Genomic DNA, 144,179 nt, shown 5'->3' with positions numbered 1-144,179 from the left:
CCATTCAAAAGCGAATAGCATTTGACTTTGAGGGTGCAGTCTCAAACAAAAGAAGGCATCCTTCAGGTCTAGCACAGTGTACCAGACGTGGGTCGGTGGGAGGGTGCTCAGAAGGTTATAGGGGTTGGGCACCGTGGGGTGTATGTCCTCCACCCGCTTATTGACCTCTCTCAAGTCCTGGACCGGCCTGTAGTCCCCTGTCCCCGGTTTCTTAACAGGCAAGAGAGGGGTGTTCCAAGGGGACTGGCAGGGCTTTAGCACCCCTTGGTCTAGGAGCCTTCGAATATGGGGCTTGATCCCCTCATGAGCTTCCCGTGACATTGGGTATTGTCTAATTGAAACGGGAGTCGCGGAGGCCTTTAGTGAGATCACCAGCAGTGGCTGATCGTGTGACAGCCCCAAGCCTCCAGTCTCTGCCCAGGCCTGAGGAAACTCTCTCAGCCAGTTCTGTAGTTCCTCAGGTGATTTCTCCGGGGGTTCTGGTTCAAACAAACGGTATTCTTCTTCTAAACTGAGGGCAAGGATTTGTAGAGGGTCTCCTTTAGGACCCGTGACCCTCGGTCCCTTCTCATCAAAATAGATTTGTGCCTTCAATTTGGTCAATAGGTCCCGTCCTAACAGCGGATGGGGGCATTCAGGTATGTGCAGAAAGGAGTGAGTTACTTGCCCTGATGCCAGTTGGACTTTTCTCTCGGCAGTCCAATAATACCTCTTGTTTCCAGTTGCCCCCTGCACCAGTGCAGAATGCCGGCTAAGAGGTACTCCGGCATGGGTTAGGACTGAATGTTCGGCACCAGTATCAACCAGGAAGGTCACGGGCTGCCCCCCGATCTTGAGGGTTATCCTAGGCTCAGGGGGGGCTCCTGGCCTCGACTCCCCTAGTCTTCCAGACTAAGGAGGTCTACAGTCTTGGGCCTGGGCCGGCGGGGTCCTTGTGGCTTCTTGGGGCACTCTCGGGCCCAGTGTCCCTTCTCCTTGCAGTAAGCACATTGGTCTTTATAGCTCTCCCGACCTATCTCCCTCTCTCCGCTGTCCCTGAGACACAACGGCGGCCAAAACCTTTTTCATCTCCCTATGCTGTTTCTTGTCCCTTTCCTCTTGTTTCTGCCATCTCCTTTCCTCACGCTCCTCAGGAGTTTCTCTCTTATTGAACACTTTCTCTGCTTCCTTCAATAAGTCTGGCAAACCTAGCGCCTGTAAACCTTCCAGCCGCTGCAATTTGGTTCTGATATCTGAGCTAGACTGATAGATAAATGATAGGATGACACCTGGTGCTTGCCCTGGGTCTTCTGGATCATACGGAGTGTACATCCTATAAGCCTCCTTCAGCCTCTCTAAAAATGCAGCGGGTGTTTCTTCCTTTCCCTGTATCACATTCCTTACCTTAGCCAAATTGGTAGGCCTTCTGGCGGCCGCTCAGAGACCCGCTAAGAGCAACTGGCGATAGAGACGTAGATGCTCCCTACCTTCAGGTGTATTGAAGTCCCAGTCTGGGCGGGTCAAGGGAAAAACTGCATCGATGATATTTGGGAGTTGGGTTGGCCTCCCATCATCGCCCAGAACCTGCTTCCGGGCCTCCAGGAAAACTCTCTGCTTCTCCTCTACTGTTAAGAGGGTCTGCAGGAGCTGCTGACAGTCGTCCCAAGTCGGCCTGTGAGTCACTAGGATGGACTCAATTAGGCCGGTTAAGGCAACAGGATCCCTGGAGAAAGGGGGATTATGTTGTTTCCAATTATAGAGGTCTGAGGTTGAAAAGGGCCAGTACTGCAACTGGCGATTCGGCCCCTCTCTGAGCGGGAAGGCCCTGGACTCAATAGGGGGGCCATCCCGGCGGCCGCGGAGGCGGCCGGCAATGGGGGACGGGGCTGCGTCCTCTTCTTCAGCCCCGTGGGTCCTGCGAGTCGAGGTGACTTCCGGATCTGCCACGGGCACGGCCGGGGACGCCGCCACCGGGGCGGTGGCTGGGGCCGCTTCGGCCGGCTCTCCAGGTGGTCCGGCTCGATATGGTGGTGGGTCCTCCGTCAGGAGATCTATAAGGGGGTATGGGGGTCTGGGGGGAGGACTGGAGGCTTAGGAGTCTCCTTGTGAGGGAGCACGGGGTAAAGGGAGGAGTCCGGGTTGGGGGGCGCAGAAGGCCCAGAGACTGGAGGGGGCTGCGGAAGGAAAGGCTTAACCCATGGAAATGGGTTCTCGACCAGTGATCTCCAGATGGCGATATATGGGACCTGGTCAGGATGCCCATAAGGGCTAGGGGCGAAAACCTTACCCTCCACCTGCGAAATAAGAGAGAGGTTAAAAGATCCCTCTCGCGGCCAGCCGACATTCATCATGACCCATTCGGCCTCGCAGAAGGTGATCCATTTCTTCTTCCTGACAATGACACCTTCATTGTTTCCTCGGGCCTTAACATCGGACCAGTGGTCCTTGGTTAGGCTCAATGGGGTGGCGACAGCCTGTCCCATGGTGGTCTCCAAATAAAGAAGGGTTAAACACACAACGAGAAACAAACAGACAAGACAGACCACAGAATTTTTCGCTGCGCGGCTCTGGCGTAAAACCGAAAGCAAAAACTCAGATGGGGACGCGGAGTGTTTGAATTCTCCGTCCCCTGCCAGTACCACGTATCCTTCTGATGCGTGGGTGGCCCCGAAAAACTGTGCCCCAGAGGGGACTTTCCGTGTCCCAGAGGGGACTTCCCGTGCCCCAGAGGGGACTTTCCGTGCCCCAGAGGGGACTTTCCGTGCCCCAGAGGGGACTTCAGATACCCGTGGAACGTCTTCCAGGGTTTCGGTGGGCGAAGTCCGAGCTCGTCAGCTCCTTCAGCCCCCACCGACTCAGACCTGACTTTGGGCGCCCGACGAACACGAAAGACGAGCAAACAGACTGAGACAATACAGACAGACAATGGCCGGCCAACTTACCTCCTGACAGTGGGTCGGTGGTCCCGAGACGAGGGTCTCCGATCCCGGACGAGCCCCCAAATGAAAGACCCCCGACTGGAGTCTTCCCTCTGGAGAGACCCTTGCCCAGAGATCACACCGAGACCACAAGTCAGATGCAAACAGCAAGAGGCTTTATTCAGGAACACGGGTACCCGGGGCGATACAGTCCCTCCAGAGGCTGAAGAGACTGGCGCGCCGACGGGCTGGGGTGGAGGGTTTTTATAGGGTTGGGCAGCGGAAGGGCGGGTACAGAAGCAGGAAGCATAGTTTACAGGGTTCTGATTGGACGATTCGTATGAGGCCAGGTTCAAACTCAGGACAGCTCGTGGTTTTTCCCCGAGCTCGACACGCCTGCTGACTTGGCTCTTATCCAGGGTACAAGTTGTTTTTCTGACCTTTAGTTACTTTTCAGGCCTTGCTCAAAAATGGCGTTAGGCTAAGCAAGTATGCTGGGGTCCTTCAGTTTGAATACAAAGAGTTTGGATTTGTAGACTACATTATACACAGTTGATTATGAATGGGGCAGATCAGAACTTAGCCCTGTAGCCACTATGGACACAACTATAACAGGATTCCAGGTGGGAATGGAAGGCCAGAGGCATCATCTCTGAAATGCAGAGAAGGGGCGAGAGTGATTTATGATCCCCGAATCCTTGCATTTTAGGAAGCAGATGGTCAGTTTGCAGTCAGTGGAAAATGCTCCGGCCTAGCTTAGCCCCCCTACCTGTACTGGTGATGAGCATCCCCGTGCATGTTCCTTAGGAACCTCTACTCCCTTCCTTTTTCCTGAACACAGGAAGTAAACAACTCACAAGTCTCAGGAAGTCCTTGAAACTCACAAGATTCACAAAGCCCCTCCCTGCCCGAGGTTTTGTAAGTGGTAAGGACTGCTAAGGAGCGAGACTCTCCAACCTGTGGAGCTTCCTGCAAGGTGTGCAGAGAATGCAGGGTTCCAGCTTTCATGAGTTCTCACCTACACTGTAGTGACGTCACTGCTTTTGAGTTCCCGTGCTCCTCTAAGGAACCCCAGTAAATTCATTGTCTCACCAAGTTGGATTTTGATGGTCTGTTCACACCTACCCAGGAACAGTAATCACACAAGGTTATTTAAAGAACACAGACCATCCAGGCCGAGTCAAGTGGCTTTGCTCACAGGAACAAGGGGGCTGTCTCCCCTCTTGACTCAGCGCCACACGGAGCCCCTGTCTTGCTGAGTCTCAGCTGCAGCAGTACAGTCACCTCTGGTGTCCTGTTCTAAGGGACTCTCCCTCCCTCTCCATGGGCCCCGGAGTCTTCCCCAGCCCTTGGCTTCCACTGCTGCCCTGACCTTGCTCCTCTTGGCACCTTCCTCTCTACCCTCCCTCTGTGTCCTGTCACAACCCCTACGTGGGGCCTCCTGCCTGCTGCGGGTCCCTGCTAGTTCTGCCTTTGGCTAACTCCTGTCCACCTTCCCCTTGCCCTCAGTCTCACTGGGTGGATCACGAACCATCATGGGAATGCTCCATGCACCAGAAGAAGCGTTTCCCAAGCTACTACTTCGAGAGGCTTCTGTCTTCCCTGAAGCCCATTTACAAAAGCCCCCTGGATTTTAGATCCAACTCTTGCCCCCCCACTTAGCTCACTTCCTCCTCTGTCACACCTGGGTTGGAAGGCACCCGGGATGGTAACTGGCCAAGGTGAGCCTTCCCCCACTTCCTGAGCTCTTGACTTATGGTTTCATTGTGGTGTCTATCATGTATATGACCACACCCCAAACATGATGCAAAGCCTTCTGGGATGCACCATGCATAGTGTTTAATGCTTTAATACCCAGCAGAGCCAGCATCCAATGTTTGTTGAAGAATGAATGAATGAGTGAATGAATGAGCCCACAGTCAGACAGAATATTCCTCAGGATGCTCATGGGAAGGACATAATCATACATGCACTGGACCCGACCCTAGGAGGGACAATCATTTCATATTTATCATCATGTGATTTTGGCTTTTTAAAAAAGATTTATTTTACTTTTATTAAAGATTTATTTGTTTTTATTTTATGAGTGTTTACCTGCATGTATGTATGTATACCACATGTGCACAGTGCCCACAGATGTTGGTATTAATGGATTTTTCAGAACTTATTTAATAAGACGGTTACATCTACACACAGAGGCCGCAATAAGGACTAGATCCCCTGGAACCGGAGTTACAGAGGCCTGAGAGCCACCATGTGGGGCCAGGAATAGAACCCGGGTCCACTAGATGAGCTTCAGATGCTTTTAACCACTGAGCCATCAGTCTTGCATCTGGCTTTGACATCTTCACTCTTCACCTGTGTGCTCCATGCAGCGAGGTTCTTTCCAGGGTTGGAAGGGCGGCTCACAAGTTAAGAGCGCTGGCCGCACAGTCATGAGGATGGGAGTCTGGAACCAGCGCTCAGATAACAAGCAGGGCCTCCCACACAGGCCTGGAACCCCAGCTCCTAGGAACCCTACACCCTCTTCTGGTCACTTTGCTCTCACAGGCATGCACACTCAACCACCCATACACACATGTGCATACACTCATACACACAGTAATGTATAAATGGTAATTTTATTAAATGTTCTCTATTCCTTTTGCTCCCATCATGATTTTGTTCTGTTTCACAGGGTGTATATGGATCGTTTTCTCACGGCATCCATTAGTTCCTTTGCCCATCACTGACAAAATGCTTGATTGATGGCTCTTATCTGCAAATGGAGAGGGAAAATGAGGGGCCCTCAGAGCTCAGATGACCTGCCCAAGGCCACCAAAGCTGCACAGTGACTGCCCAGCCATCCTGTGCCCAGCCCTGCCCCAGAAGACACTGTGCCCTACTCAGCTCCCCCAGTAGCCCTCTGTGGGTCCACAAAGCGCTGGTCCCCTTCTCAGCCCGTTCTCCCACCCTGGAGACTTTCTGACCATTAGCCTCCCTCCCCCAGAGAGAGCCACGTCTGCACATCTCTCCCGAGCGGTGTCGCCTGGAGTCTGAGGTTGGCATTGTTGGGAACATCCACCAGGTCATGACAGAGTGCAAGGACAGGAGTGGGTGCATTGTAGGGGCAAGGGCAGGGACAGAGGCAGGGACATGGGTGGGGTGGGGGCAGGGTGGTGCAGGAGGCTGTGGATGGGCATGGGTCGGGTGGAGGCAGGGTGGTGCAGGAGGCTGTGGATGGACATGGGTGGGGTGGGGGCAGGGTGGTGCAGGAGGCTGTGGATGGGCATGGGTGGGGTGGGGGCAGGGTGGTGCAGGAGGCTGTGGATGGGCATGGGTGGGGTGGAGGCAGGGTGGTGCAGGAGGCTGTGGATGGGCATGGATAGGAATGAGGGCAGGGGCAGATACATGAGGAGGGACAAGGACAGGGGCTGGTACATGAGTGGTGTAGGGTCAGGGACAGGGATGGGTGCATGCCTAGGGGCAGGAGCCTGGGTAGGAGCAGGGGCAGAGTTAGGGACAGGTGCAGGGGCATGGGTGGTTCAGAGGCAGGGTCAGGGTCATGGATGGTGCAGAGGCAGGGTCAGGGGCATGGGTGGGGCAGAGGTAGGGTCAGGGGCATGGGTGGGGCGGGGGCAGGGGCAGGGGCATGGGTGGGGCAGGGGCATGGGTGGGGCAGGGGCATGGGTGGGGCGGGGGCAGGGGCATGGGTAGGGCAGAGGCAGGGGCAGGGGCATGGGTGAGGCAGAGGCAGGGGCAGGGGCATGGGTAGGGCAGGGGCCACCCCTGCCTTTTACCCTGTTTCTTCTATGCCCTTTCTCCTCATCCCAGATGGTTCTGACCCGAACTCTTTTACACTTCTGCATTTTCTTAGAGAGACAGCTCTTTCAAGAAGTCCCACGGGGAGGGGTCCTGCCATCTGAGACTGGAGAGGAGGGACGGAGTCAGGTCAGGAGTTATTGTGGAGACCTGGAGCTCATTTCTTCCAAACGCAGCCTCCTTCCATGTCCCTCAGGAATGCCAGTCAAACCTTGCCATCCTGCTTTCCACTATTCAGAGAGGAGAATGCAGATTAAAAATACATGACTGGCATTTTCCAAGTTGCCCTGCTGAGCACCACAGGGGTGTTTATCAAGGGTCCTCCTTCCCTCCCTCCACCTTCCCAGACCCACTCTGTGACATTCAAGGCGTCTCCCAGAGCAAGAATGGTGATGGTGATGCTTTGTGCTTCCTTGAAAGAAGGTTTCCTTTCATTCCAGTCTGCCTCCTATGCTGAGGTCCCCCAAAGCCAGGGGATTTGAGAGTGAGCAGAGAAATCCAATCCCCCGGAAGAGTGGCTTTCCAGCAAGTGGGCTCAGCAGAGGATTAGCTCAGAACCTGGTCCGCTCTGAACTCTGCTTTCTAATTGGCCCTTCCTGGCCCTTGGAGAGACTTCTAAGAATCTGGTTCAGTGTCTGTGCAGGGGGAGGGTGGTATGGTCTCACCTGTGTCCCCAGCCCTGCTCAGGCCTCCCTTCGCTGACTGACAGGTCACTCCTTTCCCCCAAAGGCTCCCGGGCATCAGGCAGGGGTGTATGGGGGAAGGGTGCACTGACTTGCTGGGCTGTAGCCCAGGGACAGAGTCCTTAGGGAGTAGGTCCAGTCTGCAGTCCTGCAGTACCCCACACACGGGAGTGGGGGAGACCCAGAAGGTACATGTTCTTGTGTGACAATGGCCTCAAGACTACATGCCCCCTCCACCCGGCAGTGTACAGAAATTTCGAGGGTCACTTCTACACATGGCTCCAACCCTGAGTAGTGATGTCACACAGGCAGCTCTGGGGACTCTGAGCCAGTGGTTCAGCATTTGCTAACACTTCAGGGGTCATTTTGTCACCTTCAAGATAGCCCAGGTGCCAGGGAGTTTCCTATGGAAGCAACCAAAGGGGAGGCCCAGAGGGTTGGGAGTGGGGAACCAGGTAAGCATCTGGTTCTGTAGGAAAGCTGGGGCTCCATGTTCCTGTATTTACCCCAGTCGGAGACCGAAGAGGAGGGCTAAGACCGAGCCTCCTCCCTGCAGAAGCCTTTGTGTGTGGGGAGAGAGATGAGGCCACAGAGGCTTGCAGCCCCCTCCTCTGGCCACATGCTTTCGTCCAGTCTCTCTTCCCCACATAGGTGAGAGGTGCCCCTGGGCACAGGATTGCTGCAGAGGAAGTAGTGTGTGCTGGACAGTTTTGTGTCAACTGGACACAAGCTACAGTCATTTCAAAGGCAGAAACCTCAAATAAAAAAAAGGGCCTCCATAAGATCCAGCTGTAGGGCATGTTCTTAATTGGTGATTGATTGATGGGGAGGGCCCAGCCCATTGTGGGTGGAACCATCCCTGGGCGGGTGGTCCTGGGTTGGATAAGAAAGCAGGCTGAGCCAGCTATGTGGAGCAAGCAGCACTCCTCCATGGCCTCTCCATCAGGTTCCTGCCCTGTTTGAGTTCCTGTCCTGACTTCCTCCCGTGATGAACAGTGACATGGAAGTGTAGGGTAAATAAACCCTTTCCTCCCCAACTTGCTTTTTGGTGATGGGGTTTCATCGCAGCAACAGAACCCCTAACAGAGCCAGAGCTAATGTCTCTACGCCTTGTGCTTCCAGCCTCAACCCTCTCAGGCTCTGTAAACCTGTCTCGGCTGGGGCTATCCTCCAACTGCCCTGGGCCTCTTTCTGCTGTCAAAGGTGGTTCCACGAAGATGTGAGCGTAGATCTGCAGGACCAGCTGCAGTCCATACGTGTCTCTTCCTCAAGGGTCAGCGGGGTAAGAACAGACAGACCAGCCTGGCCTGGCACTGACCCACCCGCCATGGAAGGACTCCCAGCCTCACCTGCCCTTCCTGCCGGGACATCAAGCCCTAACTGGCCCGCTACAGATGGGCCCCTCTGTCAGCCACTGTGTGGAAGGATTGGTGAGTTTATTTGTTCTTCCCTGCAGGAGCCTGCAGAAGGCAGGATGCTCCTGAAAGCTGGACCAGAGTAGACAGACAGCTGGAGAGCCACACATTCACACATACATTTGCTGTTCTTCATTCATCCATTCTTACATTCTTACATTCTTTCATTCACAAGCTCATTCTTGTATGGATGGATGCATTCACACTTCCATTCTTCTTCCATCATCCCCCACATTCATTCATTCATTCACTCTTGCATTCATTCATACCTCAGCTGTAGTTCTGTAAGCAGCTGCCTCTTAGTTTAACACTAAGTGGCTTGATCAAGACACCCTTGCTTCCAAGAAGGAGCAGGAATCACCCAGCTTTTCACCTGCTCTGCCCATGCTGACCAGCCAGCGTCCCAGCGTCGTGTGAATTATCAGTTTCCTGAATGCTGCCTGCTACTGTCCTGGCTTGTGCCAGTTCAATGGAGCTCCCAGAAGGGAACAGACACAAAGTAACAGAGTCAACAGCCACCCCACCTGTCCCCCTTTCACATTAAAGGGGCTCTAAAGTCCAATTACAGCAGGGACCACGTGGCCGCTTTAAACCAGAGGCTCTCCGTCCGCTCAAGGGTATTTGTGATTGCCTGCAGCCTCCCCCGAGCTAAAAATTATCTGCTTTTCTCTCTTTGCTAGATTACAACCCCCTCAGACTGGTGCTGGGACTGGAGGGAGTCCCCGGTGGAAAACCCAAGTGTCAGCTCTTTTCACAAACTCGGGGCTATTAATTGGTTTGGAAATACTGAGCCGATAGCTAAAAAGGCTGCCGGCGGATTAATGTCAAGTGACGCGCCCCCTTGATGGTGCAAGGAGCATGGTGTGGGCCAGGGTAGCCACAGACACCATTGTGTTTCAGTCTGTGACACAGAAGCGGGACCCTGACTGCTTCCTGGGCTGCAGGTGGCTTAGGGACTTACAACATGGAAGGACTCTGTCTGCTAGGCTGTCTTCCCTCTGCAGAGGGGCTGACGCTGCCTGGGCCAAGACCCAGACACCTGTCGCAAGAACTTTACCTTGGTTGGGGGGACTAGGCAACATCTACCTCTCTCCTTCTAGGGTTCCAGTGACAAACCACAGTTCACTTCCACCGACTTTTCTCCAAGGAAGCAGCAAGTTTATCATGCTTACTTATAGAGCGATGACTGAAGGGCCATGGGTGCGAGCATGGGTGACCCGAAAGCAGCCACACTGAAAGGTTTGCACCCACAGAGGTGACTTCCTCATGACCACAGATGGAGCCCCTCCCCCAGTCTGTGTACTCAAACCCTTTCTTGAGACTCCAAGGTCACAAGCAGTTAAGGCAGAATTACTTACAAGTGCCCAAGAGAACTGGCTGGATACTCAGGCGAGTGAATTCACTTTGTAAGGTGCAAAGCTGAGAGGTGACATGGGAGAGGGAATCCGCTGTCCCCAGCACCGACACCAGCCCTTCCAGAACGCTCACCCCAAACCTGGGCTTCCAGAATCACCACCTGAGTGGCTCCTCCTGTTTCCGGGCACACCTTAAAGTCTTGGGAGGAAGGGAAATTCAGAGATGGCATATCACTCACCCACCTCAGCCTTCTAGGAATGGAGTAGTCCCCAGGGGTTCCGGGCTTCGGATGGAAGAAGGTGTTACTCAAAACAAGCATGCTGCATAGGCTGACATGCCTCTCTGCCCTGCATTCACAGGGTACCCATTTCCAGAACTGAACCGCACATCTCTGGCCCTCTCTCCACGTCCCACACCAGGAAGCAGGGAAGGTAATCCTGCCGGAAACCACGCTATCTGGATTTATTGGTGTACCTGTAATCCCAGTACTGGGGAAGCAGAGACTGGAGGATCCCTGAGGCTCCCTGACCAGCCAGCCTAGCCCATCAGCCAGGGAGGTGCCAGTGAGAGACCCTGCTTCATAAAGTAAGGTGGATAGCACTTAAGGAATGAGACCCAAGGTATACACACACACACACACACACACACACACACACACACACACACACACACACACACACGGCAGGAAGGAAGGAAGGTAGGAGGAAGGAAGGAAGGAAGGAAGGAAGGAAGGAAGGAAGGAAGGAAGGAAGGAAAGGAAGGAAGGGGAAATTGCTCTGAGCTGTCCCATCACTAACTTCTGGAACCTAAACCAGGAAGTCATCTGAAGGATGAACTGAGACCTCAGATCAAGAGGCATTGCCTGGGGACTGCAGTCCAGGCTCTCCTGAACCCCTTGACCTCTTCTCCTCTGAGCAAGTGAAAGTCAGCTGTCTATACCAGGTTAACAATATATATTTATGAGATGCAGCCAGCCGCTTGTGTTTCGCACATGTTTGTTAATGAAGGGTAACCTGAGGGGCAGGCTATTATGTAAATAACCTGATGTGGGTGGAGGTGAAGCCCCACATAATGACTGGTCTTGACTGGTCTCAGCAGCTTTGGGGAGGCGCTAATTGATATTGGATCTCGTCATTTGCCAGGCCTTGCTCAGCTTTGCCAAATGAGGGACCCGGAGGATGTGGCCCACCTCCATTTGAACTCAAATGGCCCTTTCTCCTCTTCATTTCTGCATGGCCAGACATCCTGTTCCACCATGCCTAGGCATCCTCGGAGACCAGCCTAGTCAGAGCTTGCAGCGGGGATGCAGGATGCTGGCAGCCTGCAACGTGCAGAGGGAATCTTCTCCTGCAGTGTGCCGAGGGAATCTCCTGGCTGCTTCAGCTTGGAAAGCATCATCCTGTGTCTGCCCAGAAGACAAGAAATGTGACAGCCAGCTGAGGAGCAATGACCTCCCTGAGTCTCACGACGGAGACGGAGGTGTCACCACACACAGAGGTGGGTGGGGACAGCTGACAACGCCTCCAGCCTTGACCAGAAGCTGGTCTAGGGGGTGTTGGGTCACTGAAGGCTCTAGATACTTGCAACCTCTCTCAAGAAGGGTCAGCCAGCTCCTCTTGCTGGTGCCCCTAAAATCAGAGTAGGGCCTGAGGGCAGGTTCGAGCCGCCTGTTCATGCTCAGTTAGCCTGTTGCTTGGATGCCCAGCCCTTCCCTGCAGACTGGAGGGACAAAGAGTCTGGCTTTTGTCTTCCAGTGTCCAGGTTGACGTGTTAGCCGGGGCCTGGCCCAGAAGACTGACTCCAGGCTGTGTTGTCCACTGTTTCTTGCTCAGGTGGGACCCTCCCTCCCCCCCTCACCTCTTCCATCCCTCCCTCTATTCTCCACTTTCTCCCTTCCTCTCCTTTTCCTCAGCTCCCCTTCCTTCCCTCCAACCCCTCCCATTCCTCCCATTCTCTCCCCACCTTTCCCCTCCCCTCCTCCCTCCCCTCCTCCCTCTCCTCCTCCCTCCCCTCCTCCCTCCCCTCCTCTCTTCCCCTCTCTTCCCACTTTTTCCTCTGCTTCCCTTCCTCCCCTCCCATTTCCCCTCCTCCTTCCTCTCTCTTCCCACCCTCCCCTCCCTCCCTCCCTCCCTCCCTCCCCTCCCCTCCCCTCTCATTGCCTGCACAGAGCTCATTTAGGCTCTGAGTAATGGAGTGTTGCCACTGGGGTCTCTACAAATGAGATCCTACCTCCCTCAAGACTTCCCTGGGTAAATAAAAGCTAAATACAACTACGGCACCTGCACAGAGCTCGGGCTCTGCCTTTGACTAGAGGGAATGCGCTGAAATGGCTGATTAAAAATAAATAAAACCAGGCTCTTGTAGGTTCTTCAAACACAAAGGCCCGGCTCCTCTATGTGCCAGCTGAGATCCAGCCGCCCAGGCCAGTGCCCGTGAGCTGGGGTTGCTGCTGAGGTCACGTGCTCCAGCTGGCTGTCTAGAGGCTGTGATCTGACACCCATGTGCAGGCTGTCAGCTGGCAGATGCGCTTCAACCAGGAACGGTCTGTGTACCCGGGGAGGAAGAGCCCTGCAAGGACAAAGCTGATGTTCCAGCTCAGGGACAGGAGTCTGGGACACATGAGCCCAGCTGGACCTTCTTCTGCCCTATCTTGGGAAGGGAGACAAAAACCCCAAGGTAGAATCGACTGTTCTAATCCACATCTGCCCACCACATCCACACCCGTCTCTTCACAGTGGACTCTCTCCCAGGCTCTATGCAGGCCAGAGCTGTGTGCGTGTCGGGAGTGTAGAGGCTTGGGGGTTGTAGTGAGAGTCTCATCTCTGGGGAGAGAGAGACAGTGACTACCCCCTCATTGTGAGACCCTAGTGACGATGCCTTTCCAATGCCACCGTTGAGTTTATTGCGCTTACTTGCTGAGCATGGATAAGGGTTGCCGGGCGCCTAAGGGAGCAGGGGGACTCCAAAGCTGCCGCACTGGGAAGTCCTCACCCAGCATGGATGGGATTGTTCTGTTAACAGAGATAGGAGGGCCCACCCTGAAAGTTGGCGGCACCATTTCACCTGCCGGGCCCCGAACTGTATCAGAATAAGAAAGCTGGCTGTCTTAATTACTTTTCTGTTGCTGTGATAAAAACATGACCGAGGAGGAGGCATCTTAGAGAAGGAAGGGTTTATTTGGGGCTTATGGTTCCAGAGGGATAAGATGCCATCACCGTCATGGCAGGGAAGCATAGCAGCAGGCAGGCAAGGCAGCCAGAACCGCGGAGAGCTCCCATCTCCACCGGCAAACAGGAAGCAGGGAGAGCAAACTCGGAAATGCCCGGGAATATGGGGACCAGGGGTGGAACAGGGTTTGAATGAGATGCCCCCATGATCTCAGGCATTTGAGTGCTTGGTCCCCAGTAGATGGTTCTACTTGGGGAGGCTTAGGAGGTATGGCCTTGCTAGAGAAGGTGTGTCACTGGAGGCGGGCCTGTGAGTGTAAAGAAAGTGTGTCACTGGAGGTGGGCCTGTGAGTGTAAAGAAAGTGTGTCACTGGAGGCGGGCCTGTGAGTGTAAAGAAAGTGTGTCACTGGAGGTGGGCCTGTGAGTGTAAAGTCTTTCTGCCATTTCCAGGTCACTCTCTGCTGGGGGTTCTTACAGGTGGGTGACCCACACGTGTGGCTTCACTCAACAATAAACAGAGACACCCAAAGGGAGCGGCTCAGTCCCCACACAGTGTGAAGACCACACACAACACAGGACACCGAGTCCCCTCACTCCGGCACAGATCACACTTGTACCCAGCACTCGCCGTTGGTCAGTTCACAGCATCCTTCCGTGAACACCTGAGCAGGTTCTGTTGACACCAGCTCCCCGGCAATAGGCGCCTGGCAAGGTGGTGGAAGTGCCACCAAAGAAGATCTGAGTTTGCTCTCCAGGATGCTCATGGTGGAATCCCCAGGGCCCATGTGGTAGAAGAAGAGAAGTAACTCCTGCAGATTGTCTTCTGGTCTCTACACAGACAGACAGACACACACACACAGAGTATAACATGTTCAAGGACAGTAGGCATTGGAAAGGCAAATGACTTGCTCATGATCCCACTGCCAACAAGTGGGACAGTCTCGGTGATGTCTGTGTTACGGTCGTGCCTATGTGGGGAGCAGACAAGGAGTTCAGAGAGCGACAGAGATGGCTTAGGTGGCTCTGGCTATGCGGATGACACCTCCTTGGACAGATCCTGCAACTCCAATGACAGTCCCCCCAGAGTAGCTGTGGCCAATCTTGTCCCAGGTGTGACTGTCCCTGGGTCTCGCTGTTCCCATCATGCCCCTCACACTGAAACAGGCGCACTCAGTCCACTTTGAGTTATCGCCCATGGTCTTCTCCTGGTGCCAGCCTGGCTTCTGCTCTCCCCAGAGGAATGAGGGGAAAGAATGTCTCACTTGTACAGGAATCTGCAGTTGAGTCTCGTGAACAAATCCCGAGGTAGGTAGCCCTCTTCCACACCCAGCACCACCCCACAGCAGAGGGGCCAGGCCAGGAGCTCTGCTGTCAGATTGCCTTGTTCATCTATGATGGCAGCAACAGGAAGGAAGGCAGGGGATTTAGAACTTATTGGAAATCACAAGACAGAAAACTGAATCTTCCACTTGCCCCCAAGGTGTCCCCCTGAGCATTCTGGGAAACATCTGTGTGCTAGAATGCAGCCACATTCTGGCAGGCAGTGGCTCAGGACTGACCTCACAGGGGCTGCAATGGTTCTGTCCCAGAGTTCTCAGTCCTGTTTGAACAAAGGACCCCGTTTTCATTTTGTGTACTTTGTGACCATTCTGGACAGAAGTTGCTTATAGCAAAATTAAGACTATGTGACACTTAGGTAAGTTAATGATCTGTCTGTAGATAATCACAGTCACGCAGAACAAACTTCTTAGACTAATAAAGATCAAAAGAAATAAAACTTTTTCTTAACATTTTTAAAAATCCAGAGGGATGGAGAGATGGCTCAGTGGTTAAGAGCACTTGCTGCTCTTCCAGGGGACCTAGGTTCAATTCCCAGCATCCACATGGCAGCTCACAACTGTCTGTAACTCCAGTTCCAGGGGATCTGATGCTCTCATCTGAACTCAGCCGGCCCTGCACACACATGGTGCACATACATACATGCAGGCAAGACACTTATACATATAAATAAAATCTTTCGTGAAGTTTGTAAAAAATCAAATCATCACATGTGTGTGCATATATACAGAAATAAAATAAAGTAATCTTTAAAAGAATCAAAGCCACTTATGGCACATGAATTTAATACTAGCATTTAGGAGGCAGGTCTCCATGAGTTCCAGACTAACCAGGTCTATGAAGTGAAACCCTGTCCAAAAAAGAAAATCAAATTATATATTAAAAGTATTTTTTAAAGGCTGTTAGGTTGTTATCCCCTCATGGCTCCTAGTTGGGCATCAAATACAAGGCAGGTGAATGAATGAATGGATGGATGACTTGACTCAGGCAGTGGAAATATCTTGGGAAGTTGCTAAGTCTCCTGTGGTGGTTGGAATAGGTATGGCCCCACAGACTAGTGTGTTTGAATGCTTGGCCCAGGGGGTGGCCTTATTAGGAGGTGTGGCCTTGTTGAAGGAAGTGTGTCACTGTGGAGGCAGGCTTTGAGGTCTCATATATGCTCAAGCCATGCCCAGTGTGACACACAGTTCGCTTCCTGTTGACTACAGATCAAGATGTAGAACTCTCAGTTCCTTCTCCAGCACCATGTCTTCCTGCATGCTGCCATGCTTCTCGCCATGACAATAATGGACTGGACCTCTGAAACTATAAGCCAGCCCCAATTAAATGTTTTCCCTTTATAATAGTTGCCATGGTCATGGTGTCTCTTCACAGCAATAGCAACCTAACTAAGACATCCTGTAATTCTCAAGCTGCTCCAGAAACCCATGTGTTTCAAGCAAGATTCCATTGAATAAAAAGTTTTCACTGCAAGTAAACAACCAGGGCAATCTGGTCCTCCATCTGTCTCTGTAAATAAAGATTTATTGGAACAGGGCCACAAACACTCATGGGCAGATTGTCTCTCACTGCTCTTCCTGTGCGATGACAGAGGTGAGAAGCTGTCACAGTGATGTCCTGGCTGGCAAAGTGTGGGTAGAAAATCATCTGACTCTTGACAGGAAAAAGTTTACTATTTGAATCCTCCCACTTTTCAGATGAACAAACTGAGGCCCTGAGACTGGTGGCAGGAAGCAAACTAATACACCCCTTCCTCCTCCTCTCCCCTCCTCCTTCTCTTTCCTCTTCCTTCCGTCCCCATTCCATATCCTCTTCCTCTCTCTCCCCCCTTCTCTTCCTCCCCCCCCCCCAGCCATCTTGTTGTTTACCTGGTGACAACTGGAGCCTCCCTAGCTTAGAACTTGATGTGGGGAGGGGCTGCACAAGGGAAGCCAGGAACTGATGGTTCTACCCAGCTCGAGGCAGGTTCCCGTTCTGGAGACAAAAGGGATTTGCTATCCAACCAAAGAGCCCTTTGAAGTCTAAGCCAGGCACCTTCCCTGAACTCTTCCTAGACACTGAGGTCCCCATGGGGCACAACAGCATCAGAGAGACTGTGGACTTGAGGGGACACAGACCCGTGTGGCTTGGGACTAGTTCCTTCCTAAGCCTGTCAGAGCATCAGCTGACTCCCCTGAGGTTTGTGCTTAGAGAGCATCCTAAGGACTGGAAGCTGCCCTGGGCACTTGACTGGAAGGTACCTCTACTCAGCAAAACCATGATTAAAAACTGTTAGAATTCAGACACGGTGGCGCACGCCTTTAATCCCAGCATTCAGAAGGCAGAGGTAAGTGGATGTCTGTGGATGGAGGCCAGTACCTCGTGTACATAGTGAATGAGTTCCAAGCAAGCCAGGACTTCACAGTGAGATCCTGTCCAGAAAGAAAAAAAGAAAAGAAAAGAAAGTGTGGGCAGGGGTGGGTGGGGTGGGGGTGGGGCCCTGAGAGACGGCCCAGCAATAAAGAGCATGTGTTGCTCTTGCAGGGGACCTGGGTGGTTTCTGTAGATGGTTACTCAACAACCATCAGTAACTCCAGTTCCAGGGGATCTGACGCCCTCTTCTGACCTCCGAAGGCATCAGGCACACACATGGTGCACATATAAGCATGCAGGCAAAACATTCATACACATAAAATAAAATAAATAATCCTAAAGCAGTTTTGTTTTGTTTTTAAATAAAGAACTGTCAAAGCCCACTCAAGGAACTCAACCACCCATGTGACATGTGGATCCTCCTGCTGCCAGCGGACACCAGCAAGGACATTTTCTGTGCCAAAGACAAAACATGCTCAGCCATGTCTGTGTTGGGTTCAGAAGGGCATAAAGGGAGTCCTCTAAGTGGCCACTTATTTTGTTGCCCAGAGCTGGCAGGGTCTTCCCTCCTCCTCCTCTCTCCCCCTCCTCTTCCTCTTCCCCCTCTTCCTCCTCCCCTCCTCTCTCCCCTCCTCTCCCTCCTCCCCTCCCCTCCTCTCTCCCCTCCCTTCCTCCTCCCCCCTCCTCCTTTTCTTCCCCTCTCCCTCCAGCAGAACCTTCCTTCCCTCTCTGTTCTCAGGCGGCATAGACCTCAGTGCTCCGCATGTGTTGCGTGCTCTGTGGGGTCTTCTTCACCACCGCTATCCCCAAAGGTAGATTAGACTCTTAGCCTCTACATCCCCCCACCCGCTACAGACCAGCTGGGGCATCAAAATGCTGGGGCAAGAATGCAGCTTCCGTGAGGAGAGAACACTGTCCAGTCAGCATTATCACCTCAGCACCCAGCACAACCCTGACACGTGTAAATGTTTATGGCGTGCATAGATACATGGATTGGGTGGTAGATGGGTGGATGAATGGATGGGTAGGTAGATGAATGGGGGAATGAATGTGTGGGTGGCCAGTGAGTGGGCTGATGAATGGATGATTAATAGATGAGCAGATGGATGAACAGGTGGGTGGATGGATGGATGGATGGATGGATGGAAGGATGGATGGAAGGATGGACGGACAGATGGATGGGCTGGTGGGTAGGTAGATGAATGGATCTGTGAGCAGGTGGGTGGAGGGATGGATGGATATATTTGATATAGGTGAATGAACGGATGTGCAGATGGGAGAATAGATAGGTATTAAGTAGGTGAGTGGATGAATGAATGAATGTTGGGTAAATGGATGGATGGATGGAAGGGTAGATGATAGATAGGTGAGTGGATGGAGGAATGAGGAGATGAATGGGTGGATGGATGGATGGGTGGATGGGAAGGTCGGTATATGGGGGAAATGGTTGGTGGATGGATGGATGATTGATAGGTGAATGGATGGGTGAATGAACAGATGAGTGGATGGATAGATGGATGAACAGGTGGGTGAGTGGCAATACCCACTCAAGATAGCTAGTTAGTTCCTGGCTGCAGCATGTGGTGTCAACAATGGGAGATCCTTCCAGTCCAAGGAGGCCCTGGAAACACTTGGAGACCTCTTCCTCCACAACATCTGTCCTTGTTCAGGGTTTTCCACTCCAGCCCTGGAGACCATGGAAACTGATTTGACAACAGCCCAGAGGGAGCAGCATCTCTCTTCAGGCTGCAGCTTTCAAAATTGCTCTCCCGTCATCAGAGCCTGCAAATAAAAGGAACAGTGCCCAGCAAGCTCAAAGGATCAAAGGCAGCCCAAGAAAAAGCAGAATCAAATTACCCCATGGCAGTAGTCCCTCAGAAGCAGCATGGCTTAGGAGACAGAGAGAGCAGAGAACCCAGAGCCCAGCCCTCCTTGCCCCAGATCCCAAAGGTTAGAGCCAACTATCTGCTGGCTACAGAAGTCAGCTCACAGACACCTTAGCCGCCCTCTCCTGTGCTGTTTAATTCTAGAACTTGGATGCTAACCTTCCAGTGTCGTAAGCTCTTGTATGAAATCTGTCTCGTTACTCTGGAGAAACCAGTTGCTATGTGGGCTCCCGAGTCCATGTGAGCTGTGCAGCCTCCGGCTCTCGGGACTGACGCAATGTGGCTTTTGTTTTTGTTTTTGTTTTCTCTCTCTCTGCAGCCCAGGCCAGCCTAGAGTGCACAGTCTGCCTGCTTCTGCCTCCTGAGTGCTAGAATTGTGCTAGAATTGCAGGTTTTCTCCAGCTCTAGGCTGAAGCATTTTCCTGGTGACCATCAGGCCCCTGGAACTGGGAGGACACGCTGCATTTCTGGTCACAGAGGATGTGCTGCCCAGATGTCCCACATGCCATGAATTGGGAGGACTTCCATGGCCTCCATGGAAAGGAGCCGGCATCACTGTCCTCTTCCTTTGCCTCCCTCGCACATCTGAGTCTTACAGCAGACCCAGCCCAGGACCACACTGAGGTCAGAATCCCCAGACATGTCTGTCTTAAAAGAGGAGTGGGGGACTGTCGGAGGGAGATGTCAGTTTTCAGAGCCCTGATGTGAGTCAAGGGGTGTATGGGGCCAAACTGTGTCACCCTCCAACTTAAAGGATGGAGGAAAACCTGGCTGGGACCTTGTCTAACCACCAACGCCCCTGAGAAACCTCCTTCGCAGGCTCATGGCTGTGACCCCAACCCTTGGAAGGTTTAGGCAAGTTGATCAGAAATTCAAGATCAGGTTATGGAGACGGCTTGGTGGGTAAGAGCGCTCGCTGTCCAAGCATGGGGACCTGAGTTTGAACCCCCAACACCCAGGGAAACCCCAGGCACGGCTGTAACTCTAGCCCTGTGAGGGGCGGAGACCGGAGGATCAACCGCTGGGGCTCACGGGCCACCAGCCTAGCTCCGGATTCAGTGAAAAACCTTGTCTCAAGGGATGAGGCAGGGCTGGAGAGCTGGCCTGGCAGTTCGGAGAGCACCGGCTGCTCGTCCAGAGGACCCGAGTTTGGTTCCCAGCAGCCACACCAGGTGGCTCACAACTGCCTGTAATTCCACTCCAGGGGACATCTACACCATATAATTACAAATAAAATCAATCATTTAAAACGAGAATAAGCTGTGAGTGACAGAGCAGGACACCCAACATCCTCCTCTGGTCTCTGCACATTCAAAGGCCCCACACTTACACACACATGTGTGGATACATATCACACAACACACATGCACACACATACACACACATGCGCACACATACACGGGACTTAGAATGGCTTTGTCTTAGTTTGGATTTTTATTGGTGTGAAGGAACGCAATGACCATGGCAACTCTTATAAGGAAAACATTTAATTGGGGTGGCTTGCTTACAGTTTCAGAGGTTCAGTCCATTATCACCATGATGGGAGCATGGCGGTGTACAGGAAAATGTGGTTCTGGAGCTGAGAGTGCTACATCTTGCAGGCAACAGGAAGTCAACTGACTGTCACACTGAGGGAAACTTGAGCAAAAGAGACCTCAAAGCCCGCCCCCACAGTGACACACTTCCTCCAGCAAGGCCACAACTCCTACAGTGCCACTCCCTTGGGAACCATTTTCTTTCAAACCACCACAGGCTTCCAGGTTGTGGTCCAGCTAGTCCATGGCCGTCAACCAACAGAAAGTCCAATAATCCAGGTGTTGTTGGCTGCGCAAGGCTGGACGGCTCAGCTGGCTCCGCTATCCACTAGAATCCTGAAGAAGGAGGCTCTGTTGCCAGTGAGGGAATGAAGTTGCCAGCAAGAGTGCGGGCAAGCAGGCAAAGGGCAGGAGTTTCCATCCTCCACACCCTTTGTATAGGCCTCCGGCAGAAGGTGCGGCCCAGATTAAAGGGGGATCTTCCCACCTCAAAAGATTTGGGTTTAGGTCTTTTCACTTCAAATGCACCCAGCCTCTTGGGTTTTAGTTAATTCTAGATGTGGTCAAGTTGGCAACCGAGAATTGTCATCACAGTTAGTTAATTGGTTAGTTAGTGACAGGGTTTCCTGTAACTCACGCTGGCCTGGGGCTCACTATGTAGCTAAGGATGGCCTTGAATGTGTGTGTGTTTTATGTATGTGTGTGTGTGTATGCATATGTGTATGTGTGTATATTTATATAAATATATACACATATATACATACATATAATACATACATACATACATACATACATACATACAATCAGTTCTGTTCCTCTAGAGAACCCAGACTAATACACTAAATACATCCCCAGCTGTATATACATATAATACATACATAATACATTCTATCACTTCTGTTCCTCTAGAGAACCCAGACTAATACACCAAATACATCCCCAGCTGGTAGAGTTGTAGGGAAAGGAGCTTGGAGAACTTTAGGATATTGTGGGACCTGTCTGGAGAAAGTAAGTCACTGGGGGTGGGCAGGGGTGGCTAGGAGTGGCTGGGGGTAGCTGGCTCCTTCCTGTCTCTGGCTCTCTGTTTCCTGTCGGCCATGATATCTCCTCCTCCATAGGCTCTTACTACCATGGTGTTCAGTGCCAATGTATGAACCAGACAACCAAGCCCTCTACTGCCATGAGCAAAACAAGTTCCTGTAGCAAAGCCTCTAACATGTGGCTCATGGAATTATGGCAGCCATGTTCTGCCACCAGCTGAGAGCCCAGAGAGACTAAACTAGCTACATAGTTTAGTCAGAGCCCAAAGGCCTGACAACTAGTAGCCCACACACCCCTGCCCAGTATGCCGGTTAGTGTTTGTCAACCCAACACAAACTAGAGTTACCTGGGAAGAGGGGGGACTTCAACTGAAGAATTTTGCTCATGTCTATGGGCATTGATTAATGTGTGATGTGGGAAGACCCAGCCCACTGTGGGTGGTGCCACCCTGGGCAGGTGGTCCTGGGTTGTACAAGAAAGCAGGCTGAGCGGGTCACAGGGAGCAGGCCAGTAAGCAGCGTCCCCCATGACCTCCGCTCTGTTCCTGCCTCCAGGTTCCTGCCCTGGCTTCCCTTGATGATGGACTGTCACTCGCAAGTGTAAGAATAAAAACACTCTCCTCCCCAAGCTGCCTCTGGTCGGTGTTTGATTGCAACAGAAATCAGACTGGAAAACCCGCCCCATCCCCCGCTGTGATGGCCTGGTATCTTTATTCCGCTTCCTCTTCCAGTTTCCCTGGGCCTTGGTCAAACTGACACCTCGAATAAATTCCAGCCAGTTGCCTTGCCCGAGACCAAGAGCCGCCAGCTCTGGACTCCACTCTCCCGATGGTTGCGGAGGTGATGGGTGAGAGAGGGGCCCTGTGGGCAGAGGCCAGGATCCGCACCTGTTTGCCCTTGGACATGACAGGGGGCCGTGTGGGCAGAGAAGAACCAGTGAGGGCTGTTCGCTCTGGGAATGGTTGATCCTTGTTCAAATTTATATCCTGAATCTTTTATGCAACTGTGTCAATGAAGGGTCAACTCGTTGTGTGCCGCTGGGATGGAGGCATGCGGTGTCTCTCTTTGGCTGCAGGAGTCCTGAGGGTGCTGGAGCATACCAAACCCACTCCCCAGCCAACATGCCCTTGTTACCAACTACCCCAGCCGGTCACATTACCAGTTCTTATGTAACCAGATCAGCTTTGGGATCTTTGGCGTGATTCAGGATGGAAGGGACAGAGGCAACTGATTACATCCATACGGGGCTATATTAGGGCGTTAGGGATACAACACATGAGATCAGGCCCCCAGACATCTCTGCAAGCATCAAAGAGGAAAGCATATTTAGTGTGAGGTGCGCACTCTCACCACCCTGGGACATCAGAGTGGGGCCTTTGATTCTTGAGGAGGTTCTGGGTTTTGAAGGGAGCATCTGCTCCCTTCAAAGGCCCACCCCAGGATGCAAAAACCTCTTTCTCACTAAAAATGGAAAACCAGGCTGGGAACACTAGCCTCTCTCATCTGTCTCAGGCTCACACTACCAGGAACCCTGGGAGTCCCCAGCTTCCAGGAAGGGTGGTCCAGGGAGCCAGTCTGGAGAAAGCTGAACAGCATCAAATTCCAATCCTGACTGTGCTGCCTAGGGCTGCTGCTCGTCCACTACACAGGGCACCCAGGCTCTGTGTGGGACCCTTGTTCTCTTTGGTTTATGAGTATTTATTTTTAAAGGGAGTTCTTGGGTTAGCCAAGACTTGAGTCATCTCAAGTCAATATAAAGATACCCACTGTGCTGACAGCCAGGTATGGCAGAGCAGGCTGCCCTGGGCACCCTCGGGGCAACTACACTCATCTCTTGCTACAAAGGGAGCCACCATAGGACCTCACAATGTGACTAGTTGAACAAACATCTCTCTGATGGAAGGAAATCCCTGCTTTGTAGTGTTGGCCCAGCCCGATGACATAAATATTTCCGCTGTGGCTGGTTTCGAGCTGGTGATGCGACGAGGTCTCAAATCTGTGCAGGATGGCTTGTGGCCGCCCTGCAACTCTTCAGTGTCTCTTCTGCTGAGTTGTATACTGAAGAAGCAGACAACCTGGGTGGAAATGCAGGGTCTTACACACACACATACACACACACACACACACACACACACACACACACACACACACACACACAAAATAAGCAGCAGCAGAAACCATTGTCCATTGTTCCTGTATGGGAGACAGACTGACCAGAGGCCATCTGCTAAGACAAGACTGTCTGGGAGTGCCAATGTCATACCACAGATGACAGGGCTGAGGGTTCTGGGCTTGCAGGGGGTGGGCCCTAAGTTGGTATATATATATATATATATATATATATATATATATATATATATATATATATATATATATATATATATATATATATATATGCATTCCTGTGTGGATTCTGGCACAAGTGTGTTCCATGAGTGTGTTATGGTCCAGTGAAAACCTCAACTGTTATCCCTCTGGTATCTCCCACTTTTGGTTTGATACAGAGTCTCTCTTTGGCCTGGAACTTCAACAAATAGGCCAGCCAGCCAGCAAGTGAGCACCTGGGATCTGTCTTTCTCCATCTCCCATCTTGCTAAAGATGAGATTGCCCATCCATACCACAGCACCTCGCTTTTATGTGAGTTCTAAAGATCTAACTCAGGTCCTCAAACTTGCAAGGCAGGCACTTTACCAGCTGCGGCATCTCTTAGGCCTTGAAGCTACTGGTTCAACAGACGGAAGAAGTGGCTTCCGTTGAGAACTGTGCTTTATCCAGAGGCACCAATGCTGTGGAGTGTGCAGCATATCCTCCAGCACACAGCAGGACCCCCTAGAGACTGCTGGGGAATATTATTTTAAGGTGTGTTACTTTTGTTTATGTTGCATTTGTTTAACTCTATGAAGCTGTGTTACTGTGCCTGTGTAAAACATCTGATGGTCTAATAAAGAACTGGCCAATAGCAAGGCAGGAGAAAGGATAGGCGGGGCTGGCAGGCAGAGAGAATAGAGGGAGAGAGAAATAAGGGAGGAAAAAAAAAATCTAGGAGCCAGAGAAGGAGAAAGACAGCAGGGGCCAGCCACCCAGCTACACAGCAAGCCACAGAGTAAGAGTAAGATTTACAGAAGTAAGAGAATGGGAAAAGCCCAGAGGCAAAAGGTAGATGGGATAATTTAAGATAAGGAAAGCTGGTTAGAAAATAAGCCAAGCTAAGGCTGGGCATTCATAAGTAAAAATAAGCCTCCGTGTGTGAATTTATTTGGGAGCTGGGTGGCGGACCCCCCACAAAAGAGTAAAATACCAATAACAACAGAGAACCCAGTGCAGGAGGTACCACCCACAGGAGCAGTCTAGTGCCTAGACAGCCGTCAGCTAAAACTTCATCCACCAGCCAGGCTATGGGGAAGTAGAGACAAATTTTTCTTTGGGCTGCCAGGTTCCAAAAAACGACATAGAGACTTCTTATTAACTATGAAAGCTCAGCCTTAACTTAGGCTTGTTTCTGACCAGCCTTTATAACTTAACCCATTTCTATTCATCTGTGTGCTGCCACATGGCTCATGACTTTTACCTCTCCTCCTACATGTCCTGTTTCCTCTCCATCTCCTCTCATGTCTCTCCCTCACCTAGATTTATCTCCTCTCCTTCTGCCCAGAAGTCCCACCTAACCTCTTCCTGCCTAGCTATTGGCCATTCAGCTCTTTATTAGACCAATCAGAAGACTCCTTAGCAAAGACACATCTTCACAGTGTACGAAAAGATTATCCCACAACAGGGAAGCGACCATAGCCCTGGGCTGTATTGGTGGCTGGAGACAAGTCTCCAGCAAGAAAAGCCAGGAGGGAAGTAGAGGGTCTTTGCCCAGGTAGAACTGGGCTGTGAGGACAGGACCCACAGGGATGGAAAGCATTTAGACCCAAATTTCAGGTCAAAGCAGCCGGGGGGAGGGATAGCAGTGCTAGACCCCTGTGGAGCTTATCTTAGTCAGGGTTTCTTGCTGTGAAGAGACACCATGACCACAGCAACTCTTAAAAAGGAAAGCATTCAACTGGGGCTCACTTACAGTTCAGAGTTCAGTCCATTATCATCATGGTGGGAAGCAAGGCAGCATGCAGGCAGACATGGTGCTGGAGAAGGAGCTGAGAGCTCTAACATCTTGACTCACAGGCAACAGGAAGTAGTCTGAGACACTGGGTGTGGCTTGAGCATATATGAGACCTCAAAGCCTGCCTTCACAGTGACACACTTCCTCCAACAAGCTCATACTTCCTAATAATGCCACTCCCTTTGGGTTAATTTTCTTTCAAACCACCACATTCCACTCCCTGGCCCCCAAAGGTTTGTAGCCATATCATAATGCAAAAAAAGCATTTAATCCAACTTCAAAAGTTCCATAGTCTATCACAGTCTCAACAATGTTTATAAGTCCAAAGTTCAAAGACTCTTCTAAGATTCATACTGTCTCTTAATTGTAATCCCCTACAAAGTAAAAATTAAAAAAAAAACATACTTACAGCATATAATGGCACAGGATATACATTACTGTTCCAAAACGTAGGGAAGGGAGCATAGTGAGGAAATACTGGACCAAAGCAAGACCAAAAACCAGCTGGGCAAACTCCAAACTCTACATGTCCATGTCTGATGCCAAAATGCTCTTCAGATCTCTTAACTCCTTTTAGCTTTGTTGAAAGCAATACACTTCTTTCTCTTGGGCTGGTTCCACTCTCTGTTAGCAGCTCTCCTCAGCAGGTGTCCTATGGCTCTGGCATCTCCAACATCTTGGGGTCTCCAAGGCAATCCAGGCTTCAACTTCACAGCTTCATGCAATGGCCTCTCTAGGCCTCCATTCAGGGACACCCCGACACCTGCCTGGCCTCAGCAGCTTTCCTTAGTTGCAGAGGCAAATTCCACAGCCCCTTTCTTCTGTCCTTGACTCCAGAATCACATGGCCAAAGAGGCCAAGTTCTGCTGCTTGCTGGGGCTGGAACATGGCCCCCTCATTCAATTACATCTTCACAAACTTTATGCTTTCAACAGTTTGCTTCACAGCCTAAGCTTGGTTGTCCTGAAACTGGATCTGTAGACCAGGCTGGCCTTAAACTTAGAGATCCTCCTGCCTCTGCCTTCCCAGTGCTGGGATTAAAGGCATACACCACCACACCTGGCTCCATGCTTTTCTTAGTTCCTTTTCACAAGTTGGAAACTTAGCTGAGTAGGATCTTGCCCTGAGGTCACCACTCCCTTTATTCCATTACTTAATCTATTTCCTTGAATATAGGACTTAGCTCCATTCCACTTCCTGGTGCTCCTTTTTTCCACAAATTGTACATTTTGCATTTGCCCGTGTTCAGCTTACTCCTTTTCATTATAAATCATCATTAGAGTTTAGAGTTCCCACTAATAATCACATGACAGAGTCTGTACTAGGCTGTTTTGAGATTTCCCATCAACGGACTTAATTCAAAACTCTTCACTTTAGCCTCAGGCAGACTTTTCAAACAAGGGCAAGATGCAGCCACTTCCTTCACCAAAATATCACAAGAATGATCTCTAGGTGACATACTAAAATTCTTCTCCTCTGAAACCTCTTGAGCCAGCCCCACAGTTCATCAGATCACATTTAGCACCACTGTCTTCCATGCTCCTGCTACTATGGCCCATTAAGCAGCACTTAAAGCATTCAACTGCTTTTCTAATCCACAGTCCTAAGGTCCATATTCTGTTAAAGAAAAACATGATCAGGCCTGTCACAGCAATATCCCAGTCCCTGGTACCAACTTCTGCCTTAGTTGGGGTTTCTATTGTTGTGAAGAGACACCATGACCATGGCAACTCTTATAAAGGAAAGCATTTAATTGTGGTGGCTCACATGTAGTTCAGAGGTTTAGTCCATTATCGTCATGGTGGGAAGCAAGGCAGCATGCAGGCAGACATGATGCTAGAGAAGGAGCTGAGAGTTTTTACATCTTGACTCATAGGCAACAGGAAGTGGTCTAAGACACTGGGTGTGGCTTGAGCACATATGAGACCTCAAAGACCACCTCCACAGTGACATACTTCCTTCAACAAGGCCACTCACTCCAACAAAGCCATACCTCCTAATAATGCCACTCCCTTTGGGGGCCATTTTTTTTTCAAACCACTACATAGCATGAGCAACAGTGACTGGTCCATAGTCTTGAAACTTACCGGCCTTGTTTCCCAGCCAGTGTTCCCTGGAAGGCAACAGCTTGCAGGTTCTTGGATATCCATTAGAAAAGAGTTCTACAACCAGGCCCAGCTTGTCCCTTGGCCTGGTGCCACCTCCAGTCAGCACCTGACTCTCCCAAGTCTCGGGGGAGTGGCAGGGCTGCCTCATCCTCCTGTTCCTGATAAGGACCTGATGAGTGTGAGTGGGCCATGCATGTCCTGCTCAGCTACCTCTCCCGTGTTCTAAGCTGGGTCTCTCAGAGGTCTTGCCCAGAACAGTGGAGACTTCAGGGAGGGTGGCGCTCGGTGTACAGAGCTACTTGTGAGCAGCGCCTTTCCAATCTCTCCAAATGATGACAAGAATTGTCACAGTACCACATGGAAAATCTCTTGCTTGCTCTCCCTCTGGACCTGAGGAAGCTTAAAGATCAGATTCCACCCAAAGGGCTGTATTCACAGTATGGCTGCATCTGAAGGGCTGCATTCACAGTATGGCAGCATCTGAAGGGCTGCACCTAAAGGGCTGCATCTGAAGGGCTGCACCTGAAGGGCTGCATTCACAGTATGGCTGCACCTGAGGGGCTGCACCTGAGGGGCTGCATTCACAGTATGGCGGCATCTGGAGCGAGAGGGACTGCAGCTGGTCCTAGGGGATGCATGGGGAACTTGCAGGTTTTTCAGCTGGGCAAGGACTGGGCTGGCTAGATTCACCCCAGATGCTGGCATGGGGGTGTCTACTTCTCTGTAAGAGGTAGGGTATCCCACAGTCTGGGGGTGGGGCTTTGGTTCTTCATACCCAGGGTTTCTCAGGTCACAGTGGCTTCTCTAGATTGCTTCTGGTCTCACAGCGAGCTCACTATAGGACCCATGTAGTGGTCCAGAGTGCACATCTTCTTGCCTCTGATGCAGGGAGAAAGAAAAAACACACTGCTTTCCGTTGACCCAATGACTCCTTCCAGCCCTCTTGCAGAATATTTGTTTAACTATGCAAAGATGTGTTGTATTTGTTTAACTATGTAAACATGTGCTGCTGTGTTACCTTGCCTGCCTAAGGCACCTGATTGGTTAATAAAAAGCTGAATGGTCAATAGCAAGGGAGGAGGTATAGGTGGGACTTCTGGGCAGGGAGAGTAAATACGAGGAGAAATTTAGGCTGGGGGAAGAAAAGAAAGAGATGCCAGGGGCCAGACAGACAGACTGACTCAGAGGAAGCAGGAAAGTAGGACATAAAGGATGACAGAAAGGCAGAAAGTCCCGAGGCAAAGTGTAGATGAAGAGAAACAGGTTAAATTAAGGTAAAGGAGCTAGTGGGACAAGCCTAAGCTAAGGCCGAGCATTCATAACTAATAATAAGTCTCTATGTCTTTATTTGGGAGCTGGTTGGCAGCCCAAAGAAAATTCTCACTACACAGCCCTCCCGTCCTTACAGACATGGCCTCCAGAGTTACTATTAGATAGCTCAATACTGTTTGGAGACTGGCCTGCAGCAGAATCAGATCTTCCTGGCCCTCCGTTGTCTTACTAACAGGTCCACCTCTAAAACAGTGTGATGAAATGGGCCTCTCTTCCACTCAGTTTGGAAGGGAGATGTTCCACAAGAAATTAATTTTGCCTCAAACTGGGCTGTTTAATCCCGGGGAAGAAGTGGGGTGGTCCCTTTACTCATAATATCCCTCTGATCCATTTGCTCAGTGCCTATGGACAGCTAAGCTGGCAGCGTTGCAGGGGTAGCTGGGTAGAGCTAGACTCTAGAGCAGAACAGGGCGTCATCACTTCCGGCCACTGAAGAGAAAGCAAACTGCAGTAGACGCGGGTGAGGTCCTCCTCTGTGTGGAAGAGACGTCAGCTCACGCTGAAAGAACAGCCCGGCCTAGCCAAGGGCGAATATCAGCCGGGCTCACTACCAAGCTACAGATTGAGAGCTCACTGTGGCCAGGGCTGACCCCCACCCCACGGACGTGCCCACAACGCCAGGTGTTCAGTGGGTGCCACTCCTTGAGCTACGTAAAAAGGAGAAAGCAAACTGAGTTGCTTGTGTTTCCCTCCCTGTCCCCTGACGGCAGACATGGTGGCCAGCCACCTCGTGCTGGTGGCTGCCATGCCTCCCCCAACACAGTGAACGGTGTCCCCTAAAATCATGAGCCAAAAGAAACTCTTCCGTCCTTGAATTACTTTTGTCAGGTATCGGTCACGGCGACGAAAAAAGTGACGAACACACAGTGTGACTGCGAGGACGCTGTGATAGACAAGCGAGTCGCCCAGCACAGGACTTAGCACACGGCAAGGACTTGGGATGAGAGGCACTGGGGACGCGTTGAAGAGGATTCATTCTAGGTGTCCTCCGGGCCTATGATTACCATCTCCATCTGCTGTTCACACCAAGGGAGCAACTTTCACCTGTCCATAGAGATGTGGTCCTAGCGCTTGGGAGGCTGAGGCTGGGACGCTGCTGTGAGTTCCAGGCTAGCCTGAGAGCATGTGGGTGTGTATATGTGTGGTGTATGTGAACACGTGTGTGAGGATGGGGGTGCAATTTCACACTGCTGAGAAGGACAATCAGGTTCCTGTTCCGTCATTCACCACCTGATTCCCTTGAGACAGGGTCTCCCACTGAAACTGGAGCTTTGCCGGTGGCTTCTTGTCTCTGCCCTCCAATGCTGGGATCACAGGTACACACAGCAATGCCAAGCTTCTCCTAGGGATGCTAGGATCTGAACTGGAGTCCTCATGTGTATAGTGAGTGCTCTTACCCACCGAACCATCCCCCCACCCCCACCCCAGCCCAGTAACAGTTCTTTTCAAGCATTTGTTCTGGCTCAGGAGTAGCTTCCTTCGTGGAGACTTAGGGACCAGTGGCACTCACCTGCTGCTTGGGTGGGATGTGTGGGAAAGCTCAGCCACTTTGGAAACCCATTTAATCGTTGCTATGAGGTCTCTCCTGCATTTCGTGTGTGACCAAGCCAGCCTACTCCTCACTCTTCACTCAAGAGAAAAGAAAATGTATTCACACAGACTCTTGGGGCAGTGTTCTTTGCAGCTTACATCATAGCAGCCAGAATTGGGAACGGACCCGACCCCGAGAGGAGACGGGACAGACAAACTGAGCTCATCCACACAACAGGATGATATTTAGCAATGGAAAAGACTCAAACTTCTGAGTGGCAGAAGCCAGACTCAAAGGCTGCCCTCAGTGTGCCCACATTTAAGACTATAGCAAAGCTGTCCAGTGATTAAAACTGCTGTGTCTGGGGTTGGAGGGGGGGGGAGACTCCCCCAGGATGGGAAAGGGTGGGCCATCCATTTCATCTAAGTGCCGAGGCTGTGGGGGTGTCAGCCGGCATCCACGTCCCTCCCTCAGCCCCAGGTCCTTGGGATTCATTCCACCTGGAGACCCCAGCAGCCTAGATGGAGGGTTCCGCTCACATGTGCCTTTCTCCTATTCCCAGACTGTCCAGTAGAAGGCGCTGTCCATGCCTGCTAGTCTCTGAAGCTGAGTGCTTGCCTCCACATTTGAGCCTACTGGGATATCCAAACTTCGATCCAGGTCACTTCCTGGCCAGTGATGCTTATCCTTGGAGATGGTCATTCCCCCAGCCTCATTTCCCAGGGTGTCCTGGAGTCCCCTCCATAGTGACTTCCAGGCACTTTCAGGCACAATAGACAGGTATTAGAGTCCTCTGAGTCCTCAGGGGCCACACCTGACTCTACCTCCTCTCCAGAGAGAAGAGGAGATCTTACCATCCATTCCCTTTCCACCTCTTGCCAGGACCTCCTGGTCCCCCCCTCACAGCCTGGCATCTGGTTGTCCCCAAGGTGCCCTGGCTTCCATCTCTCACACCAGCCAACCCTCCCCAACAAGCCCAACCCATGTCTCCCATCTGCTCCCTGGCCATGTCCTGAAGGCCCTCCTGCGGCTGAGCTCACCCAGCCCTCCTGTGGTCAAGCTCCCCCAGCCCTTCACCCAGCCCCACTCTCACCTTTGTCCAGTGGTACCTCTTGCATTAGAACCTGGGTAGAAGATTCTGGAATCAGATAGATGCACAGATCTCAAAATCTTCTTGTGCCACCTGGGGCACGCGTGTTCTCCCTCTCAGGGTCTCATGTCTGGTGCCATGAAACACAGCCATTATAGTCCTCGTGGGCTGTTGGAAACCTAACATGTTGAGTGGCTGGGGTGGGCTGACCTTTAGCCAAGGCTCTGATGTCAGTGGCTTCAGTTACTCGAGGTCAACAAGAAGATCGACCACAGCTCCATCTTAGTTATTTTCAATTGTTGTGACAAGACGCCTTGATCAAGGCAACTTATACAAGAAAACATTTAATTTGGGAGCTTGCGGTTCCAGAGGGTTGGAGTCTGTGGCCACGACAGCAGGCCAACAGCCATGGTGCTGGAGCAGTAGCTGAGAGCTAACATCTTGATCCACAAACATGAGGCAGAGAAAGCTAACTAGGAATGTCTTGGGCTTTTGAAACCACAGCCTCGCCAACCTTCGCATCCGCCTCTCCCACCCCCACTGCCCTGTCCTGCCTCTGCCACCCCCCACTGCCCTGTCCCGCCTCTGCCACCCCCACTGCCTTGTCCCGCCTCTCCCACCCCCACTGCTCTGTCCCGCCTCTCCCACCCCCACTGCCCTGTCCCGCCTCTCCCACCCCCCACTGCCCTATCCCGCCTCTCCCACCCCCACTGCTCTGTCCCGCCTCTCCCACCCCCCACTGCCCATGACACACTTCCCCCAAACAATTGCATCAACTAGGGGCCAATTATTTAAATATACGAGCCTATGGGGGTCATTCTCCTTCACACCACCACACAACTATTTCCTGGGCTCAGTGTTTGCTGACATTCATGAGGCCCTGTGTTGACAGCTATACTCGTCAATATTTGGTAAATTTGACACAGCTAGGGTCATCTGGGAAGAGGGAACCTCAGTGCCTCTGTGGTGACTTGAATGAAAATGGCCCCATAGACTCGAATAGCACTGTTAAGAGGTGTGGCCTTGTTGGAGGAAGTGTTTCTCTGGAGGCGGGCTTTGAGGAGGTGCCGCTCCTGGGCAGGCAGGCGGTCCTGGGTTTAAGAAAGCCAACTGAGTGAGACAGGATTCTGCTTGATGGCCTCTGCTTCAGTTCCTGCCTTGAGCTTCTGCTCAGACTTCCCTCAGTTGTTATACAACTGTTTCATATTTTGAGTTGCTGTTAATCTTTTATTGTGCCTAACTGATAAACTCTAACCTGGGTGGGACTGGGTGAGCAGCCTGTGTAGGTAGGGCCTCATGCTCAAGCTACCTCAACCCTGACTCCCACTGCTCAGATGCAACCCAATATCCCAACACACAAAGGCAGATTTGGTCTGGACCAGTCCCCGCCCCACAGGCACACAGCCAGCTGTCCATCATCACCTGCTTCCTGCATGCACTGGTGCTCCGTTCAGGAGCCATTTCAGCTTCTGCCATTTTTTCTTTCTCACCAGCGATCTCAACAGCATATTTAGGCAACAAGGGTAGAGAAGGGGTGCAGAAGAGCGCAGGTATGGGGGCGGCACAGGAGGGTGAGGGCGTTGGCGGGTGGCTGGACCATCCACCCTTCGGCTAAGAGCCCTTGGGGGTAGGAGCACATGAGTCTGGCTGTCCCTGGTGCTGCCGGCTGCCTAGTCAGCCCCCTCACTTCCAAGAACTACATGCCAGTGATGGATGAGACTTTAATTAAAGTAATGAGACGTTAACAATGGTGGTTATCTCCAAAATTAGGCCCTTTAGCGATTTATTCCTGGGGAGTGTTCCTGGGATAGATGGTACTCCTCTTAGAACAATTGTGGGGAGGGGACTGGCTTCTCAGGGATTTTCCCAGCATTCCTTAGGCACTGAAGCATCTATGATGAGACAGTTTCCCTGGCTTCTGCTCAAGGTTTTTCCCCAGGGAGTAAAATTGTAATGAACTTTGGGGACTTGGTGAGAGAGAGAGAGAGAGAGAGAGAGAGAGAGAGAGAGAGAGAGAGAGGCTGTGGGCTCTGGGTTCGGGTCCTGCCTTGACAACACTGGGTGGTGCTGGGACTTCAGACAAAGCCCTGCCTTTCTGAGCCTCAGCCACACCTGTGAGCAGGATGAAGTGCTCATAGGCTGTGGGGACAAGGGACGGAGGGTTTGTAAAAGTACTTTGTAAGTGCTCAGGCACCAGACCCAGACTTTGCTGGACACTAGGTGTGCAGGTGCTGTGCTGAGTTTTGGGCATGCCAGGTGCTATGCTGGGTACTGAGTCTCGGCGGGTGCAGTGCTGGATGCTGCATATAGCAGGTGCTGTACTGTGTGTGCCAAGCTCTGCCACACGAGCGTGAAACTGTGAACACAGTAGGCGGGCCTGTCCTTGGGGAGCCGACACTTCTGAAGGTCGCCAGCCCCACCATAGTCTGAGACAAATGCTGGAGCGGCAGCCATTGTACCTTGTTACCTGGAAAACAGGCCAGAGGGCCCACTCTGGTTCAGTGAGATGGGCACTGGGGAATGGTGAGGCCTGGGCAGAGGCGGCGAGGGAGCCAGGACAACAGGCAGAAGCAGTGAGCCGCAGATGGCACAGGAACTGCTGTTGCAGCTCTTCTCTCTGCCCTGACCTGTGCGGGGCCGGTCAGGGTAGCACTCGGCCTCAGGGGCTGCCTCCACTGGGCAGCCTGGGTAACGGTTTCTGAGGGGCTGGCATCACTCCCACTCTGCCAGGCAGAGGAAGGAGGACCAATGGCAGAGGTGGGAGCGGATTTTTGCCCAGCAACAGCTGCGGAGAGACCGGAAGCTGCCCCTCCTCTACCCTCCCAAGGCCCTGGCTGAGCAAACTCAGGGATTTGCCAGTTTGGTACTGGCAGATCCTGAGGAAAGAGTCACTGCTCCCTGTCCTGGGTTGCCATCCTTGGAGGCAAGGCTGTCCCACTGAGAAGCGGTCCTAAATCAGGCTGGAAGATGTCCCTTAGCAGGGCCCACAGGGGACGAAATCAAGGAAGGCTGCTGGAGAGTCTGACCTCTGGGTGGAGAGGGACAATGACTGGACTGAACGAAGAGGATGGTGGCCTCGTTCCTCTACAGCTACCAGCTCCACAGGACAGGGGCCACTGCAGGCCTCTAGCCCAACCCTGCCCATCAGAGTCCCCTCCTCTGTAGACAGGGTGCTGGACTGAGAACCCCAGGAGGGGGCTGTCCTCTGGAAACCCCAGCTCCCGAGCAGAAGCAGGTGTCTCCCTTAAAGGCCTGAGATGCATCTCACTTCTTGACCATCTTCTCCCAGGACAGAGTCGCCCAGATGTGCATCGCAGCCAGAAACCCCAGAGCAGTCAAACAGAGAACAAAGGAAGGCACACAGCACCCCAGATCCGGGTACACTTGGGGTCTTTGTTTCAGCCACAGGTACACTGAGACATTGAGCTTGGTCTGTGGGTTGGAGGAGGTCCAGGGCTCTCAGCCTCTCACATGGATCCCTACAGGGATTCATATCACCATGGACCTGGGAGGCTTGGCTGGTTCCAGTGAGAGGTTTGAAAGCCCATGAGAAAGCCAAAAGGTTGGAGTATGGCTCAGCGGGAGAGCACTTGCCCAGCATGGAAGAGGCCCTGGGTTCCAGCCCCACACTGCAAAGAGAAACGGAAGAATGGAGGAAGGTGGGGAGGGAGGGAGAAGGACATCCATTCTTCTGGCCTGCAGAATAACCTCAGAGATGCTTCATGGTCACTCAGAAACATCTCAGGAGCTGGGTACACAGCTCAGTTGGCAGAGTTCTTGCTTAGCATGAGTGAACGGCTGGGGCTGGTCCCCAGCACTGCATAAACTGTGTGGTGGTGCATACCTGTATTCCACAGAAGGATCAGAATTCAAGGTCATTTTCAACTATGCAGTAAGTTAGAGCTAACCTGGGCTACGTGAGACCCTGTCTCAGAGAAGAGGAGGAGAGAAGAGGCACCCAGGCCACAGGACCACCTGGGAGCCCAGGCTGAAACTGGGAGTTCAGGAGGCTGGTACAGCTGCAGGGTCCTGGGGCCCCTGCTAATGAGCTTTTGTAGCTAGAGTTTTCCTACCTGGCCCACAGTCAGGGCAAATCTCTCTCACCTGCCAGTCCCACAGCCGCTCAGACCCGACCAAGTAAACACAGAGATTTATATTGCTTACAAACTGTATGGCCATGGCAGGCTTCTTGCTAACTGTTCTTACAGCTTAAATTAATCCATTTCTATAAATCTATACCTTGCCACGTGGCTTGTGGCTTACCGGCATCTTCACATGCTGTTTCCCATCGTGGCAGCTGGCAGTGTCTCTCTGACTCAGCCTTCCACTTCCCAGTTTTATTCTCCTCCTTGTCCCGCCTATACTTCCTGCCTAGCCAATGGCTAATCAGTGTTTTATTTATTGACCAATCAGAGCAACACATTTGCCATACAGAGCATCCCACAGCAAGCTTTCTAACCCCTCAGGTGGGATGTGCTCGTTGTGGGTCTAATGGTTTGACTTGACTTGGCAAGCACGTGGAGGCATTCTAGTTGGTGGCCTCCAGTCATCTATTTAGTGAAAACTGCCAATGCCACGGGAACCACAGCTTTGGTACTGTAGCTTCTTGTGGTCCAAGATGCCCAGAGAAAGGACCTTCCACACCACTTGGATGGGCCAACTAGGAACAGTGGTCCAGAACCCCTGAGCCGCACCTGCCAAGGTTTCTCTTCTATGTAGCCCTTTCCTCGCACTGTCCCCAGCATCCCCTGGCTGTGTATCAGTATGTATGGGGGTCCCTCCCCGAAGCAGCAAGATGACTCTCATGCTGGGCAAGGGCCTCGATTTCATGCAGGGTTGAAGGCCTACCTTTCAAGTCTTTGGGATCTTCACCTGTGAGTCTGGGGTTCCCTGGGCGGTAACCTTGGGGATAACTTTCCCCTTCTAGATTTGGATAGTGCTGGGACAATGAGCGGCCTTCAGACAGTCCAGTCTGGCAAGGACTTGGAAGTAGAAAGGGGTTCACTGTTCCCCGAGTTCTAATCTGCAGAGGGTGTGTTCCCAGCCTGATGACGGAAATACCATTGAAGAAAAAGCGAGGGAAGGCTTTGTCCAAGCAGACCTGACCCCTCCTTTCACGTCTCTCCTCCCCTCCCCTCTATCATTCCCTCCTCTTGGAGAAGGGAAACCACAAGGCAGGGACTCCAGAGAACCCAGCCCCTTGCTCATGGCGACTCCACTGTGTGAGGGTTCTTGTAAACCCCTAGCCAGTCATGTGGATGTGTTCCATGCTCCAGGCCAGATGGCAGGGGTAGGCCCTCTTTATGATTAAGTCTGTTCTGGCCCTAACCTGGATCCCTGGGGTCACACCGGGCATCAGCATCGTGGGCATCAGCATCCTCAGCATCAGCATCTCAGGTCCTTTCACTGCTCCCCCAGTGGTCCCCGAGGCATGACTTCCCCACCGACCACCATCGCCCACCACAGCTCCTGATGCTCCAACCCTGCTCTCTGCCTCCTTCCCTCATGGTGGTACCCACACAAGAGCAAGAGCAAGAGCAAGCCTATCATTTTCCCTTTAGTCAGAATCAGTGCAGAGACAGAGATGAAAGGCGAGCCCTAGCCGCGGAGAAGAAACAGAAAGCTTCACGTGTCAGAACTGACGCGGGAGGCAGATCGAGGAACCTATTAGGATTTCAGCCGCCTTAGAGTGTGCTGCTCACAGGTGGGAGTGGGTGTGATGTCAGTGGAGCCCACTGGCAGGCAGGCAGCCTTCACACACCTGTCATTAATGTAGGAGGCCCGACATTGCAGCTGTTAGTCTTCAGTAGGGCAGAGCAGGCTGTGCGTGGCGGGGACGTCTCAGTCACACAAGACAGAGCTCTGTGGGGAGCTTGGTGGGGTTTCTGCTGAGACTCCGGGAGCCCCAAGTTGGTGGCTGGGAAGTGTTTGGGGAGATAGGACTGTGCACCTTGAGGTGCAGAGGAGCCCAGGCTCTGCTAAGCAGGGCCCTGAGTGAGGGCGGGGGCGGGGGAGTTGGTTTGTCTCCCCCCACTGTGCAGTCATCTGTTTATTCTCTGAGCTTCACCCACTTCAAAGACAGAAATCAAGCAGAGCTGGGAAGTGCTTGAGCCCCACCGCGCATGCTAATGGTTGGTGTCATTCACTGTTTCTAAGGGGTTCCTTTGGATAGCCACTCCTAAGAACAGCCAGTAAACAACGGCGTGTACATACCCCCTCCTGTCTTCGTTGGGTTTCTTTTGCTGTGGTTAACACCATGACCAAAAGCAACTTGCAGGGGGAGGGGAGAAGGGTTTATTTCACTTACACTTCTCAATCATGGTCCATTACTCAGGGGTATCAGGGTGTGAGCGCGGCGGCAGGAACTACAGCACAGACCACGGAGGAATGCTGCTTACTGTCTCGCTCCTCATAGCTTCCTTGGCCTGCTTTCCTTTTTTAAAAAAAAATTATTTATTTAATATGCATTGGTGTTTTGCCTGCGTGCATGCCTATGTGAGGGTGTCAGATCCCCTGGAACTGGAGTTACAGACAGTTGTGAGCTGCCATGTGGGTGCTGCTGGGAATTGAACCTGGGTCCTGTGGAAGAGCAGCCGGTGCTCTTAACCTCTGAGCCATCTCTCCAGCCCTCAACCTGCTTTCTTATAGCACCCAGGACCACCAGTCCAAGGGTGACGCAGTCAACAGTGGCTGGGCCCTCCTGCATTAATCACCAATCAAGAAAATATGCCACAGGCCAGGCTAGTGGGGACATTTTTCTCAACTGAGTTTCCCTCTCTTCTACAAATGACTCTACCGTGTATTAGGTGGACAATAAACTAGCCAGCACACTTCCCTAGAGAGAGGAACAATGGAGTTGGGGCTCTCATCAGTAAGGCAGCCCGTTACAGAGAACCCCAGGGTCTTGGGCCTCCTGGTAATCTCCAGGGGTGACTGCGCCCCTCTTGGCTCATCTGTAAAAACCTTTGCTGACATTGGCTTCCCAGGGCTGCTGGAGGCTGAAGGCCCCTAATCTGCAGACACAGAGCAAAGACTGGGCTGCTTGTCAACAGGGTCCTGAGAACATCACCAGCCAATTAGAATCATTTATCAAAAGTCTCCGAGCCCACAGTAGGGCCCATCATGGTCAGCACTGCCTTGTTACCACACACACCTTCAGGCTTCTTGAGGGCACCAGGACAGAGGTCCCATGGCAGGACCACCACAGGTGTCAACGGGGCAGCCAGTTTAGAGGTAAGTTATATTTTGAGAAGTAGCCCTGTCTGTCTGTCTGTCTGTCTGTGTACATGCTCATGTGTGAGCAGGTGCATGTGTGCAGGTGTACACACAGAACGAAGGGTGGTCTCCACCGTCAGTCCTCAGGTGTTGTCCACTTGGGAATTTTGAGGCAGGGTCTCTCATTGGCTTGGAGCTTGACAGGTAGATCAGGCCAGCTGGCCAGTGACCCACCTGTCCCCACATCCCCGGCACAGGGATTGTGGTTGCTCGTCTCCATGTTCAGCTTTTTTTTTTTAAAAAATGTGAATTCTGGGGCTTGAACTCAGATCTTCAAGCTTGCAAAGCAAACACTTTACCGAATGAGCTATCATACACCTGCTCCAGGAAGGGGTTACTGTCTTCATCTCACAGATAATCTAGAAACTGATTTTGCCTTTTCCCACCAGACTGCCTCAGGCTGTGGTCTGACTTCAGAGTCTGAACCGGACACTCCTGTCCACCCTTCCCCTCCCCACCCTTCCCCTGCCTCTGTGTCTCCTGGTAGGGTGGGCTACCTCCTGTCCCTCATAGCTTCCAGGGTTTGTGAAATCTCTTCCCACAGGAGAGGCTCTTTGTGAGCAGAGGCAGCTGGAACAGGGCTTGGTGTGGGATGGCACATGGCTAATATTTCCATTAAATAAACACATTTTGCTAATTGGATTACTAAGACAGTGTGATACGCGACTGGACCTCCAACACACTGCTAATAAATCGTGTGAAGAACTTAATCATGTTGGCATCCCCAAAGCCTGTAGGAGAGGAGAGGAGAAAATCAGCCAGAGTTGACAGCCGGAGCTTCTAGAAGGTTCTCAGACTCTGGGAGCTTCCTTGTACTTCCTTCCACCTAGGCCTTTGTGCTGAGGAGGGATGGGGAAGAAGGAGGGTACCCAGCCTGGACAGGACTGAAACCTCTCCAGCCCTTGCTCCAGTCCTCACATTCATCTTCATCAGCCAAAGGTGACCCAGTGTGAGCATCCCAGGCAGGGACCGGGGCCTGTGGTTCCTTAAAGATCCACAAAAGTGGCCCCTGGTCCCACCTCCTCCCTTCTGCCCTGCGCCTCTTCCCAGCAGGGCCCTTCCCTCCTGCTGCCAGCCGCCACAATACACCCTTCCATCACACACCCTTCATACAAGGGGCCCCATGGGCTCAGGGAAGCTGAGGCTTTTGTTTTCTTATTGCTCATTTTGCTGTGTTTTGTTTGTTTGTTTGGTTTTTGGTGGGCGGACAAAATCATGTGCCCTGGCTGGCCTGGAACTCGAGCAATCCTTTTTGTCTCTGCCCTCCTGAGTGCTGGGATTTCTTTTTTTTTTTTTTTGGTTTTTTTTTCTTTGGTTTTTCGAGACAGGGTTTCTCTGTGTAGCTTTGCGCCTTTCCTGGATCTCGCTCTGTAGACCAGGCTGGCCTCGAACTCACAGAGATCCGCCTGGCTCTGCCTCCCGAGTGCTGGGATTAAAGGCGTGCGCCACCACCGCCCGGCCTGAGTGCTGGGATTTCAGCTCAGCACTACCACACCACACAAGGCTGAAGCTGTGGTTTGGTGGAGGAAGGAGAGAGACTGAGAGACAAGTCTCTTCTGGCCATCAGTGCCCTTCTGGGGATTCCAGAGAGAAAAGGCTTTTCTTCACCTTCTAATGTGGAAATTGGGTGACAAGTGCTTAATGAACATTGAGGTACAGTTTTGAGACTTGAGGGACAAAATTTATGGCCCATTTCCCCCCTGTATGTTCATCCTCGGCTACCTGGAAATGGAAGAGACCACCAATGATTCACGTTGGTGTGGTCTTGAAGCGTTAGTGTCACCACTGATGGCTCAGGGCAGCCACACGCAAACACACATACACCAGCTTCAAGTGGGCCCCAAACACTGGCAGCTTTCAGGGGGCAGAACCTTGTTAAAATAATGGCCAGCTTCTGGGACAGTTTCCCAGATTACCACAGCCAGGTGTTTCTCTAACTTTCCAGGTTCAAAAGCAATAGCTTAGAAAGTCTAATTACCATACCAAGTCCAGTGAGGAGCAGGAGAAAGTGCCTCTCGTTTGTGCCTCCCAGTAATCAGCAAGAGCCATTACCACAGCATCCAAATGTGCCCACCCCCGACACACCTGGGCCACGCTCCAGCACCTGGGCAGTCATATTTAGAGAAGCCAAAATTGGGTCATTAGGAGAGAGGCTCAAGCCAGCACAAGCTGCCTATGTATACGAAGAGGCCGGCCGGCTCCTGGCAACTCTTGTGCCCACCTGGGTAATCCCAACACTCGGAGGTATAGGCACAGGGTCAAGAGTCCAGGGTCCAGGCCAGAGAGACGGCTCAGCAGTTAGAGCATTTGTGGCTCATGCAGAGGACCCAGGTTTGGTTCCCAGCACCCACATGCTGGCTCACAACTGTTCGTAATTCTAGTTCTACAGAATCTGGTGTCTTCTTCTGACTCCAAGCACACACGTAGTCCACATACCTACATGCAGGCAAACACTCATGAACATAAATAAATCTAAAAGAATAATAAGTAAATAAACACATTTTGAAAGCACCTATCTTGGACTACATTGAGTTTGAGTCAACCTGGACTACATGAGACCCTGTTTCAAAACACCAAAAAGGGAAACACACTCCTACCCTCCCATCTTCTCACGCTGCCCTTCACAGAGCAGCCCGCTCCTCACTCAGACACAGGCCAATACAGTGCCTGCCTGCAGATGCCACACCCAGGCTTCACCCATGAGCAGAGGGGGCAGCACTGAGGTCAGGAGGAGCCTTGTGGACCAGGTCCAGGCTTGGAACAGAATTGAGGCTGCTCTCCAAAGGGCTTCTGTATGTTGAACGTCCGTTTAGTGTTGGCCCATGTCAAGAGAAGACACAAAAGGAGAAAACATCCCCTCTTTAAGAACACTGTTGGCTATGACACTGGACATATGACACAGATGTCGAAACCTGTTCACTCCATGTGCACACACATGGACTCCTCTCCTTCTGGGGTGGGCTTTGTGAACCAGGTAAGGACAGAGCTGGGCTTATGCATGACAAGGACTTAGGCACAGCAGGTGGATGTGGGACAAGGACAGTGTGCTGTCACCCCAGCACCTGGAGGCAGGGACAAGAAGACTGATTTGAGTTTGATGCCAGTCTGGGCTGCATAGTGTCTTCTAGGTCAGTCTGAAATCAAGAAGAAAGGGGGTAGGAGGGGAGGCAGAATGTGGAGACAGGAGGGAGGAACCTTCGTGGTGAAGTGCAGGTGACTGGGCCTGCTCCTACCTACTTTCAAAATCTGATTATAAAATGTTCAGAAATTTTGTGAGCTGCTGTTTAACCCAGCTACATAAAAAATTAATTTATATCGAATTAAAATTCAGTTACTTTTATTTGAGACTGGTAATAAAACCTCAAAACCCTTCCTAATTATTTTACTTCATTTCGTGACTGTGTTCCTGGGGTCATTTACATTCCTTGCACCAAAGTGGTGAAAATATTATTTTAGATGGAATATTATTTATAGTAATAGTAGCTACTATGGATCTCTTTCAGACTTTGGCAGAACCATGTTGCAAATTTGGAATGAAAGCAAACAGCCAGTCTTAGCCTTATTCACCTAGTTCTGTTGATTATCTAGACTTGAGACAACTTAGCAGAGCTGAGTGACATTAAAAGTGGGCTGGCTGGGCCGGGCGTTGGTGGCGCACGCCTTTAATCCCAGCACTCGGGAGGCAGAGCCAGGCGGATCTCTGTGAGTTCGAGGCCAGCCTGGGCTACCAAGTGAGTTCCAGGAAAGGCGCAAAGCTACACAGAGAAACCCTGTCTCGAAAAACCAAAAAAAAAAAAAAAAAAAAAAAAAAAAGTGGGCTGGCTGGCGTTAGCCGGGGACTGTCACAAAATAGTTACATTAAGGTTGAATTCTAACCACAGCCACAGACCTAAGAGTTCAGCAACAATCATGCAGTCTTCTGCGTCAATTAGTTATTATATGTGTTACATATACACACACATATATGTTATATTCGTTATGTTGCAAAAAGGGAAATTTTGTATTTTATAATTATTTGTAAATTTGTGGCCCCTATTTATGTCTGTCTGTCTGAGTCTCCCCATGTAGCTGAGGCTGGCCTCCTATTCTCAGTCCTGTTGCTGAATGCTGGATTGCAGATATGAACCGCCACATCTGGCCTGCTATGATTCCTTTCTGCCGTTGACATTCAGAGTAACAAGCAGGCTTTCTCCCTTTGGGCCTTTTGTTGGGACTAAAAGCATGAATCCGTCATCTGATGGGGCTTTGGGAAATGGTCACGGGGTGAAGAGCCAGCGAACCATACCCTGGGAGGCAGGGTAAGGAGGCCTGGCCCTGACGGTGGTGTGAGTGTGTGTGTGAGTGTGTGTGTGTGTGTGTGTGTGTGTGTGTGTGTGTGTGTGTGTGTGTGTGATGGTGGACAAGAGGAGCAGAAGAGGAGTGGGCAGGACATTACTCTGTCCACTCCCACAGCCCAGGGACATGGCCTGCAGGGGAAGGTCCACGCACCTGCACCCAGGTGTTTTTGAGCACACATTCTCCAGTGAACCCAGGGGCAATAGACCATACAGTGAACTGCCCAGGCCAAAGCTGACCTTTTCTACAGACATCTCCTGCAGACCCCAAAGCATTCTATAGCCTGCTTTAACCATGGGCAGGCACAGCTACCCAGCCACAGGCCCTGGGGATTCCCAAGGTCACACACAGCACCGTCCTCACCAGGCAAGCAGATGTCACTTCTGAGTTCCCTTGAAGGCCACGTGTGTCCACAGGCCTAGTTCTAGCCTAGGCAGCCACAGCTTGAGATGGCCCTCTCCTTCCCTCTGACCCAACCTGATGGGGGAGGCCCCTCTGCAGCCTTGTGAAGGGAATCAAAGTTGGCCAGTCCCTACCAACATTCACAGAAGTCTCCTTCCCGCAGCTCTGTGCAGGCTGTGGAGCCTCATGCCCTCTGCCCCTGGCATGGCACGAGGCGAGCAGCTGATTCAGCGCATTGTCTAGAGCTCAGCATGGTGCCATCACCGTAGCCTTTCATCTCTATTGGCAGAGAATCCTTGCCACTGGGGCCTCTGAAACGAGGGAGATGCATGCTGATCTGCCCGGGAGTGTGCGCTACAAGGTTAAGCGTGTTTGCCCGGGAAATGTGGGTAATGCTCTTATCATGTATGACCTTTACGATATGTGGAACACTGTCCGTGACAAAATCACCACTATTAGAGTGGTTTTCACACCAGGGTACCAGCCATTAATCACCATGCACATGAGTGACTGTGGGCACTGCCTGGGAAGTCTTGGGTCCCACAGTATATTCCAGCCTGCTGCTGGCTCTGCAAGTCTTACCCCATTACAATCTGCAGGCCCTGTGGTCTCCCAGCATCCCCAGCATCCCTAGCATTCTAGCATACCAGCACCCACATAGCCTGATACCCTGGCAGCCCTGAATCCAGCATCTCCATATCTCTCTATCCCAGCACCCCTGCATCTAAGCACTCCTATATCCCCAGCACCCCTGTATCCTGGTACCCCAGAATCTCAGTATCCCTGCATCCAGGCATTCCTATATGCCCACATCCCTGAATCCTGGTATCCTAGCATCCTAGAATCCCAGCCTTTCTCTACAGGAGATGAGGGAAGGAGCTGCCTTCTCAGCCAGGGGCTCCTTATCCTAAGGTTTCTCTGTGTCTCCAGTACTAACAATATGTCCCTGATGCCTCTGCTGAGCCTGCATAATTTAGCACTGACAAACCACATCTGTGACAGGCCAGCCAGCCCCTCTCCTCCACTGATCACCTGGAGTTGTTTTTCAGGGACGTAGGCTGACCCTGGGATAACCTGCTCCTGCCTCACACTTTACCTCCACCTTTGCTGCTCCAAGTCTGATTGAAAGGATGTCACGCTATTGAGCTCAGGATATGAGAACCCTCCAGGGCACTTCCCGGTGTCACCCAGCCTCCAGCTGCCCCACCCTAGTGAAGTATCAACACACCAGGCAGGACTCCTGAGGCCTGGAAATAAGGTCTTGTCTCCCTGAACACACTGATTTCAAAGGCTGGACACACATCCAAACCAGAAAATCATCTGACTGGCAACTCTCATACTAGCTACGTGACAAAATAATGATGGGGGGTGGAGCTGGAGAGATGGCTCAGCAGTTAAGGACACTTGCTACTCCTCCAGAGGACCCAGATCGGTTCCCAGCACCCATAGGGCAGCTCACAACCACCTGTAACTCCAGTTCCAAGATCTCTGATGCCCTCTTGTGGCACTCTGCAGCCACTGCATACAAGTGGTGTACAGATACACATGCAGACAAACCACGCACAGGCACAAATGAAGTAACACAAAACAATGATGCTTCAGATATGTTGAGTCAAATTTAAAGTAGGATTAAACTTAACCTCGTCTGTTTCTCTTCTTTTGTTTGGTGGCTAGGAGATGGGCAGCTGCCTATGTGCTTCCTGTTCTGTAGACCAGACTGCATCTCATGCAGAGATCTACCCTGTGTGGCAGGAGCTGGATGGGAGCACAGAAGAAACCCACTTGTGCCCTAGGAGACAGAGTGCTCCACCTCATGCGGATGGGGACAGGGCTTACTCAAGTTCTCATATGCCAGCAACCTTTGGTGACCGTTGATGTTTCCCCAGCCTGACACTCCCCTCCATTTTATTTCTAGACACTTAGTCATGTTCTTGGAGACAGACAGACAAACAGAGGCAGAAAGGGTACCTCCATATCACCCTTTTCAAGAGTATTGGTGACCTCAGCAGGGAGTAGACCGTGGGCATTCCCCTGCAACTAGCCAGCAGTGCCCACCTGAGCCTGGTGGCTGAGCCTGGGAGTGGGGCCCTCCCCTCTCCTGCACCTGGATGCTCAAATTTATTTTAGGCCACATCTTAAAATTGCCACCAAGATGAGGTTACCTGTAGCTAGAGTTTTTCTGGTCCTGCCTGGCCCACAGTCAGGACAAATCTCTCTAACCCACCAGTCCCGCAGCAGCTCAGACCCAACTGAGTAAACACACAGAGACTTATATTGCTCACAAACTGTATGGCTGTGGCAGGTTTCTTGTTAACTGTTCTTATATCTTAAATTAATCCATTTCTATAAATCTATACCTTGCCATGTGGCTCGTGGCTTACCGGCATCTTCACATGCTGCTTGTCATGGCGGCGGCTGGCAGTGTCTCCTTCTGCCTTCCTGTTCTCTCAATTCTCCTCTCTGTTAGTCCCGTCTATACTTCTTGCCTGGCCACTGGCCAATCAGTGTTTTATTTATTGACCAATCAGAGCAACAGATTTGACATACAGACCATCCCACAGCAGTTACCATAGAACCCAGAAGTTTCTCGGTACTTAGTGGGTGACATCTGGGCCACGTGTAACAATAACCAGGTGTCCACTGCTGTCCACAAACACATGTGGGAGCACTGGTCCCACTCTGGGCCACTGAATGGATTTCTCCAACACAGCCAGGCCGGGTCTACCTCGCAAACACTTGGAGAGTGAGAGGTACACCACAGTGAGGGCAGACGTTTGCGGACCAGTGCTTCTGGTTACTGACACTCCCAGGTACTGAACGTCTCTGACTTTTCCTGCTCAGCAGACTCTGTGCTAGGTGCTGGACACATGGACACACTGCCCACTGCAGATACCTCAGCGAGGGAGAAGAGGCAGCCTGGGATGTCTTCAGGCATTTAACCCAGTGTGGAGACTTGGAAAGGCATTTTTAGATGGAGGAACTGGGCTGCCACTGTGTGCTTGGAACAGGTGGTAAGGGTCTACCACTGTGCTAAAGGACAAAAGCTGTGTGCACAGAACAGAGGTGGGATAGTATTCTAGACCTGCATGGCTCCAAGAAGTGTGGAGGGTTGGAGGTCTCACTGTGGATGGTGCTTGGCAAAGGTCTAGACTGGCTGGAGAGATGGGGGAAGGGAAGACAGGAGGCACCTTGACCACCATACCCAGCTGTGACCATTCTCCAGTAAACAATGGAAGTTACAGAAGCGTTCTGGACAGAGAACAGGCCAGGATTAGCTTCTCTACAAATTGTTCTGGCAGACGGGGTATAAAAGGGTTAATACCAAAGGAACCTGAACTAGGTGGGACCCTGAGGAGCAGAAAAGACCCAAGCACTATGTCAGATGTAATTGGCTCATTTGCTGTCGTGTCAGACATGGGGGCAGAGAAGAACCGGCATTGTGTCTGCCGAGTGGTAGCTCCGATAGCCACGACTGGGCCTGTGTGGATCCCAGAGATGGGCATCTGACAGTGAGACCCACTCATCTCTGGCCAGAGCAGCGCCTCAGCATCCAACTTCCTGCTGACCTCGAGCTGGCTATCAGGACAGCCCAGGGCAGCAAAAGGAGGCCACTGCTGACTGAGACGGCAGGGTCAACCCCAGCCAACTGGCCAAAGCAAGCCAGAGTGGTAATCATGGTGAAATTGAAGCACCTCATTAATTTCATGGGAGAGGTGGGGCAACACAAGACGGCACCTCCCCCAAGACTCGTTTGCTTGGCCCCGAGACATCCCCACACGATGTCTCGTTGGGTCTAATTTAAGTATGTACATTTAATGGTTCAGTAAGTAAAATTGTCGGGATTGTTTGGAGTGGTTTGTGCAATAATTTATGGGCTTTGCTGGCTCGTTGATGGGCCCCTGTTGGTGGAGTGGGTGGTGGCTGTGAGGAGCAGGGTTGTGAGAAGCTTGGGGAAAGAGTGAAGGCAAATCAACCCCAGCGTGCAGACCAGCAAGAGAAGACTGCCTCTCAACACGGAGACACCAGGACCTCATGTGGCCTTGGACACCCCAGAAGACGCAGAGGTAGCCAGGAGAGCCTGCATCCTTCATTCCTTGGGTCTTAAGCTCATGATAACACAACCTGTCCTAGGGAAGCTGGGGGTGTGGCTAAGTTAGCAGAGTGCTTGCCTGCTATGTATGAGGCCCTGGGCTCAATCCCCAGCATCATGTAAAACATGGTCTCACCCCTGCAATCCCAGAACCCAGGAGGTGGAAGCAGAGGATCAAAAGTTCAAAGTCATCTTCAGCTACATAGTGAATTCTAGGTTAGAGACCCTGCCTCATAAAGAAGGAAGTAGGGGAGAAGAGGAGGGAGGGGGAGAGGGAGGAGGGAGAAGGGGAAAGGGGAGGGGGGAGGAGGAACAGGGAGGAGGAGGAGGAGAAGGAGGAGGAAGAGGAGCAGGGAGGAGGAACAGGGAGGAGGAGGAGCAGGGAGGAGGAGCAGGCCTCTGGGAAGGAGTGTCATACCCAGGCACAATTCCAGGTACTTTCCATTCACTTGTGCCTGCTGCCAGCATGATTCATCCGCACCACCTCTGACCAGCTCTGCACCCTGCCCTTCTCTCCCGGCACTTTCCCAGTCCCCAGCACGATACCCGCTGAGCGCATGCGGCCATGGGGACACTCTTATTGAGAGAGAATGAGAGAGCATGACCAACCAACCAGTGGGCCAGGGGACCTAGGGAAAAATCCTAACAAGGTCTGATTCAAGCGGGGGGAGCTGGGGTTTGTGGAGGAGGGTCTATTTAGACCCCCAGTTTATCCACCTCACAGAGGATGAGGCAACCCCATGCTTAAGGCTCTTCCCCTTCTGTGGAGTTAGAGGGTGGGAGGGAGGCCAGAGTGGGATCCTAAGATTTCTCCAGGGGACACCTCACAGATGCCCGGGAGTACTGGCTGGCTGAGAGTGGAAGAGCCTGAGCTTTGGAGCAGCAAGTCCGCTGTGCCTTGGATCAATCCCTTGAGTGTTTAAGCCCACGATACCATTTCCTGTCACCTCTGTGGCTTCTCTTTGAGCTCCTTCTCCACAGAACAGCCAGCGCTGAAAATGGGTTAAAGAGAGAAGCATTGTTGGCTGTGCTTGAGTGGACTAACTTCCATCTTGGCCAGTGTGAGCTGGGTCCTGGGGCCTCGTAGGGGCCAAAGGAGGGTGGGAGTCTGAGACCAGTGAGGTGACCCTGTCCAGCCTCCACATGCAGAAGGAGCCCCTCCTCTGTCCAGGTCTGGCTCACTAACATCACTTTCATCCCTCCCCCTATCCCCCCTCCTCCTCCAGTGATTGTCCCCGACAGGGTGGCTCTAAATAAGCATGGCTACCTCTCAATTATCCACGGTGGAAGGAGTACTTTGTAGATAATCTAAAGCTATTTTTCGCTTCCAGACCAGCATTGCTGTGCCCACAATCCTTCCTGCCCCCGCCCCCACCCAAATGGGGATACCCGAAGGAGATGCCTGCTTGTTGCAATTCAGCCTTGGAAAAATGCATTTTGCACAGCTAAGCTCGATAAGGATTCTCTGCAAAGGCTGCCGGGCTGACAGTAGGTGGGGCTTTGAGCTCCCCCCACCCCCTACACCCCAATGACTCTGTCTAAAGTGCTGCTGTTGTCCAGTGACTCTGCTAAGTGGCCCTGCCTCTGGGAGCTCCCCCGAGGAGCTCATGGCCCAGGATAAAGGGGACTGGCAGCAGTCAGCCCTCTTGCTAGCCACCGCCCATTCCTGTACCAGCTGAGAGACGCATCGTTGACACCTTCCTCTTGGCAGCACCCTAAATCAAAGTCTAGGCAAAATGTGGCTGGCTGCGGTGGTATATGCCTTTAATCCCTGAGGTAAGGTAGGAGAATGAGAAGTTCAAGGCCATCCTCAGCTACACAGTGAAGCCAGCCTAGGCTGTATGAGACTAGGCTGTATGCTTGCCTCCAAAAGCAGAAAAACCGCAAACCAAAATAAAAGGCTAGGTAATGGATCAGAGGCCAACCTTGAAAAGGCTGTTCTCTCTCGAGACACAATCTTGTTAGCAAGAATCGCCTCTGACAAGGACTGCTAAGGATGAGAGAAGTGGGATCCAAGTGTACTGCTGGCGGGAATGTGAAACAACAGCTGACTGGACATCTAATAGAGAAGGAGGAGCTGAAGGAATGCCTCAACAGGGAAAGGCACCTGCTGCCAAGCCTGAGGACCTGAGTTCGAACCCCAGGATCTATGTGGAGGAAGGGGAAAACTGACCCCCGGAAGGTGTGTCTGACCTCCACGGCACACATGTGATCTCTCTATCTCACACACACACACAAGAAAATAAATAAATATAATGAAAACTGGAAATAAATAACTAAAACAGGAAATTCTGTTATGTGTGTTTTAGCACAATAAAAAAATATGGCCCCACCCCTCCTCTAGAAGGGAAAAGCGACATTGGGATTATAAATGTTTACTGCCATAATTCAAAAAGGCCAGTAAAGACACATGTGAACAGTCAGGTTCTTTTCAGGGCCCCAGCGGAGCCCTGGAGTGGGGGAAGCCAAACTAATAATAATAAAGTAATAATATTAAACAGCTATGGGAATAAAATCATCTCTCAGGCTCACATGTGGATAATCGAGAGTTAGCTCTTAATAAAATAATGAAACATAGGAGCCGTGGGAATAAAGATTAGGTCCACAGACAACTGCCAGAGACCATATCCATAAAGTAACGGCTGTCCTTTTTATTCCCTCATTTGATTGAACAAGACATAATTGTAGCCAGGCTGTTACTGCATTTCTAGGGGAAGGTAACTGTCAATCAAGATGAAACATGTCATCATTTGTGGATGTCCCAGCCTGACAAGTAGGTCCATATTGTCTGTGAGTGAGCATGGGGAGTGGTGATTTACCACTGTCATGTGCCGAGCATCCTTTGCTGGGACAGCAGAGGATCATGAGGGCCAGACTTCACAGACAGAACCCCTTGGTCACCCTCTCCTTCAGCAGAAAACTCTAGATAGATGATGCCCTATCTGGAGATCCTGGAAGAGTCCCTTGGGTGGAAAATGTAGGAGAAAGGCTTTCAGAAAGCCCTGAGAGGTGGTCAGAGTGGGTGACGAAGAGCCCAGGAAGGGTACTGTGTTCTGTCAATTCTTGCATTCTCAAGACTGCTGTAGCCACAAACCTCCCATCTTTATAAAGATGCTCAAGTCAAAGCCAAAGTGAGTGTGAAGCTGCCTTCTTTTTTATTATTTCATGTATGTGGATATTTTGCCTGTACATGTGTCTATGCACCACGAGTGTTCATGGTGCCCTCAGAGACTAGGACATTGGATCCCCTACAACTGGAGTTACAGGGGGTTGTAAGCTTCCGTGTGGGTCCTGGGAATTAAACTCCAGTCCTCTACAAGAGCATCCAGTGCTCTACCACTGAGCCACTATCTAGCCCCTGCTTTTTTTTTTTTTTTTTTTTTTTTTTGGTTTTTCGAGACAGGGTTTCTCTGTGTAGCTTTGCGCCTTTCCTGGGACTCACTTGGTAGCCCAGGCTGGCCTCGAACTCACAGAGATCCGCCTGGCTCTGCCTCCTGAGTGCTGGGATTAAAGGCGTGCGCCACCACCGCCCGGCTTTTTTTTTTTTTTTTAAGTAGGGTCTCATGTAGCCCAGGCTATCCTCAACTCCCTACATAGCCGAGACTGACTTTAGACTGATGATCCTTTGGCTTCTTCCTCCTCTGAGCGTCAGGCGACAGGTGTGGGGCGATCAGGCACAGTGCTGGGGATCACACCCAGGGCTTCGGGGATGTGAGGCAAGTGCTCCACCAACTGAGCCACATCGACAGCCCCAGAAGTTTGTTTACGAGATTCTTCTGGAAGCCAGGAGGTACGAGATGCCCTTGAACCTTGACCCAGACAGGGCTTGAGGAGTCTCTCCCCGTCTTCTACCAGAAAGGCAGCGTCTGTGGACCCTCCGACCGCTGCCGCTGTGACTAAGGCAGCTTCGTGGGTGGTACCCTACCCCACACAGCACAAACAGGACCCTCAAAGCCCAGAGCAGAAGACCCTGGAATGAGAAAAATCCTTAATGGGGCGGCAACCCGGCACAGTGGGCAAAAGGCACTTGAGGCCAGGCCTGACGGCCTGAGTTTGATCTGTGAGCCCACACGGTGAGAGGAGAAAAAGCAGCTCCCACAAACCGCCCTTTGACCTCTACACACGCCCAGGCACCTGCGGGCCCATACACATACACACAAACAATAAATCGATTAAACTGTGCTCAAGTTTTTGAAAAGAAAAGTCCCTGAAGCAGGCTCCCCTCACCTATCCCCACTTTCAGATGCCAGCCCTTTGTACCTGGGTCTCCCTCAGGATAACCCAGTCCAGTCTGGTAGTGAGCCTACCTCTCCTCATTCGGCATGCAGCTCTGGCTTCTCTTTGGAGCCACACAGCCTCACACACATGTACACAAGGATGCTGTTTTGTTTTAAATGTTGCCCCTCTGGATGGCATCCCAAGCATGTGATGGGGGCCCCTTTGACCTTAGACAGCAGCCTCTCTAGGTCCCACACTCTCCCCGGTCAATTGAGGGTAGATGTCATCCCTTCAGGGAATTGGGAGCTTGGGGGACTTGAAGAATTTCTGAGGATAACGAGAGAGGAGAGAGAGAGAGAGAGACCACACACCCATGCACACATGCACATATTCTTCCCCACACACACACATTCCCACGTGCTCACACGTGCTCACACATGCTCACACGTGCTCACACATGCTCACACATGCTCACACGTGCTCACACATGCTCACACATGCCCATCCTTCTCTCAGAGAGCCCCCTCCCTGCACCTGCGTCTCACTTCTTCCAGAACTGATGGCTTCGCCCTCCCTCAAGGCGTCTAAAGCGACCCTCCTTTGTTCCCTCACCCGTGTGTCCTGAGAGGATCTGTACTGCTCACAGGCAGGACTCTTTTGAAGCACCTTCCTCACCACTTTAAAGGGTGACCTGACCCTCTTCAGGGCAGTGAATCCATCCGTAGGAAGCAGAGAAAGGGATGGGTACAGAGGGCAAGGGAGCAGGTCCAGAGCCTGGAGAGCCAAGATTTGGTGTCTATCCTTCCCAACCCTCCCCTCCCCCTGCCCAGACCCTGCGCAGCAAACCCTCAGTTAGTCAGGCTTCGAAGATGTGCTCCTGATCCCTCCTAATGCCCAGCCCAAATCACCTCTAAAACAATGCGACCGTCAGGTCCTGTTACTCTCAGGTGTGTTTCCTTCCCCCACCCTCTCTCTCCTCTCGAAAGCCTTCTGCTCTGGGAACAGGCCCTCTCCTTCCCAGGGCAGCCTCTCCAGGGGCAAGGGCACAGCCAGGGTGGGCGGGAGACTGAGCCCAGCTCTCCTGCCTCTCCCCTCCCCGCTCTGCTTCCTGTTCTCTAGATCTGCTGTAACTGACATTTTCCATCTGACAGGTCCTGTTTTCCCTGCCTCCGGTTGCCAGGGCAACAAGTGGAGAGGACCGCAGCCAGGGAGACTTCAGCTGCCTTTTCAAGGCGCCCTGGACATAAACAGCACTTTCCATAATGGAAGCCCTGCATCAAGGTTTTTATAAAGCCAAACAATACAGAACAGGAGGCTGAGGGGGAAAAGGTTGGGGTGGGCCAAGGGACTCCCATTGGTCAGTGTGAGACTCAGGGAAGAGAGACACAAAGTAGCCCCTCCTTCAGAGTTCTAACCCTCTGCCTGACTCCCGGCTCCAGACCCTGCCGCCCCAATACCTTCGGTGACACCAGAGATTCCCCACAGTCATGCCCCTGCCTGGGAGATAGGATGTCCATCTCAGTGAGGTACAGGGAAGTCTAGGATGGACCTCACCCTCTGCGTAAAAGACACTCTCATAACACCAGGGAGATGGCTCAGTGAACAGAGAGGCTGCCTGGCAAGAATGAGCACTTAGATAAAAACCTAGGCATGGCATGAAGTCTATAACCTCAGCTCTAGACGGTGGAGAACAGAGGATCCTTGGGGCTCATTGGTAGCCAGCAGTCCAGCCAGTCAATGAGCTTCAGGCTCAGTAAGAGACTCTGTCTCAAAAAGTAAGGTGAAGACTGATTATTCAAAAACGTGCATCCTAAAATTTTGAGAAATAGCAGATATAAAGATTAGAGGATGGTCATGGCCCCATGGCCTCATGGCCCCCATGACCCCCATGGCCCCCATGGCCCCATGGCCCCCATGGCCCCCATGGCCCCATGGCTCCCATGGCCCCCATGGCTCCCATGGCCCCATGGCTCCCATGGCTCCCATGGCCCCTGTGGCCCCCGTGGCCCCCATGGCCCCATGGTCCCCGTGGCCCCCATGGCCCAGATAACCTTTGCTGCTAGCTTTATAAAAAGCAATGCAGAGCTGGAGGAACAGCTCAGTGGTTGAGAGCATGCCTTGCTCTTGCCTGGCACCTGAGTTCCATTCCCAGCACCCACATTGGATGGCTACAACTGACTGAAACTCCAGCTCCAGGGAATCTAATGACACCTTCTGGACTCCACAAGCACCTGCATGCAAGTGAGCAGACACACACATACATACACACACATACACACATGTACACACACACATACACATATGCACACACATACACACATGTACATACACACACATACACATATACACACACATACACACATGTATATATACACACATATACACACACACACACACTCACACATACACATACACACATATACACCCACATATACACATACACACACATATACACACACATATATACATACACACACATACACATATACACACACATGCACACATGTATATATACACACATATATACACACACACACTCACACATACACATACACACATATACACACATATACACCCACATATACACATACACACACATGATTGAAAACAAAATACGCACATTTTAACAAGCTGTGCAGCCCAACCCCCTCCCCATTTTCCTTCCAGCACTGAGCATTCAGCTCAGGGTCTCACACACACACTAGTCAGGAGAGCTCCACCATGAGTCCATCCTCAGCTCTGCTTTGTTTCTGAGGCGGGCTCTGACAAGCACACCCACCAAGCACAGCTTCACAGACAGCTAACACCACAGAGGGTGTAAACAGACTTTCTGTCCCCTGTCCCCAGTCCCAGTGCGTGGAGATTGTCTGGGAAGTAGGCTACCACAGAACTAACCAGTCGGGACTGGGTGACACCCATGTGAGAGGGGGGAGGTGAGGCACCGCACGGAGGAGCAGCCGGGGTCCTGGCCAGCGGAAGGCCCAACCCCAGAACAGCAGGCTGGGCCCATCACGGTGTGAGTGGACAGCAGTAATGAACCAGGGAGGAAGGACGGAGCCTCAGAGCCAGTCAGCAGGCCAGGCCAGGGCTTGCCTAGAAGCCCAGCAGGTGACAGTTGAGAAAATCTCACTGGCTCCCATCTGAGGAGGCTGAAAAGGCAGCAAGCAGATAGCTCCAGGGCAGTGTGGGCGGAGCAAAGTGAGGGCAGAGGGGTTCCAAGGGCTGCACTTAGGATTTGGTCAAAACTACATTTCAAAACTTCTGGGCTCTTTCCTCAACTCACTAGCCCACTTCCCTTCTTAGGGGTGCTGCCTCACCCCTGCTTTTTAAATCTATCCTGGTGTTTTGTCTGCATGTATGTGTGTATGTGCACCGTGTGTGTGCCTGTGCCCAAGGAGACCAGAAGAAGGCGTTAGATCCCCTGGGACTGGAGTTATGGATGGCTGTGAACCACCATGTAGGTTCTGGAAGTCAGACCCAGGTCCTCTGCAGGAGCAACCAGTGCTCTTAACCACTGAGCATCTCTCCAGCACATGCTTTTCCCTTTCTTAATGAGCTACTTCTTGTCCGTGTCAAAAAGGCATGATTTTTTTCTCTATCTTTTCCTGGCAACTGCTGGGACTTTTGCCTACCCTATGCTCTCTCTTAAACTCTAATAAAGTAGTCCTTGGGCTCAGAATAAAAATCATAGAACCCCCTCCCCAAACCAGCTGTCTAAAACTGCTGTGAGGGGCTGAGGGGGTGAACAGGAGGTGTGAGAGAAACTGAGGTAAACATGGGCACTCGGTGGAAGCTTTGTGAAAGACAGACCAAGGCAAGGCTCTGGGCAGACGCCAGGATGGGAGCCAGAACACTATGGGTCTCTGTCCTCCCCACAAAGTTCCTAGCATCTACCCAGGTCCTCCCATCTTGGCTGTGGGACAGATGACATTGGACTTCCTTCATGATCAGCCATCAGCTTCTGTCCCTTGTTCTCTGGAGGGACTTTGAGACCACGGCTCCTGAGATGCTGGTACCATTGGCAGAGGGTATGGATTGTTTAACTCGTGGCTTAGGGGCACTCAGGCATCCTTCTGGGCAGCCTGCTCTGGGCTCTGGCTTGGATCTGGAGCCCCCTCTCAGCCATCATTGACATGCGCCAAGGGGACAACTCGCTCAAGGCTTGTTCCCCTTGAGCACGTGCTGTGGGGTGCAGTTCAGGATGTCCTCCAGGCACCCCAAGAGTACCAAAGCAGTCCTAGGGAGGAGAGGAGCAGCTGGGAGCTGATAGCAGCAGGGCCTTTAAGGAAACATAAAACTCCTTGCTATTTTTTTTTCCAGAAGCAAAGGAAGCTGACATACTAGCATTAGGAATGCCAAGTTCATCTGAGGAGACAGTGTGTGTGTGTGTGTGTTGCGGGGGAGGGTCATTGCATCGTCCAGGTGGCCAAATCCTAAGGGAGAAGAATTACCATGCACTCACTTGCACTAAGTGTTTGAATTGGCCAGAGTGTTTTTACTTTCATTTCCTTCACTACAACCCTGCATAAGGGGCACGGAGGAAGCGGGGAGGAGGTAGGAAGGCTGGGGAGGAGGGGAAAAGGGAGGGAGGGAGGAGAGGAAGGAGGGAGGGAAGGAAGGAGGGAGACAGGGAGGGAGGCAGAGAGGCAAGCAGGGAGGGAGGGAAGGGAGGCAGGGAGGGAGGAAGGCAGGCACGCAGGGAAGGCATGTGTCTGTCTACCTTCAAACACACAGGGCTTAGCTCACTGAATGCATTGTCCAATGATTACAAAAGGAAACTGAGGCCTGGGCTATTGGATCAGCAGTCCCACGGGCCAGAGGAAGAACAGACTCACAAAGGGGAGTCTGGAACTTCTAGGTCATGACTCTTCTCAGGTGATCCTCTTCCAAAAGACCCCTTAACAGTGGGGGGCAAGATGGGATGGCCCCCACGGACTCATATGTTTGATGGTTGGCCCTTAGTGGCACTGTTAGGAGGCGTGGCCTTGTTGGAGTAGGTGTGGCCTTATTGGAGGAAGTGTTTCACTATGGGGACAGGTGTTGAGGTCTCATATGCTCAAGTTATGCCCAGTGTGGTAGACAGTTCACTTCCTGTTGCCTTTGGATCAAGATGTAGAATTCTCAGCTCCTTCTCTAGCACCACGCCTGTCCCATGATGATAATCTACTAGACCTCTGAAACTGTAAGCCAGCCCCAAGTAAATGTTTTCCTTTCATAAGAGTTGCTGTGGTCATGGTGTCTCTTCACAGCAATGGAAACCCAAACTAAGACAAAAGGTAATGGCTTATATCCGATTCATACTCTAGTTTACAGTAGAATGAAGTTGAAGTGGGAATCAAGGATCAGGCTGAAGGGCAGAGAAATGAGTCAGTCAGTCATTAAGAGCACTTGTTCTTGCAGAGGACCCGGGTCTCTGCTTCCACATGTGATCTGACACAATCTTCTGGCTTCTAAAGGCACCAGGCACACACAAGATGCACAGACGTACATGAAGGAGAAACACTAATACATATAAAATGAAATAAGTAATAAGTATAAATAAAACTATTTAAACCAGGCTTAAGGACCTGGGAGGTGGATAGATTGGTAGAGCACTTGCCTAGCATGTATAAGGTCCCCCAGCATTTCATAACACGGGTGTGGTGGTACATGCCTATAGTCACAACACTGGGGAGGAGTAGGCATGAGGATGAGAAGTTACACATCATGTTCAAGACCAGGCTAGCTAAGGAAAACTGTCTAAACAAACAAACAAAGACTCAGGCTATGGAGGATCCCAGATACCAAGATCAGAAGCTCCAACTTTTTCCAGGACTGGTGGGGACAAAGCAGTAGACAGAATGCCACCCATCCTCAACAAAGACCACTATATGTCTACATCTGAATTCCTGGAGCCTGTGAATATGGTTGATTTGGAAGCAGTGTGCAGGTACAACCTCTCCACAGGGCACAAGATGAGAGCAGCTGGTGGCCCTAAACTCCATCACGGGGGGGGGGGGGAATGTGTGTGTGTGTGTGTGTGTGTGTGTGTGTGTGTGTGAGACACAGGCAGATGGTGATGGGCAGACAGACATGTGACCACAGAGGCAGACAACTGGAGGCAAACAGCCACCAGCCAAGGAACACAGTATCCATCACAGCAGGAAGAAGCAAGGAAGAGTCCTCTCCTGATCCCCTGAAAAGGACATATGCCTGCCAGGTTTCACACTTTAGCCAGACACCAGAACTGGGCTGCCCCATCATTTACAGCAGCACTAATGTGGGGATGGACTATGTGACACTCATCAGCTCCTCTCCTCCGTGCATGTCACCTACGTGGACCAGGGACCAACCTCGGCCTCGCCCAAGTCACACAGTGAGCATGAAGGGACAAAGCCCAGGTGTCCTTACACCAACCAGGCTCTCCTTTCACACAGTAGAAAACCTGGGACTGTGCCCCCCCCCCAACTCCATCTACTCCAACCTCTACCTTCTATTCCTTTGAGGGACTCTACTCCTCAGGGTCTGTTCCAACAAGGCCGTACTTCCTAACGGTGCCACTCCCTATGGTATGCTGGCCTGATTTTCACCAGTAAAGTAAGGACCCAAAAGAAATCTGAGGGTTTTTTTTGTTTTGTTTTGTTTTGTTTTGTTTATCTATTTAAGGCTGGAGAGTTAACTCAATAAGGTGCTTGAGTTGTAAGTGTAAGGACCTGAGTTTCATCCCCAGTTTGATTGACATAAAAATCCTAGGCATGGTGGTGTGTGGAATCCCAGCACCAGTGAGAAAAAGACAGGAGGGTCCCCAGGGCTCACTGACCAGTCAATTTAGCCCAAGCAGTGAACTCCAAACCAGCGAGAGACCCTGTCAAGGAGGTGAATGGTGTTCCTAAAGGTGGTACCCAGGGCTTGTTCTCTGGCCTCCATGTGTATGAGCATACACACACATGTGCAAACACACATATGCACACAATAAAAATTTTGCTTTAAAATAAATAGGGAGGGCTAGAGAGGGAGGTCTCAAACTCTAGAAATATGCCCCACCTTTTCTGGCCATGTTCCTGTGGTCATTGGTCCCCACGGCTCTCCTTGGGTCACGATTATGTGATGTGGAGCATGGACACCAGCTCTGAGGTCACCACCAAGGGCCTGAAGGAGAAGAAGGAAGTTGAGGAGGAGACAGAAAATAGAAGAGACAAGATGAGGTGTACTTGCTGATGGGGATGCTCAGGAGGAAAATGGAGAGCAGAAGGTTTACAACGAGGCAGAGGAGGAGGAGGGTGATGGTGAGGACGAGGAGGGAAACTGAGGCAGCTATCGTCAGGTGGCAGCTGAAGATGATGAGGATGATGATGTTGACACCAAGAAACAAGAGACAGGTGAGAATGACTGGACAGCCACGAAGGAAAGTTAAACTCCCTCCGCTTGCCATCTCCGAATCTACACACGGTCACCTTGGTGTAGAGAAGCCAACTCACCCAGTCTCCCAAGAATTTGCCACAGGGAGAAAAAGAGCACGGACTGCCAGGACCCTGCTTTTCCTCTTTAAAGGACTTTAAAGGTCAACTCTAGTGACGACAGTGACCGAGCCAGCCTTCACAGTGTGCTCTGTCCTATTTCTTACTTTTCTTACAACATAACCATGTTAATTATAATCTCAAAAGAGGGATTTCTTTAAACATTAAAAACAACAACTATAAAAAATCTTATTTTGAGTGTTCCAGGAACTTTTTTGTGTATGAATCTAGCTGTACTATAAGTGGTTAGTTTGTATGAGATGGTTTAAAAAGCCAGAGATAAAATTTTCTGTTTTCTTTGCCTATGAAGCCGCTGGGGTTTTCTTGGGTTTGGCGTCTGTTGATGGATGTGTGAAGCAGTGTCCAACAATAAACTGGAATTTTGTTTTGTTGAGTGGTTCTTTAGAAAACAGGCTATGGGGAGGGATCTGAGAATTACTGGGACCCATGCCCTCCTCAGAATGGCTCGTCTTTGGAGGTGAGGACCAAATGCTTCAGGGATCATTTTTTTGTGGAGGTTTCTTCCTGGGGGTGCCATGACGAATAAACCCAATGAAATAAAGTAATATATTCAGCAAAATGTTAAGACTCATCCAGATCTCTATGGATGAGGACGTGGTGATGATGATGGTGGTGGTGGTGGTGGTGGTGATGATGATGGTGGTGATGATGATGGTGGTGATGATGATGTCAAAATCAACAATAATGATGATTATTGTGATGCTGATGAAGTGGAAGATGCTGAAGTCTGTAATGAGCTGATAACAATGACAAATAAAGATCACAGTAGAATGGAGATAAAGATTGTAGTGGCAGTGGTCGTGGTGGTGGCAGTGGTGGTGATGGTGGTGATGGTGGTGGTGGTGATGATAGTGGCTGTGGTGGTGGTAATGAGGACAGTGATGGTGATGGTTGTGTTTGGATGATGTTAGGGGGTGATGGTGGTGATGATTGTAGAGGTAATGGTGATTATCACATTGAAGAAACATGATTTCATTGGGTAGGACTCGGGAAGCATGGGACTTGTTTGGGATATTGGAGAAGAGCCCACACTCTGATCTGACCAGGTGAAACAGACTTATTGATCACATCAGGACAGCACTCACAATGCCCTCTGTTGTCCGAACAATCCCCTGAGGCACCTTCCTCCCTGGGGCATGGCCATCCATCCATCAGCCCTATCTCTTTCTCTTCCTGTCTAGCCACCTCACCCCAGGGATCAGATACAATAATTTGCCTCTGTCCTGGCGACTGTGCACCTGTCCCCTCTAGTTCTCCATCCTGCAGCAGATTCCCAAGTGCTGCTAAAATACAACCACATGACACGTGCAGCTTCTGACACCAGCAAAGGCAAGAGAACAGCATCGCCTTCCAGCAACTAGAAGTCAGGCCAGGGGACACATGGAGTGAGTGGAGAGCGGGCTTTCACCCAGCTGCAGGGGAGGAAAGGCATCTGCATCCTGAGCTCCAAGCTGCAGGACACCTGGTCACATCACTGCCCAGGCTTCGTCGGCTTCACCCTCTGGGTATCTCATGGAAGTAGACTTCAGGTCTGTTGCTCTGAGATCTCTGTCTGCTCTCTGAAGCCTCAAGGTCCGATGTCCACCTTTATCCCCAGCTCCCTTCAGTGGGTACCGGCAGATGCTGGAGTGCTGGATAGATCCAGGCTCTGCGAGAGTGAACATCGTCTCCTGAAGATGAAGAGATGAGACCAGGTTCAGACAGCCTCAACTTCCCTAGTGTCCAAATAAGGCATCAGCAGCCACCCTGAGAGTGTGATATGAGGATGAAGGAAGGGTGAACACGCCTCATTATCAGCCCTATGCCCAGCCTAGGAACAGGCCAATTAGTGCTGTGCCTTATCAGCATGGATGATCACACTGTCCCTATAGGCTTCCCCATTCAGAGCTGGCCCAGCTCTGGTCTCTCAGACGAGGGTCTCACAGCTATCCTGCCTTACCACACATCTGTTTTTTTCAGTTCTTTTCCTTCCTGAGTGCCCCAGCCCTGAGTCCAGAGATGGTTGAAAGACCAACATGAACTCCCACCCTAGAAACAATATCTGGAAAAGGGTGAACCTTTAAGGAAGGACTCTCTTGCTGGGCGGTGGTGGAGCATGCCTTTAATATCAACACTCAGGAAGCAGAGCCAGGAGGATCTCTGTGAGTTCAAGGCCAACCTGGTCTACAGAGCGAGATCCAGGACAGACACCAAAACTACACAGAGAAACCCTGACTCCCCAAAAAAGAAGGGCTCTCTTTAGTGGGGCCCTTGATAGGTCAGGCCCTTTCTTAAATTATTATTTACTGTGATGTGACCCCCCCCCCCCCACAGCTCATATGTTTGAATGCTTGGTCTCCAGTTGGTAGAACTGTTTGGAAAAGATTAGTGTGTAAAAGGACAGTTCTCTCCTGCCTGCCAGTCCCAAATAACCACACAGAGGCTTAATATTACTTATAAATGCTCAGCCGGTAGCTCAGGCGTGTTACTAACTAGCTCTTACACTTAAATTAACCCATCATTCTTAGCTATATTTAGCCACGTGGCTTGGTACCTTTTCTCAGTACAGCATTCTCATCTTGCTTCCTCTGTGTCTGGCTGGTGACTCCTGACTCTGCTCTCCTCCTTTCCATCCTTCTCAGTTTGGATTTCCTGCCTAACTTCCTACCCAGCTACTGGCCAATCATCAGCTTATTAAACCAATTAAAGGGACAAATATTTACAATGTACAAGAGGATTATTCCACAGCAGGAGGTGTGGGCTTGTTGGAGAAGGTGTGTCATTGAGAGTGGCCTTGGAGGTTTCAAAAGCACATGCCATTGGCAGTTGGCTCTCTCTCAGCTTCTGGTTGTGGTTTCAGCGTGTGAGCTCTCAGCTGCTGCTCCAGCATCATGCCTGCTGCCCCGGTGCTCCTCACCATGGTGGTCACGGACTCGCCCTCTGAAACTGTAAGCCCCTAATAAACTCTTCCTTGTCTACACTGCCTCAGTGATGGTCTCTCTTCCTTGCAATAGAAAAGTACTAAGACATTTACTTTGCTGTGGGATGTCCTTCTGTATGTTGTGAGTGTGTGTTGCTCTCATTCATTGATAATAAAGCAGTTTTGGCCAATGACGAAGCAAGAAAAGGTTAGGTGGTACAACCAAACTGAGGACAGAGGTGAAGAAGGGTGGAGTTGGGGCAGACGCCAGCCAGCCAGCCACCAAGGAAGCAAAACATGTAGAAAATGAGGTAACCAGGTTGCTATGAACCACATGGCAAAGCATAGATAAGAAATATGGGTTAATGTAAGTGTAATAAGCCTGAGCCATCAGCCAAGGATTTATGATTAATATAAGCCTCTGAGTGGTAATTTGGGAAGTAACTGCCAGGTATAATCAGGCATACGGGACAGAAAGCTCTGCCTCCGGTTACATTACTTCATCTCAGAACCCTGCTGGGCCCCTCTCACCCTCTACCTGCTGAAGGGAAGGAGACTGGAGACAGATCTGTCATTGGTATTTTCTTTGGGCTGCTAACCAGCTCTCAAATAAAGACACAGAGACTTATTATTAATTATGAATGCTCAGCCTTAGCTTAGGCTTGTCCCACTAGCTCTTTTAACTTAATTTAACCTGTTTCTCTTCATCTATGCTTTGCCTCAGGGCTTTTTACCTTTCATTCTGTATGTCCTACTTTCCTGCTTCCTCCGCGTCTGTCTGGCTGGCTGGCCCCTGGTGTCTCCCTGTCATCTCCTTTTCTTTCTTCCTTTTTCTTTCTTTCTTGAGCCTAGATTCCTCCTCTTACTCTCCCTGCCCACAAGCTCTGCCTATGCCGCTTCCCTTGATATTGGCTGTTATGAGAACAATCAGGTCCTTCAGGCAGGCAAAGTAAAACAGCAACGTATCTTTGCACAGTTAAACAAAACTTCCACAACACAGGTCTGTGCTCAAGCCTAAGATGTGGATGAGCCTTTAGAAGTTCCACGGGAAATCTGTTCTGCTTCAACTGGACCCGAGGGTGGGACAACTGTCCACACCCATAGAGACCATTGCCTTCATGGGTGTCTCCACCCCAGATTCACAGCCACCCCATGCATTACACTGCACAGCTTCCATCAGCGCACAGGGCAGGGGGTGGGTTGGGGAGAGACTGGGTGCCAAGTGGGGCCCAATGACTCTCAGTGACAGTGAAGTCCCCAGACTCAGCACAGTCCACGAGGTATTGTGTAGCATGAATCTTAAAAGTTCTAATTAATAAAATCAAACCTGAGGCCAGTTATTGGGGTGAATGCTGGTAGATCAGAGAGACAGAACAAGCCACAGCCACCTCACCTTGCCAATTCCTCAACTGGTCCTGTTTCCTCAGGCTGGAAGCCTCTGAGTTCTCATCCCAGTGGCTCTCAGCTGAACTATGCTGCTCAAAGCCTGAAAGCTTAACCAGGCCAAATGCTTCTAGTTTCTGGTCCTCACGCCTTATATACCTTTCTGCTTTCTACCACCACTCCCTGGGATTAAAGGCTTGCTTTCTGGGATTAAAGGCATGATGAGTTACCATGCCTGTCTATATCCTTGAACACATGGATTTCTGCCTCTGGAATGCTAGGATTAAAGGCATGTGCTACCACTGCCTATCCTCTATGTTTAATATTGTGGCTGCTCTGTCTCTGACCCCAGATAAGTTTATTAGCATGCACAATATTTGGGGGAATACAATACCACAGTATTGTTCATGCATTCTGTGTTTAAGGGAAGCACTTGGTGTCACGATGGATAAAGAGACATGGTCTGGGGGGGTCAAGGAGGAGACAAAAGACCACAAAAGGTCACCTTACTCCTGACCTGAGCAATGGCAGAAAATAGCGAGATGATGATGTTGAAGAAGTCACCACATACTCTGATGGCATGGCTACAAAGAGTGCTGGGTCCTCTGGTGGCCCTCCGACAGCAGAGATCTGACCACTGACAAAGATGGCTGAGGAGACAGGTGGCATCATGATCCTCACCGGCCATGGCCATGCCAGGGTCTCAGCAGGTGCAGCTGTTGGAGTCTATGTCACTGAAGAACTTGTATGGTGATATTTTTAATTGTACTGAAATGTGATTTTATTTGTATGTTAATAAATAAAGTTGCCTGGGGGTCAGAGCTAATAGCAAGACATAGCAGAAGCTAGACAGTGGTGGTGCACGCCTTTAATCCCAGCTCTTGGGAGGCAGAGCTAGGTGGATCTCTGTGTGTTCAAGGATACAGTCAGCATGGACACACATGCCTTTAATCTCAATACCAACCATAGAAGACCTGGAGGTCTGTACAGACAGGCAGTGACGAGGAGGTCATGTGGTTGGGTTTACAACCAATGAGAAGGCAGAACAGAAATCTATATAAAGACAAACACACAGGAAGTAGCTCTTGCTGAAGAGGACAACAGCAGCAGTGAAGGGTAAGGTTTTTAGCTCTGACCTCTTGGGCTTTCATCTCTGCATTGGCTCTGTGTTTCTTATTTAACAAGACCGTTCCTCTACAAAATTGAGTCCTGTTGGTTGTGAAATCATAATTGGTGGACCAAGACCTACCCAGAAGCAACAGTGTGGGTGCAGGGACGGGACCCCAGCCATAGCTTGGCTTTGGGATGGGAGGTGTCTGTAGGTTGTGTTCTGCTGCACATGACATCTTCAGTGTCTTGGGAGTTTGTGGTCCCACGGCCAGTGGCTTCTAAGGATAAGTACTAGAGACATTGAAGCAGTAGCTACCTCCTCTTCCTCCTCCTCTTCCTCCTCCTCTTCTTTCTTCTTCTTCTCTCTCTCTCTCTCTCTCTCTCTCTCTCTCTCTCTCTCTCTCTCTCTCTCACACACACACACACACACACACACACACACACACACACACACACACATCCCTTCAGGGACAAGTCAATTGCTGTAGTGTGCATATTCAAGAGTGCTGGGAAGACCCCACAAGGAAGAACTGAGCCCCCACCCTCAACCTCCTGACACCTACTGTCTGCTCTCTCTTAGAAGCACGCTGAGCCCCAGCTCTCTCTCTCTGAGCCCCAGCTGAGCCCCTGAGAACTCCAGCTCTGCTGAGTGAGTCTTGACAGAGCCCACTCAGGAGAGCTCAACCTAGGATCCTCACTCTACATCACTAACCCCGGCCCAGCCACAGCTCCAGGACTCCCTGGGTGACAGAGAGTGTGAAATGTCACATGGTCACCGCTGCTTCGACTTCTAGACCCGTCTCACTGTGGTAGATAGTGAACCTGGGGAGATCTGGTTCACACACTTGCCCCTTCCCAGCCCTGGCAGCAGCGCCTCTCCTGGCCGCTTCCTCCCTTACAGTTCATTGCTCTTCAGCGGCCTTGTCTTCTCCAACTCTCTCTGCTTGGGCATCCTTGGTACCTTCTTACCTAGCCCCTCCACTGAGGACAACTTGGAATTGTTAATGGGATACTTGTCAGGGTCTTGTTTGGTTTTGGTTTTTCTTTGTTGTTGTTAATTCAGATGTACCTGTTATACCCTTTAGTTCTACAATCCAAGCAGAGTCTGAAGCAATGCTGAGTGGAGGGGGAAGGGGAGGCGAAATGCCCAAATTATCAGAAACCAAGGCACCCCAAAAGCTACTTTGTATGGAGAGAACACAGCCAGCAGATTCTCATTAGCTCCCGCCTCTGGAAACTTCTGGTCTGAATTCTGTGCTGCTCTGATGGGCATGCTCTGCAGGAAATGGACCAGAAGCCTGGGGCAGCAGTAACATGCATGCATGTGTGACCTGAACCTGCCCTCCTGTTCTCTATGTTCAGCTTCCACAAAGAGCTAAAGAGAGCCAGGAGGGCGCCCCTCTGCACAAGAAGGGCACTGATCCCCAGGGCTAGCCCCCGAAACCACCACCACCACCCCCGCAAGCTACTGGAAAGCATTAAACCGTACAGTCGGGGAGCTGCTCAGGTGCAGAGCTTGTTGGGTATGCTCTGTACCCCAGTGCCACCCCACAGGCACCCTTTATGACTGCCAGGCACAGCCACTTCCTCAGTGTAGGGCAGACAGCTGACTACCCTGTACCCTACGCCTAAAGTGTGTGGGACCCTGAAGGGTAGAAAGGCCTATAATCAACAAGGTCTATAATGAGTCAACAGCAAGGACTGCACCCCAGAGTGAGGTTAGCTCTCAAAGAGGCCACATCTGACTCCAGAGCTAAATGCAACTTTAATTTTTTTAAATATTTAAAACTATTTAATTTTTAAATAGCAATTTTTAAATTACTACTGTTATTATCACTATTATTATTATTATTATTATTATTATTAAAATTCTGCCTTTATCAGCACCTGAGAGATGGCTCAACAGTTAAGACTGTTTACTGCTCTTACAGAGGACCTGAGTTCAATTCCCAGCACCCACACCAGGCAGCTCACAGCTACCTGTAACTTAACTCCAGGAGACCTGATGCCTTCTTCTGGCCTCTGCAGGCACCTGCACTCATGTGCACATACCTCCACACAGACACACACACACAGGTGCACACACACACACACACACACACACACACACACACACACACACACGGATACACAGACACATGTACACACAAATGTATTTTAAAAATAAAGTAATTTTTAAAATTCTGTTTTTATCCTATTGCCTGCCCAAACCAGTTCACTCTCCTCACTTCTCTGGGACAAATATCGTAGTGGTCTTCTGGTTAGTTCACACCTGTCTACATTTCTCCAGGAGCCGCCTTCCAGACTGGTGCCAGGCCGGCCTCATTGAGTTTAGCCAAGAGAATAGCAAATGAGACATGGTCAGACACTCTCCAAGTTCTTGTGCATTTTGCAGCCTTGGCTCACCGTGCAGAGCTCAGCTGGCCTCACAAGGATAAGAGGCCACGTGGAGCAGAGGGTCCTCTCACCTGAGATGCCCAGGCCACCCAGTTTGCTCCCTGCCTAAACTCGGGTGAGGCCAGCTCAGCTCCTCACCCCAATCCCCCCACCAGATGCACCTACAGACCAGGAAAAAGGCCCAGGAAGTAGCAGCCCAGCTGACCATAAAGAATGACTGGAGCTGTACGCCATTGCACTGGACGCCATTGCACTGGACGCCATTGCACTGGACGCCATTGCACTTGAGGCTTTCCCTACCCTCTGTCTGTGTCACTGGGGAGCAGAAACTACTAGATTTGAATTTGTCTTTTTATGCCTGAAACAGGACAGCAGTTGAACAGAGTGTGCACAAACACATGTATGCACGTACTCCCTACGTATGAGTTTAAATGCACACATATAAGTGCACACACATGCTGGAGTGCATGCATGGTAGGTGCACAAACCTCAGGCCTGTCCCTGCAGTGATCCTGATTCCCATCAGGATCTTCATCATCATAGCCATGGCACCTGATGCCATCACCGCCATAACCATGCTGTGATTTCCGGCCTTCCAGAAGGTCACATAAATCACGACTAAGATGCAGCCACCCCTTGTCGATCTTCAACACCACAGACGACGACGACAACGACAGAAGGTGGAGACAAAGACTCCCCGGTGCTTTCTGGGCTAGCTCTGTGCACACATCGCAAGAGACTCCCTGGAAGTGACAGTTTGGGTCTTATACGGCAACAGACTAGGCTACACTTGATGCTTCGTCTAGGCACAGAATTTAGGGGACTCCAGACGGTCTGTGAGGAACACCTCTTCCCAGCCATTACAGGACACTCCTGCTGGGGCCCATGTGAGCTCAGGTGTGATCAGAGTTTCTCACTGTCACCTGGGGGACTCAAAGTCTGTGTGAGTCTGAGAAACAGTGGTCAGCTCCTGGTGCCTTGTAGTCCCAGGGCTAGGCACACTCAAGGGACACCTGGAGAGAGCACCACAGAGCTCCTGGGGACCACAGGCAGGCTCTGCTCCCAGAGCAGCCCACACCAGAGCACCTCTCTTCAAATGGGCAGGCTAGACAGAGCCAGGCCCAGGGGCTGCTGTTGTCTGCAGCGCTGTCGTGAGCCCAGGGCCTCTTGAGCTGTGACCCCAGGCCCCAACCCTTGAGCCTCCAACCCGGTAGCTGCAGGTCATGCGGATGCCTGCCTCCAGGCCTTGGGAACATCTGGGAGCCTGAAACACTCCACTTGGCTCTCAGTCCCAAAAGTGGAACTCAGTTTCCTGAGAAACACTCCAAAATCACTGGCCTCAATAAAGTGTTGCTCCAGGCACCGTCCCACGCTGGTTGAGAGGCGGAACGGTGCCACGGTGCTCTAAGATTATGAGGAGAGCTTTACCAACTCACATAAAACGCTTTAGTGCTCAGCTGCATCCACACAACACTCTCTCCCAGTTTATTTCCAAGTTTACAACGTTTAAGAAAATTTAGCTCGGGGCTGGAGAGGTGTCTCAGTAAGAGCACTTGCTGGGAAAGTCTGGGGACCTGAGTCTAAACCTAGAGAACCCGCATAAAAAGGCAGACATGACCACGCTTTTAACGCCAGCACCATGGGGGAGGAGACAGGACAGCTAGAGTTCGTTGGCTGCCAGCCTAGCTCCATGTTTAGAGAGACAGCCTGTCTCTGACAGAGCTGGACATTTGAAGACCCCCTTCAGCCTCAGCACATCCACACGTGTGTGCATTTACTAAACACACACACACACACCACATACACGTGCACAAAATAAAAATATTTTTAAATGACTGCTTAACCCAGTATTATTTACAACAGCAAAAGAAATGGGAACTAACAGTTGGGGCTGGGGAGGTGGCCCACTGGGTTGTGCCCAGTAGGGGGAAAAAAAAACCCACTTGCTACCCAAACACGAGAGCCGGAGTTTGGATCCTCAGAACACATGTAAACATCAGGCAGGTGTGGAAGCCACCTGTAATTCCAGGACACAGGGGTCAGACACAGGGGCAATGTGGCTAGCAAGACTAGCCAGAATTGGTGAGTTCCAGGGTCAGTGAGACTTTGCCTCAGTAAATATAGTGGAAAGTGATCCGGGAAGACACTTGGGCCTCCATACACACACACATGCAAGTGTGCACATATGTGTACAGATATGTACATGCGTGCGCACGCGCACACACACACACATCCACACATGCCACAGATACATGCAAAAAAGACAAGACAAGGAAAGAAATTGGTAATAGGGCCCAAAAGAAAGTGAACGGGTGGGGCTTTAGAGATGGCTCAGCAGTTAAGAGCACTGGTTGCTCTCCCAGAGGACCCAGGTTCAATTCCCAGCACCCACATGGTAGCTCACAACTGTAACTCCAAGATCTGATACCCTCCCACAGAAATACATGCAGGCAAAATACCAATGCACATAAAATAAAAATAAATAAATTATTTTTTAAAAAAGTGAACCAAGCATTCAGCGAGGCAAATGACGGGGTGTAACTGACAAGGCTGTGGTGAATAGCAGATTCTCTACTTGATTCATCAACGAGAAAGCAAGAGAGAGAAGAAAAAGAAGCACACAATAGATGAAGCAAATGTTAAACTGACTGTAAGATGGTAAATTCAAATCAAAACAAATCAGTTACTACATTAAATGTAAATGAACTAAATACTCCAATTAAAAGATAATGATGCCCAGGTTTAATTATTTAAAATCAAACTCTTTATAACACCACAGAAGTGCTGAATGTGAAATGGTGGAGGTGGAAAACAAGAGGTGTACTTCTGCCTCACACAAGGCACATCTCATGGGGACAGGTGATTCCAGGAGGCAGGGCTCCTCCACGGTGCTGGTGTGTGTGGTGTAGGGAAGTCAGGATTTCCTTGGGATAGGATATTATTATTCATACCTCACTGATGAAGCCCATCATGGCCTTTCTACCTCAGGGGACCAGGAAGTATGGCTTCCCTGTGATTGAAGGTAGCCCACTAGTGGCTAATCCAGCAATGGGGGGACGTGTAGCAACACACACACTGTGGTCAGGACTTCATCAAACCATGCTATTGGTTCATTTCTCTATCACCACAGACTTCTCCTCAGCCAACCCCCAGGAACATCTGAACCATTGGCCATAGCCTTAGTTGGTCAGTTACCATCAAGGTTTCAAAGGTGGGGAGATGACAGCTTCAGTTCAGCTGTGAGCTAGTCTAATGGTCTGTGAAGATCCTGTGTACTGTAGGGCTCTAGGGCATCTGGGAGGCAACAGGGTATGGGGATCAGAAACACAGAAGGTGAGCTTGTCCTTGAGAAAGAAACTTAGGAATTGTCTCTGCCAGCTCATGGTCCCAGGGATGCGTAACAAACCAGCCCTCATTTAAAAGAGCCATTTTGCTAAGCATCTGTATGAGTCACACATGTGGATGGAGCAGTGTGGGTGACTGGGACAGCAGCTGAACTTCCAGAGTGGAGCTCTGGAAGAGGCTCTGGTGTAGGGGTTGATGGGGGTGGGTCTCAGTCCTCATCTGACTCAAAATACAGTGGAACATGGAGAACCAGGTGAGTCCCCTGGAGCCTCTGGCTGCCCTCATCCTCCTCTGTCTGGCTTTGCTCCCAATGAGGGGACCACAGAGACCCTCAGGAGTCCCTAAGACATGGGCTCTGCTGTCTTCTGGAGACTCATTCACACTCCTACACCCCACCACATTCAAAGCTGCAAAACACCCCTGAATTCTCAGGCACACACACACACACATCTTTTTTCACACATGTACATTCAAACCCACAAACACATCCTCATATATATTCATTATCATGTATCTGTATATTCACACATAAAAAGTCAAGGCTCAAAAAATTAATTAATTTTTTTTAAAAAGGCAAGGAACTTATATACACCCATGCATTGGCATGCACACTCATCTGTATTTACACACTCACATATGCACACTCTTCTGAGTAGACACAACAGGGTCTTACACTCATGCATGAGCATGCACACTCATCTGCATTTACCCACTTACGTATGCACACCCTTTCTGAGCAGACACTACAGGGCCTCTTGCTCAATGGGCTTGGAAGCTTTTCCCAGACTAAAAGACCAACGATCCAGAGCCAGAGCGCATGGTTCCTCTCCAACTGCCAGGTTTGTTGGGAGCCGAGACAGGAGAGGGAGGAAGGCGTCTGCAGACTCTCCCTAGGAAAGTGACCATAGCCAGAAACTTCCCAGAATTCCTAAGAATATTCCCTCTCCTCTCCACTGGCTAGGAGGGTGATGTCCCTGTAACTCTCCACTGGGTCAAAGGGAGTAAGAGAGGGCCCAAATCATGTCCCCTCCCTCCTTCCACAGGGTAAGGACAATGCTCTGCTCTGGAGGTCTAGGCTACTTTATCCTAGAACCCTGATGGCACTGTGGGTTGTGCTCCAACCACCTCACCTGTGCCCATCTGTAAAATAGGCACACTAAAGCACAGTCATCCAGGCCGTTTATGGAGAGTCCCACAGCTGGTCAGGCCACAAAAGCCACTCCTAACCTGTCAACACAAGAATTATCCAGTCTTTCGTTAAGAAGCCTATTTTCTGCTGATTGAGAGGGAGAGGTAGCAGGTTCTGAGAACAGAGGGAATGCCCAAGAGCCAGCCCAGCAGCTCTGGAAATGATTTCTGAGGCTCAGTGAGGTGGAAAGAGGGCAGCAGGAGGGAGGCCTGAGCAAGGGAAGTTCCAGAGAGGAAAGAACTGGGCGGTGCCACCATTTCCTCCTGGCTGGACCCCAAGGCCTAAGCATCCAGGGCAGCCAGAGCTGGCCACCTCCTACCTCCTACCTCCCACCACCAATGGTTTCCAGGAAAGGCTCAGTTGTCATGGCAACATCCATCCAATTACTCTGCTTTGCAGAAAATCACTCACCAGCCAACTTGGCTGGGCTCGTCCCTTCTGAAGAACAAGTCCTACCTTTGAGGTTCGGCCTCACTGTGGCCAAGAGTGCGAAGGGAGAAGCAGAGAGGTGGGTTGGGGCACACAGGCCACAAGAGAGACGGTCACAGGGCCAGAGACTGTAGCAGAGAGAAGCAAGCCTTCACAAACCACAAATGCGCTCCACAGCTTTGCAAGCTGACAGAGAGCAGGATCCTCCCAAGGGGGCCAAAGGACAGCAGGGTAGGAAAACCTGGGGGCCATTCTGTTCTGATTTAACCAGCTTTGCTGAGGGCCAAGCCCAGCCACTGAGAATGCAGAGGTACCTGCAATGTCTTCCTGGACAGTGTGGCGTCCAGAAGAAAGGGGCTGGTAAATTGATCATTTTCAATAAGTAAGAAAAGGGAGGAAAATGGAGAAAGGTAACCCAGAGGCTGGGTTTTGATATACAAGTAGGAGTTCGCCAAGCTGACCAAGAATGAGTGTGGGTGCTCCGGGCAGAGACACTGGGTAATGAGGGGACTCAGAGAACAACACAGCCAATTCTGAGAACAACAGGTTGTTGAGTAGAGTCAACCGCCGGGGCAGGATGGAGAGGCTGGAGGCCAAACCCGCCCGGCACAGGCTGGCCTTGGGCCTGGTGCGGTGGGAGGACCACAGACTGCCACAGAGCCAAGGCAGGCTGTATGAGAGCAGGATGGAGACCAGAAGGCCAGACAGGAGACTGACTGGGCCCCTGCACGCCGGAGGGGAAGAACCTCAGCATTGCCAGCAAACAGCAGAAGTAGAACCTTCAGGGAAGGGCTGTGAGAGAGAGACAGGGACCAAGGATGGGGGACATCATGAAGTCTGGGTCCAAGCAGAAGCCTCCCAGACCAGGAAGAGAGGAAGCTGTGACCTGAACCCTCCTGGGTCACTCTTCAAGTCAGCACCCAGTCTGGGGCCTGAATAGCCAACGCGCCAGTGTGCCCCTCACAGTTCCGCCTGTCACCTTGAGCACTGGACTTTTGTAGAGACCCAAGGGGTTCAGAATGTCAGAGCCACAAAAATCTCAAAATCTGCAGGTGACTCTGACTGGGAAGGCAGGATGGACTGAAGCCCAGACAGATGCAGACGTATACACAGGGTGTGGCCTGACTCTGCTCACCCAGGTGGCCCAGCTTCGGGATATCTACACTGTCTAGAAACATCTATCTGCCTCAGAATCCTTGACAGATGAGGAGTCAGGGCAGAGAGAAGCGGCCACACCCACACCAAGCAAAATGAGTGAGAAAGATGTCAGACCTTCTCCACATGAGCCTGGGTTCCTGAGAGCTGGGGCAGGGGGCAGCCGAGGGCAGGGCGCGTGGGTAGGAGTGGGCGTTAGAAGTCACCTGAGGGAAAGGCCCTTCACAGCCTAAAGCCTGACCTGCTGCTAGTTTTTGTTTGTTTGCTTGTTTGTTTAGCTCCCAGCTGCACACAACTGTCTAACCCCGCAGTGTTTTGATTAAAAGATTGTGGGGCCTGTGGCTGGCCCACTGTGCAGTGTGTGGCACCATCTTCCGGGGAAGGACTCTCTTCCTCTTCAAAACAATGGGAAGGTGGGTAATGAGTGAGATGCTAACGGAGATTCGGGAGGGGGCGAGAGTCCGAGGCTTTCTGAATGCACTGCATCACACTTGACTCCCCTTTCCTCAATCTTCCGCAGGTTTTTTTTTTTGAACTGTAATTATTTTAATTGAGATTTTCCCCTAATGAAAACAAAGAACACAGTTCCAGAGGCTTGGTTTCTGGGGCCTCCAGAAGGCTGGCAGGGCCGCCTTCCGAACTCTGGAGACCCACAGCCTCCGGAAGCTTCTGCCTTCTGTCTCTAGCTCTGTCAGGAATAGGTGTGTGTGTGTGTGTGTGTGTGTGTGTGTGTGTGTGTGTGTGTGTGTGCGTGTGTATGAGTGCGGTGTGCACGTGCGTGAGTGCCTTTTTCATGTAAGCAAGTGCTCTACCGACTGAGCTACATCCCCAGTCTTCTTGAAGGCGTCTTCATTCTGTGAATTTAATCTGAGCTCTCCCTTGTTGTAACAGGCCTGCTCAAGTCCCACCGTCTGGCAGACATAAAAATAATCAAACTGGGCTTGGTGACACGTAGCTATAATCCCAGTACTCAGGAAGTTGAGGCAGGAAGATCTGAAGTTCAAGTCTAGCCTGGGCTACACAGCAAGACCCTGAGTCAAAACAAACAAAAGACACAAAGCAGGGTCTTTAAGCGGGCTCTGCAGTGGCTGTGTGAGGGACGGGCCAGAGAGCCACAGAACTGGCTGTCTGTGGGAAGACCAGCCAGAAACCAGCTTTGCATGACCACAGGGTATCAGCCACCTGGATTTGGTTCCTGGTAGTGCTTGACACAGGGACTCTAGAGAGCTGAGTCTGCTCAAAGAGACTTTCCTGTCCCACGCCCAGCCTGCCAGTCTCAGGTCCCAAGACCACAGCTCATCATGGCCCAGGTCCACGAGGGGCAGTAACTTCCACATGCTGAATACCACACTCCAGCCACTGTGCATCTGGACAGCCAGGCAGAGAGAGAGTGAGCGGGCCATAAGGACTGGAGCCAGGTACACTACCCTGCTCAGCCTGAGCAGGCCCCTCCTTCCAGAACCAGCCCTGCCCACCCTCCTCAGCCACAGCCCTCCCCCTTCAGAGGTGTGCAGCAGCTGCAGGAGGAAACTCCACCCTGAGTTTCCATTGTTTTTACAAAAAAGCCGAAAGGGAAAGATTGGAACGGGAACAGTGGCCCCTGGGGACTCTTAACTTCTTCATTAAACCCTCTGGTTCGGCTTGGCCAGGCAGACTCCTGAGGTGGAGCCTGACCAATGCTCAGCTCTTCCTTGAAGGCTCAGGAATAGGACCAGTTGGGACTGGATGGGACAGTCCAGGACTAAAAGAAGAAAGAAACCCAGACATCAGAGCTGGGACCATTCCCAGACACCCCAACCCAGGAGACCTGGGCTGCAGCTCCCAGTGACACATAGCTGAGGTTCTCATTAGAAAACCTGCCCCAGGGTCCTGTTGGAAGCACTCCCTCTCTCCGCAATTGAAGCCCTCCTTCTTGAAGAAACCCAGACCCTCGGACCAGCCAGCTGGGCTCATCATAAATTCCCTGAGCTGTGAGCCGGTCAGTGCCTTTCCAGCTTCCTCTGAGTCACCACAAGGCTGGACAGGAAGCAGTTCTGGGAGTGGGTACTCCTCCACCCTCCCCAGATGGCCCAGGGGAGCTGGCCTCTGAGCTCCTTGAACTCTGGGGATACACTGCTCATCCCCTAGCCCAGCCCCAGCACCTCCTGGTTCTCTGCCTGCCTGTCCTCAGAATGGGGTCTCTTTCAGCTTCTGCCTTTGCTACTGGGGACATCAGGTGACTGGGTGGTGTTGGGGGGGGGGCATCAGGCAACTGGGTAGTGTTGGCACCTAGGCCAAGCCAAGATGCTCAGAGTGGTGTCTCTACCCGCCCACACCTCTGGAGAAGTGCAAAGAGGTGAGACAAAGGCCATCTTGGCTCATCAAGCATCCACTGGGAGGTGTGGGTGGCAGAAGCCAACAGCGACATGTTCGCCATTCCTGGGCTCTTCCTTTTCATTTTCTTCTTCTCCTCTGTCCTGACCCCCTTCCCACTCCAACCCCAGCATCCATGTCGTCCCCTGCATCAGAGCACAGGCCTGCACCTTTAGGCCAGATCCCACTGCCTGAATCAAGCTATGCCTCCCCAAAGCTCTCTCTGGGACAGAGCTAAGAAATTTTTTTTTTTTTTTTTTTTTGGTTTTTCGAGACAGGGTTTCTCTGTGTAGCTTTGCGCCTTTCCTGGAACTCACTTTGGAGACCAGGCTGGCCTTGAACTCACAGAGATCCGCCTGGCTCTGCCTCCCGAGTGCTGGGATTAAAGGCGTGCGCCACCACCGCCCGGCAGAGAGCTAAGAAATTTGTGGCACCTGGCTTCTTGACCAAATGTTATGCTGAACTAAAGCACGCTGTGTGTCACTTCCTGCCACTTCTGAAAGGTGATTAAAAGTCAGGTCTTGTGTTTGTTCTCAGGATTTTGGTCCAGACGCTCCTGGCGGTGCACGGGGTGGGGGTTGTCGGGAGAGGCGTTCTGAAGGATGTTCTGCAGCCCCCCCCCCATCCCTCTCATTGCGGCTCTCTTCTCTCTTAGTCTCACTCTCAATAAAGCCCCTCTCCAACTTTAAAGGGAGGCTGCTCCTTCCTGTTAAAGCCCCAATTTGTTTAGCCCTCTGTAGATTGTACTGCTTCTGTTTAATGTCCCCCTCCGTCCCTGAGGCCTATCGTGGCCCTGAGGTCCTTTGATTCTAACAAACCTCACTGAAGGGAATTGTGACAGCTTCCTTCCCAGACTTGCCTCTGCTGGTCATCTTCTATTCTGTTTAACACCTTGGCCATGGCCAAAGCAGGCAAAACCACAACCATAACCTGAGATACAACCAGATGCCTCCCCTCTGGAGGCAACTCCCGGGTCTCCTGGGACATTTGGCGCCAGGTCCCCCTACGATGGCAGTGGCATTTGCACATGAGCTGTGACAATCATCTCTAGATTCCTTATCACACTGTGCACAATGAAGATGCTGTGCAAATCCTTGGGCTGTGTTGGGTTTGTATCTGTATTTTATGTTTTTTTCTCCAAACACCTTCCTTCCATCATCGGGCAAATTTGGGGAGAGGGAACCACAGATACAGATACAGAAAGCTTCCTGCCTGGGGACTCAAGTCAGAGTCTGCTTTTGACTATCCCTAGTCACACAAATATATTTTGCATCCTTCCTGATAACCTGCCTAGGGGGACTAGATCCACTTTCAGAAGCTTGGGGGTTTCTTTATGTTGAAAGCCAGTGAGCCACCTCCTGCTCACACTGAAGGCCAGTGAGCCACCCCTTGCTCACACTGAAGGCCAGTGAGCCACCCCCTGCTCACACTGAAGGCCAGTGAGCCACCCCCTGCTCACACTGAAGGCCAGCACCCACCCTCTGCTCACACTGAAGGCCAGCAGCTACCCTCTGATCACGTGTGGTACCTAAGTCTGGAGGATGCTCTCACATGCTCTCAGTTACCAGGAGCACACACTGCTGAGGTTGCTGTTGCGGTGGCATGTCACAGTTAATGCTATCCTTGACAGAGGATGGAATAGGGTAGTGGTTGGAATGAGAAATGTCTCCCATAGTCTTGTGTATTTGCATACTTGGGTTCTAGTTAGTGGCACTGTCTGGGGAGGTTTAGGTGGTACAGCTCATATGTCATGCATTTGACTGCCAGCTGATGGCACTCTCAGGGGACACTTGGGAAACTCTAGAAGAGATGGAGCTTAGCCAGAGGAAAATGGTCAGCAGGGGTGCACCATTGAAGAGCACATCTGCTTCCTGTCTTCCATGAGGTAAAGAACATCTTTCACCACCTACTCCACTGCCAGGATGCTCTGCCTAGGCAGGAGTGCCAAGCAGCCGTGGACTGAACTCCCTCGAAACTGTGAGCCGACATAAAACTCGACTTCCTTATTTTCATCAGGTGTTTGGTAACAGTGATGGTAAGAGGTCACAGAGAGGCCTCTAGTACCTGACAGAGACTTGGGAGTGCCCACACTGTTTTCAGTTTGACACCGTGAGTAACTAATCACTAATGACTTAAAATAAATCTTTGGCGTGTATTCAGTTAGTATTCTATGATGGTCGTACTGTGTGTATGCCTGTGCGTGCGTGTGTATGCGTGTATGCGTGTGTGTGCGTGCGTGCATGCGTGTGCTTGTGTGTGTGTGTGTTGCATACATATGTGTGTCTGCAGCATGCATGCACCCAGGCACACAGGCAGACCCCAGAAGAGGACACTGGCTGTCTTGTTCTACCACTTTCCAACTTACTCTCTTGAAGCAGGGTCTCTCACTGAGCTTAGAGCTAGGCTGGCAGCCAGCAAGCCCCAGTGATCCTCCTGTTTCCACCCCCCCAGCTCTGGAGTAACAGGCATGCAGAGTCTGCCCTGTTTTTAAAATGTGGGTGCTGGGAATTTGGGTCCTCATGCTTGAGCAGCAAGGGTTCTGACCCTCTAAGCCCCAGCCCCAGTGAGCTGAGACTCTCTCCACCTTGACAAAAGCAGTAGAAGGGATTATTGCTAAGACGGGTGAGCACAGAAACCCACCAAACTAGACCTTCAGCATGGGACCTGCAAGCATACTTTCCCAACCTTGTCAGAACAGCACAGACCAAGTCAGTTCGAGAAACCAAAGTTCAAGCTCAGCCACGGGCACGAGGCTCCTCCTGAAGCTGTCGTCTCTGGTTCTAGGTGATTTCTTCTCCCACATCTTCACGTGGGTGCCTCTGTGCCCCTAAAGGACAGCAGTCACCAGGGCTGGGGCCCACCCTAACCACCTCTCGGCTTAACCATTTCTGTTCCTTGAGGCAGTCACGTGTACAGGGACTTCTGGAGTTTCGGCTTACTCATGAAATTTGGGAGGATACAACATGGCCTATAAACAGATATGTAAGTTCTGTCTGAACTGAAACTGTTTTGGGGAAGGAAAAAAAAAGTGAAGGGGTCAGCAAGCCGGCTCAGTGGGTAAAGGTGTCTGCCTCCAAGCCTGAGGACCTGAGTTCAATCCCCAGGCCCCACATGGTGGAAGGAGAGAGGTGACTCCTACAAGTTTTCCTCTGATTTCCACAAGTACACTCTGACGTGTGTGTGTGTGTGTGTGTGTGTGTGTGTGTGTGTGTGTGTGTGTGTGTCTATGCTCTCTCTCTCCCTCCCTCTCTCTTCCCTCTCCCCCGACTCTACACACATAAGCAATAAAATGTAATTTTGAAATGTTGTTTTAAAAAGAAAAAAAAATAAGCAAAGGTCTTTCCAAAGTGGGGGTGGGGACTTATTTCTTACCAGATGGCCACAGTTTAACTTCCTGAGCATCCCAGCTGACCCTACACCCTCAAGATAGGTAGATAAGAGCCCTGGGAAGAGCGATAGATCCAGCCAGGCAGGTGGATACTGGGTACTGTAGCCAACACAGGAGTCCCAGCTGCTGCAGGGTTCCTGAATCCATCTAACCTTCCCTAATCCAGCCCCAGGCAGCCCTGCTACAGGGCACACAGGAGAACAAGACACCCACTGAAGGTCCCCACCTGCTATCCAGCATCCTGCTGGGGACATCACTAGCATGGGATTCAGACAGCTCCAAGCCTAGGAAGCCTGACCCAGACACGCATGCAAGGAGGAACCTTAGGCCTGTGCACTGAGTGTGCAGTCCCGAGGAGGGAGGGGCCCCTCATGTACTCTCCCTAGCCCATCCCCAAGACTCTGCAGACACAAGCAGAATGCAGACAGGAACTTGTGGGGAGGAAATCTGCCAGCTGTGGTACCTACTGCAAGCCCCAGGGGCACAGCTCCAAGTCTAGTGGAACTTCACCCATCTTCTGCATGTGCAGGAACCTGCGGCCAGGGTGGACCATGGCCTGGGAGACTGCCCTCTCTCCCTTTGGTAAGAATGGCTCTCCTGTGTGCTGAGCTCAGCACCGATGGATGGTCACCTTCCAAGGCTTGTGGATAGTCACTAATTAATGTAATTACAGTTGTGTAGAGATTACCTAGTGGGCGGTTGAAGTTGCTGTTTGATCATTAGAGGTGATGAAACCCGCTGAGCTCCTCTGGGACACCGCCTCAGCCTCCCAGCTTCTGTGTGAGTCCAGAGTCCACGTCATAGCCAGGAGAAGAATGAGGGTGGTCTGGGGAATGCGGAGCAGATAGCCACTCCCTGTCTGTGACCTAAGGGCTCTATAGCAATGGCTGGTCTGGAGGAAATCTTGGCCTGGACCCTGGGGACTGAGAGAGGAGAACCCATCTGGATGGGCTCTGGGATGGGGGGGCGGGCCTAGGACCCCAGGGCTGTGTGAGGACTTTCGCAATAGCTGTGAGGCAGGGTAATTCAGGAACAGGTCTGGGATCTCCGGAAAGTCGCTTGTTTGCTCATCCATCCATCCATCCATTCATTGGCCACTGCTTTTCCTGTTGCTGTGACCAAACAGTGACAAGAGGCAGCTGAAGAATGGAGTGTGTATTAAGAAGAGATGTAGTCGGCTGTGGTGGGAAGACACATTAGCAGGACCATGAGTCACCTGGTCCTGGCTTCCTCAGTCAGGAGCCAGAGTGACAGGAAATGGGACCAGGCTATCAGTGCTCAAGGCCCTCCCCAGGTGACCTACTTCCTCCAGCAAGCCTCCACCTCCTAAAGGTTCTGGTCTTTCACATCAGCACTGAGTGTCCAAGCACACACGCCTGTAGGAGACATCTCACATTCAAACAGCATCACCTCATAAGACATCTAAACGAGAAACCATTTCCTGTCTTGAGGGGAGGCCCAGCACTCTCGGCTTCGAAATCGGTCTCCATTTGGTCAGTGTTTTCCCTCAGCCAATCGCTGGGTGATGGACAACTAGAGGACCTCAGGGGTCCTTGCTTGTCCCCAGCAGGCCACCAGTGCAGCCCCATCACACACCACTCCCTGGACTGTGTGGGAGAGTGCCCGCTGTCCTCCGGGATTCTCTGATGCACTGAGTCCCCTAAGAGTCATGGGAGCACCGACTCAGAAGCAGAAAGGAACACTGATAGCCTTTAAACCGTGTGTGTGTGTGTGTGTGTGTGTGTGTGTGTGTGTGTGTGTGTGTGTGGTGTGTGTGTGTAGGAGATGGTATTCATTGGATGTGGACTCGTGTGTGCGTGTAGAAGATGGGATATTCGGGACTAGAGAGATGGCTCAGTGGTTAAGAGCAGTAACTGCTCTTCCAGAGGACCCAGGTTCAACTCCAGCACCCACATGGCAGCTTACAACTGTCTGTAACTCCAAGATTTGACAGCCTCACACAGACACACATGCAAGCAAAACACCAATGCATATAAAATAAAAATAAATAAATTAAAAAAAAAAAGAAGATGGGATATTCGTGTGTGTGTGTGTGTGTGTGTGTAGGAGATGGTATTCATTGGATGTGGACTCATGTGTGCGTGTAGAAGATGGGATATTCGTGTGTGTGTGTGTGTGTGTGTGTGTGTGTGTGTGTGTGCGCGTGCGCGCGCGCACGTGGAGAACAGAGGTTGATGCTGGCTACCTTGCTCTAGATCAATCACTCTCTCCATTTGTTTGTTTGTTTGTTTGTTTGTTTGTTTGTTTTGCAGGGTCTCTGGTTGGCCTGTAGCTCTCCAATAGGCTGGCTGGCCAGTGAGCCCCATGGATGTCCCTGTCCATCCCCCACAGCACTGGGGTTACGAGTGTGTGCCACCATGCCAGGTTTTTTATGAGTTCTGGAATCCAATTCAGATCCTCGGTCTAGCATGGCAGGCCCTTTACAGACTGAGCCATCCCCCGGTCCTGACCTTTAACCTTTCTGAAGCAGATTAGTCACTGCTGATGAAACGGGTTTTGATATTTACATGGTGACCTGGGGCTGGGGGTGCTGTTGGGTAGGAGAGAGTTTGCCTAGAGTGTCAGGACCCAGGGAATCACCTCTTTTCAGAGCCCTGCTACTTGCCACATGGGGTGGAGAATAGGGAGAGGGACCTGTCCTCCAGACCTTGTCAAGGAACCCACTAGTCTCCCAGGGCCCTCCTCACCATCTCCCTTCACCTCTGACAGAAAGCATTGCTGTCCTTCCCTGTATCTACGGAGACAGCGTCCAGGGCTTCCGACTGTCCAGCACTGAGGCAAGCCCAGAGTTAGAACTGCAGGGATCAGACACGCCTCCGATTCTGTGCTGGCATCTGTTCAGGGCAGCTTTCTCTACAGAGGAGAAGGAAGGGCAGGGGTGGCAGGGCCTGGCATCTGGAGACTTTGGATTCAAACAAGAAGCCCTATGGAGCCTTATTTGGAAGGGAAACTCGCCAAGTCTCAGAGCCTCGTGAGTCAGCCATCAGGAATGCCTGAGACATTTCATAACAAATAATAAGGCCTCCGTATTAGCAGCATTGGCTCATTTGGCCTGCACAAACCTGTAAGTAGGCAGGTCCCGTGTTTTATCGATGAGATAGATGCACACAGCCCAGGCAGCCTGTTCGAGGTCACGGTGGGAGAAGGCAGTGGGAACAAGGGCTTGGTTTCCACCCCAGAGTGGCTCAAACACAGCCACCGTGTAGCCCTCCAGCGCCTCTGATGCATGAGTCAGTGCCCACAGTCCGTGAAAGAACCTGAACTACGTAGGACCTGGGAGATTAGCATGAGGAAGATGCTGTAAAAGAGCAAGTCTGGGGCCGGGCGGTGGTGGTGCTCGCCTTTAACCCCAGCACTCGGGAGGCAGAGGCAGGCAGATCGTGAGTTCAAGGCTAGCCTGGTCTATACGGTGAGTACCAGGCCAGTCAAGGCTATATAATGAGACCCCGTCTCAAAACAAACAAACAATAACAATAATAAGAAGAAAGCAAGAACAAAAGCTAGTCTGGCCTCCTGGAAGCTGTTCACTCCTCCTCAGCATCTTGTACTGGTCATTAGGGGTTGTGTTCCAATATCCGCACAAATGTGAGTGCTTACAACCATACACACACACACACACACACACACACACACACACACACACACACACACACACCTGCTGCCTCAGGGCTCTGGAGCCTGGAGCCTGTTATGGCTTAGCTGGATATCCTGCATCAGGGTCTCTGATGCAAGCTGTACGGTCAGGGCCATGTAGATAAGGACTCCTCAGGAGGATGGGTCCCCCAAACCACATGGCAGCTGGCAGTGTTCAGTGATTGTGGCCCACTACGCTGAGTACCTCAGTGTCTTCATGACTGTTGGCAAGAGGCTGCTTTCTATTCCTTGATATGTGGGCCTCCCCAGAGTGGCCCCTGGTACCATCAAAGCCCAGTGGGGAGACAGAGAGACTACAAAGGGTATACGCAGCATATACTCAGCATATACTCAGCGTATACTCAGCATCAAGGCAGCCTGGCTCTGCCCTGACTGTCGGAGAGGAGACCTCACCATAGTGCAGCCTCCTCAGAAGTGAGAGAGACACAGTATTCCCGGAAAGGAGGCATGGATCCCACGTTTGCGGACACAGGTCTAAATTGTGAATGGCAGGGCCAAGGTGTCATCTGGAAGCTCTGGACCAGGTTGCTAGTGGTTGTAGTGGTTGAGTACCGGGGGGAAGAGGGAGAGTGGAGGGGCAAAAGGAGGAACTGTTCACTTAACACCACTAAAGGTGACCAAGTGGACACGCACACTGCCACGGTCTACCTGTGTGTGACAGAAATACCATATCCCGTCTCAAAGATGTGCTAGGAGCAAGGGAGCACCAGTGGGTGCTGTGGGGGAAGACAGCTTAGGAGGGCCCCTCCCAATACTCTCCCTGGGTCACCCAGCTTCCAAGGCCTGCCTGTGGAAAGGACCTCTGTCTATAAACATGTCCAGGCAGGTGTGACCTGGAAAATTCACTCTGGCTCCTGACAGTTCCTCACAGACAACACAGAGGAAGGGCTGAGCTTGGTCAGGCTGAGCGCTGGTCTCTACTCATGGCTAACCCCCAAGACTATCTGAGAGACATAGACTCCCTCTAGGGGATGAGGGCCACCTCTTCCTACTCCTGAAGCCTACAGGTGAAGGGGTGTGATGAGGCAGGGGTGTGGCCCCGGAGGCTGGTTGCCAGAGTATGTAGCATCCCCTACAGTCCAGGAAAGGGCCTCAGTAAGCTGCCCCACGCCAAGCTGACCAGGCTCCTAGAGGGCTCACCTGCCATTGTTCTTCAGCAGTTATCCTGGTCACGGCCTCCCTAGAGACCTCGGAGAGTTGCTGGCACCGATGTGAGGAACACAGACTGAGAAATTCCCCAAGCTGTGGGTTACCGGGAAGCGACTGTGGGAACACACGTGAGGCCACAGGTGGGCATCTCTATTGGAAGGCCCCTCATGACAAGGACAAGAAAGGACTAGAGCACAAAAGGAAGTGGACTGCCAGGATAGGCCCCTGGACTAGGGTAGGCACAGTGCTGGCCCTAGCACGCACGCTGTCCCGAGCTGGAGCCCCAGTGCTGTGTAAACCCCACGCAGTTACCTGTAATCTCAGCACTCGGGAGGTAGAGGCAGGAGGATCAGTTCTCCTTTGAAGCCAGGCAGGCTACAGGAGACTCTTTCTAAAGGGACAGGGAGGGGCACCTGAGGCGGGGTCTGTGGGCACACACCTGCTCTGGAAGGAAGAAACGTGCCACCAAATGAATGGTCAGTCCTGCTACACTCAACTCCACGGCTCACACAAAGCAAGTGAGTGTCAACGGTCCAAGCGCCAGAAACCAGAGCGGCCACGGCTGGGTCCAGAAAGGCGCTGACGCTAAATTACCCCTCAGAAGTGAAGACCTGGCAGAAAGGGCCAGAGAGGCATGGGAGCCACGATCAGGCCCTGAGCTGGGGGAGCACTAGCAAAGACAGGACATTATGTCAGAGACAATGTGATGGGACCTTAGAGGCAGGGAGAGGCTTCCCTTTAGCCTGGAAGGGATCCTCATGGAGAGCGACAGCTTCAAATAAAAGTGAGAAAACAGCTGCTGGCGTGACAAGAAGGCGAGAGAAGGCTCAGAGGAAAGCCTGCAGAGAAATTCTCCACACAAGTATGGAGGAGCCAGGTACTGGGAAGGAGCATAAATGAGGGGCTGTGGAGCCATAGCACAACATGGCTTCTTAACTTCCTGCCCCAGAGAGTGAGCTGTGGACCTGATTGCTTCTGACGGTGGGTTCGGACCAGCTTACAGTGACCAGCATCTGAAAAGGGCAGGCCTGTGATCTAATACCAGACCACGCACCAAGACACCAAGACATCAGCAAGAGTGACAAGGCAGAGCTGTGAAAGGTGCAGAAGGGCTCCAGCCAAGGCCTTCCAAGGATGGAGCAGAGAGACAGCCCACACACCTGCACAGGTGAGGACACATTAGCACGATTGGGCTGTAAACATTACTGACTCATGTACTCCCAAAGGCTGGGAGAATAAAGGCATCCAATTTGTATAATTTGCAGGGTGTGACTTGCATGTCATTTGCATAATTTTAGCGGATTGACATATGAAGGAAGAGATTCCTCGTGAAGGACAGAATTTCAATGTCCAATAGGCTCCCAAGAATTCTGGTTTTCAATCCCACATGGACAAACAGCCACTTGGTATGAGAGGCTAAAAAGCGCTTGGATGACCCTGCCAGTGAGAGAAAGCATGTGGGATGTGTATATGTGTAGTGTGTGTGGTTTGTGTGGTGTATGGCTGTGTGTGTGTGTGTGTGTGTGTGTGTGTGTGTGTGTGTGTGTGTGTGTGTGTGAGAGAGAGAGAGAGAGAGAGAGAGAGAGAGAGAGAGAGAGAGAAAGTCTTATCCTCAGAAGTCCCCAGACGTCACCTACGCCATTTTTCTTCAGCATGTCTCCTTCCCACACGCTGGCCACCAGGTTGAATCCGACTCCAGACTGTCCTGGCAGTAAGGACACAGCGTGTGGACTCATCCTTGGCTGAGGAGATCCAGGGCCTCTGTTCTGCTACCTCCTGGAACTGACTGCTTAAAACTGCTTCTAGAAGCCTTCAGCAGCACAGGATGTCCGCCCCTGCAGACCCTGGTTTTCACTGTTGTTATCCGGGGGTGGGGATAGTAGTTGGTTGGGTTTAGCTTCAGTATTATTTAGACACACACTTTTCAGGGCTATTCCAAACATAGGTGTTGTTTTAAAAATAGTGTCTTGTGCCGGGCGGTGGTGGCGCACGCCTTTAATCCCAGCACTCGGGAGGCAGAGCCAGGTGGATCTCTGTGAGTTCGAGGCCAGCCTGGGCTACCAAGTGAGTTCCAGGAAAGGTGCAAAGCTACACAGAAAAACCCTGTCTCGAAAAACCAAAAAAAAAAAAAAAAAAAAAAAAAGAATAGTGTCTTGTGTCACCCACTGACTGGACTTGGGGTCTTGCTCCTTTGATCACTAATAGGGACCCCTTTCAAGTGAAAACCTGAGGTTTTTTCCTCTCTGTGCTTATACTTACTGAGCTCACAAAGAGAGGAGAAGCCCATGTAACAACTGATCTACCCATCCTTCTCCCACTCAACAAGCATCTGTCAGCCATCTACCCACTCACTCATCTACCTACTTACCCATTCCCATCCATCCGTCCATCCGTCTACTCTCCCATTCTTCAACCCAATCTCCCATCTACCTATCCATCCAGTCACCCATCTATCTATCCGTCCATTTGTCCATCCGACCATTTATCTTTCATCCACCTATCCATTCACTCACTAATCCACTTTTCCACTCCCATTCATTTATCAATCCATCCACTCTACCATCCTTCACCCCACCCTCTCATCTACCCACCCACCCATCTACCCATCTATTTACCCATCTGTCCTCCCATTCAGCCACCCACCAATTCATTCGTTCATCCATCAATCCATCCAACAAGTTCTCCTCCCGCCCATCCATTCGCTCATACATGCCACTGATCATCCCTACCCCTGGCTTTTAAACTCTGACCTTGACAAGCCACAGCTCCCTCCCCCATCTGGTGGAGAAAGCGATGTTCACACACAAGAGCAAACAACTCTGAGTGTGAGATGGGCCTGGAGACAAAGCACCAGGAAGCATGAGGGGCACACTGGGCTGATGTAGACAAGGCAGAAGATCTGAAGCTGAACCTCCCCTGTGGACTGGTGCGTGAATCCTCCCTTATGTTCTCTATCTAAAAGACCCAGGACCTGCAACTAGGAAACTTCCAGAAGGCAGGAAGGGAGGCAAGGTGGCCTCCCTTCCCAGGCAAGGAGGCCTTCTAGACTCCCAGAGACCAGCAGTTGGACATCACTAAGGCTTCCTTCCTGCTGCTGCACTAGAGCTGGGAGGAACCTCTGTGCCCCAGGGAGGCCAAGAGGAGGAGGGATGGGCCATCTCTGCATCCCATGCCCCTAAGAGGCCAGAAAACACTGCCATGCACAGCCAACGCTGGTCTACTCTCAGAGAGGAAGGATCGAAAAGCAAAAACAAGGCCTGGCCTGTTTCCAGCCTGCATTTCCTGCTTGGGAATCTGCAAGGTCCCGCTGAAGTTCCTGGCTACCTCCTTCGAATGGCCCCCAACCCCAAGGGGTCTCAGTAGCTCAGCCTGTGGGGCCTGTGGGAGAGACAGAGGAGGGAGAGGACAGACAGGGTTGATGGCAACTGTGACAAAAAGTAAGAATGAAGAGGAGGAGGGAGGAGAGAACGCTTCCTGCAGCTGCAGAGGGGTGGGGTCATGTAGAGAGGAAGGAAGACAGGTCAATGCGTCAGGGCAGTGGTTCTCAACCTTCCTGATGCTGTGACCCTTTAATATAGTTCCTCATGTTGTGGTGACCCCCAACCATACAATTATTTTTGTTGCTACTTCATAACTATAATTTTGCTACTGTTATGAATCATAATGTAAATATCTGATATATGATCCCAAAGGGGTCGTGACCCACAGGTAAAAAAGAACCATGACTTTAGGTAAACTCCAGATTGCATTCCTAGAGACAAGTACACCACATAGCTCTCCCAGGCTCTCTGCCCTCCCTGAGTTGGTACCACCTAAGGATAAAGGGTGTGGGAAAGCCAGAAACCTCAGTCCACCCCTGAGAACAGGCTGCCTTCTGACCTGGGCATTGGGAAGTGACCTTGAGTAGAAGACACCTGCTGGGACAGGAAGCCATGGAGGAGCTGAGGCCAGGAAGAGCAGCTAAAGAAAGGGCTTCTGGGAGGACCACAAGGCCCCGGCACTGGGCACAGACAGAAAGCCTCTCCTCTCCAGGCTCCAGGCAAGCTTGGCCTCAGGGCTGCAGACCCGCACTGTGGCGGCTGTCCTCACTAGGAGCAGGAGCTGGCGCTGTTCAAGGGCTGCCTCTATTTTTAGCCCAGCCTGCTTGTTTTATTTATTTGTGTTTTTGGCTCCTGTGTAAGAGATCTCAAGCTTCGGTCTGCCAGAATGAGGCTGCACTCAAACTCCATCCCACGAATGAGACCCCACACTCTGGCACACAGATGTACATGCACACTCACACGCAGACATCCACATGTGTGCACACAGAGACCAACACACACAGGTGCCCTCCCGCCCCCCTCTGCTCTCCCTAGCTCCTCTGCCCCCTGTTGTCCCCCCCCTCCACTGTGCCCCCACTCCCCTGCCCTTCTCTACACAAAACATCCCCACTCCTGGTCTGATTTTGAAAATCAAACCCTTATAATGACTGAAAGTCCAGTCCATTCTGCAAAGGAAACCAAAATGAATCCTTCTATAAGGCCAAAAATGGCTTTTGAAGGCACAGACCCCCTGTTGTTGCCAACTGGGAGAGAGCAGTGGATGACAGTTTGTCTCCTAGTGAGGTTGCTGTGTGTCCCACACCCTCATCAAAGGGACCCCTCTGTGAGAAGCAATCCCAAGGCCTGATTTTTGGTTTTACTGCTGTTCTATCGTGGTTTATGAAGAAGCCATGGGGGTGGAGGAAGCCAGGAAGCCCCGAGCAGTTTGCCCGTCCCAGCTATGGACTTTCCTAACAGGTATCACACCCCAGGCTGAACACCTTCCCTTTGCAGAGTATGATTGACATGTGAGGGTCTGTGTCTGGGAATTACTCATGGCTCCATTGCCTCAAATGCCTTTACTATGGTCCAAAGGGGGTGTGTGTGTGTGTGTGTGTGTGTGTGTGTGTGTGTGTGTGTGTGTATAACTTTTTGTTTCTATGTTTTGAAACAGGCCTTTGCTATGCAGTCTGTCCAGGTTGGCCTTGAACTCACAGTGATCCTCCTGCCTCTGTCTCTTGAGTGTTGAGATTACAGGCCTGTGTCACCACACCCAGCTCCTGTTTGATATAGACAGCCTCACTCTGTAGCCAAGCTGGACTCTCAATTCTCCTGCCTTAATCTCCCAAGTGCTAGGGTTACAGACCAAGCCTGGACTCAGTTTCTTTCTTCTGTCCTTCCATCCTTCCTTCCCCCTTCCCTTTCACCTCTCTCTTTTCTTTTATTTTTTTCAATGCTGGGGTTGGAGCCCAAGGTTTTCCATGTCAGGCAAGTGCTCTGCCGCTGACCTATCCCTTCTAAAAGACTCCTTTTAGTCACTTTTTCCTAGAGAAGAAGAAGATGAAGAAGAAGAAGAAGAGGAGGAGGAGGAGGAGGAGGAGGAGGAGAAGATGATGGAGAGGGAAGAAGAAGGAGAAGATGAAGATGAAGGAGAAGAAGGAGAAGAGGAAGAAGGTGGAGGTGAATGGCCTCTGAAGCCCAACCGCTCTGGCTGGTGTGCCCATCCCATTACCCACAACCACTCCTCTGACACTGGGGTGTACTTGCCTGTCGATAGGGCACAGAGGGGTGACTGGGCTGCTTGGGCAGATTTCTAGGTGTGAAGCTCACCACGGCTCTTGAGGACCCACCGATTGCAGCCAGTGAACTCACCAGCTCCGCCCCACCAGCACTGCCTGAGCAGAGGTGTCTGGCTTGTTCTCTCCGGGTCATTTGCTGGTGTTATTAAAACAGAGTGGCCTTCAAGACACAAAGAGCTGCACTTTGGATCTGAGAGTCTAGCCCAAGAATTCTGTTCTTTCAGGCTGAAGATGTGTAGCTCAGTTCTTACCTGGCTGGCATAAAACCCTGAATTTGATCCAGCAAGCACCACATATACCAGGCGTGGTGGCACACTCCTGTAACCCTGCCGTGCAGGAGGTGGAGACAGGAAGACCAGGAGTTCAAGGTCATCCTTAGCTACCTAGCAAGTTTGAGGCTAGCCCGGATTATCTATTTTACAGCTGATGATGACTAACACACAGATCAGGCCTGGGGCCAGTCTCCAAGCTCACTCCCTAAACTGAGGCCCAGGCTGCCCTTCAGTGCCCTGAAGGACTCAGGCTTTGCTCTAGCTGGACCCATTGCTCAACTTCTCTACCTCCTCCTGGGGTGGAGGATGCTCCCTGCTCAGCCTGGTCTCCAGATATTGGGGAGCTCAGAATGGGCACCCAGGTTAGAGGGGAGTCTCCTTGTAGGGAGACTGAAGGAAACCTGTCTTCTAGCCGCTCTTGGTGCCCCAAGACACACAGCAGGGCAGTGGCGGAAGGAGTTTTTGTTCTTTTCTCACAACAGGGGGTGACTTCATGTTCTCACTCCCCGGAGGTTAAGGAAGCGTGGGAGATACTGAAGGGACCCTCTTTTGCTCCCACCAGGCCTCTGCCAGCCCTTAGAAGCTGCCAACTTTCTGCCATGTTCTCGGCCTCGCAGGAGGAGAAGTGGAGAGCTGCCAGAGAGAGCTCTGAGCTGAGATGGGGATAGTGAGCATGAGTGACAGGAGCCAAGCGACCTCTCCAGTGGAAGTTGTACAGCCTTTGGGCCCTCAGCCAAGAGCGCTTCTCTACTGGCCGGCACCGACTGCAGTGCCTCAGCTGCCTCCTCACGGGAGCAGAGGGCCTTCCCTGCTCTCGGTGTGTCATCTGAACACACCACAGCAGAAAGGCTCTCTTGCTGCCCCGTGGTCTTGCTGCTCCGTGGCCCACAAAGAGGCTTTGGAACCAGTTCTCTGTCCACTGTGGGGCTGTGCCATGTCCCCTAAGGACTTGCTGCTCCCCATGGCTCTAGGTAAATTGCTTTGCTGGGCTGAATTGCCCTGGTGGGACGAGAAAGGCCTGTGTGCATTTGGGGACCCTCCTGCCCACCAGTACTGAGACCCCACCTGCAGGTCTCAGTCCTTCCTGGACTTCAGGGCCAAGACTCAGGGGACACTAAGGCCAGCTGAGGCCTGGGTGAGAGGATGGGACTGTGAGGAATAGGGAAAATGGACACCACACTGCCAGCTGTGTTCAGGCAGCCCGTTGTGGAGGTCCTGAGAGATGGGCATGGGGCCCTGAGTCCTGAGGTCGCTGTGGAGACAGGTGGCGTCATGGGCTGGAGTCGTCTAGGAGATGGTCTCCATTCCCTTCTGCACATAGCTGGTTCACTGACCTTTATTCACAGACCTGCAGGAAGCATCCTCCATGTGCCAAGTGGGCAGGAGGCTTCCCAGCCATTGGGCAGCGAGGTGAGCTGCTAAGCCTCCTCAGTCCCCAGGGGCATCCTGCTACTGGCGCTCCCTGCCCCCCGCCAACACTTATTTTTTACATTTATTTACTCTGTGTGTTTGTGTCCGTGTGAGTGTGTGTGCGCTATGGCTGGTGCATGGAGGTCAGAGAATAACTTTTTGGAGTCAGTTTTCTCCTTCCACTATGTGGAGGGCCCAGGAACTGAACTTGGAGCTGTCAGGTTTGGCAGCAAGCGCCTTTTTCCCACGGAGTCACCTCATCCTGCTGGACCTCAAATCCTTCTAACTTTCAAGGCTTGAACCGGGTCCACCCAGCACCTGGGACCTGGCTTGTGGTTCCTACAAAGGCACCGCCCACTTGGCTCTCAGACCTCTGCTTCTGTTTCCGCTTAGCAGAGGCTGGCCTGGCTAGATGGAGTGGGGGTGGTGGGGTCAGGGATGTTTGTGTATCCACACAACTCCACTCCTCCTTCCCAGTGCCATGGATCCAGGGCCACAGGGACATCGAAGCCACATCACACTCAGTTGGCTGCCCCATGCACTGCCACCTGTCACATGCCCCAGTGCCTAGAAACATAGAACAGCTCCAGGCATCACAAAGGCTGGTTCTGGGTACCTCAGAGATTCCCATTTACTCCCAGAGGCCGCAGGGGCAGTATCTGGCAAGTAACCCCCCTCTTCAGCAAACAGACACCAAGAACCAGTGCTGTGGGATGGTCTGTATGTCAAGTGTGTTGCTGATTGGTCAATAAATAAATCACTGATTGGCCAGTGGCCAGGCAGGAAGTGTAGGCGGGACAAGGAGGAGAATAAAGCTGGGAAGTGGAAGGCTGAGTCAGAGAGACACTGCCAGCCGCCACGATGACAAACAGCATGTGAAGACGCCCGTAAGCCACGAGCCATGTGGCAAGGTATAGATTAATAGAAATGGATTAATTTAAGCTATAAGAACAGTTAGCAAGAAGCCTGCCACGGCCATACAGTTTGCAACCAATATAAGTCTCTGTGTTTACTTGGTTGGGTCTGAGCGGCTGTGGGGCTGGCAGGTGAGAAAGATTTGTCCTGACTGTGGGCCAGGCAGGAAAACTCTAACTACAAACCAGAGTCTTTCCTCGGTCCAGGGGTAGTCCTCCTCTTCCAGGGAGGCCTCCTAGGTGACCTGCAAACCTGACTCTGCTGGTCTCTGCCCTCTGTGCGTGAACACAGCAGGGCTTCTATGCTTGCAAGCTCTTCACCATGGCTTGCCTCGTACCCCATGGCCGATCTTGCCCCATACAGGGCTCTTTTTCCACCCTCTCTGGTGTCCCAGGAGCAGAAGCTATCAACAGCCCATGCATTCAAGTGCTTCTGGCTGATGTGCCCTGGTCACAGAGAAGAGGGGATAGTGAGCCTAGGGGCTCCAAAGTGGTGTCCCATCGAAGGTCATGCATCACCCCATCTGAGTGGGGCTGAGTGGCGGCTTCTGGGCTTTTTCCTGTAAGGTCTGGAGCCACAGGAGCAATTGGGAGGGACCTCACGCTACTGTATTTGTCGAAGCCTTCCTGAAGCACTGGGCCTTGCTCGGCCTACTACCCAGAGGTCTCAGCAACTGTGTGTGACCTGTGTTCAGCCTTGGGATTAGCTCTCTTTAAAGACTTTCTTGTTTTATGTTTTCTTTAAAATTTTTCATGCAATATATTTGATCACGATTTCCCCTCCCCCAGTTCCTCCCAGATCCTCCCTACCTCTCCACCCAACTTTATGTTCTCTCTCTTTAAAAAAACAAACAAACACACATACACACAAAAAGACAAGAAACACACACACGAAGAAAAAACAAAAAAAGGAAGCCAAAATATTTAAGAAAAATACCGGTAAGACAAAAAATGCCCAAACAAGCAAAATGAGACAAAAAGTCTGCAAAAATACCATTGAGATCGTTTTTTATTGGCCAACTATGCCTGGGCATAGGGCCTACCCTGAAGTGTGGTTAATATAACCAATGAGACTCCACTGGAGAAAACCGATTGTTCCTCTGCCAGGGTATTGGTTGCAGGCTGCTTCTTGGTTAGGGGCGGGAGCCCATGTCTACGTGCCCCTCTCGATTTTCTTGTTTCAAATTTTATTTGTACATTTACTTATTTTGTGTGTATGTGTGAGGCCTCATGGGTGCCAGAGCATGCACCCATGAGGACAGAGGACAGTGGAGATCAGAGGACAGTCTGCAAGAGCAGGCTCTCTCCTGCCGTGAGGCCCAGGCATCAAGTTCAGGCCATCAAGTTTAACAGCAAGTATCTTTACCCACTGCATCATCTTGCTAGCCCACTGAAAGGATTCTTTTCTTTCTTTCTTTTCATTATTTTTTGCATATGAACATTTTGCCTTCACATATATCTGTGTACCACATGTATGAAATGCCTAAAAAGGCCAGAAGGCTTTGTATCTCCTGGAGCTGGAGTTACAGATGGTTGTGGGACACCATGTGGATGCTGTCCCACACAGGGAATTGAACCTGTGTCCTCTGGAAGAAGAGTTGGTGCTCTTAACCTCTGAGCCATCCAGGTACTGAAAGGGTTTTCTAAGCAGATAGTGGAGTAGCCATCAAGATACACACAGACCAAATAAATAACCACTCATAGCAATAGCAAGATTGGCAGGGACCTTTTTTCCGAGGGGGGGGGGGCCTGGGGAAGCCTGTCCAAAGGTGGGAAGTGTAATACATTCTGTGTCACTCTGAAGACCAGGCTCTCAAGGCTCCCTAAGCCAATAACCATGATAAAAACTTGAGGAGCCGACAGGGGACACACACCCCTCTTGTCACTTTAAAGAAACATCAGAACAACAGATGGCACCAGGCCTGGCTTTTCTCTTCCCTGCAGACCCATGTCTGGCTCCTCCTCTGAGCCCTTTTGCCCAGTTAATTCTGCACAGGCTGACTTGATTAGGTGAGGTCAGTGTCCCTGGATGACACCTAGAGGATGAGCTTTGTCTGGACACCTGCATTCCTCGTGGAAGGGTGAGGCCTGTTATAAAAGGGGTCCCTTTGGGATGCCTGCTGCTGGCCCAACACCACCTCCAGGTAGTCTGGTGGATGCAGTGTGCTCTCACCCCACCACAGCCAATCCCACATTCATTGAACTGTCCCATCATCTCACAATCCCTGAGAGTGTGTGCTGTGCAGGCGCCTTCAAAGCTGGAAAAGGAACGAGGTAGGACATGGTAGCTTGAGTAGCTGGATACAACCTGAAAGACACAGTCCCAAGCCCGGCTCCAATCCCGGCCCCAATGGTGGCATCTAGGCAGGCTGGCTCACCCACTATGGAAAAAGGTACACAGGCATTTGAATGTATTTTCCTTTCTTTGAGTTCTTTTTAACCTGCATTAGGTGTTTTGCCTGCCTGTATGAATGTTCACCACATGCATGCCCTCGGAGGTCAGAAGAAAGCATAGAAGCCCCTGGAGCTGGGGTTACAGATGATTGTGAGCTGCCGTGTGGGTGCTGGGAAGCAAACCAGCGTCTTCTAAAAGCACTCTAAACAGTAACCCAGGCTGGCCAACTCTAGATCCCCCTGCCCCACCCACCCGAGTGCTGGAAAAGCAGGCACACACAGCCACACATCACCCCCTCTTGGCATCTCATTTAAGACCTGGAGGCCAAGACGACTCGAGGGCAGTACTCCCGGTTGACATGAAACCGTGACAGGCTCGGACTCTTGTGAACTCCTGCTCCCCAGTCACTGCCTGCTGCTCAGCTTCTCTGCCTTCAAAGAGGGATCATAGCCAGCCTGCAGGCAGATCAGGTGAGATTCAGAGCCCGGAGTGGTGGACAGATAGAAGCCAGAGCGAAGTGCTGGTGTTGAGGACAAAGGCACACCCTCCGGGTCTGCCCGCCACAGGCTGGAAGACTTGCCCATCACTCTAGCCTCCAGCTACACTCAGCGGCTGGCTGGTGTCTCGCTTTCTTTCTCCCTCTCCCACTGTCCTCTGCAGCAGCGGATAACGGATAACGGTAGTTACTGGCCTTTGTGGAGGTGCTGCACACACCTCAGCACAACCAAACAAGGCCACACCTCCTAATCCTTCCCAAACAGTTCGTCAACTGGGGACTAAGCATGCAAATATATGAACCTATGGAGTGTAGGGGGTGGGTATTCTCATTCAACAGACCAGTGTCCAGAGGAGGAAACTGAGGTTGGCAGCAGGTGATGAGGCTTGATGGCAGCCCTATGTCTGTCTGGTGACCGCTGTGCCAGCTTGAAGGTGCCGCCCGCCTTCAGCCTGCAAGCCACATCAGCTGAGGACAGCTGTGAGTGCTGCCCAACAAAAAAACTGAAACCTTGAGACTTCTAAAAGATTATTTATTGTTGTGAAATATTAATTGGAGATGTGTTATGTTTGTTTGTGCTGTGGAACATTTGTTTAATGATGTAAAGATGTGTTGCATTCTTTTATGTTGCATTTGTTTAACTCTGTGAAGCTGTGTTACTTTGTCTAAAACACCTGATGGTCTAATAAAGAGCTGAACAGCCAATAGCGAGGCAGGAGAAAGGATAGGCAGGGATGGCAGGAAGAGAGATTAAATAGGAGAAGAAATCTGGGAGGAGACGATCATCAAGGAGAAAGAAAAGAGGAGAGGAGGGCGTCAGGGGCCAGCCACCCCGTTACACAGTCAGCCATGGAGGAAGAAGGAAAGAAGGTACACAGAATAGAGAAAGAGAAAAGCCAGGAGGCAAAAGTAGATGGGATAATTTAAGTTAAGTAAAACTGGCGAAAAACAAGCCAAGCTAAGGCTGGGCATTTATAAGAAAGAATAAGCCTCCGTGTATTTATTTGGGAGCTGGGTGGCAGGCCCCCCAAAGAGGCAAAGAACAAAGTATAAAAAAAACCAACTAATTTTTTATTATTTTAAAACTATGTGTGTGTGTGTGTGTGTGTGTGTGTGTGTGTGTGTGTGTGTGTGTGTGTGTGTATGTGTATCTGTGTGTGTAGCAGGCAGGCTTTACATAGGGTTTCAGGTGTGTGTGTGTGTGTGTGTGTGTGTGTGTGTGTGTGTGTGTGTATCTGTGTGTGCACATATGCGTGTGAGTGCAGGTGCCCAAGGAGTCCAGAAGAGGGTGTTGGATCCCCTGGAGGTGGACTTGCAGGTGAGCTGCCTGGTGTGGGTGCTGGGAACCAAACTTGGGTCCTCTGCAAGAGCAGTAAGCACTCTTAAGGGCTGAGCAGTCTTCCCAGCCCTTATGAACTTTCTCTTTTTGTAACTAGGCTGTGTGATTCCCATGAAATTTGTAGATATTAATGTCATTCCACAATGTCAAAAGGTTGGACACGAATGTTAGAATCTATTGTTCCCCACTTCATGGTTTCTGCCTATCTACACCCCTCCTGGACTATCAAATGTATTTAACATTGAATAATCACACACAATCATTGATTCAACAATGTTTACTGAAGACCCACTGTGTTCCAGGTACCATGTGTAGCAGGAATCTTAAAAGTTCTTATTAATAAAATCGAACCCGGGGCCAGTTATTGGGGTGAATACTGGAAGATCAGAGAGACAGAACAAGCCACAGCTAACCTCACCTGGCCAACTTCTCAGCTGATCTTGTTTCCTCAGACTGGAAGCCTCTGTGTCCTCATATCTGAATGGTTCTCAGCTGAACTGTGCTGCTCAAAACCTAAAAGCTTAACCAGCCAAATGCTTCTAGTTTCTGGTCCTCATGCCTTATATACCTTTCTGCTTTCTACCACCACTCCCTGGGATTAAAGGCATGAGTCACCATGCTTGGCTGTATCCTTGAACACATGGATTTCAGACTCTGGAATGCTAGAATTAAAGGTGTGTGCTTTTCTGTTCTCTGACCCCAGATAAGTTTATTATGGTACACAATATTTTGGGGAACACAATACCACCACAACCATGTGAGGGCCTGAGGCTAGAAAGTAAGCCAAACAGACAAAATTGCCTCCACACTCCCTTACCTGATGCAGTGTTCCATCGCTGTGAAGAAACACCATGCCCATGGAAACTCTTAAAAAAAAAAAAAAAGCATTTAATTGGGGCTGGCTTACAGTTTCAGAGGGTTAGTCCATTATCATCATAGCAGGAAGGAAGCAGGCAGGCATGGTGCTGAAGCAGTAGTTGAGGGCTTTACATCCTGATCCACAGGCAATAAGCAGAGAGAGAACTGGGCCTGATGTGGGCCAATACCTCAAAGCCCACCTCAGGAACACACCTCCTCCCACAAGGCCACACCTCCTAACACTTCCCAATCAGTTCGTCAGCTCAGGACTAAGCATGCAAATATGTGAAGCTATGGGGTGTAGGGGGGGGGGCATTCTCATTCAAACCGCCCACCATACCTAACAATACTGTTATTTATGTATTTGGTAGTCTCTCATGTCCCAGGCTAGCCTCGAACTCCTGAGATTACAGGCATGTCCACCACACTTGGTGTATGTTGACACATTGCTGGGCATGAGAGGGGAAGGTAATGACATCCCTATGCATTTTCCCAACATAGCACTGCAATGCAGTCTAAACCACAAACGTGTATTATCTCATGTTCTGAGGGTCCAAGATCAAGGTGCCAATAGGGCTGTTTCCCCTAAGGGCTTGTCCTAGTTTGTGTTCTGTTTCTGTGCTAAACGCCAAGACCAAAAGCACCGTTTGTTTCAGTTTCTACTTCCAGGTCATGGTCTATCATGAAGGAAAGGCAGGGCAGGAACTTAAGCAGGAATCATGGAAGAATGCTGCTTGCTGGCTTCTTCACTTGGTTCATGCTCAGCCACCTCTCTTGTTCAGCTGAGACCCACCTGCCTAAGGATGGTGCTGCCCACAGTGGGCAAGGCTCTTGCCTGTCAATCATCCACTAAGAATCTCTCACAGACATGGTCACAGGCCAATCTGACCTGGGCAATTGCTCATTTGAAGTTCCTGCCTCCCAGGTGGCTCTAGGCTGTGTCAAGCTGGCAATAAACCTAAGCAGCACAAGCTTCTCTCCCAGGCTTGTGTATAACCCTTCACTAAGTTCTCACATGCATGCTTGGTGTCTCTCTGCGTGACAAAACCTCCTCTTCCTGTGAAAATACCCACGCGTGCAGGCTCATCCTGGTTCTCTTATTACATATCTTATTATAAGTCACCTCTCTGAAAGCTATGTCTCCAAACAGCCACATTTCTTGGCCATAGAACTTGTCTTACTGAGAGTTTTATTGCTGTGAAGAGACACCATGACCACAGCAATGCTTATAAAGGAAAACATTTCATTGGAGCTGGTTTACAGTTCAGAGGTTTAGTCCATTATCATCATGGCAGGAAGCATGGCAGTGTGCAGGCAGACATGGTGCTGGAGAGGTACTGATAGTTCTACATCCAGACAGGCAGACAGCAGGATGAGAGAGACCCTGGGCCTGGCTTGAGCACTTGAAACCTCAAAGCCTTCCTCCAATGACACACCTCCTCCAAGGCTGTACCTGCTCCAGCAAGGCCACTCCTCCTAACAGTGCCACCCCTGTGAGCTTATGGAAGGCATTTTCATTCAAACCACCATGGAACTGATGGGTACAGAGCAGGCCAAGAGCCCAGGGGCACCTGTGTCCCACCGCTCTATGTGACTGCGTATCAGAGAATTTTCTACTACGGTAGCCACACGGCCTTCCAGTGATCTTTTGTTGTTATTATTTGCTTGTCTGTTTATTTTTACTTTTGTTCTGCCTTGAGATAGGGTCCCGTGTAACCCAGACTGGCCTCAAACACACTGTGCAATTGAGGATGACCTTTGTCTTAATTACTTTTCCATTGTTGCGAAGAGACACCATCTCCAAGACAATAATTAGACTAAAGAGTCTATTGGGAGCTTGCTGACAGAGGGTGAGTCCATGACCATCCCGGTAAGGAGCATGGCAGCAGGTGGGCAGGCAGGGTGCTGAGCTGCGGGTGAGAGCTTGAAACAACACCCAGGAGGGAGAGAAAGCTAACTGAGAATGGTGTGGTGTGGGGTTTTGAAACCTCAAAGCTCACCTTCAGTGATGCACTGCCTCAGGCAAGGCCACATCTCCTAATCTTCCTAAATAATTCCCCAAACTGGGGACCAAGCATTCAAACATACGAACCTGTGGAGGCCATTCTCATTCAAACCATCACAGCCTTGAACTCCTGATCCTCCTGTCTCTACTTCTTGAGTGCTGGGATTACAAGCATATGCCACCTCGGCTGGTTTGTGCAGTGCTGGGGATCCAACCCAGGGCCTCCTGCATGCCAGACAGACACTCCACCAACTGAGTGACATCCCCAGCCCTCTCTGGTGTTTCAGTGTTCCTAGGGAGACCTTTATAGTGGCACACACACACACACGGTCTCGTTCAACAGTTTAGAGTGGTGTGTGGTCCTAGCTCCCTCGCCATTTGTTCCAAATTACCATTGTGTTCCTTTCTCCGTTATGACTGTAGCCTAGCATCTGGAAGGCTTGCATGTGGCCCACTGATACGATGTAATGAGAGCTGTACCCACCTACCTAGAGAGGTCACACACAGAGGATGTACGACCTGAGCTTGGGGCATTGTTTCCCTGAGTTTGTACACAAAGACCCTCCATAGCAGGGCTTAGTGGGCAGACTCGAGAGTCGGGTCTTTGTTTAATAGGAGTCTCTTTTCTCCAGGCATCAAAGGGATTAATTTTGTAGAGTAAACAGACTTCAAAACAGGATGCAGGCTCTGAAAGCCTGCACCTGGCTTGCTAGTCCTGGCTGGGTAGAGAAGGAGAAGGATTTGAGGCAGCACATGAGGGAAAGAGGGGACAGGAACCTTCTTGCAAGCATTCAGCAAACAGGCTCTGCAGAGCCCTGACTGACCTGGCAGGGATACCCTGGACAGTCAGGTGAGGCCGGCTTCCTACCCTGTTTTCCTGTGTCCACCTACACACAGGAGCCTCACCTCCTGGCTGACTGTGTCCAAAGATGTGCTTGCTACATTCCAGAAGGATTTGAAGACCATGCCTGGGAAAGACACATGTTCCCTGGACTGGTGGAGTCCCCTCCCCAAGCAGCCCCTTTCTACAAAACCAGAAAACTGGGGGCATCTTTGGGATCCTGACCCCTTGGGAATCCCCAGTTCAGATACTTTAATCCCAGCACTTGAGATCTCATGCCTTTGCTTGGGAAGTCACTTTTAATCCCAGCACTAAAAAGGAAGTGATATGGTGGGCAGAGAAAGGTATATAAGGAGTGAGGAGACAGGAACTAAAGCCTTTTCGGCTGAGGAAGTTCATTAGGCTAGAGGCCTCGGTTGAGGCTTTTCGACAGAAGCGTCCCTTTCAGCTAGAGGCTTTTTCAGCTGGAGCCTTTTGGCTGAGGACTCAAAGAATTTCAGTCAGAGGATTTGTGGAATTGGTGAGGTGAGATGTGGCAGTGGCTTGTTCCTCTGTCTCTCTGATCTTCAGGCAAAGTTTATTAGAGTACACAATATATCACCATGAGGGAGCCACAGCCATCAGCCCAGGGCCTCGAAGAGGACTGAACTGTGTTGATGGCTCCTTATATCCCAGCACCAAGCCCAGTTAATAAATGCTGAATGAACATGCAAATGAAGGAATAAACTAAGGATGAATGAATGAGAAAGCCTGGCTGCTCAAAGATAAGCTAGCCCAAGTATAGCAGAAGTTAACGGAATATCACCAGAGGCCCAGGAAGCTGGCCAGCTTCAAGGCTCGGTGACAACCCCCAATACCATAATTCATAGCGTGTAGCCTTGCGGGAACATGGCTGAAGCTTTGGTCCTGCGACCTAGAGGATTTGGGAAGGACTATAGAGGCTCTGAGAGAAAAGCCATGTCTCCTCCTAGGCCACCTCTTCTGTCCTCTGATGTATACACCACTTGGAGGTTCATGTGGCCAGCAGATGTAGTGAGGAAATCGCCAACCCTTCCTATTTGCCAGTCATTCCCAAAGGGCCTTCCTGGAAATGGATCTCACACTTCTCTCAAAAACATCTTTAGGGGCTGAGGAGATGATGGCCCAGTCAGTAAGGCTTCGCCTCAGAAGCATGAGCACAGAGTCTGGATCCAGAGCCTATGTAAAGAGCTGGCACTGTGGCCCTGGGGTCTGCAGTCCCAGTGGTGGTGAGATGGGAGGCAGACTGGCAGGTCCCTGGGAGCTCCTGGGCCAGTGTCCTAGCTGCATTTCGGTGATAAAACGTTCTGACAAAAACAGTTTGGGGGAGAAAGGGTTGGTTTTAGCCCACAATTCCAGGTTACAGTCCATCCTTGAAGTCACATTAGGAGGAGGTTGAAAGAACTGGTCACATTGTGTCCACAGTCAAGAGCAGAGATGGACACATGCATATTCACGTGCTTGCTTGCTTGTGCTCCATTTGATTTCTCCACTCATCTGCCTAGGGAATGTAGCCACCCATAGCGGGCTAGGACCTCCTCCAGCAATTAACAGAATTAAGACAACCTCCCCCGACAGGGCTGCCCAACGTAGACAATCCCTCGCTGAGACTCTCCCCAGGTGATTCTAGGTTATATACAGTTGACAATTAAAACCAATCATCACAGCCATCTAGCTTGTCCCACATGGCAAAGTTCCAGGCCAACCCCTAAGAAGCTGTGTAGGGCAAATGTCTCTGAGGGAATCAGGTTACAGAACGCAAGGAGCCTTACTTAGTAAACCAACCTTAGCCACTGGGAAGGAGGCTGCCTGCAGCCTGTTGGGAAAGGGGAGGGGTTGGACAGGGCCCATAGCCCCTGTCCTCCCCAGCAGATGTGCTAAGGCTCAGAGGACAGGTGCAGCTCTCATCAGGGACAGTACTCAGCAGACATTGCAGAAGCAGACTCTCAGGGACCCACAACCATCACCAGGAAGTAAAAGAAGCAGCTTCCCCAGGTAGGCCAGTCAGAAGCCCTGGCTGCCTGGGAACAGAAGGGCCCCTGGCTTCGTGGGTTTCTCATACTCTGTACCACAAAGTTCTGTGGACTTTGCTTGGCCAAGGGTGGGAGAACCCAGGCTGAGCACTTAGGGAGGAGCAAATGAAGCTCCCTGAGGCCTTGGGCCTGTTTTCAGACTCTAGCTTGAGAATGGGGGCAAGAGTGGACCCAGGTTGTTCTTCCCTGTGCCTACCAAGTTTGGAAGGGAAGGCTCAAAATTTTGAAGTTCATCATGTGGAGGGCCTGGGCCCACGCCTTTAATCCCAGCACTCAGGGGGCAGAGGCAGGTGGATCTCTGTGAGTTTGAGGCCAGCCTGGTCTACAGAGCAAGTTCCAGGACAGTCAGGACTACAACAGAGAAACCCTGTCTTGGATTTAAAAAAACAACAAACTTTAGAAACTTTTGTTATTGTTTTTGCAAACCTTACAAGAGCCTCTGACAGTGGTGAACCCCTCTCTGGATGCCTCCCAAGCCCCAGAAACTCCAGTTCCTTGGGCCTCCAGGAAATCCACCCTGGCACAGCAGAGTGCCACACAGCTGTGCACTGGAAAATGCTCAAAATTTTCATAATGAAATTATTTTAAAAGATTCTTGGCACCGTGTTTCTTCAGACTTTGCTGTCAATTGTGTATATATATCTACATTGTATATATAGATGTATATATATGATGCACACACACATATATACACATATAGATATATATAGCTTACATCTTCACTGAGTCATTACTTAAATAAAATAAGATAACCATGTGAATGTGTAAATGACTCGATGGCGCACAAGCACCTGCCCAGGGGGACCATCTGTAGCTGCTGTTCCACAAATGGCTGGCACCATCAGACGCTGAGCCAGGAGCCTCCCATCCTATCCCACCGTTGACCTCAGGAGCAATGCTGTTATGTAAGGAGGGGAAAGCCAGACCATGGGAGGCCCAGCTAAGCCAACCCTGTGCTTACAACAGCCAGAGCCCTGTGCAGCCAGCCAACCCGGCCAGAATCACCAGGCTTCCTCTTTGACACGGAGCAAGTCCTGTGCTCCTCAGAGCCTGCTTCCACTAATGAAAAGTGGAAATGAGAACCACATACCCCTGAGACTAAGAGGGGCCTTGCATAGAGATAGGGTTCAGTAGACGGCCGAAGCGCCTTCCTCTCAGCTGGAAGAGGGAAGGCAGGGCCTGTTCCTTGTTCAGTAATACCAGGCCCCACTTGTCAGCACCAAAGGGGCTCAGATTGCAGAAACTCCCAGACCGGCTCCAGCCTGGCCGCCCTGACCACACGCATGCACCAATTCTGCCAGAAAGGCCAGGCTGCGGTTAGGAACAGCGGCCATTATCGTTTCCAGAAAATTCCTTTGAGCAAGGAGAAGCTGCTTGCCATTCCTGGGGCCTCTCAGCTTGCACCAGTGTGGTTTCCAATCAAGCTGGGCTGCACCACACACACACACACACACACACACACACATGCACGCACGCATATCTTTATTTTAACCGTCCTCTCTCTGCTTCCCCAGAAAGCCTGGAAACATGGCATCCCTTCCTTTCACTTCCCCTGTGACTTCCAGCTCCGGTTTCTGATGACCCAGGTGGTGTTTATTCTGTCCTCCAGATATGCCCTGGAGGGCTTGGTGTGAGTGGGAAGCCTGGGAGATGGAGAGCGGGACCACACAGGAGAGAGCTGGGACACAGACAGTAAGATTCCCGTCTGCACCCGCTGAGTGAGGTTGTTAATTCTGCCTAGAGCAGGAAGGGGGACTGGACTCCCCGGATTCTCACTCAGTTGTGACTACAGGTTAGCCTGGGAGGGTTCTGGGCACAGGTGAGGCATCCATGTCTTTGGGACAATAGGTAGAATCAAAAGAAAAACAGAATGTAAAGGAGTGAAATTAGCAGTCTAGAAAAGTGGTTCTCAACCTGTGGGTCACGACCCCTTTGGGGGTTAAACAACCCTTTCACAGGGGTCGAGTATCAGATATCCTGAGTATCAGATATTTACATTTCAATTCATAACAGTAGCAAAATTATAGTTATAAAGTAGCAACAAAAATAATTTCTCAGTTGGGGGTCACCACAACATGAGGAACTGTAGTAGAGGGTCACAGCATTAGGAAGGTCTAGAAGGAAAAGCAGAGGGTGTAGGGGAGGGTGAGAAACCAGAGAAAGGAAGGCTTGAGGCTAAGGGCGGGACCTCAGCAAAAGACAGGTCTGCCAGAGCGCTAGATTTACCTGAGCCTCAGTCCACTGGAGCCAGACAGCCAAGAACACAGCACAGAGAGGCTGTGCAGTTCTGGTCTGGTCTAGAAGCAGCCAGTCACACCCACTTCCTCCCCTACTTCCTCTTTCCTTCAATGATGGGTCTTTCCTCACCAAACTAACAGCCCTGTGCTGTGAGCATCCTGGGAAGTGCAGAGTATCTGCAATCCACAGCCCTGGCCAAGTGACCAAATGCCAGTCACGTGAGTGAAGCATCTTGGGGGCTCTGACTCCATCTAATACATTCCTGGCTGCAGCTCAAGACCCTCCCAGCTGAGTCCAGACAACTCACAGATTCACAAGATAATTGCCATAGTTACTTTCAAATGCTGTGACAAAACACCATGACCAAGGCAACTTACATATGAAAAAAAAAAAGTTGGATTTGGGACTCACAGTTGCAGAGGATTAGACTCTATGGCCATCATGGCGGGGAGCGTGGCAGCAAGCAGGCAGACATGGTGCTGGAGCAGTAAGCTAAGAGTATACATCCTTATCCAAAAGTAGAAGCAGAGAGACCCAACTGGAATGACATGGGCTTTTGACACCTCAAAGATTTGCCCCCAGTGACACATCTCCTCCAACAAGGCCACACCTCCTACTCCTTCCCAAACACTTCTATGCTGGGCCTCATTCTCAGTCAAACCACCACAATAATAAAATTAGTCTCTATTGATTTTTATATCAGTATACAAAATGATGGTTTCATTTTTAAGTAAAAAATAAAATCAAGCCGGGTGGTGGTGGTGCACACCTTTAATCCCAGCACTCAGGAGACAGAGCCAGGCGGATCTTTGTGAGTTTGAGGCCAGCCTGGTCCACAGAGTGAGATCCAGGAAAGGCACAAAGCTACACAGAGAAACCCTGTCTCGAAAAACCAAAATAAAAAAAAAAATCATTTTACAACTTCACTAGAATGACTTTGATGGCTTAATGGGCGTCTTAGTCCATTTTGTGTTACTATCACACAAGAGCTGAAGTTAGAAAATTATAAAGAAAAGAGGTTTATTTAGTTCAAGGTTTGGGAGGTCTGGGAGCACGTCACCCTCGTCAGCCTCTGGTGAGGGTTTCTCACACAGTATCTCGTGGTGGGAACACATGCAAGGCAGAGCACACAGCAATAGAAGAAACAAACGCCAAAGGAGCCAGCTCACCTGCCGCATACTCACCTTCCCAGGAACGCACCCAATCCCAAGAGACCTAATCTCCTCAAGTTCAGGCGTCAATCCCTTCAGAAGGCTGTCTCCCAAATGACCCACTCACCTCCCACAAGGCCACACCCTCTCTTGATGCTCCTGGAGCATTTGGAGATGAAGCCCTACATATGAACCTTCCAGGGCAAACCACAGCATGAGGTCAGAGTCCCAGCCAAAGGGATCAGAGGGGACATGCATGCGTGTGAGTGTGTGTGTGTGTGTGTGTGTGTGTGTGTGTGTGTGTGCAAGCTGTTCAGGGAGCTGGAACTTGTCCTTGGAAGAAAGACAGAAACAAGGTGTATGTTGACCCTTCTCTGCTTGATGGTTTCTCTTGACCAGATGTCATGACTTCCCAGGGAAAATGCCCCCAGTCTCAGCAGCAGGATCCAGCAGAGCCTTCAAGCCAAAAATCAGCATAGCCTGGTGGAGCATGGGCTGGAGCAGGGCTCTGGGCCCTAGACTCAGAACTGCAACCTAAACTCTGGGGTCTGTTTTCCCCTGATGTGAAGCTGAATGATGTCTAGACTATCTGTCAGTTTTCCAGGCAGGATAGAAACACTATCAGGAAAAGCCAAGCTTGTGGGTACACACCTGTGTCACAGCACGTGAGAGGTAGAGGAAGCCGGATTAGAGTTTAAGGCTATACTCTGCTACACAGTGAGTCAGAAGCCAGTCTGGGCTACATGAGACCCTGTCTCAAACAAACAATAAAAATGTATCAGGACAGAGGTCAATTGTAAGGGATTCTTCTTCAGGTTTGTGTGTGTGTGTGTGTGTGTGTGTGTGTGTGTGTGTGTGTGTGTGTGTGTATGTGTGTGTATGCATTAGTGTGTACACGTTTGTGTGTGAAGACCAGAGGTTGATGCCAGTGTCTTATTCGATCACTTCTCACCTTTTAAAAGATTTTAAATTACATTTCTATTTACTTAGTTAGGAAGGCATAAGAGTGGAGGGCAGAGAACAGTTTGTGGGAATCTCTCCTTCTACCAAGTGGAGCCCGGGATAAAACGCAGGTCTCCAGGCTTGGTTGTGAGCTTGTTTACCCCCCAACCTCTCTCTCCCATTCTTCATCTTATTTTTGGAGTCAGGGTCTCTCTCTGAACCCAGAGCTCACCATTTATATAGACTAGCTGGTCAGAAAGCCCCATGGCTCTGCCTGGCTCTGCCTTCCCAGTGCCAGGAATACAGAGGTGAGACACCACACAAGCTTTTTATGTGGGTGCTGGGGATCAGAATTCAGCTGAGCTATTATTCCAACCCCAGAAGAATCCTTACCCTCATTGCTAGTCCACAGAAAGAGAGGAGGCTGAGAGCTACAACCTGGGATCTAACCTGGGGTCTGTTGAAGTTCACTCAGGCTAAGAATGCTTGTCGTCAGGTGGAAGCACTGTGGGTCCATATCTTCAGATGAGGGATGTCTAGCTGGCAGAGTTTATGCAAATATGTTAAAACTGGACAACTTCTGAAATTCAGAACACATCTGAACCCCCCTCCCATAATCAGGTAAAGATGCACAACCCACACAATGCATTTATAGAAAAGAAAATCTAGGGTGATTCAGACTGCCCACAGTCCTTTGACGCTCATGAGCAACCTATGGAGCCCACCCAGTCTTCCGCCCTCAGACGCCTTCTTAGAGACAAAGAGAAAGGAGTTACTTCTGCAACCCTCATACCTGTGGAGGAGCTGGCTCCCTCTCTGCTGCTTATAACCCCATTCTCTGCTTCCACCATCAGCACTGGTTCCAGCAGCCAGTGCAGTCCCTAGAGTAAAGATCAGAGCATGAGAAGCCTAAAAGCATCACCAAGTAACAACAAAGCCTTGCGCCTTTTTCCTACTGACCTTGCTGCTTCCTGCACAGGGCTTGCAATTAGAGGAACCTGGGAGAGAGTGCAAGAGAGAGAAGGAGATGCACCATGCGGGGGAAATAAATAAAAGTCACATATCACATTAGGGAGAGGTGCATGCTGCCAACCAATGGCAGCAGAGCATCCGTGCTAAAGGTTGCACCTGGCGGGGAGGGGAGGGTGCTGAGCTGTTTCCATGGTTTCTGGCCCTTCATAACATAATCCTCACCCAAACAGCAGTCTTCCTGATCACCTTGTATCTGCATGTGAGAGGAGAAATGAAGTAAGAATGATCGATGTGCTGGGGGGGGGGGGGGGGGGGTGAGCACAGGGTCTTCCTCCAGGACAAGTGACTTGGGTTCCCGCCTGGACATTTATGAGGGCAACTCTGACCTAACTCTGATTTATAAAAGTCTAGAGTCAAAGGCACAATGGTTTAGAGGAGAAGAGGTGGGATGTGAGCAATGGGCCCAGAGTCCAGATACATCTTCATCTCTGAAAGGATGGGCAGGGTGGATGGCAGGACTGGAACCCTGGGGCTGACAGTCCCAGCTCGAGCCTAGAGCACAGGAATGTAGTAAACAGCAGCTTTTGGGAAACAAAACAAAATTTCATTGAGGCACAGTGCACATGCAATATCAGTCACCTTTCCCCAGACCCCACCCCAAGACAGGGTTTCTCTGTGTAACTCGGGCTGCCCAGGAATTCGCCCTGGAGACCAGGCTGGACTCAGATTGAGAGATCTGCCTGCCTGCGGCATGCCTTTAATTCCAGCACTCAAGAGGCAGATGCAGGCAGATCTCTGTGAGTTCGAGGCCAGCCTGGTCTACAAAACAAGTTCTGGAACAGTTTGGGCTGTTACACTGAGAAACCCTGTCTTGAATAACCAAAGAGAGAGGAAGAAAAGAAAAGAAAAGGTCTCTGTGACCCCTCAGAGCCCTCTCCTGCTCCTGTGCAGTCTGCAACCACCCTGCCCATCATGGCCTCAGGCCACCACGGTTTCTGTCCTGGATTTCTAGAACTTCCTTAGCCTCTGGCTTCTTTCCCTTTGGAAGTTTTGAAGGTTCTTTGTTGTTGACTGTACCCACAGCCCTGTTCTTTCCATTTCTGGCTAGCATTCCATCACACATGACTAAGTGGCAACTTTTTAAAAATTATGATTTGGGAGGGGTTGGCATATGTGTTATGATATACTGTGGAGGTCAGAGGGCAGCTTCCACCGTTACCTGGATTTCAGGGATGAACTCAGGTCATTAGGCTTTCATGACAAGTGCCTTGACCTGAGGAAGCATCTCATGCATCCAGTGGTAACATTTAAATATTTAATTGTGTGTAATTATGCTTCCAGCCCTGATTCAGAGTGCTGGTCCCTTTATGATCCTACTGCTCCATCTCAGATGCAGCTCAGCAGTTAAGAGCATTTGCTGTTCTTGCAGAAGACCCAGGGTTCAGTTCCCAGCACCCACATGGTGACTCACTGTCACCTGTAACTCCAGTTGCAGGGGCTCTGACACCCTCTTCTGACCATATGTATACACTCTGTACACACACACACACACACACACACACACACACACGCCTATAAGATAACATAAATTTTAAAGAATTCTTTTTTAAACATAATCATTTTATGCAGCCCTGGCTGACCTGGAACTTGAATCCTCTGTCCTCAGCCTCAAAGGTGCTAGAATTACAGGCACGGGCCATCATCCCTAGTGCTGAAACATAAGAAATTCTTTTTAATTCTGGAGTTATAAAGGTTTTATTTTTTATTTTATTTGTGTGTGTGTGTGTGTGTGTGTGTGTGTGTGTGTGTGTGTGTGTGTGTGTGTGTATGTGTGTGTGTGTGTGTGTTACATCTGAATAGCGTGTTCAAAGAGAGCATCAGCTCCCTTGGAGTGCACTTAAAGAGTTATGAGCAGCCCACCATGGGTGCCAAGAGCCCGACTCAGGTGCTCTTAACCTCTGAGCCATCTCTCCAACCCAAGAGATCCTTGAGTGTTGGCATGTGCCAAGTGGGGGCCAGTGGCTGGACAGTGAGCAGAAGAGGGCAGCGTCAGGACGGCACTACCCAGACAGCCCCTTCCCATCAGCGATCCTTCCTGCCTGCCTTCCTGTCCCACTGTTCAGCAAACCCCGAAGCAGAGGGAACCGGGAGGATTTCCAGCGGCCAGTTTGCTCACCCTTTGTCCTTTTCCACTCTCTTTCATTATCGTTGTCAAAATGCTCCTAATACAGGGCAAGTTCCCACAAAAGGAAAGAGAACGAGGCTCAGAAAGAATATGCCGGACCCACGCTGCCAAGAGCTTCCCTTGACTGCCAGAGAAGCCATGACCTGGTGCCCCCAGAGCAGAGGCGGGAGGGCCTGGGGACTGGAAACCCGCCTCCCTGCTCCCTTGCTGAGCAGAGGCACAGGTGAGTAAGGCTGGGGTCTGACTTCCAGGGGCATGTACTTCTGACCCATGGGAGACCAAAACGGGCACCACCGCCCTCCTGGCTTTGGTGAAAGCTATCCAGGGTCTGAGAGAATTGGTCTCAACAGGACTTTTCTCACCTGCCCTAAGGCAAGAAAGCCTTCGGGGTGAGGGAAGGAAGTTTAGATTGGGGCGCAACGCCCCTGTGGGACAGGTTCCAGGCCTGGTCACCGTGTGGGCTCAGCATCACTAACTCCTCTTCCACATGGGCACAGGCGATGGGCCCCACTGCCCTACAGAAAAGCCAGCAGGTACCTACTACAAGATCTCCAGTAGCCAAGTGAGTGGTCTTCCACGACACCTCCCTCCATCTCAAACTGACCCTCCTGTAATCTCTCCCTACCAACTTGAAAAAACTTAGATCTTGGTGTGATCTGAGGGGGCTGGCTGGAAGAGACCCACCCAGGCCTCAAGAGGAGGTGAGATGCCCCTGGCTGCCCGTTACTGAAGCGAGGGAGCTGAGCCAAACTGCTGCTGAAATGAACTGCTGCTTGTGCTTGTCTGCCTGGGATCAGAGGAGAATGAAGCCAGCAAGCCTCAGGCTCAGGAGGAGACTGGGTGGCCGGGTGGTGAGAGCATGGAGCCAGACTGCCTGGGTTCAAGTCAAATTAAATCTGCTCACTGTCTTCTGGTTGTGTCATGTGGACAGCATGATCAAGGAAGTTATGACACTCCCTCTGAATTTCTGCCCTAGTCACCACCCAGAACACATATGGAACAGTGCCCAGTACACAGTAGGTGGCCAGGAAGGCCTGTGTTCCAAGCCCGGCATTATCTTGCAGCTAGGCTCTACCCTGTCAAGCATGGCAGCTCCCGCCCTAGCTGGCAGGGTATGATGATGGAGGATGGGTGCCCCACCACTCAGACAGGAACCTCTGACTCTTGAGGCCTGGCCTCCTGCCTGAGACAGAGGCAGAGCCAGGAAAAGCAAAAGCCACAGGAAGGCCCTAGGCTGCTGCTTGGTACCCCACACTGCCCAACTCCTGGGGGCCATTTGTATCAATGATAGCTCCTGCCCAGGCTGTGGGGGAGTCCTGGAGGCTTGCAGGACCCACCCTGGGGAGCATTTGCCCACCGAAGCTGGTTATAAGACCCAGAGGATAACACCAAAAGGAGAGAGGCAGAGGCCCAGGTGATTGGGTGCCAGGCCAGCCTGGGAGATACAGGCTGTCCCTTCTCCTGGGGCAGGAGGCCTCCTCTCTCTCTCCCCTGGAGAAGCAGCTTCTTGCACCACTTCCATGAAGCCCCCTACATGTGGCTTCCTCTCAGCTTCACCCCTCAGTTGCAGCCAGTTCCATGTAAGATATTAACCAGCCCCACACTGGGGAGACAGACAGAGAGAAGGACACAAGGCTCGGAGTCTTCCAATGAAAACAACATTGGGGGAACCAAAGAAAAGAACAATGGTCCCAGTGACAGATAGGCACAAGCCACTGTGTGTATATCCCACTACACATGTGTTCATGAGTACATGTTGGCCATATGTGCAGGTGTGTGAACACAAGATGTGAGTGTGCACATTCGTGTATGCAAGTACCTAAGGTGCACAAGGGTATGTGGTGGGCAAAGGCACCAGGGTAATGCAAAAAATGTGCAGGTAGGTCTACAAATGGAGTGTATTCAAGTATGTGTACAAACATGTCTTGTGCAGCTGTGCTCATGTGTGCAAATGTACATATGTAGCAAACCTGAGAAGAAAGGGAAGGAAAGGAAGAGAGAAGGGCAGAAACCCCGCTCCCACCCCACCCCTGCTCTCAGTGAGTCAACCAGCAAGCAGCCCTGATGGTCTGATCTCTTCCCAGAGAGTCCATGGGATCCACACACAGCCCCAGGAGTTCAGTGTACATTATCATCCTCAGTGTCAAGGGTCCCTTCCATAGGTGAGTCCCTGAGACAGACAACTGGTCAACCCTGGCAGATCCATACGCTCTTCTAAACCCTAGGTTTTGTGGGGTGGGGGGAGAATCATGGCATGAGGGACGATCTCTCCCTTCCTAGAAATAGCTGCCTAGGTCAGGGCTGGAGCCCCACTTCCTGCTCTATCCAAGGCAGCTACCTGCACCTCAGCTGCCTTGTCTGTAACATAGGAGGTAGGGATGCCTCATTTGCTGTCATGTGAAGATCAAATCTGTCCTATTTCCCAGGGCATGGTCTAGAATAGGCTTTCCCTTTCCAGATCCCAGGACGTGCCCAGCTTGCTCCCCTGCCCATATCTACAAAGAGCTCTGATGCTGCAGACTTGCAGCAGTCAGGCCCCCTCTCTCATTTCCATCCCCCTGTCTTTCTCCCCACCTAAACCTGGATCCTTTGGCCCCATTCTTCTCTAATGGATTGTTCCATCCTTTAGGAATGCCCCACAAACATCTGTCCATCTTGTACCCAAGTCTTATATACAGAGAGGGGGACACCTCTCTTGGGGCCTTACACTGTGCCCCTGATACCCACCATCTTCCCTTCAGTCCTAGCAGACTGGGACTGCCTAGCAATTAGCTTCCCTCCCTGGACTGTATCCCTTTGAGGGCAAGAGCCTTGTATGCCCTGTGTCCAACCCAGGGTATATATCCAGGAAATATATATGAAATGAACAAGCAAGGAACAAAACCCCACCCACAGGGCCAGGGATGAACTGATGATGGCTGCTGGGGAGGGGGCCCTTCTACATCCACTCCATCCCCCTCCATGCACTCTTCTCCCTACAGATCCTGCCATGTCCAGCTTTTACTCCAAGGCAGCTTGAGGCTGACGGCTCTGCCATCATCTGATACAGGCTGGCTCGTCAGCTGTTGCCATGGAGACCAGCCAGCAGTCAGCTCTGTGCCCTCCTGCTGCTGGGCATAGTGAAGGTATAGCCACAGAGAGAGCCCACCAAACAAGGGAAAGCATGTAGCTCCACACCCAGAGAAGCCTAGGGCTGGTCCCTACCTGCCTGCCTTTCCCTCTTTCCTGCAGCTGGTGACCTCAGGGAGTCACTTCACCTCCCCTTGTCACCTCAGTGGAATGTGGACGAGGCTGTGAGCCTCTGCTACTATGTAGAGATGAAATGAGCCCATGTAGTGTGTGGGACTGATGCCATGCCATTTTGACTTCTGCATTAGCTTTCTAGGAGGTGGTTGTGAGGGGTTTTGTCTCTGACCTTTATCCTGACCCATCACCCCCAACTCAAGTAGGGCTCCAGGAAAGTGGGGGAAAATGCATTCATCACAGCACTCAAAGATTTTGTGTGGCACCTAAAATAAAGACAATGCCTGTAGGCAGACTGGTCACATTTAAACATGGCCTGACTCCGATGGGCACCATAATGTGGCTGCCACAGTGGCTGCCTCCTGCAAGCAGCTAATGTGCTAAGGCTGGCTGCCCAGCTTGGGAAGATTTAGAATGGCATTGCTGTGTCTGAATGGCCCCAGAGTCTCCCTAGTGAAGCGCGCGCGGGGGGGGGGGGGGGGGGGGGGGGCGCGGGGGGGGGCGGGGGGGGGGAGGAAGGTATACCGACATATGGAAGCTCTTTCTGGTGATGGCTGGGGCCGGAACATGTTAGGATGCCAGGACGAGGGCCAGCTCTCCAGAATCCTAGTTCCTCAGCTCTTCAGACCCTGCATCTCATGTACGCACAGCAAACACTTTGCCTGGTCAGTGTTCTTATTCGTGGGCACAGGTCTGTGGGGACTCGGCTCCAGGTGCTTGCGGATCATGTGGCTACACCAGCCTGAGTGGGCAGGGGAACTCTGCACCTGGATTTGGGGGAGGGTGCTGCAAAGCCACCTGGCAAAAAAAATGTGAATTTCTCCACCAGGAGGAATGTGGGGAGGGGCCGGAGAATTGGAAATAAGAATGGAGTCTATCACAATCTATGAAAGAGAAACTGTGAAGTAAAATGCCCCTTTCGGGGAGGAATGTTGGGTAAAAATGTTTAAAGTATGCTCTACCCAAACACCGGTGCTCTACAATCACAAGGTGACCCTGGCAATCTCTATTATAGAAGAGAGCAGAGGGGCCCTTGAGCAACAAGACAGGGGGACCCACCTCAAAGAGTGGGGGAAGCTGAAGATTTGTCTTATGAACACAGCTCCTCTGAGGATTACTCAAGGGTGGAGACAAGCTGAGGGAAGCCAGGTTGGCATTTCAAAAGCTTTCAGGATACAGACTAAATGGTGGCTATATTGCTATTCCTTTGGACTCCTTGGCAGCAGCCAGCCAGCTTCTGGGTATGTGTGGTTAGCATCAGAGCCGGAAGGCTCTGCCTTCCCCTTATTCCTGCCTGAGAAGCACTCCCTCCCTTCCTCTCCTCCCACCCACCTCCTTCCCTCCCTCTCTCCCTCTCCCGCTCCTGCTCCCCTAGAGGGACTCAATTCCAAAGTGTAAATATGCAGTGTCTGTCTAGCTTAGGGCTGCTGTGGGTGTCAGATGAGAAAGGGCCTTGGACAATGACCCAAAAGGGGAACACATTCCATGTGCAGGGAATGTCACTTGACCCCAATTTTGCTCATGGGGAGAGAAGGAAGCACAGGCTAATTCGATGTATTTTCAGAAGTTTTTCTGTTTTCTAGTTTCCTTTTATTCTTTTCCAAAGCTCTGCTCACCCAAGAAAATAATGTAAACACTTACAGTGGCATTTTAGTGGCCCCGGGGGTGTTGATCCTTATTGTGAATCCAAAAATAGATAAGTTATTAATGTTCGACAGTGCAGTGTCAAGATATCTTTCATGGAGAATTCTGCTTGTATTTTCTCTGGATTAGGAAGGTCCAAAACCAGGGTCAGACACTGGCCCTTAGGGAACAGTCTGGAAGCAGCCTCCTCTGCTTCCGTCAGGCTCCTTGTGTGGGAGATGTCCAGTGCTCCTCAGGCCCCTCTGTCCTTCCCCACTTCACCCCAGTCTGTGCCTCCCCTCTTGAGCCCTACTCCATGACAGATACATCTCAGCTTAGGATGTCCCCAAAGTATAGCCTGGGGCTCAGGTTTGGAAGACGAACACAAAACTAAGTGTCTATGTGTGGTTGTATGTCCTCTCAGAGATCATCCCAAGTTCTGAACTCTAGAACCCGTCAGTGGGACCTTACTTGGGCATGGGGTCTTTTCCAGTGGGATCAAGTTAGGGTGGGGTCATAATGCACCGAGGTGGTCTCTAACCTAATGACTTGTATCCTCAAGAGAAGAGGAGAGTTTAGACACAGGCTCACTAAGGCAGAGATTGGAGTGGCAAATCTTCAAGCCAGGACAGGCTAAGCGTGGCATGCGACCACCAGACATAAAGAAAGCAGCATGGGACCAAGTCTCCCAAGAGCCGGTCCTGCCAACAGACACCATGTGACCCTTGTCTCCATCTATGAATGAAGCTCCATGGTCCCTAGAAAGAAACAGGGTTTCTCACAATGAGTCCTTTTAGAAGCATTGTGAAGGCAACACCTGTGGCCAGTAGGGAGGCTGGTACAGACCAGCTCAGTCTTCGGCTTGGGCAAGGGTGATTTTAACCCCAAATCCCAGCATCAATCATGGTACTCAACGGGGCACTAAGCTTTGGGTGGACCCTCTGTTAGGAGGTCATTACTGTTTCACCCTTCACGGGTAGTCTGGGTGTCCCAGACCAAGTGAGGTCATTCTGGGAAGAAGATAAACACCATGCTCTCTGTAACCTCCTAGGGAATCTTTCTAGGCCCTGGTCCCCAAAACTGGGAGCCTCCCACCATGGGCTGAGATCGAGGCATTACCTCAATGGCACATTTTGCTGAAATCATGCACTCAGGTGGTAAGCGCTAGGAAAGGTTAGCTTTACTAAGAGGCCAACAGATACATGATGATATAGGACGCAAAAGGACCCTGAATCTTTAAGACAAACTGCAGCCCACTTCAGCCTTGAATGCCAGACTACTGGTCTCTCACATTGCTCTTTCCAGCTGCTAGGATCACTCAGCCATGTGGAGGACACACTGGCCAGGACAGACACCTCCTGGGCCTCCCTCCAGACCTCAGCTTCTTCTTGGCTCAAAGCTGTTGAGAGGCACAGCTGACCAGGGCTTCCTGGGAGGCCACTGAAGACTCCTGGTGTATCAGTGGGACACCAGCCATTAATCACTCTTTTCCTTGCTGTCGACCCAGGCAATCTCCTGTAGATGCCACATAAACACACTTCACCTTTAAAGGGCTCCTGGTGCTACCCAGAGAGAGAAGAGAAAAGGAGAAGCGGAGGAAGGAGGAGAGAGGAAAGGGGAGAAAGCTGAGAGCCTCCCCCACCCTCACCCACCCCCAAAGCCTCCTACATCCCCCTTCCCGTCCCATGGGACTTTATGGGACTCTCAGGTCACAGAGGGGAGAAAGTTGAAAACAAGCAGGGATGGCTGCTGTGACCGACCCCTCCCCACTCTATCCATCACAGTGACAGAGTCCTGGCCTCTGGAGTCCAGGGGGCTTCCAGGCAGGACAAAGGCCAACAAAGATGTCAGCATGCACCACTGAGTCTGCCTGTCACCACTTCCCAGAGACTACTGCTGCTGTGGTCACCGATGGCTGGAACTCTGAAGCAATAAAAGCAGGCAGAGGATGGGGCACAGACCCCACCACTCCTCACCTTCCCACTCACACATCTACATCACCAAGTTGCAGAGCAACTGCTGTGCTCCCAGCATGGTAAAAAAACAAAAACAAAAACAAAAAGCATAGGGTAGAAGGCGAAACACAAGGTCACGTCTGACCCCAGGGAACCTGACACAGGAGGGACCCTAAGAAATCATTCATATGGGTTGACATAAACCACAAAACAGGCGGGAAGGAGGTTGTGGAGCCCTGACGGGAGTGGGTCAGCTGTCATCTGAGTTTTTAGGGTCAAATCCCAACAATCAAGGTTTTTTTTGCTACTTGTCCCCAGTGCCAATTAAAAAGACAAGCGTTAGAAAAAAGCAAAGACGGATTTTTTTCCCAGTGTGGCCATGTTGGGACAAATGGGGTCAGTGAGGCGACTCATTGGAGAAAGGTGCCTGCCATAAAGCTTGACAGTTATACCCCCCAGGACCCACGTGGTGAGGGACAGATCCTAATCCTACAAGCTGTCCTCTGACCTCACACACACACACACACACACACACACACACAGATACACATACACACACACACCAACACACACACACACAGATACACACACACACACAGATACACATACACACACACACCAACACACACACACACACACACACACACACACACACACACACACACACACACACATCTGTCCATAAATAAATAAATGGAATCATATAAAAAGGGACAGATGAAGAGACCCTTCCCCAAGCCCACCTTTAAAGCATGACTCGAAGTTCAGGTTTAAACAGAGAGCAAGAGGTCTGAACAACCAAGGTCAAGGTGTGGTGTGGTCCTGCCCAGGACTGACCCATCGGTGTCTCAACTCCAGCGGGTCCTGCAACGTTATCAAATTCTCAGAACTGTATGAAATCCCTACCTGGGAAGCAAGTCCATTCTCTGGATTAGCATCAGCATTCAGTCTTTCCCTCCCCGCAGCATGAGATTCCTGTGGAAATGTTAACTCTTTGGGGTCTTTTGTTTCTACAGTCAGGCAACAGATGTGTCTCTCTTTAAAATATCCTCTCTCCTGCCAGAATGGTTAGAGTCCAGAGGCTGAAGAAGTCAAGGATTCTCCCTCTGAACAACAGCCACATTTGACCCGAGTTAGAGTAGGAGCTATCCACACAAACACAGGCAACCTCAATGGACTAGCTAGGAGATGGGGGGCCATGCTGGAATCCTGCTCTCCCTGGAGGGGTCAGTGAGGCCAGCTCCAGGAGGCTGCTACACTCTCTGGACACTAAGTTTCAGAAGTGGGTGTGTCGCTTCCTCCTGGTAGCAGGCTCAGGTGCTGAGAGGTGCCCTGCCCATGGCCAGACCCTCCCCTGAGCGGCCAAGCTAAGGGCTAGGTGGGAGGTGGGTCAGAGCTGTCCATCTGGGCCAGCTCAGACAGCACGCCTACCCCAGCTCCTTCCCTCTTCTTGTTCCTTGCTGTCCAGCCCCCACCCCCACGCTCCATCTGCCTCCCAGAAACTAAACCTGCAACCTTCCTGAAAGGGTGAAGGGAAGACCCTGATTCAGAAATAACCAGTCAATAGTCCAGATCAGAAATCAACTCCCACTGACTGGAAACACACAAAAGCTTCTAATTTCACTGTGAATACTCCGCTCTGCTTCCAACAGGACCCCCCCCCCCCCCCCGCAGAGATCAGCAGGGATCTGAGGCCTCCGGGGGAGCTGCTCTCCCCGTACCGACTTCCCCTTAGCTCACAGTTCCTAAACTAGGACACAGCACATTTGGGATGATGCCACCAGGCAGAAAGGGACTGTTCTGCAGAAGGGCTGTGCGTAAGAGGTGAAAATAGCATGTGGAGCTTAGGTCACACAGCAGGAACGGCCATGGAGATACACACGGCCCAGGCTAGGACAGGCCATGGGGTGAGGGCCCAGAGTGGAACTCAGCATCTCCAAACCTCCTCCGAGACAGCTGCAGAGCTGCGGAGAACTAATACCACAGGGCCAGGGGGAGACTACGGAGATGGCCGAGAGGTGAAGGGTTTACACTGCTCTGGCAAAGGCCCAGAGTTCGGTTCCCAGTACCCACGTCAGGTTGCTCATGACCACCTGTAAGAACGCTCCAGGGGGAGCCAATGACTCCTTGGGCACTGCACTCACGTGCGCATGCCCACACAGAGACACACAATTTAACAAGTGAAAATAAATCTTCAAAGGTCGCACAGATCTGACTCCTCGCTACAGCTGGTTCCTCACCTTGCTCTCCCTACCACAGGCAAAGAGGCCAACTGAGTCACATGCGGGGGGGGGGGCCCTCCTCTCCTCCTAGGACCCTGTCTGAGAAGTTCTAGGTCAGAGACAAATGCTTCATGGTGCTCCTGGTGCCGCCAGGGTCTGTTAATCACACTCACCCTCCTGAGCCCATTTCCACCGACTTTCCAGAAGCATCAACTGTCGTGGTGGGCGGAGCATTCACCTGACACCAGCTTGGATCGGCTGGAGGATTGTGCCTGTCTGTTTGTTTATCTCCAGCAAGCTCAGTTGCTAAGGATTTGTTGAATAAAATACGGTGCTCTTTCGTTCACTAGTTCTGACCTGCCTGCCGTCTTCATTTGTCCCTTGGAGAGAGAGGCTTTCTGACCTCTGCTGTCTGATGTGTCTGGCAACGTGACAATGACTTACAGATTCCGGTCCCTGAAGGAATAGCTGGTTCCTGTGACAATGGCCAGGTGAGCATGCGGCTAGAGAAGTCTCAGGATGAGCGGGGACCAGGCAGAAACCCACCCCTCAGGTGAACCCAGGGCCTAGAGCCACTTAGGTGCTAGACAGCCATGTAGCAGGAATCTTAAAGAGTCTTATTAATAAAATCAAACCTGAGGCCAGTTATTGGGGTGAAATGCTGGAAGATCAGAGGAGCAGAACAAGCCACAGCTACCTCACCTCGCCAGTTCCTCAGCTGATCCTGTTTCCTCAGACTGGAAGCCTCTGATTCCTCATCCAGAATGAATCTCAGCTGAACTGCTGCTCGAAAGCCTGAAAGCTTAACCAGCCAAATGCTTCTAGTTTCTGGTCCTCATGCCTTATATATCTTTCTGCTTTCTGCCATCATTCCCTGGGATTAAAGGCTCACTTTCTGGGATTAAAGGCGTCAGTCACCATGCCTGGTTGTTTCCAATGTGGCCTTGAACTCACAGAGATCCAGAGGGATTTCTGCCTCTGGAATGCTAAGATTAAAGGTATGTGCTACCACTGCCTAACCTCTATGTTTAATATTGTGCTGTTCTGTTCTCTGACCCCAGATAAGTTTATTAAAGTGCACAATATTTCGGGGAACACAATACCACCACACAGGCAGGACCCTCAGGGACAGTGGGAGCCAGAGTTCTCTGGTCTAGAAGCATCTTACCTCACATGGTCATGCTGACCCCTGAGAAAAGGGTCATGGAGAAGCCTGGAAAACAACTGGGAACAGGCAGGAAGAGGAGGTGCTGTACCAAGGAAAGCCTGGGATTCCATAGAAGAGGGGGAGCCTTCCCTTTCCTGTGGCAAGTAGCGGAATCCCAGCAGGGCCTTCACCCAGCACAGAGCTTTTACCCCTGAGCTTCCAGCCACCCCCCAAATCAGGTTTCCATCCCAAAGGGCCAGCCAGGAAAACCAGCAAAGGCCAAGGTAGGAAAGGCAGGAGCCAGGCAGATGTGTGTCCCATGGCGGGTTCTGGAGCCCGCCAGGAGAAGCAAGGAAGACAGCTCACAGGAGCCGCTGGGGCTCAGCCATCTCTGCTGCAGCATCATTTGCAAGTGGCTTAGGTGGCGTGTCATGTGAGATTGTTTATGAAGGTCGATTCCTAGTTCCACCCACAGCGGCCCTCCTAGTCTCCGGCTGTGAGTAGGTTCCGGCTCTTTGGGTCGCTGACCTTTAACTTGAGACCGCAGCTGGGGTCCAGCTCTCCATCAGGCACTGGACATCTGTCTGCCTTCTCTGACTCACTTAATCTGAGCCTCAATTTTCTTATCTGTAAATGAGGAAAAGGAATGATTAATGTTAGTTGTTTGACTGAAGAAAATGGGAAGGTGACTCAGAGGTAAGAGCACAAGCTGTGTAAGCCTAAGAACCCAAGTTCAAATCCCAAGGACCTACATGAAAAGCCAGGCATGGTTGTGTGCACTCGAAACCCAGTGTTGTGGGGAGCAGAGATAGGGGGATCACCAGGGCTTGCTGGCGGTCAGCTGAGCTCCAGGTTCAGTGAGAGACCCGGTCTCGAAGGGATAAGATGGAGAGTGACAGAACAGGACACTCAGCATCCTCCTCTCTGGCTTCTGCATGCACCCATGCACCATGCACAACCACACACATATGTGCATGCATATGTTCACACATACATCAGAGAGAGAATGTGTTTTAAGAGAAAAAAAAGAAAATGTCTCTCTCCCTGCCCCAGCAACTATTAACTGTGGATAAATCCTTGGTGGAAATGCCTCACGAGCACCTGCCCTTTCCACAGCAGGGTGGCCGGTCCAGTCTTGTGCAGATGTTGTGTAGGTAGCACAGCTGCTGTGCCGCAGCTAAGTCCCACCCAGGGGTCAGCATTCCACACCACCTATTCTTTTTGTTACCAGGGACAGCTTTGGACCCTGCCACACACGGGTGTAGGGAAAACACAAGTCCTTTTTCTCTAATACTTGGGCAAAGGCATATTTGAGGTTCAGGGTGGCTAGTGACTCCAGCTCAAAGAAGCTAGGGAGGAGAATGTGGGGGTGCTAGGAGGGGTCCACCAAGCCTGGCAACTCCAGCCTTCCCTTGGGAGTGATGGTACCGCTGACACCCTCCTGCCACCCAGAGTGCGACAGGCCTGACCCTGGAGCTGGTGACGTGAGACCAGCAACATTCAATATCACTGGCAATGGTCCTTCCCAGAGAAAGAAACTACCTGTGGCCGTCCTTGGGCCTTTGTCTCACCTGGAAAGGTGGTCAGACATGGGTAAAGAACTGCCCTCTGGGCCTACACAAACCCTAGGGAAAGCATGGCCTGATTTGTCCATCCTGCCCATTTGTGACTCATCGCCCCAGCAGCTACATGCCCATGTCCAAGGCTCTGCCCCAGCCTCTCTCTCTTGCCACCATGCCTGTCCCCCCTTCCCCAGAACCTCAGCTCCTAGTGACCAAGGGACGTTAGCAGCTGGCATTTGAGTCCACCCTACTCCTCAGCTACCGTCCACATACCCAGCTTGTTCCAGGTACAAGGGCAGACTGGCTTTCCATCATTATAGACTATAGCACAAAAACACAATAAAATACAATGAATGTTTCCTCAGCAAAAAAAAAAATCCATTAGATGAGTTACTGTTGTAATTTAATAATGGGATGGGAAACTACAGCAAATTACCGAAGTATATAATTAAAGTAAATCTATTTTAAAGTCCTTTATTGCTTGATATTTCTCAGCTCTCACGCTCTTCCATCCCTGCTCCCCATCTTAACCCCCTTCCCTTTTCTGCGTGGGACGGGGATGGGAGTGATGGATGCCTATGGAGCTTCACTACTCAGCTGCAAATTCTGCTCTCAGCTTGCTTCTCTCGAATGGACAAGATGTACTTGGTACCCCTCAGGTCAGGGCTGCTCCCTTCCAGGATTACGTAAGATCTACCATCCACAGGTGCCCAGGACCACCATTCCTGGAATCTCAGGGGTTAGGGGCTGATTTTTGAAGAAGGCCTGGGCTGGGGAGATGGCTTAGTACTTGCCACACAAGCATGAGGACCTGAGTTGGGTCCTCAGCGTTCACATAAATGCTGGGTGTGAGCAGTACATGCCTGTCATCCCAGTGCTGGGATGGACTCCTGGAGCTGCCTAGCCAGACAATGTACCAAATCAGTGAGCTCCAGGTTCAGTGAGAGACCCTGTCTCAACAAATAATGGGAGACACAACTGAGGAAAATGCCCAATACTAACCCCTGGTCTTCATGGGTGGTCACACATGTGCACACTCACACAGACATGTACATACAACACACACATAGAAACACACACATGAGGAAAGAAGATCCTTCTCATGGGGCAGACAGAAGCCATTGACCTGTGGGCCTCAGATGTGCCCAACTCTTCCATTTCTAAATGGTTGGTACACACAGAGCAACAGGAAGGCAAGATGTAGAAAGGCTCGGAAATTAACCAGATCACACAGCAACAAGTGACAGAATTGGGATTTGACCTCGAGCACGTGACATCTGGCCAGCTGAGCCCAGGAAGTGCCCGTCTGGAGTGCTTCTCTGCTGAAGGCCAGAACCCCGGGTGTGGTGAGTCACGTCAGTTGTTGCAGAGGTTCAAAGGATGGGGAGAGCAGAGGGGCAGCGTGCAGCTGTCACTCCAGCCTTGTTTCCGCTTTCTAGAATTCAGTGTAGGCAGGAGGGGAGCCAGGTGGCCCAGTACGTGCAAAATTAAATCCATGAGCTAGACATGGTAGCTCGGGACTGTAATGCCAGCACCTGGGAGGGTGAGTGAGGCAGGGGAATCACTCTGAGTATGAGGCGAGCCTGAATTACAGGATAAGATTCTGTCTTAAAATAAGGAGGGGGTGAATTACCTTCACCAGAAGGCCTACAATGTGTCACTGAAGGTCTCAGACCTTAAGCGTGGAAAAAGAGACTTCACAGCCCAGACTTCTGGGGACAGGAGGGACAGGAAGGGCCAACTGAGACTATACCCACCTCAAATCATCTCAGTGAAAACAAGTATTTTTTTTTTTTTTGAAACATCATCTCCTGTAGCCCAGATCGGCCTCGAACTCACAGAAGCTGAAGATGACCATGTGTTTCTGCTTCTCCTGCCTCGACCTCCCCAGTGCTGGGACTATGGGGTGTGTCACCCCACCCAGTTTTATGTGGAGCTGGGAACGGAACCTTGGGCATTTTGCATGCTAGGCAAGCACTCTACCAACTGAGTTACATTCCCAACCCAAAGAAAGAATGTTTATGGACCCTTCAAACTCAGGAAGACAGGTTTTCCCTTTCCACAGCCCCCAGACTGCACACAAGGACCAAGGGACCAGGACAAGAGACAAGGCCACATGCTACTTTGTTAGCATAGTGAGCTCTTGGCTTTAGAGAAAAAACGGCCTCAAGAGCATCCACAGAAACTTCCCTGACTGCCAGCGTGCCAGATGACCAGATGCTGCACAGAGCCATCACCCCAGGTCAGCCAGCAGAGGTTCTGCCCTCCTGGCTAAGCACAGAACTGAGCTTTTCCTATAGAGGGGACCCAAGGAGCCCCAGCCACTGGAAGAGGAGAGAGAGGAGAGGTTGCTTTAATAGGCTGAAGGTCTATGCAAATGAGATGCAAAGTAGTATGCAAATTGCACCTTCTGTTTCTGAATCCTAGTGTTTCCTGGGATGAGTCTCTGCAGCCCTGTGTAATTTCTAAAGACCACCTCTCCTCCAAGCCCCTTGTACATCAAAGACAGAACCAAGCTCAATAAGGTAGGTGAGCGGGACTTCACAGAGGGCAGGGGCCTGCTGCTGCATCCTCTGCAGCACACAGCCCCACTGCCATCACCGCTACACTTTCCAGTCCAGGACAGTGCACAGAGACATGCACAAAGAGCCCCAGGGGTGCCTGAGAACAGTGAGGACAGGCACACGCATGTCCCTGAGCCTCTTTGCAGTGTCAGGATGGTGTGCTGACCCCGGATGCTGTAATGTATGTGGCGTTCTCCACTAAGACACCCAAAGAACAGTGTAGGGTTGTTTCCAGCATGGAGAAAGAGAGCCAGGTGGGAAGCCACAGGAAAGAAAGGAACAAGACTCGTGGCCATGTTCAGGGGCAGGGAGGAGACAAAAGTCAGGACAGGATGGGCCTCCTCCTGCATCCCATTTCCAGGACTAGAAGGTGTGGCCCTTAAACAAAGGGATGTAGAGGGTGAGGAAAAACGGAGAAGTGAGAAACTTCAGAAAACGCTACGGGGGATCAGTCCCCTGCCCCAACCCCACAGCATGGCTGAGTCCTGCCGTCCTGGCCACTGACCTATTGAGGGCCTAGACTTCTCAAAAAGACCATAGCATTAGGTGGCTCCCGTTCTATTCAGGGTCCTCAAAGTTGGTCAAGGATTCCTCAAGGATGCTCCACATCCTTCATCCCTTCCTAGGTTCCTTCTCTGGGTCCCTCTGACATCTCTTTGTCTAAGAACAGTGGGGGTGGAGGGAAGAGAATAAAACAATCAGATCAGGTGGTCCCTCCAGTACCTCACTACCTTCTGGCAACCTCTTTGGGTGTTGTTATCAGGCTAAGGCCCAGAGTGGCATCAGAGACCTGGGGGTGGGTGACGCTGCCACAGATGTCCCCTCCCCTCTGCTGGTGTCACTCTGCTTCTTACACCCTGCACTGTTAGTCTTTCCTCTCCAAAACTCTCCAGCAGAAGAGGAAGCCATCTCAGAAACAAGCCCCACTCTGCAGCTACAGACCCACCAAGCTGTAAACAAGGACAGACACGCTCACCCGGACCACACAGACTTCCCTAACATGGTAGCCGGGGCCAGGGACAGCCTGCGGTGGAAACTCTGAAATACATCCTCTCTCTCTCTCCCTTCCTCTAAAGCCTACACCAGATCAGAGCTTGCTGCCATTCATTTCTAAAGTAGCCCCCCATCTCACCATCGTGGAGATCGCCCTCCAAAGTGGGTGTGACCTTTGGCAGAAGCAAAGCCCTGGGTTACAAGGGAAGCTGGCATCTTGCAGCTGAAAACTCTGCCCCAGGGATGACTCCATCGACACTGATCACTGGCCAGCCCCTATGAACAAAGCAGGCACTGGCAAAGTGTGATGGGCTGAACTGTCTTCCCCCAGTCCTTGTCAGAGCCTTGCCCCACGGTGAGGCTGTGTGAGAGGCAAACTCTTTAGGAGAGAATTAAAGCTGTAATAGGACATTCACAGAGAGTGGGACTGTGTCTGGGTTAACATTCGTGGTCAGCCTCACAGCATCTAGAATCACCTAGGATACCAGCCTCTGGGCGTGTCCCTGAGGGAGTTTCTAGATTGGGTTAACTGAGGTGCGAAAACGCACTCTGAATGTGGGTGTCGCCGATCCACGAACTGAGTACCTGTACTGAATAAGGAGACAGTGAGCTGAGCACCCAGACTCCTCCCTGCCTGCTTCCTGCCTACAGATGCCAGGTAAGCAGTTGCCGCCCACTCTTGCCGCCACATCTGGACTGCATTCTCAAACTGTGCACCAGAATAAATCCTTGCTCGCTTAAGTTGCTTGTATGACCTCAACAGGAAAAGTAACTAATACTGGCCCTCAGGATGGAGCTGGTGGCCTTAGGACAAGAGACAATGGCTCCCTCTTCCTTCCACACTATGAGACACCAGTGTCTGTGGTTTCAGCCTCTAGCCTGTGGCACATGATTATGGCAACCAAACAGGTCAAGACCTACAACCTTATGTGCCTTTAGAACTAATTAACATAGACATGGAAACACAGACGTGAGGGTGGCCCACTAGCGACAAATAGACTCCAGAAAAGGTCCTATAAACTAGAAACCATTCTGCACAAAGACCGCAGGACAAGTAAGGTCCCAAATGTCAACCCAAGCACACATTTCCTGCCACCCTCCTGCCTACAGCTTGCTTCTGGCTTCACTGTGGGTCCACCTGGGCCAGAAGTTGTCAGGCCCACCCTCTGGATACACAGCTCAAGATGCATGCCTTTGGCCTATGAGAGGAGAGGAAGGGGGCATATGACAGCTAATACTGTCAGCTTGACAGAATGGAGAATCAGCTGCCAGACAGTCCCTTGGGCTGGGGTCCTGGACTGGATAAACAGGAGGAAGAGAGCTGAGCACCGGCCTTCCTCTCTCTCTGCTTCCTGACTGAGGATATCATGTGACCAGGGCCTCACTCCTGCTGCCCTCCTTCCCCACCATGGACTGCATCCTTGAGCTGTGAGCCAAATAAACCTTTCTTCCTTAGGTTGCTTTTGTTGGAGTATTTTATCAGCAACAGGAAAACTATTTAACACGGGGGGGGGGGGGGGGGGGGGTGGATGCACTTGCCAGGCCAGGCCGGTTCTGAGCTGCACAGCCAAATAAGGAAGCAACAAAGGAGATGTGAACCACACTCCCCAGGCTCTAGGAGGGTGTCCCACCAGGGCATCGCCTGGAAATCCCGCCCACTCTACAAGCTGCAGAAACACCACAACTGCGGACCTGATAAACGGGATAGGGGAGGTGAGTCCAGCCGGCCCTCTGATTAACCGTATGACTCTCTTTCTCTTAATTTCTCTCGGCTTCCATTTCTCCATCTGTAAAGCACGTTCTTATGCCTTACGAGCGATCCCAAAAGCTGGGATTGATCAGGAACTACAGAGGGTTTAGTTAGGGGATTGCTTTATTCCTTCTACGAGAAAAAGGAGGGACCAGTACCACTCCCATACTGCAAGTGAGAAAACTTGGCACAGGGTAGTTAGACCATTTATCCATCATCACGCAGCAAAGATATGATGGGGATGGGGCCTCATCCAGGTAGCGACAAATAGACTCCAGAAAAGGTCCTATAATCATTCAGATCCCACTTCTCAGACGCTGTTTCCTGGTGCCAGCCTTGCTAGCCAGCACTGAGAGAGCTGGACAGTGGCTGCTCTCTTGATACCACAGCTCACCATTTTGTTTTAAACCTCCGGTGGGGGCTAACTAGCTCCCAAGTACTTTGTAACAAATGACCCCAAGACAATAAACTTAAAACAAAACAGGGTCCGGGAGCCCAGGCGCTGTCTGGCCAGGTCTTCCAGTTTAGAAGGAGGACACTGCCATCAATCTGGACTGCCAATCATCTGAAAGGAAGATCTGCCTCAGATTCTCTCGGTTATTTATAGCTGGGACTGTGTGGGCTGTTGGGCCTGTTTCTTTGCTGGCTATCAGCAGGAGGCCACCCTCTGCTCTAGCTAAATAGCCCCCTCCATCAGCAACTCAGAGCTCATCCAACTGCTTTGTCCAAGCCAGCACAGAGAGCAGGGGTGTGTTCTGGCCGGACGGTGTGACAGTCCTATATTAATCATGTCCATTTGATCAGGCACAGTCCCATTTGAGTCTTGGGGAGAGGACCACACTGAGACACAAGGTAGTAGGAGTCATGGAGAACAATCTGGTGGCCTCTGTGTGACATGGTGGTCACACAGTCACATCCCCAGTTTCCAGATGCAGGAAGAATGTCAAGAACAGGCGACAGACACATCCAGGTTCCGTTTAGCATGACAATGTTCTCAACACCTTTGATGTCACGGTACAGAGGTGGACTGGTATCCTGGCTGTGGCAGATCCAGAAGAGAAACCGCACTGGTAATCTGTAAATATCCAGGGAGTCAGCCCTAGGCTGCAGGCTGTGGGAGCCAGGAGACGGAAGCTTCCCTTACTGTTGGGATCCTGTCATCTAGGAGTGTCTAGGCTGCACTGTATGCAGTCAGCACGAGCTGATGAAATACAGAGTAGAGTGGCCAGGGCTGCTGGTCCTGCCTCTACCCAGGGTCACTGTGGGAGGGGGGTCATCAGGCTACACACTGCTGCCTCTCCCATACCTGTCTTTCCTCTTTAAGTCTTTCGTTGATTCTAATTTGTTTTTAATTATGTGTATAAGTGTGTGACTGTATACAGGTTTGTACACCTGAGTACAGTGCTCATGGAATCCAAAGGAAGACATTATTTCCCCACCAAGCTGGAGTTATGGGTAGCTGTAGACGTCTTGACTGCTCTCTCAAACCCTCTGCAAGAACAGTAAGTATTCTTAACCACTGAGCCATCTCTCTACCCATCTGCTTCCTTTGTGTGTGTGTGTGTGTGTGTGTGCATGTGCATGTGCATGTGCATGCATGCATGTGTGTACATGTGTAGGCCAGAGGATGACCTTAGGTGTTGTTCCTCGGGTCTAAGTCATGTACTGCCTTATCTGACTTGTTTTTGTACTGTTGCTGTTTTAACTCGGGTTCTAAGTATCCAACTCAGGTCCCTGGACTTGCAAGCAAGCACTTTACCAACTGCGTCCCGTCCCTGGACCCCCATTTGTCCCTTCATCACAAATGGCTGAGGAGAGAATAAGGCCTCCAAGGAGGTCGATGCATCCTTCCTCCCCTACCTCACCTGTTTGGTCTCTGTTCTAGAATGGCTAGGTTCACACTCAGGCTCTGGAGGGCAGGTAGAATATTGAAACTGCCTGGAGCCCAGACAAGCTTCCAAGCTGAGCCTTGGGAAGAAAGGCCTTTTGTTAGGCGGTAGTGGGAGGGGAGGGCAGTCTCCTCCCTGAATACAAAGCCTGCTGGTGGTGATATCTAATGAAGACTTTTATGATTGTAAAAAAAATTTTTTAAATCAGTCTCAGTGCTTTCAATCCAAGAGCTCATTTGTTCCCTCATTCACGCACTAAATAAGCCCCTAATTAATCTCGAAGCTTGAAGAAAGGAGGCCAGATTGCCGCTTTCTCTGCAAGGACACACTTCATATTTTGGGGGAGTTTGAAGAGCCTCTTGAGCGCTTCCTTCGGTGGTATTTTATCAGCGTTTTAGAGCGGCTTCATTAGGCTGTCGAGGCTGCTAATTGCATTACCATATTTTTAAGCCTCATAGGTGCGGGTCAGGTTTGACATCCTCCAAATTCTCCCATCTACTTGCCAGTTTGACATGTCAGAGACTTCTTGCACAGTTTGCTTCAGGAGCAAGGGAAGGCAAGATGCAACCGCCACCCGCCTCTCAGGGGGGCCTGCTGGCCACCACTGGCAGGACAGTCACTCTCACTTTCCAGACAGAATGTGGCTACAGGATCAGCCTCATGGTGAGCGGCTGTAACCTCAGCATTCAAGGAACTGAAGCAGGGCCTGTGAGACGGCTCAGTGGTAAAGGTACTTACTACCTGCCTCCAAGACTCAGGACTTAACTTTGATCCCCAAGGTTCCCACGGTAGAAGGAAAGAATTTACAGGGAAAAAAGCATAGCTTTAAAAGTTACTGTGATGTCATCCTATGGAGAAAAAGATCCCCCCAATACCCTAGCCAAGGAGAGAGAAACAAAATAAGCCCATGTGTGCATGCATGCATGGCTGTGTCTAGATATAAACATATGTGCACACGTGTGTTTACATAGACATGAATATCTGTATATGTGTGTTTAGACAGATATAAAAATGTAGGCATATATGATAACTAACTGTACATATGTGTGTAGGTAGATAAAAATACATACGCATATATATGATTATGTATTTAGGTAGATATAAATATATGTGCATATATATGAATAACATAGCTATGTTTATATATATAAATATACACACATATATGAATATCTATATATTGCAAAGCTATGAATGTAGATATATGTGTGAGTATAAACATATGCATATATGTATGTAGATGTGAACATATATACATATGCTGTATTAGTTACTTTTCTCATTGTTGTGACCAAATAGTTGAAAAGCATCGAATTAAGGAGCTGCAGAGATGGCACAGCAGTGAAGAGCACTTCCTGCTTTTGCAGAGGATGCAAGCTGCATTCCAATTACTCGTCTCAGGCTGCACACAGCCTCCTGTTACTCCAGCTCCCAGGGATCCGATACCCTCTCACGCCTTCCACGGGCACCTGTACACATGTAGCATACACTCACATTACATATAAACAAAAACTTTTAAATGATTTTTTAAAAGGGACTGGAGATATGGTTCAGGAGTTAAGAGCATTGACTGCTCTTCCAGAGGACCTGGGTTCAGGTTGCAGAAACTACACGGTGGCTCACAACCTGTAACTCCAGTTCCAGGGGATCCAGTGCCCTCTTCTGGCTTCTGTGGCACCAGGCATGAAAGTGGTACACATACTATACAGGCAGGCAGAACACCCATACACATACACTTTTAAACTTTTTTTTTTAATTTAAAAAGCAGGGAAATGATAGGAAATGGTGCTGGGCTATGCATCTCGAGGTCCTGCTTTCCCGGAGAGCCACTTCCTCCAGCTTGGCCCCACCTCCTAAAGGTTTTACAACCTCCCCAAACAGCACCACTAACTGTAAACAAAATGGAAAGCTAGGCCAGGTCAGGGAAGCTTCGGTGAGGAGTGAGGAGTCAGGAGCCCAACTCAGCTGCATGTTCCCAACAAGCAACTTCACCCTTGTGAACATCCATTCCCCATGTGCAGGAATGTCCCTAATGTCCCTCACGACACCCGAGGGCTGCGCGCCTGGTCATGCCTCCTCTTGTGTCCATTGCCTCAGTGGAATAAATGCACAAGGCTTTATGCTTTTGGCATGCGCACAGTCCATGTATGTGCCAAGGAATGCGGCTGGGTAGGTGCCAGGATTCCTCTTTTGAACTTATGGTCCCTCCGGTCCAGCCTTCCTCAGCTTTTCTTTCACTTTTTTCAGTGTGTCCCCAGTGTGCCTCTGTTGTGTCCCGGGACCTAGCATGGATGGATGCTATTCAGGTGCTTGAGAACTCCCTGGGACAATGAAAAAAACACCTACACACAGACACATACACAAGTCTGAACACACCAGCAGCCAACCCTGAGGGCACAGTCCCTCCCTCCTCTCAACCCCTTGCTGTCCCAAGGCAGGGACGTCCTCCTGCTCTGGCCACTCTCCTTCTTGCCCTTCTCTCTGCAGCTGCCAGCCCCCAAGCTATCCTCCACAGTGGACCCATTTCACCTGCTGGAAGACGTACACATGGGACTTTTTAATGACTATTTGCACCCTTCTAAGGTGATGGGCTTTTTGAAAGGCATACTGGAACCTTCCCTTCCCTCTCTCAGAGAGTCACTGGGTGTTCCAATCCAGCAGTCTGCCTCCAGGTTCCTGGGGAGCCAAGGAAGGAGGGTCAAATTTCACACCCGACTCAGGATGTATAATTTATGTGATGGTCACCTGCCTTGGGGACCTTCCCAGAGCCCACCTCAGTTTCATCTGTGAAATGAGAGAGTAACAACTCCCAGCAGGCTGTTTCTTGTGAGGAGTCAATGACCTGTATCATGCAAGACTCGGAGCAAAGCTTGTCCCACTGTGAAAGTCGTTATTGTCATAGTTGTTTTATGTGTGTAGGGAAACAGACGCTGAGAGCAGGACACGGTGGCACACACCCACAACCCCAGCACATGGGAGGCTGAAGAAGGAGGACCACGAGTGCATCCAGCCTGGGCTACTTAGTGCCTTAGTTCTCGGCAGCTTCAGCTACACGGTGAGACCCTGTCTCCATAAAACAAAGGCAGAGACTAGGGAGGTGGCCCAGTCGGTAAAGCAAAGCGTCTGCCGTCTGTCCTCGTTTGCTTTCTGCCGATGTGACGAACACCGGGACCAAATGGCACTGTGGAGCAGAAAAGGTTTATTTCCTATTCCATCCCACCAGGCAGGGAGCCAAGGCAGGAACCTGGAGCAGAAGCTAAGTCACAGACCTCGGAGGAGCACTGCCTACCGACCTGCTTCCCCGGCTGCCTCAGTTACCTTTCAGAGCCAAAGCCCAGCCGCCTAGGAGTGGTACTGCCCACAGTGCGCTGGGCCCCCTCACATCAATCAGCAATCAAAAAAAGGCCCCCCAGACAGGGCCACTGGCCAGTCTGCTGGAGACCGTTCCTCAACTGAGGTTCTCTCCTCCTCGATACGTAAGATTAACTATGGTATCTCCCAAGCCTGAGGACTAGGATTCAGATGCCCAGCCCCGTGTGGAAAGCCAGTACAGCATGCGGCCTGCGAGCTTGTCACCTCAGCCCTCAAGGTGGAGACAGGCAGCTCCCTGGAGCTCACTGGCCGGTTGGTCCAGCCAACTCAGCAAACTCTGGGTCCAACAAGAGACACCGCCTCAAACACTCGGGTGGAAATCAGCTGAGGAAGACGCCTGGTGCTGACCTCTGGTTTCCACACGTGTACCTGCACGTATATGTACACTCACACACCAACTAGTGCACACACACTTATACAAAAAAAAAAAAAAAAAGGAAGTATTAGTAAGAAATACAGTTCTGCACTGTAGTCAATGATAGCTGCTCAGCCGGCTACCTCCCTCCTTCCTGAAAACCCCTCCAGGGTTCACAGTGCCCTTCTTTCAAACTACTGCTGGCTGGAGGTTTGCACTCCCCACTCCCAGCCAGCCAGCCACTCATCCAATTTCATCAGAGGGGAAGAGGGTCCATACAGCTACTCCCCTAAAAAAAACAAAACAACAACAACAACAAAAAAAAAACCATGTGGCCCCAAATCAATTCAATTTGGCAGGACCAGTTTGCATCTGTGTCCAGCAGTAGCCTGTGGTTTCAGGGCAGAATGCAAATGATAAATTCTGGAATTAATAGCATCCAAGATTACTTCAAGTGCAGGAGCTTTCTCTCTGCAGGAAACAGCAGCGACCCTGTCAGCACATACCCTTGACTGTGGGGAGAGCGTTATTTCAGGTGTCTTATCTCGTTCAACATTATTATTTCTCAAGGATAAGATAGCAGTGTGAGCCTATCAGAGCTATCAGCCCTCTGCTGCAGCTGCCTATACTTGGTATTCACGGCCAAAACAGAAAAACCTTCTAGGGATTGTGAAAGCGATCAGAATTTCGGGCAGGGGACAGGTATTTAAAAAAAAAAAAGAAAGAAAGAAGCATGGAAACCAAGTAGGGAAATATTACCTTGATTATGATTAAGGGAGGAACCAAGCACGAAGATTCAAAATGCCTTCTCCCCTCCCCCGCACCCTTCCTCCCCCTGCAAATCATGACTGATGCGATTTCTCGTGGGTTTCAGAGCAAGAGAAGTCACCAGGGCTTCATCTGTTATGTTTATACTGACAGAAATAAATCTCTGCCTTCGGAGGGAGGCTGCCCACTTGGCCCATGCTGTCTGGGGAATCGGGCTGACCCCACCCCAATTCCTCTAGCCTCCATCAACACCCCCACCACCCCCTGTGGATGAACCTAGAAGACATGGACCAAGACACACTTTGGCCTTATTGATCACCAGGCTGTTTCATTACCTCTGTGGACTGTAGATCAATAGGCTCACAGCAACATAATAGACTTTTTAAGAAAATCAATTAAGCAGAATATTCTTCTTTTTTTATTATTACAGAATTGAGTTTGCATGGCCCTTGCATGGATGTGTGGTTTAATGTGTACAGCACAGCTCCCTCCAAGAGCCATCTCATAAGGCGCCAAGGCCAAGCTGCAAAGTGCACTGGCAGCAATAGAAGCTGGCTGAACTTAAGGCTGAAGAGGAATCTCAGGGAAATCAGGGAACCAGCCCAGGAGGTGGCCTTGCTAGAGAGCTGTGAGTAACCCCACTGGTCACCTTGCCTGATCCCTACACATCCTTCTGTGGGCAAAAATCTGTCAGCGTGCCTCATTCATCTTGATTTAAACGACATGGAACTGAAGCTTCTTCAAAAGCTCAGACCGCTCTCTGCATTTCCCATTCAGAAAGCAGGAGGAAGCTGGGCGGGCATAAACATGAAATACGGCCAGGCTGCGGCTGTGCAGGTCTGCCACTGTGCCCCGCGTGCCTCTTCCTCAAAGCCTGCAGAGGAGCACCTGGGGCTCTGGGAAGCCGGGCCCAAGCTTTGTAGGAGATGGGGAGGCTTCTGACACCTGCAGCACCCCTCAGCTGCCCACGAACATTTGGAGAGAGATGCAAATAAATGTGGGGGGGGGGGGCGCATGTGTGGCGTGCAGGTACATGTCGGTGTAAATGCGGGGAGGAGACCGGAGGACCGCCTCCATTGCTGCTCCTCAGGCACCTTCCGCATTTTTTTGGAGACGCGGTCTCCCACCAGCCTGGAAATCTGCCTTGTAGATTGTGCTCCTAGCCAGCAAGCTCCAGGAATCCACCACCCCAGCACCAGTATTCCAAGTGGGAGTGAGGCACCACACCTGGCTTGTACCTGGGGTCTGGGGACCCTAACTCGGGTCCTCATTCAAGCACTCGCCTGACAGCGTTATCTCCCCGGATCCCAAGCTAGGGTTCCCGCAGCTCACTGACACAAAAGCAAATCCAAAGGGCGCTCCAGGGAGTCGAAGCACACAGAGTACTACATGGGGACACACAGAGGTCCTCAGCTGGTGGGGCCAACCCACTCATGATGCCTTCTGCTTCAGCCTTCTTGGCGCTTTCTTCCTGGTCTGCCATGATTATGTATGATGCACATTTTAGAAGAAGAGGAGGAGGAGGAGCAGATTCTCTTCCCCTTTCTGGCAACTCTGAGATAAACCATTCAAATGGCCATGGTGACGTTGTTTGGAGCCCAGCAGGAGAGTGGCCAGAAGTCCAAGGCGCTGCCAAATACAGGGAACCACGTGTCCCAGCCCGTGTAGCATAAATAACCAAGTCATAAACTCCACAGAGAAGCTGAGCGCTGACATTTAAAATTCTCCCTCTGCTTTGTTCTCCTGGTTCATGTCATCGAAATACCAGGATGGAATCTCAGCTGTAATTTATGTCCATTTTGGAGTGGATCTTATTCACCGGCATTTCCTCCTGTCTGTGTCTGGCTGTCTTGAGCCTGTCCTTAGGTAACTCGGGTGCTCTTTCTGCGCCTCCCTTCCTGCCTCAACCCTGGGTAGATACTAAGAGTTAGTTTATTTATTCGTTTATTTATTTGGTGTGCTCGTGTGTGTGTGTGTGTGTGTGTGTGTGCTCACCTAACATGGGAAGGCCAAAGGAGAACACTCCATAACCCTTGCTGGTGTGAGAGATGAATGGCTGGCCGCATTGATCCTCAGCTTCCCTCAGAGGGCAGTTCTGGGGAGATTCCTGGGGTACTGGGGTGCATGCCCCCTATAGGGAAAGGGAAACTGTTAGGAAGAAATACAAATGGAGGTCTTCTAGACCCAGTGATTTGGGGGTGACCACCTTCAAGGTGGATGTATTGATTACTTTTCCAGTGCTGTGGCAAAACACCCTGAGCAAGACAACTAAGAAAAGAAAGCCATTAGGCTGATGGTTCCAGAGGGTTAGAGTCCATGATGGCGGAGCAAAGGCCTGGCAGTGGGAGCAGCTGAGAGCTTGTGTCTTCATCCACAGCAGGAAACAAAGAGCACACTGGGAATGGCAAGGGGCTTTTGAAACCTCAAAGCCCGCCCCCGTGATACACTTCCTCCAACAAAGTCACAACCCCTGATCCTTCCCAAACAGTTCTAACAACTGGGGACCAAGTGTTCAAATATCTGAGCCGCCGCCGGGGGCACTCTTGTGCAAATCACCACAGAGGGTTTTTAGTCACAACAGACTTCACAGTAACTAGAAAGGATCTCAGGCAAACAGTGCATGAGCCATCCAAGGAACCGCGCTGAACCTTCCACACTGAACCACTCAGAGATTCAATGCTAACCCACATGGATACCCGGTTCTGAGACTCTTGGGGAACCCCAAAGGAAGAAGCAGCAGCATCCCATAATAAGCGAGGCAGAAACAACATCTCCCTGTGTGGCCTGTTGGTATAGTTTTCCCCGGAGAACTCTAAAATTTTGTTTTTATAGGTCTTACTATGTATCCCTGGCTGACCTAGAGCTCACTAGGTAGATCAGGCTGGCCTCAAACTCACAAAGATTTGCCTGCCTCTGACTCCTGGGTGCCAGGATTAAAGGCATGTTCTGCCATGTCTGGTGAGAACTTTTGTTTCCCCCTCAGAGAAGGACTCAACTAGACAAGGTATCATTCAATAAATATACACAGGGACCTTCTATGTGCCTTGAGTTCCTCCAAGGAAATATCCTCAGGTTAGCCAGGACAAAGGGTCTACCTTCCAGGGGCCTGTATGCTATGAACAAGACTGATAAAGGCAGCCAAGGCTGGGGCTCCTCAGCAGAGTGTGCCTGATTCAATTGCTCCTCCCCCTCCTCCAGCTAGAGGACTGCCCTGAACACAGTGCAATTTGTTATTAGACAGTTTTCTGTTACTATAACAAACTGTCTAATGCCAGGTAATTATAGAAAGAAAGTTTATTCAGCCCATAGATTTAGCTTTGCTTTGGGAGCACTGCCTATGTGCTGTTGTGACAGGCCTCTTTACATATTACAGGCTGGCCTTAGACTCACAATTCTCCTGTCTCAGTCTCCTAAGTGCTGGGGGGCTGAAAGTCCAACAGCACAGCCCTTCCTGGCAGGTGGAGCTCCTTGACTGCATCACCTCATGGCAGAGGCCATCATGGTGGGCTGTGTGTAAGAAGAGGTTCCACATGCAGACAGGGGCCAGAGCATGGGAAGGGACAGCAGTGACCTTCCACCAAGCCCCGCCTCCAATGTAATCACAGTGAGGACCAAGCTCTCAACACATGAGCATGTGTTGAGGAGGGCACCCTCAAACCATGGCCAAACCACAGCACTCCCCAGAACTTATGGACTGTTGAGAGTTTACGTCACCCTGTATCAGGTTGATGAAAGAGATGCATTGTGGGGCAGGGGCGGGGAGTGGTTTAGTTGTTAAAGTGGTTGCTGCATAAGCTTGAGGACCTGAGTTCTGATCCCTGCACCTGTGTCAAAGCCAGGCCTGGTGGTACATGTCTATTATCCCAGTGTCTGGAGAAGAGACAAATCTCAAAGACCACTGGCCAGCCAGCCTCACCAAGTCAGTGAGCTCCAGGTTCAGTGAGAGACTGTGTCTCAAAAAACAAGGTGTGGAGTATGGTGGTTTGAATGAGAAATGTCCTCTGTTGGCTTGTGTATTTGTACACGTGGTCACCAGTGGGTGGCGTGGCTTGGGAGGAGCCTTGTGGAGGATGTACATTCAACACTGGGGGTGGGCTTTGAGCGGTTATAGTCTTGCCCCACTGCCAGTCGGCTCTCTCTCTGTATTAGATGTGATCTCTCAGCTTCTTGCTCTGACCGCCAGATGCCATGCCTCCCCAGCATTATAAACTCTCCCTCTGGAACCACAATCCGAAAAAAACTCTGGCTCCCCTAAGTCACTTTGGTCATGGTGTTTTAGCACAGCAACACAAAGTGGCTAATACAGAGGGCAGTCGAGGAAGACACCCAGTGTTGACCCCTGGCCTCCACACACATGTACCCACAAAAACACACATAGGAAACGCATGCATTGCACCATGAAACTTTCCATAAGAGCAAACATAAGGGCCTTATAGAAGCTGAGCAGGACCATATTTTACTGGCCTCAAACAACCTTTGCACACCATGCAATTAAGCCTACGGACCATAAGCATTTATGTACACAGTACATGCACACACACACACACACACATACACACACACACAATACAATACACAAACACGCACCCATGCATGCTTACATTTGATTTGCATTAAGTACATTCTCATTTCCTCTATCCTAGGCATTTTTTGCCAGACCCAGCCTAGATCAGTGGTTCTCAATCTGTGGGTCATGGCGCCTTTAGGGGTCGCAGATCAGATATCATGCATATCAAATATTTGCATTATTATTCATAACAGTAGCAAAATTACAGTTATAAAGTAGCAACAAGAGAATTTTGTGGTTGGAGGTCACCACAGCCCAAGGAACTCCAGCGAAGGGTCACAGTGTTAGGAAGGTTGAGAACCACTGCTCCAGATTGTGTTTTAACCTCTGTTGTGTAACAGTTTCCTTTGAGACTGAAATATTCCATCCTGCAGAGTAGCTCTTTAAACAGCAAGGCCAACAACTCAAAATATCTCCAGGAAGTCCCTGAAACTGACCAGATTCACCAGGCCCCTCCCTGCCAGAGTAAGAAATGAAAGCTGAGAGTCAGCCTCAGGAGAGGAAGCTGTGGACGTTCTCCAGCCTCCAGAGCTGCCTGCAGGCTGTGCAGCGCTCCAGGTCCCCATCTTTGTGAGCTGTCACCCAGGCTGGGGTGGGCTTTGGGGATGTGCCTGTCTTTGAATCACTTCTGCTCCTGTAAGTGACCCCAATAAAACTCACGGATTCACCAATTGGACTTGGGTGGTATCTGTACTCTGCTCTCTTGCGGGACCCCTGTCTAGAGTGAGTAGATGAGTGTGTGTGTCTCCCGAGGAAAAGCTTTGTCCTACAACAACCTCTTTTTCACACAACAAAATGACTGATAGGCTGAACAAAGGCCCCTAAGAAACCTGGGTTCTATTTCCACAGCCCTCAGCTGCTGCTTGCATGGAAAAGAGAACTTTGCAAATGTGATTAAAGTTGAAGATTTAGGGCTGGAGAGATGGCCCAAGGATTAAGAGTACGTACTGTTCTTGCGGAGGACTTGAATTTGGTTTACAACACTCACATTAGGCAGCTCTCAACTGCTGTAACTCCAGCTCCAGAGGATCAAACACCCTCTTCTGGAATCCTCGGGCACCTGCACTCACATATGCATATACATGCACCATGCGTGTGCACAATTAGAACTAAATCTTTAAAAAAAAAAAAAGAAAAGTTTAATTTGAGGATTTGGTGATGGTAAGTTAGACCAGGATCACAGAAAGTTCTCATGTAGACTCTTATGAACAGGGCACAAAGGGAGTCTTCAGAGTAGACTCCATGCCTTCAAAACCTTAGATTGTAGTGTAGATAGAGGATGATGCCATGAGCCAAGGAGGGCAGGCAAGGCTAGACCAGGACTCCTCCTAGAGTCTCAGAGTTGCTAAAACCTTGATTTTCTTCTCACAGAACTCACAGGCGACTTCTGAGGGGCCAGGCAGCGGATTAGTAGTGGGATTCTCGCCTAGCATGCACAAGTGTCGGGTTACACTCCTAGCCCCCCTTCAAGAAACACCCTAGCCTTTAGAACTAGAAGATAATAAATTTTATTATCTCAGCAACTGAGCTTTTGGTAATTTGATACAGCAGCTGTAGGGAACTAATACAGCAGTAAAGTGTGTCACAGTCACTCTTTCTGTGATTTGTGATTTTTAACAATAATTTTAATAGAAGAATAAATTTTCATTTAAAGAATCAAATTCAATAAAATATTTCATGTATGCACTAAAATTTGCATTTACAAAACATAAATATTTCTCGCCACAGTCCATGCTGTTTCATTGTTTTAAAGTTGAAACAGAAATAAAAGCTATGTGTGCTCCTACAGATTGATGGGATCGGAGCCAAGCTCTGTTTCTTCGATGATGCCAGCACTGTGCGGTCGTAGTTCATTTCCACTCTGCTGTCTAAATGTAGGGGAATGGGAGTCGGCCAGGGGAGGACATATAAAGACACCTAGGGCCTGAGATAGAGCCCCTTGCCACAAAAACCTGTCCTGAATGAAATCCCAGGAACCCATGTACAAAGTGGATGTGGTGACGCATATCTATAAACCCAGCACTCCTGCAGCAAGATGGGAGACAGAGACAGGGGGACTCCCCGAAATCTCTGAGGCCAGCCCAGAGTACACGGCACACAGGCAGAAACGAGAGACCCTTCTTCAATAAGGTGGGAAGGAGAGAACCAACTCCTGAAAGTTGTCCTTTGACCTCCATATGTACACCCGAGTGCTCGTGCCTGCACATATACACACACACACACAAATAAATGCTTTAAAAATTGTTTACTTTTGTTTTGTTTTTCAGAAAGGGTCTCACTGGTGCTTCCCTGGCCAGCCTAGAACTTGCTGTATAAACTAGTCTGTCCCAGAACTCACAGAGATCCACCTGCTTCTGCCTCCCCAGTGTCGAGATTAAAGGAGTGAGCCTTCATGCCTGGCTCTGTGTGTGTGTGTGTGTGTGTTTGTGTGTGTGTGCATATGTGTGGACGTGTGTAGGTGCCCATGGAGCCCAAAAGAGAGTGTCAGATCTTTTGAAGCTGGAATTACAAGCAGTTATGATTTGCCCAGCATGAGTGCTGGGAACCAAATTCTGGTCTTTGCAAAAGCAGCCAGTGTTCTTAACTATTGAGCCATCTCTCCAGTCTCAACAAATATTTTTTAAAGGCAGTCAGGGTAATCCTGAACAGTCTCAAACCATAAGGAATTGCTTTCCAAAAGAATGCAAAGAACCATTCTGGTGACAGGGGTCAAAGATACATCATTTTAAAAGTGTGTTCATTTGAAGCTTACATTAAGACTCCACAGTGACATAACATGTTTCAGTGTAAACAACTGATGTCCATCAGACTTGGTCAGTGTTAAGGTGTGTGGTGTTTAATAAAGAGCAGACTAGTTTCCATGAGTTTTATTATTGTTTTGAAACTCGCCCTGGGTACTCTGTGTTCTCACTGCCAGCATGTGGAAAGGACAGCTCCTGTGCCTGCCCTGGTACCACACTGGTTTCTCGCTGTCCAGGAAGAAGGAAGGGTGTTCTCTTGGCTCAGAAGCTAAGCTTTCCTTTGACTCTTGGTTGCCAGGGGTCCAGGGGAACATCCAGGGCAGTGGTGGGGCTCTGGTGGCCGTGATGAGAGAACATGTGGGCAGGAGGTCAGAGGAAGAGGAAATTCCATGAGAAAGCCCGAGCCCTTCATAAGCAGAAAGCTGCAGAGATCCTTCTTCTGCCCTACACTGAGCAACCTGCAGAGGATCTATGGGAAGGATCAGCTGATCTCCCAGCAGCAAATGGGTCCCTGTGCAGCCCCTTCTTCAGGGAGCACTCAGCCTGCTGAGCCCAGCCTCCCTGATGGCCCTGCTGAGGCCACCAACTCTTAGATGCCACATATAGGCCTACCTAGAGGAACAGGCCTCAACCAGGAGCTCCTGTCATGGGCCACTTGCTTCTGGTTGACCCTGGGAACCAGGGCATCTGGCTGTCTCCAGGCATGTGGCAGGCCTGAGGAAGGATGAAGTCACCAGGAAGCAGGAACAAGGAGGACAGGAGGACAGGCCGCTCTGCCCAGCATCACCACCTGGCTTCTCCTCTGCAGCGTGCATGTTAGTCGTCACACTCACCACAGCCACTCCCTGTCTCCATAGTGCTCCAAACGTGGGTGGCTTCCTGGTAAAACCAGGGAGGCACCTGTGGGCTTCCTGAACTGGGGACCTGCAGGGCTATAGGATGCACTGGAAGGCCTTGCCAGCAAGCAGCATGACGCTGCACCTGCCCAAGAAAGCCAGTTAGGCCACCATTCTCCCTAAGACAGGGCTTCTTGGTACATCAAATGGCACCTCATCATCTCACCATGTCATCATCCTGAACCCCTTCCCCTGGCACTCCATCCCTCAACCGGGAAGGGTCTTTGCACACCCCTTATGCTTTTAAATTTACACTGATTTGCCCCCCTTCTTGTGTGTGTGTGTGTGCGTGCGCGCGCGCGCGCGCGCGCGCGCACGTGCGCGCGCACATAATCTTGTATAATATTAACAGGACCAGCCTTAATATTATACATCCCAGGTGCGCTCAGGAGAGAGAACTACTAACGGCGAGGACTATTTTCAGGAAATAGAATCTCAGCACACCGAGCTCTATAGTCCACTTGCTTTAATTCCTCCTTTAATAACATCCTTTATACCCAGCTTCAGTTCTGTTCTCGTGCCTAGCTCCTTTCTTGCCTGATTTCTCTCTATACTTATCTATTGCTCCCTCTAAGTTCTATCTTAATTCTCCATCTTAACTCTGCTTCATCTAGGTCCTTTTCATCTTGTTCTTAGCCAGCTAGTACTTCCCCATCTGGCTCTTCCTCATCTTCCATCTCATTCCTCTAGTACTCTCTTCTAGCCCTTCAATCTAGTTCTTCCCATCTCAGTTTGTTCCTCTCAAGTTCTTACCTATCTAGTTCTTCCATTCTCCTTTCTCTTCTCTGTCCCCTTACGTGCCCTGGAAGTCCCGGTACAAAAAGGGAGGGTCTGAGCTAAATTGTGTAAAGCTATTTACTTAACATCCACCTCACCTGGGCAGTGTCTCCTTGTGGAATTTACCTTAAGTCAGGAGACTTGCATGTGGGCTGCTATCACTGTTAGTCCTCGGAAGTTGGGCCCCCCCCCCCCCCCCCCCCCCCCCGGCGGTGTCTCCTGTTAGTCCTTGAAAGTGGCTAAGGGAGATAATCTGATTTCTCTGATAATCAGAGAAAGCCTTTCCTGAGGCAGTTCTCCAATTCCTGGAATGTGTATGTCTAAAGAGTGATCAGTCCACACTGTTAGCCCTTCTAAGGGAAAAGTCAATTGGGAAAACTATGAAGGCACACATGAATTTCCTAACAGAACACAGCTGATATATAACAAGCCAAATAACACCAAAAACTCCTTGGAATTTGGCTTCCTCTGGAGGAATTCCCTGATCCCTCCAGGTAGTGACTTTGCTATAACCAGCTGAGTTCTTATGATATATTCCTGCGGCCCGCAGCACTATAACACATATGTGGAGCTCAGATGACTTTTAAGAGTCAGTTCTCTTCTACCACGTGGGTCCTGACTAGGGTTGTCTGGCTTTTACCCATTGAATCACCTTGCCAAGCTTTGGCCTATTCAGTTTGATTTTAGGGAAAAGGTCTCCAGATGTAACTCAGGCTGCCCTAGCACTCACTATGTAGGCTGGCCTCAAACTCAGCAATCCTCCTTCCCCAGCCTCCCCAGTGCTGAAATTATGAACAAGAGCTGCCACTCCAGCCATAGCTTTGGCCTTTGACCAGGAGCTTTCTGGAGAGGTAACGACTTTCAGTAGTGCCCCTGGGGAGTCATTTAGAGGCTTTAGGGGCTATTCTAGGGGTCACCAGGACCAGCGCTCCATTCTGAATTGTGCTGGAGTGAGAACTGGGTGGGATGGGGAGTGGTGGGCAGGAGTATTTCCCACCCTGTCGGAATGCAAATCACTGGCAGCTGAGATGAACGATCCTGCAGGATGGCAGGCAGGGTTCCCAGTGGGAGACATTTGTCATTTCCACTCTCCAGCAAGACCCCCCCACCCCCACCCCGCCTCTGCCATCCCTCCTCTCCTCCCTCCCATCCTCTGCCATCCCTTCTCCCCCTCCCTCCCATCCAGGTAGCTCCAGCAGGCACAGGTGCCCCAGACAAACAAAGGCAGCTCCCTGCCCCCATCTTCTCCTGTCAGAGGAGACTCTGTCTGGCCTGGTGCCACCTTGGATGTGGATTGCCCAGACTGTGCACAGGACAGCACCTCTTGGGCATAAGGCAATGGCCCTTTGTCTCTTCAGGGATAATACGAAGCCTCATACCTCTCTCCTCTGTGGGCTTCCCGGCTAATTGGCAAGTGTGTGCTCTGTGGCTGTGCAGCTAAGATTTTCCATGATGTCAGCAGAGCTCCAAGGTGCCTGGATTCAACCATCAGACACAGAGCGGGGAGGGAAGTGTCGGGCCTGGTTGTGTTACAGTGAGAATTAGCATCCTGCTTGCCCCTCTCCCGCTGCTGTAGAAATGGCTGATGAAGGGATAGCTGGGTGAATCTCCCTGAGACTGTGACGTTGCCAGAAATCCAACACAAACCATCCGGGCATCTCCTGTTCGGAGCTCCTCATCTTGAGAGCAGAAAATGGAGAGCATCACACACAGGACAGGACTCAAGTGTTCCAGACCAAGTGCCAAGAAGTAACATTTCACAAAGTCTGAATGAGAAGCCTTTCCTCAGTCCTGGGGACCCTTCCTCAGTCCTGGGGAACTGCTCCACCTGGCCAGCTGCCTTCCAGTGCTTGGAGCTGATTCCCCAGTGATGTTGAGCTGGGCTAGTGCATCATACCCTCCTCCCTCTCCCTCCCCCTCCTCTTCCCACCCATCCTACCCTTCCTTCCTCAAAGCCGGCCTCCACACTGGGGGCCCAACACGCATTTCCCTGCTGAATGAAAAAGCAAGCACAGAAAGTTCCTTGTAGGACTGAGGCAGGGCAGAAAGACAGAAAATATAAAAGGGTATGAGGAGAAAAAGAAGGCCTGGGGAACTAGCTTGCACTTCCTGCTGAATGAAAGTCAAGAAATTTCAGCATGTGC

At 51.0% G+C, this 144,179-nt stretch overlaps 1 long non-coding RNA gene across 9 annotated transcripts; it reads right to left on the bottom strand.

Moving 5' to 3' along the window:
• Positions 1-50,869: 50,869 nt before the first annotated feature.
• LOC128121802 (uncharacterized) lies at positions 50,870-143,912 on the bottom strand. Of its 9 annotated transcripts, none has more exons than XR_008222265.1 (7): positions 143,415-143,912; positions 120,330-120,428; positions 107,248-107,335; positions 106,905-106,994; positions 97,186-97,234; positions 58,979-61,142; positions 50,870-51,707 (listed from the first exon to the last, which is right to left on the bottom strand). It is a non-coding gene; the product is annotated as an uncharacterized LOC128121802 (long non-coding RNA). The 9 variants fall into 9 exon arrangements; XR_008222266.1 differs by having other exon boundaries at positions 106,905-106,990; XR_008222264.1 differs by lacking the exons at positions 106,905-106,994; positions 107,248-107,335 and adding an exon at positions 52,631-53,718 and having other exon boundaries at positions 119,823-120,428.
• Between the last annotated feature and the right edge of the window lie 267 nt (positions 143,913-144,179).

This window comes from Peromyscus californicus, unplaced genomic scaffold, assembly GCF_007827085.1.
Source record: "Peromyscus californicus insignis strain IS unplaced genomic scaffold, ASM782708v3 Scaffold_3__1_contigs__length_106647218, whole genome shotgun sequence".
Lineage (NCBI taxonomy): Eukaryota > Metazoa > Chordata > Mammalia > Rodentia > Cricetidae > Peromyscus > Peromyscus californicus.
The sequence above is the reverse complement of the archived record's forward strand: the minus strand, read 5'-3'. Positions and strand labels throughout refer to the sequence as shown.